General features: G+C 40.6%; 1 long non-coding RNA gene across 1 annotated transcript; it reads right to left on the bottom strand.

Moving 5' to 3' along the window:
* Positions 1-24,171: 24,171 nt before the first annotated feature.
* On the bottom strand, positions 24,172-97,861 carry LOC147650025 (uncharacterized). The gene is made up of 3 exons (XR_015277272.1): positions 97,597-97,861; positions 46,073-46,196; positions 24,172-29,658 (listed from the first exon to the last, which is right to left on the bottom strand). It is a non-coding gene; the product is annotated as an uncharacterized LOC147650025 (long non-coding RNA).
* Between the last annotated feature and the right edge of the window lie 46,318 nt (positions 97,862-144,179).

The following is a 144,179-nucleotide window of genomic DNA, read 5'->3' as shown; positions in this document are numbered from 1 at the left end:
AACACAATAAATGTGATATACTGAGAGAGCTTTCAGACATACCTTTTCTATCCTTGAACTCTAAACAAGGATTTCTGCCTCCCTCTCTCCCATTATAGAAACCCTCTAAGTATTAAAATACAGCAATTTCAGATGGATTTAGATCATTGTGCAACTATGAATTGGTATTCTTTGGAAATAGCTATACTTATTTCAGAGTGAGGAACGTGAGCTATCACTCCAGAGCATCTGCTGAATCTTATGTAAAGGTCAGTCAGTCCAGTTGTAAATGCAAACATTCTACGTGGTACCTAAGCTTCCTTTTCACAACTGAAAATGACACTTTGAGCAGACAAGGAAGTTTCATTAAGTAAAAAAGGGAAGGAACCATCACAAAGAGAACTGATATAGTAAGTTCTCTTTAAGACAGAAAACATCATTTAAAAAAATAATATAAATGCTGAATCCTTATTTCTTGTCTCCTTATGTCTAATGAAGTCTATAAACAGTCAAAATTCTGAGGTCAAAATGGTAGCTTCTTAAAATAGCTCCTCCACATTTGATTTTTAATATAAAGAGACTTAAAATGAATAAGATCTTGTTTTCAGAATAGCCAGTAACTATGAGTAAAAGAATTTAAGGTGCAAATTGTACCAAGTGAGAAAAATTGACCCAAATAAAAAATCATATGACATCCTTAAGGCTTTCTCAGTTGAGGATTTTGGCACAGATTGGCTCTGTTTGATTTTTTTACATCCAAAGCTACAAATTGCAGCCACTTCTGTAAAATTGGATATTTGGAACATCTCTTCTGTCCTTCTGGTGTATTTGTAGCACTTTTAGCCGGAGCACAAAAAGATAAAAGAAGTAAGGGGACATTTATGGACAGGGGCCAGTTCAATTCATTATAAATTCACATAAATTCATAAATTGTCCAAAATTGTGATTATTGAGGACATATCCCAGTTTGATTCTGGGCAATTTCATTCACATCAGACTTCCAGGGTGATCCTGTCTGAGTTCTTACTCAACAACTGTGCTGTTACTATGGGTAAAATACCTGGGAGAAAGAGCAGTCCCAGTGACCCCAAACAGCCAGGATGTGAAGCCAGTGCTGTGCCACATTAGCACTGACACAGCAGGTGCCAACACCACTCTACAGGCTTTATTTTAAACCTCTAAATTATTCCCAAACTTTTCCAGACATCCTTGTTACTCAGATATCAAAAAAATACCTTTTCTGAGAGCTCTGAACATTATTTTAAGTTTCCTCATTTTTTATCTCAAACAAGATCCTCTGTCTTAATCACCATATAGTATTTTGTGCCCCAAAACAGCTGTGTCAAATCTCTTGATCAAATCACACAAATTGTTACTAACTTCTTCACTATCAGGTATTTATGTTTTACCTGAAAAATGTTGCCTACAATTATTTACACAGCACTATCTGACACAAACAAGATGCTATCTGTGGAGCATACATTTTACCACGTGAAAATCCATTATAGCAATTTTTCAGAGAACAGTTTAAATATACTGTTCCCAAGGTAAACTTCTTTGCTGTAACATAAATATGAGTTTGTAAAAGCTCCTAAGCAATGATTTACTACCTTGCAAGGTTGGCTTGGTGCACAGCTGTGCAGTAGTTCTAGCTGAAACACATTTAATTCCAGACCTACATGATGACATTATCAATAAGTTTTGTCCTTAACTCATGACCTCAACTTCTGAAGACAAGCTTGCCAAATTCCTGCTACATATTCAGCTGACTGGAAGGAAAAGTAACTTGGAAAAAAGAAATATCTAGGCATATATACTGACAAGGTACAAACAAGAGCAGCATGGGCTCTTTGGGAACTGAGGGGTCTAGAAGCTGCTCATCAATTGTGAGCAGGAAAATCTCAATCAGCTTCTGGTGGTATTTTGGAAAACCCATGGGGAAGGAAGGGACATAAGGAAGCTCATGTTAAAAAGCAGAGAGGCAAGCAAAGATCATTTTTTTAAAACACTGTGGAGTTTAACTCGTGGTTTCTGAGTTTTGGAATCTCAGCAGTGTGGGCTGCTTGGGCAGGAGATGGAGAAGGAACAGAGCAAACCTCTGCAAGCCCTGTCCTGGCAGGGTCAGCACAGGCAGCCTGCACACACAGCTCCCTCAGGCAGAGAACAGCTCTCTGCCCCCACATTCATCCCCCAGGCTCTTCCCCACAGCTCATCAGGAGCTCCCTCAGTCCCCAGTGGTCACTGAGCCCTGCTTTGGACCAGTAAAGTACATGATTTCCTCTTTTCACCAGGTTTTGTTTAGCTAAAGGAGGAAACAGTGTTCACAGAGATGTCTGTTCCAGATTAGTGCCATAAATAACAATAAAAGCTTGTTCCTTTTCTTTGTGGCCTGCAGGAAGCTGAACTGATAGAATACATTTGGTGAGTTTCTCTGCAGAAATCGCAACATGAGCAAACGCACCAGTTCTTTGAAAACTGCAACCACCTTTGATGGTGGAAGCAGTAAATAACAAAGAATTCCCAGTCTCCTAATTAACATGAGAAATGTTTGCCTTTCTTCAGATATGCTATTGCAACGTGACTCACAAAATCAGGAGAGGAAGACTGAATGGTTGAATATTCTGACAGCTTAGTAGGAATTTATTACAGAAAGTACTGCTGCATCATCCAGAGAATTCATCACAGACTGAAAACATGAAAGTGCCCAAGTTCTAAGTGTATTCTGAGATCAGTTAATTTCTCTATTTCTTTTCTTCCTGCAAATAAAAATAATACTTATAGCAGCTACTTTCAACACAGATTCACCTGTATATTTGTCTATCAATTTTGCAGCACTGTGCTCACACAAACAATGCACTCCTTATGTAGCCAGGGGTTCCTTATCATTATCAGGTAAATCCTGCACAACACTTCCATGTGAACACATATTATTAAAGACTGACCACTGTAAGTGACTAAAAGCTTCACAACAACAACAACAAATCTATGTAATCTATTTAATAATATAACCTCATAAGGATGGAGAAATTTTATCTTGAGGCAGAAACACAGGTTTGGTTGTTTTTTGGTTTTTTTTTAATTATAAGAAACTGTATTCCTAGACCAATTGTGAGATTGAAACATTCAGTCTTTTTGATCACTGGAAATGACAGTCTTAGCAACAATATCAGATGAACAAAAGTAAACTAAATTTTAACAACTTCCTGACTTGCAGGGTTTTTTTAAAAATTCTAACCTATTCTTTGCACTGGGGAGGAAGGACAAAGTGTCCCTTTATATTTTTGCCAATGTAGTAATATCTTAACTGAACAAATTAATTCCCTTGAAATGCGTCTTAAAACCTTATTGCAGAACACAAGTAAGGGTGAGGACAGAGGAATATTACTGACATGGGAGGAGATACCTTCAGATCTCCAGGATGTTGAACCTGGGCTCCAAATCTAAATCAAGCTCCACAGATCAGGCCACAAGTCTTTAAATTTGTCCTCACCAACACACAAGAAAGGCCCAAACAACCAACCCAAACTGTTGTCTTTTATACCTAAGATATGTTTTGATCCTGTCCATAATTCTTTTAATCTGCCTGATATTTCCCTCCTTTTTTATGAAGGATGGCACAGCAAAAACTTCTCCTTTTAGGAATTGCACATCCCAGAGGTAGAATTGAGAGTGAAGCACAGTTTTAGACTATGAAGAATATTGAGGATGTCCAAAGAGGCTCACTCAACTCATCGGTCACTGGGGCCCAAACAGCATTAGGGAAGTGCATTCTGTTAATTTGGTTAAGTAGCTTCTGCTGCAGGACACAGAATTCACAATATCGAGCCACTGGCATTAATGTGATAAAAGAGTTAAAGGCTAGCATGGTAGAAAGAGAGAAAGCAAAGCTTATAAACCTCATTTAATGGATAAAAGAAAACCATCTCTAACATTCCAGTTATCTTTGCTTCATTGTATTGATTAAAAAAAGACAAGATTTTGACTTGAGGTCTCTGATGATATAAATAAATGCCGAGCTCTCAAAACATTTTCAGGAAAAAGCTTCTGTGTGAGGGAGAAATAAGACGTCCTAAGTTTGACAACAGCTTTGTCATTAAGTAAAAGTCAATGAAATTTTTCATTTGGATAGGCTTCCTTGTTGTTTTACCACATGATTTGCAATGTGGGTTAAAAGCCAGGCTAACTTCTAAGAAAATTTCAAATGATTAAAACCCCCCCCAAAAATACCTTTTTTATTTCCCCCCTCTAGGTTATGCGGGCATTCCCACATTTCTTTAAATTTTTTAAAGACCATAGACATAATTTTCAAACAAACTGCAATTTTATCTCCTTCCTCACTGTAGCCACAGAGGATCACTGCTGCCACACCACTGCCGTGGTATTACAATTTTTAAGTACCTTCGTGTATTGTTTATTTTTAAATCTTTTCTTATTTTTCTCTCTTTCACCTACACATAAACTCACATCCCATTAAAATAAATGTGTTAGGAAGTTCAGCCACCAAAGGCAGAACCATCAGGATTCAGCAGGGTCAGAATTTTACCCAATGTGCTTGTTAAGTGAATTTCCAAACAGGAATGGACTTATGCAGGTTAAATGCATATTTAAACATTTTCCTGAAGAGGGACCATTAAACAGGAAAGGAATGAGTCAGGAGTACAACAAGCTTTCAAAATTATAGTCTATCAAGGTCTCCCATCCTAATAATGTACATAAAATTATACAAAATAATGAAAGAGAAAAAAAACAACCTACCCTCAGAAACACCTCAGAATTAATATGTGCCATATGATATGAATTCAACAGATTTTTTTAAGCATGTGAGAAATGGAGTTTGATTTAAAGGTGAAGGGTCCCCTTTGCAGATCAGTCATGCTCCCCAAAGCAGCTGCCAAGTGATGCTGCACTGGGACAGCAAACACCAGCAAAGGGGGAATGGGGCTCAGAGAAAAGCCCATCCAAGCTGCCCCAGCCATGGGTGTGAAGCACCCTGGGGCAGCACTAAGGAAAAGGATTTTGTCTGGGTGTCATGAGCTCCAAATGCATTTTTGAGGAGGATGCATCACATCTCTAGAGAGGAATCTATTTTCCTCGTCACAGAGAACAGGGGACAGCATCCAACTCTTATCTCAGGAAAATCAATCCCATTTATGACGTGGACCACCCCTCAGTATTTCAGCTTGGAAGATTTTTAGTACTATGAACTCAAGAGGCTTCTCACAACACTTAAAACAAGTTTATCACTACTGTATGGTTAAAAGTGCAGTCACAAAGAGATTTTAACTCATCCTTGAATAGATAATGGTATAAGGTGATCAAGGATTAGCTTGCTACATACTGTCCAAGTGTATGAGATGATTGTTGATGACCATTATCACATTTCAAATTATTCACAATTTAAAATTACCTACATGAATCATCCCTTAAAAACTTCAGCATCAAGCTAGCCTAGTTTAGACCTGTTTATTAAATAAGAACTATCTTCCTGTTTTAAAACTAGGCCTAGTAACTGGGACATTATTTTTCCTGGTCAGAAAGGTAAGGTCTTCTGCATTTTTCACTTTCCCAAGCTTGCCTTGCTACATTTCCACACTTTATTGCTAGGTAATGTTCTCTAGGAGGAAGTGCTCAGATTGCTTAAAGGCTTTGAACTTAGTACTCTTTCTTTGCTCTTTAGTGATAAATAAATACATACCAGGGTGGCAGCTGTTAAAGGAGATGCCAGGTACATAAATCAAACAGACGGAGCCTAGAGGGGGAAAAGCCTCAAATGATAAATAATTACCAATTCTACAGATCTTGATTGCTGCAGAAGTAATGGCTGAGTGAAACAGATCAGGATTAAGGCTGAGACCTGAGCCAAGTGCCTGAGTGCCACTGGGACTGGGGACTCACCCTTCTGCCCAGTGGTGACACAAACCAGGTCCCTGAACTGCCCTGGGAGCCCTTTGCCATCACGGATCTACTTTGGGCAGCTTTAGCAAAGGTCTGGGATGTTCAAGCTTCAGGGTGTCAATTGTTTCACAGATTTTTCCACACCTCCTTTATTGCTCTGGCTCCCAAACTCTTGTAGCTTTCAACTTCATTTGGCTTTTCCAACACTGAACCAATAAAGTAAAATTATGGCACTATGATATTTTTGGTCAAGAAGGGCTCTGAATAAATCAGATGTATTTTAGGATAACAAAGAGTTATCTAAAAGGGTGAACAGAGTTTCTGATCTTAAAAAGAAAGACAGATACCACAATTCAAGAACATGATCTAGAAACTTTGGCTACTAAATAGGATTTTCAACAACAATTAATACTGAAAAAGCAAATGGTCAAAAGCTACTCTGTGATCAGCTTTTTCACATCACACTACTTATTGATTCTTTAATCCAATCTTTGGTTATTATGCTCTTGACCAAAACTCCAGGGAAAGATGGTGAGGGGGAGCTAATGAAGCCAGACATATCAGTTCACATAAGGATGCATAATTAACCCAAATTAATGTTATTTGAGATAATCATACAGACAGCAGATCATGAACATCATTCAATGTTTAGAAAAAAACAGGATGTTAATTTTCATGCTCAAGTTGCCATAGCTGTAGGAGCGAGACAGGATCACATATTGAACTTGAAAAAGTCATACAAAACCTCCCAAGCCTGCAGGTAAATTTGAACTACGCTTAATCAAACAAGAGACTGGAGCTCAGCACAATATTTCAGGCAGGGATATGGGGGAAAAAAATACCCCAAAGCAGCAAATTATGGCAGGGCTCATGAGCTGCCACGAGCAAATGAATGGATTGTTACAAGAGCTGTGTCCAAGGGTCTGATACCCAAAACAGACAAACCTTAGTCTGCTGTCATGAAAGACAAGACGGTTCTACAGAAGGAAAAGAAAAATGCTGAAAGCCAAATAAATATTTAATGACCCTGCCTTCCTCTACATTTGAAATTTTCACCCCATTTATTTGCAGAGCTCCGTGGCCTTAAGAAATCTAGCATGGAGGTTATTGGGGAAGGCTGCCTATAGCCTGGCCCAAACACTCTGCTCTCCAGCTGGAATAAATCTATTTGCTGGAACATCTTGGTTGCATCTCTCTGCTACTAAATCCATGCCCAATACCAATACAGGGGCATTTCAGCCATCCCAGCAGCCCTCTTTGCGTTACGTTGTAAATGCAGACTTTTTTACTAGTGTCTTTATAGATATTTGAGTATCCAACATAAAATATTCCATTACAAAGGGGAAGGCTAATAAGAAGCTATAACACAGCACAGCAAGGGCAGTGATCGGGCAAAGGGAGAGAATTATGAAAGATATATAAATAAATTTGCTTTTTTCACTCTGAAAGGCTACAGCACATACATGCAGACGATCTATAATTCTCCCATTTGCAGCACTGACTGCAACATTTACTGATCTGTGTTACTGCTGCACTCGTTTTAGGAAAGATGAGCTAAACTCATCCCTATTACAGAAAAAGCATAGTCTGTGTGCCAAAGATCCAGAGACTTGTCATCTATTTTGATACTGTTATGTTAATGCTGGACTGGCAGAGTTTTACTTCACAGGAATGGGTTCCAGTGAAGCTCCTTCCTGTGATGCCTTGCCTGGAGTCTCAGCAGAATGGAAATCTTTATAACCCCATAAGGATTTTATGACAGATGCCTACAGGAGTATGCACACATATACAGTGTGAGCCTCTTGGTACCTTCGAGTTCTGATCAGGTTTAAATGCTAACATATTCTTGTGTGTTAAAAAAGCAGATAGAAAAAAAATATCTCCCCAGAATTAGCTGATTTATTTCTAAAATTTTTAACCACAAAATTTGATATCTTTGTGGAGATGAGCCATGCTTTGCCAGGAGTCTTCCATGGCAGGAAAAATGAAACCAAAGCCCAGCACTGATAGAGAAACATAGAGTGGCTGGGAAAAGACCTTTAATTCACATCTGCAATTTGAGCCTCAGAGAACAGAAGCCCAGGAGGAGCAATGTGTGCCATGGAGCAGGTTTTGCACTCCCTGCTTCCAGCGTGCACCTTTCTGCTGGAATTTATCATGGGAACATTACTGGCTTGGTAAAGCTATTTCCACTTTAGAGGGGCACCAAAAGAATTGCCTTCAGCTCCTCTCTACATTTTCATCCCAAATGCCACCAGACTGATTTGCACAAAAGGACACATGGGACAAAATTTCTTCTGTACCATAATGAGGCAAACAGTTACAATGGTTCCATAAAACACAAAAGTAAAACAGGAAAGGGAGCCCCAGATTCTCCAGTGGCGCAGAAATCCAGATTCTTCCAGAGTCAGAGTTACACCCAAAGGTAATTTGGTCAAAATCTGTGTTCTGAGGTTCAGTAGTAATTCTCACTATATTTTTAATTAAAATGAAATCCAAGCAAGAACAATCTGTGAGCACTAAGTGAAATGAATCTATTAATTTACAACACAACTAAACTCAGTAGCCACATTATCCTGAAGGCAGGCTGCCGACTCAGGAAGGGTCGGAAGTAAATAAATCATCTCTGACTGTGATAAATGATCAGTGCAGGATGTGTCAGAGTGCAGGCCTGATAAGCCATCGTGCTGAAATGCTCTCAGCTACCACCAGAGGTTTGGGGGCCTGCAAATATGAAATAGGCTCTTGTTAGTGTCAGAACTGGGCAAATGGTTTGCCATGAATTAATACAAAAGCACAGCTTAGCCCTCTTCACATTTCTGAACAGTGAAAAAGCAGGTAGTGTTTTTTGAATAATGTGCTTGCAGCGGTTGTTCCACTTTCTTTCCACAGAATTGTAAATTCCAGTGTTTTTTTCCCATGGTTATCTATTAACAATATGTCATGAATGGTTTAACTCAAGACACATCATTTATCCTCAAAATCCCAATGCTTCATGCCAGTGTTAACAAAAATTCATGCTGAAAATGTTCTCAATCCAAAATAAAACATCATTAAGATGCCTATATGTCACAAAGAGCTATTAACCAGGGGAACAGATCCCATTCCTTTTACATTCCCAAGCTCAGTAATGATTGTGTCACAGTTTGGTTCTTTGTCACTGATTGTATGACCCTGACAGGTGCAGAGACATATGACACTCAATTCCATGCTTGGAGGTATATGCAGAAAAACATTTTGCTTTGTTTTGTTTTTTAATTAAAAAAAAAATTAACAAGAAAAACTGTCAAAAAAAGAAAAAAAACAACAAAACCATATAATCAATATGAACACTGAAATACCCCAAACAGGTGACTTTTCACCAAAATCCCATAAACATCAATAACAGAAGCAGATTGTGGACTGCATTTATGTCAGCAAATGCCAGGACAGCAGCACTGGCACTGGGGAGAGCTCAGCATCCTGAGGGTTTTGGGAATTCACAGCAGCCGCCCAGCACTGTGCTGCTGTGGAACTGCTCTGTCCCACCCTCTCAGGTGTGTGACACCCCCTGCTGCAGCTCACACAGCATTCAGAGACTGTGAGAGGAGCCTGAGTTTCAGAGGGGGTCAGAATTCCTGGGACAGTATCCCCAGGGCTGTGAGAACAGCTGAGTATCCCCAGGGCTGTGCAGGGAGCACAGCAGCAGCTCTCATGGCACAGTCAGCCTCTCCCTGAGGTTCCCTTTTCCCCCTCCCTGAAGCCAACATGAAAGCCAAACCTACTGGCAATGCCAGACAGAAAAGCCTATGCAGGTACTAACTCTGCTGCTCCTGTGGGGTTTGCACTGATCCTTCTCAGAACCCTAATTTTGAGAAGGATTCAGGAAGACAAACCCTGTCCTCCAACACAGAGGGTCAAAAGAGTTATGGTGGCTTTTTCACCTGCAGTTAGGTGATGCACAAGGCTAAGACTGTACAGAGGCTATTTCTAAGATTATTGTCTATTCAAATATATATATATTATATTGCATATATATAGCATTATATTGTATACATTTATTATATTGTATTATATTGTATATATATTATATTGACTATAATATTAACTATAATCTATAATATTAACTATATTATTGACTATTTTATTATTTGACTATATTATTTGACTATATTATTGACTACTTTATTATTTGACTATTTGACTATTGACTATAATATTGTCTACTCCAAACACCAAAGCCCCTTTCTTTCTGCAGGGCTCCTCTGAGCCTTAAGCCCAGCTCCAGGGTCTGAAGTGAAGCCACCCAGCCCTGCAGTGCTCTGAGAGAGGGATCACACAGGCAGCCACTTGTCAGCTCCTCTCTGCCTCTGTGACTCTTTCCCCCTCAAACAGCAAACCTCACTCCAGGATGAGACAACAGCCATGGGACTTCCCAGAGCCTGAAGTTAATTGTTTCACAGAGTGGCCTGGCTGCTCTCTTGCTTCTCTGCAGCAGCATCTCCGGTTCCCTGCTCCCAGTGTGTTCCTGAGGTTTATTGTCCTCGGAAGCCTGGCTCAGGTCTCGTCCCCAAGCACAGCCTGAGCCCCAGGCCAGCAGCAGAAGCTGTTCCATCAGCTCTGAGTGCTCAGCTCCACTGACAGCTGTCACATTGCCCTGCTGCTCCTTTGCATCCTGGGTCTCTGCTTTTCTGCATTTCCACTGTTCCTCTGCTGGTCTCTTCACCTGACGCCTCCTTGGGGCTCTGGGAGAGCCAGCTCTGCTTTGGATTTGAATACATCCATAATGCCTTACTCCAAGATAACACTTGGAGGATGTTGTGGTTTCATTTTTAATGATGTGAAAATACACAGAAAACTTCTGCTAGAATTCCTCCTTCTATCAGCCTTTCTCAGGGTACCAGACAAACCACAAATAGATCAGTCAAGGTCTCTTCCTGACTAATAATGATTTAGGCTAAAGGTTTCTTTACAGTTTGTCAAACTTACTGTTATAATTTGATTGTAAATTTCTCCCTTCTCTTTGATATTATTGGCACAATTAAAAAGTTAGGGCCGCAAAATTAATTAAAATCTCAATTATGTAGAGTCTTCCTCACATTCTGCAATTATAGAATGCAGTAAGATATCATAATTCCATAAAAAAAGAAAAAAAGCAAGACCAAGAGAGAAACACCAAGCAAATGATGGTAAAAGATAAAGGATTTGATTTTTATGTTAGATATGTGGGAACACAGAGCTGTATATCTTGTAGAATCAGCTAATGTAAATGCATTACCAATTTGACAAGACATGGCATAAAAAAAAGGTATGAATCCATTTGTCTTAGATGCCATCGCTGATCCTGGGCTGTTTTTATGTATCCCTGAAGTTCCAAATTATTTAGACCCAGGGTACTGAAATGTATGAAATGTATCAGTGGAAACAACATCCCCAACCTTTCCTTCTAAGTTAATATGAAAGAGGTTTTTTCTAATCCTTTTGGGAACAGAGCAGACAGTCAAAACACATCAGAATATTTTTTCTATTTCTCACCTGGGCAAAAAATTGAAAATGCTACAACAAATAGTTTTGCCATCTCTTGTGACCAAACTGAAAGTCTCATTACTCTTGTTGCTGGCTAAAACTATCATTTTCAGATGCTAGTGATAACATGAGAAGCTCAGTTTTCATTATTTGAAAATAAAAACTTTCCCAGCTGTCATATCAAGTACAGATCCATGATAACACGATCAATGGCTAAGACACGATGAGAAAAATTATTTAAAATAAAATTGTGACTTTGATGAAGAATATTAATATTAAATGGTTATTAAGTATTGCTTAAGAACACTGAACTATATCCTCAGTGCAGTATCCAATATTCAGCAAACAGCAACAGAATAGTTAAAATGGCATAGAAATCATAACATATCAAAGGGTGGAGGTAGGAGCAAAGCTACCCCCAGGGTTTTAGGTTCTTGTAACAGCAGGGGTTTTGTTAGGCAAAATTTCCAGATCATGTCCCATTGCACTCCTTTTCCAGTGAATAATGGAAAGAACCTGCAGCAGGTGCAGCTGCTCTGAGAGAGGGAAAATTCCTGAGCATCTCACGTGCAGGTGTAAGCTTGAGCTCATCAGCTACACCCTGCAAATGGAGAGCACATCACACCACCTCCTTGATCCTAATTTTGCTACAGTGTTTGGCATTTCAGAGTTAGATGGAGGGGGATGAAAATTTCAGCCCAAGAACTCTGAAAGGCAAAAGAGTTTGTTACTCATTTTTTCAAGTGAACGCTGCAAACCTCAAAAACTTAGTGCAATATAGGTGGTGCAGAGGAATGGGATTTTATTTAAACCCCACGGGAGACACCAGCGTGCTGAGTGCACAGAGATTCCTATCCCACCCTCAATTTTCTCCTTCCTAAAGCACACATTCTGTGCCATATAATCCTTTCTCTACACTTGCCAAAATGACTGTGGGATGAAACACCCCAGTCCATTGCCAAGGCAGCCGCAAGGTGAGCTGCTCTTCGTTCGTTCCTCCATCACATCAAATTGGCAATGAAGAGAAAGAGAAAAGTGACACAAGGGAAGTTAAAGGGAACAGCTTACTGACAATTAAGGAAACGTGTTCAGCTGTCATTTTGAACAACATTAATGCAAAGACAGATCTTGGGGACTGCGAGGCAGCGCTAAACCGAGCCCCAGTCACCTGCTAACAACTCACCCTGCTCTGAACCTCAGTGGGTTCACAGGCCACTAACTAATATTCAGCTAAGAGGCTTTAGTAATGTAGATTAATGTTTCATGCTCTAGGGAACAAGCTTATCACAAACTGTGTTGAGAAACTCTCTTTCCCCTCCAGGGAACGGAATTACATAATCGGTTAAGTACATTACAGTTTCACAGCTCTTTCTAAGCCTTGGCCCAGGCAACCAGCAAAAACTTCTGCTGGGGTAGGTGGGCAAAGGGTCCTGTTCCAATGCCCATTACCCACCAGAACGGTACAAAATAAATATATTAGCAGCATTCCAGCTGTGCTACTCTTATTCCACTTAATTTCATCCATTAAAACATAGCCCCTATTTTCTGTATGTGCTCCCTGACAATTGGCAAATGACCATGAAACAGCCCATGTTTGCAATCACACAGCCCAGTGCTCCCCCAAGCAAGCAACAGACCCGAGAGCAAAGGCATATTTGTGGACTCCTACCAGCACCTTCCCTTTCTCATACAGGGATGGAAAACAGAAAGAGAATTAGGTTCCAAAGCAACATTCATTATTAAGGTCATATCTTACAGCAGGCATGGCTACTGCAGCCAATTCTTGTTGCAACTTAAACTGAACGTGCAGCCATGTGATAAGAGATATAATGAGATTTTTAACACAGGGCTGCATCTGAGTGTTTGACAAAAAAGATTCAGCTGGGGTACAATGAACTGTTATTTATTTCCATTTGAGTTTAGCAAAGGTTGTCCTACACAACTGTGAAACAATTTTACACTTTTTAAATGTATTAGCTTTGAACTGAAACAGTAAATAAACTATTTATTTGGATTTTTTTTAGTATCTCAAAATGGATTAAGGAGGGTGTGTAGAGAGTATAACCACCACCAAGAACAATTTTTTGATAGCAGGCTAATGGGATTGCAAAGGGTTATTTTGCTGGAGAGGAGATTTTCAGATGCTTTCTCTCTAATGAAGGTTTTGTTCCTCACTTACAAAGTGTTTTCTGCCTTTCTTTTTCACCCTTTTTCTTCTTCTTCCTTTAAACAAGCCAGGGAAAGGTGAATTGCCTTGGAGAACCATGTTGTCATTGGAGTAAATTAAACCTTAAAAGATCAAAGCTTTCAAAATCATGCTGAGATCAAACTGGGATCTTTGGAAGATTTAGAGGGGAGGAAAACCACTGATCTTTATGGTTTGTCTGAAAACATATTGCTCTTCAGCTTCTCAAAATATGCAGGAGGAACTACTATGTGTAAAAAAACCCTGTTCTTCTGTGATAGTAGTGCAGTTTTTAGCTAAATCAGTCTTTCCTGAGAACATGTGAAATTCACCTCCTTTCCAAGAGTCCACAGGCCCTTTCCTGGCCATGTTCATTTAACTCTCTAATGGCTCAGTGATTTTGCTATATATTTTCTCTCATGTGACCTTCTAAATCTCATCCTCCCACCAAAGACTGCTGAAGATAAAATAATATTTAAATAAATTTTAAAAAGTATATAAATCTTCCATAGCAGCAGAGAAAACCATTTTTAAGTCAAATACCTGCTCTTTTCAGAACACTCTAGGGACTAAGATGGCCTTTAATGTCCATGGGGGCTCATGTAATTGTGTCAAGTTTGAAAATGACCTGCACCTGGTGTATCTGTCAGTAGTGGCTGCCCCAGGCAAACAACAACCAGGGCTTCACTGTGCTCAGGGGAGAGGGGCACACACATGGGCAGGCCCAGGAAAAAAAGAAAAGAAGCCATTGCAAAGGTCCCCCGTTTGGGATTTTGCTCCCAGGGCTGTTTTGGGGCTAGGTTATCTTTTCCCCAGTGCCAGAGAAGGACACAGTGTCAGAGGCTGCTCTTGCCTGCACTAGGAGCTGGTTCCACCTACAGCCATTTCTCACCTGCTTGGCAGAACTGCTGTGTCTGTCCTGTGGCACAGCTGTGATGGTTAAACCAAGCTTCCACAGCTCATTCCCTCCCACCAAGGTCCCAGGGACTCCATCTGCCACGTGCTTGTCTCAAGCTTGCAAGCAGCCAAGCCCACCCCACAGCCCCCAGCCCCAACAACTCCCAACCCATTCCTGCTTTGGATGGCGAGCAGCAGCTCCTGAGGAAGCTGGGACACTGATCACAGCCACTGATCTTCATACAACCTCACCTATCTTCAAACATTTGTGAGAAAACGGCTGGGAAAACTGCTGTGAAATGTGAAGGCACTAGATGTAGGTAAGGGTTTAGCTTCCCGAATGCAAGAGAGCCAAATGAATCCGATTTCAACGTTGTACAGATGCACAAATAGCATTGAGCCAAATTTAAATGTTTGCCTCTATTTATTCATAGAATTAATGTTCCTGTGTGAAAATTCAAACATAATTTTGTCTGGGATTTCCTTTAAAGAACTGATGGTGGCACACACTCCTGGAAAAAGTCAGTTCTGAGGAGAAAGAAGAGGAATAAGAAATGTATTCAAGTCCTCCACTTTCAACTATTATTACTCACAAATCACTTTAACCATTTACAAATTATTATTTAGACTTTAAGATAACAAAGATCTATCTGACAGTTTATACTGGAAAAAATATCTACATCAAATTATTTCAGCAATATCCTCAGTGGATTTAAATTGCCATGAAATTCAATACAGGGTATGGAATGATCACATTTTACAACACTGCAGCATATATTCTAAAAGGAATTCAGAGTTCCAGCAGTATCAATAAAGAATTAAAAGTCTACATGGTGTTTTAAAGAGCAATTCACTTATCTATGTTAAGAATACGACAGCAGTTCCAAATTATTCTATTTCAAAAGGCATAATCTGTAATACTGGCTAGCTTTAATCACCACTTAATTCAAACTAATTGTGTCACATGGTCACATGGTATTTGTTTCATTTCTAGAAAGTTTTCATGTCTCTTATAGAACATTTTAGCTCGGCACCCTGCATAGGTAAAATGGAAATCTACTTTATTTCTGGCAGATTATCAGAGGGAAGAGAAGGAGACAACTGGATCAACTGAGTACCTCTGAGACTTCAGCAGCCAGGTTTTCTGCTCCCAAGAAACATCAAAATTGTATTATGCTCTATTAAAATGAATTTACAAATGAGTCCAACAGAAAGATAAATCCAAGTATCCCTCATGCACAAACACTATTGCAAAAGAGGACAAAAAATTGTTTGACATACAAAATACAACACATGGCACATATAAAAAATGGGTTTACCCTGAGATTTTCTCAGTCCACAGTGCAGGCAAAAAAAGAAAAGGGAAAAATGACCAAGTAAAAGCATTCTAGAAGCTGCTAAGAAATATTCAGTCTGTTCTTTAGCATCCACGGAAATGCACTGTTGTTAATACCCCAGGAAGCACAACTTACACTCCCAAATGCTGATTTATCAAACTAGAAAAATAGAAGAGACAATTTTCCTCACTCTGATTTTCAAGGAAATTTGCTTTGCTTCAAAATGTTCACCTCATTCAGAGTTTCCATCCATCTCCTGAAGTATCCAACAGATCATTGTTTTTCTTCCAGCACTGGTAACAAAATGGCCCAAGTTTTGCAGCAAACAATGCAACAGAGTTCTCTTGTGCAGTATCACCTCCTTTCTAGGACATATTTTCAAATTCAAGTCACAAATGTTGTATTTTACCCAAGGTGTCTGAACTCCCTGAGAAACTTTCGCCTATGTCCAGAAGTGTGACTTGAAACACTCACATAGGACTTCAGGAACCCCTTTTGGGAAAAGTCCAACCTAGCCTTTGAACACACACATGGTGCATTTTATGTGAACGTGAACATCTCCAGCAATGCCATCAACTCTTCAGCAGCCTTAAAATTAAATATGGGCCTGAAGCATTTTCTGCATTAGGCCCTCTCTGCTTTCTTTATTAAAATGGGACAGTGGCTATAAGCCAGCAAGAACTCTAGTGATAAAGTAGAAGACATAAAGTTGGAGAGAGATGTGATAAAATTCACTTCTATACATGAGGAAATGACTTCCATAACTCATTTCAGGCTTTACTTCTTGTAAATAGCCTGGCCCTGTAAAAAAGCCGGCCCTGTATCGTTTCTGGATGCACTGATTGCTGACTAGCTCTAATTCCACAGAGCAGGGACCATTCTGAAGGGCTTTTTGCCTTTTGTTTCATTATCTTTAATGGATTTGTTTCTTCCTCTTCGGAATAAAAAATGAATATAGAACAGCAAAAAAAAAAAAAAAAAAAAAAAAAAAAAGAAAAGAAAAGAAAAATTCAGAAGGCAAACAGATTTACTGAAGAGGCAAAATTCACATTGCAATTTCTCTTCTGTTCCACGGGCTGGATGGATGATCTACCTTTCTTTCAACTTGCCTTTGCTGGAGGCAAGAATAGTGACAGTATGTTATAGGACTAGCCAAGGTGCAGAGCAGCTAGATTCCCCAGCCTTCTATAAAAACCCAACAGGATGAATTTTGGTAAGGTCTAAAACTATCAATTACCTTTACATAGCTCTTGCAACATTGACTGCTGAGATATATAATCTGGAGAAAGTTCTGCTGGCCAAACACACATTCTCCATTTCACTGTATCATGTAGCTGTCAAAGAAGTATCTATCCAAATCTTTGAAATACATAGCTGTGAATGGATTTTTTATAGGGTGCACAAAATCCCAAGGCCACAGTGACTTCTGTTAGTTTGGGGTCATTAATTATCTGTCATCCCCTCATATCAGACACTGCTAAAAGAGAGAAAAAATAACCCCTACCTTAAGGGATCAAGTCTTTAGTGACAAAAAAAGGCACAGAAGATAACTGGAACAAATTTATTTCTGCAATAAAAGAAGTTAGGGACCTTACTCACATTTAAAAGTGGAATGCTCTGAAAATAAAGCTTTAAAAATTTACGAAAACAAAACAACAAAGTACTGTGTTTCCAGAAAAGTCTCCTAAAAGCACATTTTACATTGTTGAACAATAGGAATGCCCAGGCTGCTGTACCCAGTGCAGTACTATAGTTTACTTTCAGTCTTGGTCATTTGTTAGGAGTATAAAATTTATATTCCCTGTGCTGAAATAGATAAGAAAGGTAAGCAAATCAGACAGTACACAACACTCCTGTTTGAACTTGGCTCTTGCAATTATTGCAACTCAGTAGAAGCTCCCTCACCTTATTATAAGTCTATCCCATAAAGATTCAGGACAGAGGAGCTTGGTGTGCATCCAGCTTTAGAGAAAATATGAAGATACGGTGAGATACAAAAAATTCCCAAGCGTCCTTGGGGGATCTCATAATGTCACAAAGCCTGAAGATTGTCCCCAGGAGACACCCCCACATTTGCTGTGGAGGGCAGGTGTGAGAGCTGCTGTGGTGTAAGTGCTGCTGGCTGGATGTGCCTGCCCCATAAAGCACAGGGAACAAACAGCCCTCACTCCAGGCAGCCTGAGCCCTTAAATCAGCAGCCACACAGCAGCTCACAACCAGCAGGATGGAGGAGAACTTAAATTATTTGAATCCTCTGCTAGTCAGCATGCAAATTCTCAGTCTGTGCTTTATAAGATCTGCAGGAAGCAGTGCCTGAACAGCAAGGAGAGACAGAAATTACAGCCCAGGGCTGAGGGACCAGCAGCCACTGCCTTTTAGACATCCACACTTTGCTATTTGGGTGATGCACTGGCCAAATTTACCTGAATTTACAACAGCAGTGGATTGGTAATAGATCAGGTACACATCTTTTTGTCAGTTTAATGTTAATACAGGATTAGAGATGTAAAGCACCTTGATATTTTAATATTTTTTTTTTTTTAGTAATTTTCTTTTAAACACTGTAGTCTGTGTATACAGTCATGTTAATAAAACCTGACAGGATCCAGGAAATGTCTTGGTATTTATACAGACAAAGCCTCTTGAATTTTTTAAATCTACTAATATTTAATCAGAATTATCACACTTCTTTTAACATCAGGATTCACTGTAAATTTTTTTAAGAGAGATATTCCCAGCAAATCCCAGCTCCCTTCCTTCTCCTAGGCACCTTTATTAAACTAAGAAAGGAAAAATTACGGGAGAGAATATGCATCTTCAGAGCTGAATCCTAGACATGAAAAGTTTTCTGTTTTCAGAATATTACCTAGTGGAATACACTGACTTGAATTCAAGTAAAAATTTTCTTGCTGATTGTTATTTTTAAATTCTATTAGGAATTTTTTTTAACTATCTTGTCCTGATTTCAGACATGAGAGTCTGTTGTCATTCTACAGAGTGCTGGTAAATCTGATGAGTTCCATGCATGCTTCTGTTAACCTGCCTGAAAAGACAAATAAATAAACACCCATTCCACAGTGAAGATTCACCCCAGGAGACCAACACCTCTTATCATGAAGGATGCCTCCTGAGACAGTTTTTGGTCTTGGAGTGTCTTATGAGGGCCAGTGAACATACTGCTGCTTAAGCAAAGCCCCAATAATCTCTCTCTGTTAACCAATAAATAATTGTTTTAAATATTGTAGTTTTATTATACATTTGCCTGGCTGAAGGTGACCCCACAGAATGAACCAGCTGAGGACTCACAGCAGCCAGAGATTCACATACTGCTTCTTAAGAAAGAGAAATTTAGATAGATAAATCTACTTTGTAGATAGATGGAAAAGCTGTTCTTTGATAGCCAGAATTTACTGTGAAAATAGATGGGCTGAATCCATCTTCACTACCAAAGAGCAGCCCTTTGCCAAGCAGCTGAAGTCACAGCCTGATGGAGTGGCTGCACCTCTGCCTCTGCAGGAATGCAAAAAAATCTACAGAGAATGTGAAGCTTCCCAGAGGGAAGAGATGAAGAGAGGATTCTGTTGCAATTATTAACAGAAACAGGAAAAAGTTCTGCCCTGGTCTGTAGCCTAGCACAGCACTGCAGACACAAACCTAACCCTGTTTAGTCAGACCAAAACCCCAGCTGGAAACGAGACACGCAGCAGCACTTGCTGTTTCCATCTGTGCCTCACCACTAACAAGGCTGGGAGGAAAAGTTCCTTTGTGGATGAACACAAATCACCAAAAGCACACACAATGGAAATGAAATCCAGACATAACAGCCTATTTTCTGTTAATGAAGATTTCAGGTATAATTACTTGCATAATCAAAATCCCATTGGTTTTAATGGGAGTCTCTGAATAAGCAAATGCCCTCTAATCACCTTCAAGTTATGCAGGTATGTATAAGAAAGCACACATTATCAGAATTTCAATGCTTTACATAAAGAAAATTCTCAACATCAGCTGTGTTTTCTGTGTGTTTGGGTGGCTATCAGATAGTGGTATTATTATTATTATTATTATCATCCAGATGAGTTCCCCCACAACAGTGTCAATAAAAACCATTTATTCCTGTCAGCCATGGAAGTGAGGAGTTGAGTCAATGTACATGGGAAGAATTGATTGCCTGAAACCCTTGCCATGTTTGTGAGAACATGGAAGCTGATGTTCATCAAAGTCTCTTTTAAATGAGCCTATTTGTTTTTAAAAAATATTTTCTCAGTCTCGACCTTGATATTTCATTGCAGTCTGTATCAGTTCTAACAAAAGTATGATTTTCTTTTTCCAATTAATGTTCCTTACATCATCTGACAGTCTTTACTATTCATCTTAAGAACTCCTTTTGGCATTTGGTGGAGCTAGTTGTGACTGCCAGAGCGTTTTTAATTCAATAATAAAACCATGTGCTAAGGCAGTCAATTGACAGCTGTTAATATTCAGTTCTTGTTCTTGATTTCTGCATTCTTAAATGGCTCTGAAATGAATATCAGTGCAGCTCTGATAGGTTCTGTCTACCTCACCTGCAGACATCAGGAACAGCTTCCTATTAAAGCATTAATTGAACAAGGTTTAACCATGGGGTATTTGCTGGGACTGAAATGACAGCTCCTCAAACCATGCCACACCAACCCATTCCCTTGGATCTCCAGCACCAGGTGGAAAAAGCAGCTCAGCTGGGCCCTGGGGGCTGGACAGTGCTCCAGAGGGAGGGTGCTGCTGTGAAGGTGGGGGCTCTGGCAGAGGGACCTCCAGCACAAAAAAACCTCAAGCAGTTTCATCTCCAATTTTGAAACCCAAATGTATCAGTAGAGCATTTAAGTACTCAACAAGTTTTAGTCACTTTTCTCTATAGTAAGACTTAAAATTAAGCCCAAGAGCTTTAGGATTAGAAATGGACCTAAACTTGTCTCAGACTTTTGAATAAATCAAAACCTTGACACAGATATATATATAGAGATAGACAGAGAGACATAGATACATATATATATATAAAGTATTTGGCTCTATATATGAGCTTTCCATCACAGTCTCACAATAGGTTTTAGAATAAACTTGAGAATTCTTCTCCTTTCATATCTTTTGTCACAAGTCTGGTCACACTGCAGAAAGACTGATTTTAAAGGTAATCAACACACTGAAGATACCGTTCCAGCATCAAAAATAACAAGAGTAACATGGGGAAAAAGTTTATTCTTCAGAAGGAAATGAGGCTTGCAGCACAGTGCTGGGGAAAGGTGAGTTTAGGCCCAGAGCTGCCAGAGACTGCCAAAAGCAAAGGGTGACCACTCATGAAGTTCTGCCAGGAAAATTATCCAAGAAGAGGCCCCCTGTATTGGAAAAGCTTCATACAGATCAGGAATGTGAACATGACTGGTATCCAGAACACACAGCTAAATTCCTACATTTTTGGTAAATTATATGATACTGCATTAATAAAAGAGTCTCCAGAACACACAGCCACTGGTACAACACATGGGAAAACACCTGGATCCCAGGCAAATTCTTTGCCCTTTCTTGTCTCAGTGTTCCACCCTGGGATTCCCTTTCCCAGCAGCCCCTGATGACAGGAGCTGTGGTGAGCTGCTGGCTCTCCAGAATGGGCTGGGAACTTTCTGAATTGTTCCTCACGTTACTTGGCTCTCTGTTGGCATAAAGAGCCAGCAGAATAAATAACTTTATTAATGTCTCTTGAAGTTCCAACTTGACCTGCCTTTTTTTTAATCAGTTCAACCTCCTCTGTTACTGAAAAGAATAATTAGATAAAAGACTGCCAAGAAGTGATAATGCATAGTGATTTTTCTATTTAAATTACAGGGCCAGTGAATAACAGAAACATTTGTGGTTCTCTTTAAATCCCAGCAGGCAATGAATGAAGCCCTCAACTTATACCTAGGGGATACAAAGGAGCCAGAAATTGCTTTCATGACAATAAATATCTGCATTGCCTTGTAGTTCTACTGCATTTGGAATTGATTTTTGGTCATCTCTTAGCTGCACTTTAAAAAGTCTGAATATGAATCAATTTACATACTCTCTAATAGAGCACAGATGAGCACAATTTCATTAAAAATAAAAGTGACTGTGGCAGTCCTCAGTCTTTGCTTGAAATTCTCAGCTATTCTTTCCACCACGTGGATATGTATAATCTAAATGTTATTACATTTGTAGGACTTCACTCAGAGGACTCTGGAGACATTTGTTATTTTGGATTTTTTTGGGGGGATGCAGGGGAGATATTTGGGGTTTTTTTCTCTTTCTTTTTCAATAATGGAAATACATTAGGGAATAATTAAGGAAGGTATGAGTTTTGTTTTAAAACAGTAGAGATAGTGCAAAGCTGACAGAACTTCACCTGAGACAAGGAACATGTGTTCTGTAGGGCCCAGAATGTCTCCTCCTAGATCTTCCAAAACAAATTAAATCACATTTGTAAAACACAGAGCAACCAAACCCCCAAGTCTCCAGAAACACCCAAATGAAGTTCTGTATATTGTAATTTACATTTTAATGGTAGAATCACTTAGTTCCACAGTTTTCCTGTGCCTGCCCCTCCTTAGAGGCTCTCGAGTTTTTTCAGATGGGTTTGGCACATCCCTTGGGAGAGCCAGTGAGCAGATCCTCCCCAGGAAAGCTCAGGGTTGAAGAGTCTCTGTGCAGGGACAAACCCCTCAAGGTCTGAAGGCAGCACCAGCAGATGCCTCGTTCAAGAACAGAGAAGAACAAGAACTTGCCTTTGGCAAATGGAACAGGAATGTTTTCTCTTTGCATTTTCTCATCCATCCAATCCTCTGATTTTTACCATTCCTTCTTAGTCACACAGGCACAGTCACAACTGGTCCTTCCCCTGCCATCTGCCACGTGGCTGACAGCACACTGGCATGTTGAGAACCTCAACACAGGCAATGAAAGGGTCTCATACCCCTCTAGTCTCACCCAATTTCTTTTCCCTTTCCAAACTGAAGGATAATTTGGGAGGCTTAGCAAAATACTCTAGCAGAGCTGGTGGGGAAGGTTTTTTTCAAATATTTCTGATTAATAATTAAATGTTTTTACTAACAGGAATAAATCGAAACCAGACTACCTAATTAACAGAATCATACAAGAGCTCTGGAGTATCAGAGTACTGTGATACTGTACTTTTTGGAAACAAGTTAGTTTACTATCTGAAAGCTTAATGCAAATTCCAGCCCAAAGCCAGCAAAAATGTGTTTATTTTAAGAGCCTGGAAACCAGGTAGATGTTTCATGCAGCACACTTCAATAAGAACAACAGTGACTTTTATACTGCTTTTTTGCTGATGTTTCAGAATACTCGGAAACTAATAACCAGCTTTGGGCTGTCAGAAAAATCCAGAGATAATTCAATGAAAAGTACTGTTAATCCAGAAGAAAACTTGGCATTATGTAGATCTGGCATCCATTATTAGTTTATTAATATTTGATTAATCTTGTAACAAGAAGTAATCACTAGTGCAGGAGCATATGTCTAGAGCAGGACAGAAAAATTCCATTTTGGTATTATTTGAGCTGGGGTGCTTTTGTGGGGTTTTTTCCAGAAAGAAAAACCAAAAAATGTTAACTTGGGAAAGAATGTGCGAGACTTTTATGGTCCAAAGCCTTAGCAAAAGGAAAGAGTACTAATTACAATTAGAGCATCTATGAGATAAATTTCAGCATTCACTACCTCTAACAATGTGTGCACCTTTATCACATCAAATATCCACACAGTGCTGGCAGCAATCCTAAAACAAATTCAGTGCCCCCACATTTCTAATTATTATCAACATTAGGATCTAAATGATCTGTAAAACCCTAGATAAAATAAATAAATAAATAGTTTGTGACTTCAAAGCATCAAAACCAAAATACTGTGTTATGAAATTTTCATCTTTCCCTGACTCACAGGTCTTTGCTTTCCTCACAAGCTTTAAGAAGCCTTTTACAATATTTAACTGCCCAGAGGTGGAGCTCCACCTTTCTGATACTTCCACATAATTAATACTAAAATCACAAGAGCTTTAGAACCAGTGCAGAGAAGCTACTGGCTAACTTATACGGGAGGCCCAATGTTTCCTGCAATGTTTTATTACAAAGTCTTGCATTCCCTTCCAAGGCATTTTATAGGAAGCACTGCAGGGGAAGAAAAAGATTAAAAGACAATATTCTATGGACTATTAATTAAATAAATAATTAATATGATGAGTTTGGCAACAAATTCACACTATGCCTGAAACTACCAGGACGAGAAATTATATCAGCATCTGTTAATAGCAGCAGGGTTTAAATGAAAACCAGGAAAAAATGAGAGTATATGGTGGAGAAGAAAAAGCCTCTCTCTTTTCAATTTATTATGAAGGATACAAAGGGCAAACAGAGCCTTTTAGATGAGATTTTCAGAGCTTTCTTGGAAATTACACATTCACAGATTTTCAGGGCTGACAGAGGCCACCACAACCACAACTTCTTGTTCAACAAGCCAAAACTCATGCTCCACATCCACACACCCCACAAATCTTTTGGTGCTCCTGGAAGTTCTTCAGTCTTCCCCTCCTGTTTACTTCCCCATCCACTTCAGTGAAATATTGCAAATGCATAAATGTGTGAGCCAGTACCTGCACCCTCTGAGTGTCTAATATCTGATGTGACAATCTCCTTCAGTGCACCAGTTGCCTGTGCCTTAATTGTTTTCTGGGGGCTCCACATTGATAGGAGTGTGTTTCCCTTTTCCCTCGGGGTTTTCTCTCTCCTGCCACTGCTGCACGTGCTCTCACCAATCCTTGTATCATGGCACATGACTTTCAGAAGTCACCTGTCCCATTCCTCTTATTCCAAGCCAGGGTAATCTGTATCCTTGTTTTAAAAACACCCCAAATTAGAGAAGTGCTGTACCCTTCTGCTGGCATCCTGCTGTGTCAAAGTAAATCTCTGTAGGTGCAGTTTCAAACCCTGTGTTTTGCTTGTTTTATATGGTTGCTGTGCTTTCTTTTCCAGCTCTTTGAGCCTTTTCATTGCTCTGCTCCAACCTCTCCACAGAAAGCCAGCTCCTCCTTAACCTGATCTCCCCAGGAAAGCCTGGTGATGTCCAGAGTCCCTTTCACAGCAGACCCACTGATCTTGCACCTCTTTAACTTTTATAATTGTGATAATTCCACAGCAGAGAAGCCAAGCCCACAGGTGGATCTCCATCAGGGATGTCGGTCTGTATCAATGACATTTACAATTTCTTCAAAGCCCATCACACAGTGTGACACAATCTCATTTTCATAAAGCTGCACTGACCCACTTTTCCACCCTCAATTCCACATTTGTCAGACCTTGTGTAATTCATACCATTATTAACTTTGGAGTCAGTGCTCAAGACTTGTGTGTTGTTGCAGACTGTAATGTGGCCACCATGGCTGCAAGCTCTGCCCCAGGGACCTTCCCAGAGAAAGGAGAAGCAATGACAGACCCTGGGCATGATCTGAAATACCCTGGGCAAGAAGGGGATGGCAGCCAGGGCAGCTGCTTCACACCAGCCGTGCTTTTGGAGAACCCACCCAGGCAAAGCTCACCTGAAACAAGTGCATGACAAACAGTGGCCTCTGAATTAATTTCTTTGGGTGGTACCTTGAACAGCACCTCATAAATCTTTCAATGAGCAGCTTATTTTGCTACGCTGATCATGGGTACTCTTTTATTAAATTTGGTATAGATTTTTATTTGATTTAGTCCATTTAGTCCAAATTTCAGCTTTCTCCTTGCAAGAACAGAATTAAAACTCTGGCTGAACTGCCTCTGGCTTTCACAGCAATTTTGTAATGTGCAGATGCAAACTGTCCAAGAAAGGTGGCATGTTGAACTGTTTTCTATTATTTTGTCAATGAGTGTGACTATATTCCCCATGGAATTCTTCCATAGCCTACCAGAGTTCCATTTCATGCAGCAATAAAAATGAAAAGTTTCTAAAGCTGGACATGCAAGAACCTTTTTCTGTCATGTTGGCAATTTACATTTCAATTCAAAATAAGAATTCCTTGGGAGCTTTTCCCCTCCCCCTGCCCTGGATACTGTACTCTAAGACACAACACTAAATTCCACTGATTCATTATTCCTATTAAAACAAACAATAACCTCCAATCATTTAGCAAACCAAAAAATTGCAAACAGTAAATTTAAACAGTAAAACAGGGAGTGCGTTGGGTAAATATTATTTCCCTGAACAAGGAAAGCTTTTGGCAAAGTGCTTAACTTGAATACAACAAAAGGCAATTTAATTTAGTAATACAGCTGGATGAAAAATGGAAACCTCAGGTTTAATAAGAAGGGGAAAAAAGACAAGCATATATCATCCAAAAGGATAATTATGAGAAACTATTTTGTATGATCCAGCTAAATCAAAGCTTTTAATGCTTTCTTACTCCTGTCAAAGGAGGGAGATTTAGTGCTTTAAAAATGGGGATTTTGCAGACTCCACTGCCCAGAAAAAATGATTTGTCCCTTGATAAATTACTATTGGGTTTTCTACTTGAAAAAAAAAATACACTTACATTGAAATAAATGCCAAGGAATGGCTAGAGAATTTATATTATTCACTCCTATCTGTCACTGGATTGGTTGAAAAGCGACAGTGCTATTAAAAATGTCTTCTTGCCTCTCGACAGGATGGCACAGAGGGGCCATGCCAGCATTTCCTGAATGGGGAGGAAATGTACATGGTAGTAAGAGTAAGCAAATCTTTATTCCCCTCCACCATCCTGACACACCAAAGAGTCACTCTGGGTGTCCCTCTGTGTATTTTATGTTTAGAAGCTGCCAATTGCAATGAAAACCCCCCTCCCACTGGGATGGAAATTGCTCATTCATTTTCCTAAGGATTTTCAAGGGCTCTTAAATAAATCCTAGAAAAATTTTCTCTTTCCTGACAGAAGGGAAGAACACACATGCATATATGATGGTAGCTGAAGAGCTGCAGTGCAGTAAAAGCAATTTTTCCCCAAAGAAACCCCTCTGAGGGTCTGTTCCTTTTTCCCCAGTCTCTGGACAAGACCTGTAGGTGTCATCAGGAAGGAGAAACATGGGCAGCCACAGCCCCAGGGAAGGAGTGTGACACTCTCTGTGGAGCAGAGGTCTCTGGTGGCAGCTCCCCCAGGGGCTGCAGGGACCAAAGGCTCCTGCCATGCATTTTGGAACTGCCTAAAAACAGAGGCCTGACAAAATTAAGGGAATAGGAAGCAGTTCGATTTATTGAAGGTTCTTCAGGTACATTTCAGGCAGGCGAATCCCCCCAGGGGCTACAGCCCAAATGGATCACAGGTCACAGGTTTTCATACTTGTCAAAGTCTGATCATTTTGCATATTGGAGTTTAATTGGAAAATTGGAAAGCTTCACGTAATGAAGTCATTTGCCCCAAGTCTGCACCCTTAAATCACTTTTGTTTCCATTTCTGGGGCCTGAGGCACTGAGGTGTCCTGGATTGCCAGGCCTGGAGAGGAATTGCTGTGCCTGAGCAAAATGGGGAAGCAGCAGCTCACACTGTGTGTGGAGTTTGGAGTTACACACTAAAGAATTACAGGATTACAAAGGTATAAGGAAAAATATAAAAGCTAAAATCCTAAGGCATCACCTGCAGGAATCAGTGCCTGGCAGTGGCTCAAGGTGTCACACAGAAGCTCCCCTGCTCTCTGGGGCATGGCTGGGCTCAGGCACATTCTGGAGCCACCTGAGCCCTTTCCTGCCAGACTTCAAGAGCTGAAGTCACCAAGGCTGCCTGGGTGCCACCAGGGCCAAAGGCAGAACTTACAGAGTGTGTGCAGATGGCCAAAAAATCCTCGAAAAACAACCCAAAACCCAGTGATGGAACATTGATGGGGTACCCTGGGCAGGGCTCATAGAGACACATAGGTTTGCAGGGAGATCAATGCTCATTGATTAGTGCTAATTTTACACAGACTTTTCATTACTGTCTGAGAGGCTCCTAAAAATTACTTCATTTGTTCCTGAGTTTGATGTGATCTCGATACACTTTCTGTTGCTCTGCTCCATCTATAAGATTTCCTCTTTTTTTAATTAATTTTAACATCAAGTTTCTAGCACACGCAAGAAATCTTTTGCATATTTAATCGCTGACTGACATTGACATTTATTTTTCTCCTGAGAGTAGTAACAGCTACAGGTTTTATTGTTTCTTTTGGGCCCTGGACAACTTTTATGCCTACTAATGTAATGAGTATCAGTGGGAGAGCTCCGAATGCACAACAACAATCAAAAAGCAAGAATAAAAGCTTTCCCATCCATGGAAAAAGTTATATTTCTTTGCAACCATTCAGTGCTGAAATGCAGAACAGAGAACAAGCTGGAGAGAAATAAGAGAGGAGTTTGACTTAAATGCCACCATTTTTCATGTAGAGTGCTTAGCCTATAAAATCTTTGCAACAGAAACAAACTTCTTTCTCCTTCACTCCCAGGAACCTGCCATCCCTGGCCCTGACTCGTGAGCCCACCATTTAGAAACTGACAGAATATGAAGACAACAGCAAAAAAGGAAATTATAACTTGAAAAGACTGTTTAGAAAATTTCCATCTGAACAAGAAGATCAGTCTCTAGAAACCATCACTACAAATTAGCCAAAGTTAGAGGGATTTTATGCAGTAATTTCAAAACCATCTGGCTTACAGTCTTAAAGCATTCACTGTTTAAAACCATACGGGGCAGTGCCACCAAACCTGACCTCCAGCTCTTTAAGTGTATTTTACATAGTTGTGCATCATTATCCCAGGTGCTAGGGTATACTAGAATTTTCATTTTTACTTTCTTCTATCAAAGTCCCAGGATGATTTCACTGGAAAGCTGCTATTAGCTCCAGGGTTGTCTCGCTTTTAAATTCAGGAAGAACCATTTTATTTTATTTTTGTTTTCTCTTCTGAAAATGTAGTTCAGTTTTGCAGTTCAGCAAATGCAGCATTTGTTAAAATCTAGTGAGTTACAAAGAATACCTAAGACTCTCTTGGTAAGAAAATAAATTGAAAAAAAATAAAATCATTGAAAGTCACAGAAAGTATAAATCATTGTCATTCTGATGTCTCAATTCTTTTTTTCATATGGATTATGCTAACAAAAAAAATATTCAGTCTATATCTTTCTTCTGACAAGGTCTTCTCACAGAATTCATAATTATATCATCTCTAGCCATTTATCTTAAGTTAATAATTCCACTGCCCTTCTAGAACTGGCATTTTGCAAATACACTATAGAAGCTACTTGAGGCAGTAATTTATTTTCAAATAACATCTTTATGTTATCCTCTGGCATGTAGGCTTAAGTAGATTGCTTATCTATAAAAAATGAATGTATTAGAAAGTGTACCTCACAAAATAAGTTTCGTGAGAAAAACAAATTCCTTCCTAAAAGATTCAGTTCTAATCACTAATTAGCATGCAAATACTGATATTACATGGAGAAACAAAAGAATAAATAGGGATTATAGCAGAATAATCCTTCCAGAGTTTTTTTCCTAGTCTATTGTTTTCATGTTCTTAAATCTTTGAAGAATTAAAGAATAAGGCAAGTCATTGTGTCTCTGTCTTTTGCAGGTGCTCCCTTACAGTGGTTATTCCTTAGAACTGCTTCCAGAGGAACATCCATCACTACTGGAGTGCAGGACCCCTTCCAGCCTGGCAGTTCCAGCCTTGGTGGAGGGCACTCTAACACGACACATCATGTTGAGATTCAGTTGATGAAAGCTGATGAGCAAAACATAAATGATTTTGGATTACCAGGATTATGAACCTCTGGAAATTCTTGAAGGTGAGGTAGGGCCTCCATCCTGTGGGGTCCTGAAGAAGCAAAGATAAAAGAGCAGAGAACAAGGCCTCAGTAGGAATTATGAGCTATGGTTGTTTGGTCCTTGTCACTGCAGACCATGGAATCAAGGAATGTTATTGAAGGGACCTTAGAGACATTTAGTCCCTTAAAAATCTTTAGTCCCAGCTGCCCTGTCAGGGACACCTGCCACTAGAGCAGGCTGTGAAGGGCTGATCAGCTGTGTCCCATTGTGGCTGCAATAGATGCAGGTCCCTGGCACCCCTTGATGCAGCCACAGTGATGAGATCAGGGTCACCAGGAGATCCTGGGGGAGGGAGGGAGATCTGTGCTGCTGGGATCCCTCTGGCTGGAAGCATGTCCTGTGCAGCCACTCCTGCTCATGCACAGCAGCACGAGGAGCCACTCCAGGTACCCCAGGATCCCTGGATGGGATCCCAGACAAGGCTCCATCACTTTGGTAGAGGCTCACAACACTTCCAAAGTTCCCATCAGTGCATCATTAATACAAATCAGCTGATGACTGTGCTCTCCATTTAGTGATCTCTGCTGGAATTTATGGGGCTGCAGGACATTTTCAGTTCAAAGACATTTAATCTTCAAATCTCTTCCCCTTTGATCTTAAACTGCTATGTCTTCTGACAGCCAGGACAAAGGATAAATCCACAAAATCAAAATGGTTTTCTAAAGCTATCTTTGTCAAAGGAGTTAAGAACAGAGGACACCGTCAGAGTTTCTCTCTTACAATCCAAGATCAATTCTGCAGGCCAAATCCTCAACCAGCATAAATCAGTGCAACTTCATTCAGATAAAGTTGACAGGATTTTTTATTACCTGTGGAACTGGTATTGAGAGTTCCACAATTTTGTGAGCCTCTTTAATGTCTGCAAAGGCCCTTAATGAAAAATAGCCAATAAACAAATGCTAATAATCTAGCCTGATACGCATGAAAACAAAGTAATCAGGTAAAGCAGGCTAGAATTACAGTTTTACAAGATACTGTAAGCCCAAGAAGAGACAGAAGATAGAAAATGCATTCACAGGTCTACCACTTGCCTTATTTTTGCTTTAAATTATAGCCCTGTAAATTTTTCTGGACTGTTTATTCAACATGCAAAAAAGGCAGTCTGTGCATGAAGTAGCCATTGTGAATCTCCTCATTTCTATACCCATTAGCTGAAAGTATACAGCCAATTCTCAGCCTTGTATTTTAGGTCATAAATCTGCTCCCTCTGTTCCATGGGCAAATTAAAAGCTATATATCTTTTGTCAAAGTCTTTCTGACACAGAGCTCCTACCTTCACAGCCTAAGGCTAGCTGTGTGTCTGGGAAAATTATATACAATAGGCACTGACAGCCATGGAGTCCAGCATTTAGGCACTAGCCAACATATTTTTATACATGTAAAAATCATTCTGCCTTATAACTTGAGCACAATCTATACATATTTAAAAGGATTACGGGGTATGAAATAAGAGAAATGCTTTCAAAAGGATAGGAAGGTGGTCTGAATTCAATACTCCAGCAATCCTCCAAACTGTTCTGCATTAAGCACATGCATTAGCCCCTGCATTGCACTGACACAGGCTGCACTGTCACAGCCATAACCTATTTCCTCGTGCTCCAACCACTGCCAGCCTTCATTTTCTGATGAATGTGTGGGCACTGCTTCTGAACCCAGCCCAATGTGCAAACACTATATGTATTTTAATTAAATGCATACAAAATTACATTGTTTGGGAATGCCAGCTTTGTCATGTGTCACAGCAATGGCTTGTCTAGTTAAACTGGAGTTTTATGGCCTTGAAATGAGGCATTGCAAAATGGCAACAGTTAGGAAGCCCCAAATGAATTTTGGCATTGTGGAAAATTTTCTAAACGATGGGCTCCTGCACATCTTTTAAAAGCTGCAAGAAGCTCACACAGAAGCAATTTCACCTGTAAGACAGAGAAATGTTTATAAAAAGCTGAAGGTTTCATCTACTTATTTGACCAAGAGTTCTGTCCCTGTGCCCAAGGCAGCAGCTGTTCCACAGTGCCTCATTCTCCTTGCACTGCAAGTAACCCTTGTTTCACACTTTGATCTGAAACTCTGCTTGCCCTCCTCAGACCTCTTTGGTTTATAGCTGCCATTCTCACGATGTTGTATCTCTTACACTGTGATCAGAGATGTTCATCTTTATCCTTTCCTAAGTGATATTGTTGTCACATAATTTACTTCCTCAGTTATTCTTGCTGGAAAACCTGGAAGATGTGTCTTCCTTCCATTTAACACACAGCCACAACGTCATAGAGTTGGTAGATTTGATCTGCAGTTTCCATTTATTGCTCATTCTGAAATAAACACAAAGTAGTGCTACAATCCAAAAATACCTCTTACTCCTATTTTTGAATGCATGGTTTATATTCCTTGGGAGAACAGTTCACTTTCCAACTGTCATCTTTTGTCCTAAAGCAACCAGCTTTAGGATGCTTTTATGGGCCATGCAATTTTTCCTTCTCAATGCTGATGATGGTAGTTAAATTTGAGGATGTGATGCTGCTGTCATCTCATTTCATGCAGCACTACAGGAAGGGAAGTCATATCTCACTTCAGAACAAAAGTCATTTACAGAATAAAAAGTGATAGAGAACAGCATTAGAAGTGTTTGTAGAGTCGTGTAGTCAGGCTCCTCTGGCTTCCCATGCTAGTTAAATCCATGCCCAGGCCTTGCCAGTCTGAAAGTACTTAGAGACTTTTATTGTGTATTTCACACCAATTCAATTTCAAATCCCCAAGTCTGATTTAATTAGAAAGGCAACAAAATCTGGGAAAGCAAGCAGGCATCTAAAACTGCTGCACTCTGTAAGTGCAGTAGAAGATGTTTATTGGGCTCTCAGAACATATAAACTCCTCAGCATCGCTGGCACTCCCAGACTGACGGCGGCTTCCCTAATGGATGAAACAGCACACTTTTAATCATCTAAGTCCCCAATAAATGAGGCTTTCCAGGGCCTGAGCCACAGCTGGCACAGCTGTGTCCAAGTCATTCCCACACCTGCAAGGACGTGGGAGTGCTCACACAGGCAGAACAGCTCTAAAGAAATCAATGTCCGCAGCGAGGATGGACAAGTCCACAGCTCCTCCCCAGGAAAAATTAAAAATCGTTGTACTGCCAAGGCTTCATCCTGAAATCCATCTCTGCCTATGCAGATGGGAGCCTGAATTTCCTTTACAAAACCTGGTTATTTTAGGCTCTTGCATCTCGTGCTACACAGGGGGAATTTTATGCATTTCTTGTGAAAGTGGCATTTTACAAAAAACACGTTTCTGATCGCATTGTTTAGTGACCTGACATTGCTAATAAGCCTTTAGTGTGCTGGCCCTGTGACTTTATTTGTCTGACCCACACTTGGTGTCTTCAGAAAACACATTGATCTGGGCAGGAGCATGTAAGTAATAAACCATTGTGAGGAGGACTATCAGATTGCAATCCCAAGCAAACAGAAATTGTTCTCTTTTTAAGAGACCTGCTAGAAATGAAAAACACCATAACACTGGCATATCTGCTTGCATTGTTATTTTAAATTATATACACTCAGCATCTTAATAGAAGAAATTATATGCTCCCTAGCTGACACATTTCACAGCTAGAAATAGATGTTAAAATATTTTCAAATAACAAATTGACAGTCTTAGTCCTGCTTCCCATGCGTGTGAATTCCTTAAAACCACAACCAGAAGGGGGAGTAAAAAATTGGATTTATAATCCACTGCTTAGAGAATTAGCAATAGTTGTTTGGATTTTTTTAATCACTCAATCGAGAGAAATACTTTTTTAAATTTCCTCTCAAACTTCTGTTAAAGGTCACAAACCCAAAGATAGGAAACTACAGGAAATACACAGAGGATGTTTATGCATTTTAACTATATTTAACTATATTAAAAAAAAAACATATTTGTGCTTCTAAATAGCTTCCTAATTTCAAAATGTTTCTTTTTTTCCTAAAAGATTGCAATTCACATTCTCACCCCACACAGTACAAGTCTGCAGTGTAACTCTACTATTTCAAAATCTCCAAGTGGAAAGGCTGTCAGATATAGTAGTATAGAACACTAGGTCAGGAGCTATCTTTGTGGAATAATTTCAATTTAATACTGGAAAAGCTCAGAAAGCTCAGAAAAAATAAAGCTCAGAAGAAATGCAATATAATGAATATCTTTCAAAGGGAGTGAAGGAACCCCCACAAAGAGTGAGGTGAAGTGGTTGAGGAATTGTGCAGTTACAAGGTGTGGTCCTACTTATTTTTGTTTTCATCTGTTCATACATGGGAAATTCTCTGTCAAGAATGGATAGTTTTCTTCTATATCTTTTTCTTCAGTGTATTCCTATTTTCAGAGAATTGTGTTCTCCTTTCTCTACCACGGCCACACTGCACACTCAGAACCACACTCACAGCAGGGACAGAGTGCAGTGTTAAAGTGTTAGAAAATCACCTCCTTTTGCAACCCCACGGCGATTATCTCTGTCCTGACACCAACCATTTACCTGAAACCCTGGTGTGCTTCAGTGCCATTAATAATTTTGTTGATATTTAGCAGCTATCAATATCCTTCAGCCAAGGAGCAGCTCGTGGCTTGGCTAAAACTGTGCCAGCCACCAAGTGTATCACTCACAACCTATCAGAGAGCTGAATTAAACAGAAGAGCTTTATTAAAACAAGATTAATCTTCCCTTCCTCTTGTCTAAAAGATCAATATAGGTTGAAATCCTGGATAGTTATGATTAATCAGGGAGGAAAAACCAGATTCAGGCTGCATAATGTTAGGAACAGAAATTCAGTACTTCCTCACGTACTCATAGGCATTATCCACTACTCCTGTTAGCCATGTTTTTATTTAATATAACACCACATACTGCACTGAAAAATTATGATTTCCTATACAAATTCTGCATAGAAGTATTCCAGAAAGAAAGCAGCAATGCTCTTGAATCATAATTCTTCTTATAAGAAGGAAGGAAGGAAATGAAAACAGAACTGGGGTACCTTCTCTTATCTCCAGTCTGAGGAGCTCAGACCTGTTCAAAGAACAAATAATAGCAAAATTTCCTCTGTCTTGCAGAAGTCCAGAAAAGAACAGCAGAGAAGGCAATTAGTTTAGGGAGCAATTATCTTCCCTGAATGTCTTTACAGGATGGAACTGTGAGACAAGGCTTGGAAAAAATCAGACTTTGATAAAGGTCAGTGGCATATAACCTATTTTGGCAATTACTTGTCAAATATAAGAATGGTTTAAAATACATTGAAGCAACTCAGGAAATCTGGTGACAGGACTGTTTTAAGCAATGTACTCGCTATCCTTCAAAGGTAACTCTGAATTTAACACTGGCAATACTGAAATAAAACTGGGTGTGGGAGAACAAGGGAGGAAGCAATATGCCCTTGCCCTGAGTCTGAGGGATTTCTGGCCCAGCTGTGGTTTGTGATCGAATGCCTTTTGGGTTGTTGTGCCTTCAGCCCCTCCAGGCTCTGTTCTTCATCCTTCCCCATCTCAGACACGAGTGAGGTGTCAGTGACCTGCTGGCACATGAAGAGGGCTGACCCCACTCGTGCTCCAGGGCAGCTGGAAAGCTTTCAGGAGCACACTCAACCCCCCCACTATCAAGCATCCTTGTTTTTTTCCACACTGAATTGCAATTTTCTCCCCTGGAGATTCACCCCCCGAGGTCCCCATGCAAAGATGGGGGAAGTTTGGGGTCAGATTTGAAATGTTTGACCCACCTGCTGTTCCAAAGCTACACAGGCTGTGTTCCCCCACCAGTGCTGACACCGTGTGATTTCATCTGTGCCAGTGGTGGAGGCTGATTGAACATCAGGAGGGAGAGAGAACATTCCATAAAACTGCAGGCGGAAAAGGTTTGCCAATTATTTTTCTTCTCATGACTTTTAGGATGCACAGATTCCTTTTGGCAGTTCCCCTTGTTTTGTGCCCATAAAATAAGTTTAATAGCTGAATTTTCCTTAAGATAATCAGAGGCTGTATAATTTATGCATCTGAATAGCATTGTAGCCAGATGTAATTTTGCTTGAAGTTTCAGCATTACAGTTAGTAATGACTCTGCTGGCTGTGTTTTGTAGAATTTGCAATTTATTTAACAGTTGACTGAGCACTGACCCCATATAATAATGCCATAATCAAAATGTGGCAAAAATTAAAAATTAAAATCTAAAAAGAAATCTGTGCCTTCTGGGACACAGGCAGCCTACAAGTGGACAGGATATAGAAACAATCTCTAAAATGACAGGTAAATAACATGGTCTTTAAAGTTTATGGCAGAGACAAACTAGCCAATCAAAGATTGAGCTGAATTAAGGTTTGAAACATTCTTCAAGTAATAGTTATGGCTTGAGGCATTTGTTTTGTCAGCCTTTCTGCCACCATTCAAGTCCCTCTCCCTGATTTGCAGGAGATGGTTATTCTGTGATCAGACACGGGAAATATCAGAGGGTGTTCTGTGCTCCCAAAGAGCAGGGGAGCCTTAGCGGGAGGAGAGTTCAATTTCAGTTCCTGTTTCTGCCATGGCTTCCCAAAGAGCAGCAGAGCAGAGCCAGGTGGGAATCTGGCACTTTCTGACTGCACACAGCAAGGGAACCCCCTGCTTTTCCAGAGCAACTCCTCCCCACTCTGCTGGGCTGTCCCAGCCTTCCCCAGGCACTGTCCTGCTCTGCAGAGCCCTTCCTCGCTGTCCCAGGCACTGACCATGTCCTGCTCACCTCTTCCAGAACCTCCCACACCCCATCCACAAGTCTGTTTGGGTCATTACTTTATTTTGGCCCTGTTTATAATAAGGTTTGCAGTTAATCCACCTTTTACCCCACCCACTGGGTGACATTTAATAAATTGTATTCTTCATTAACATTTCCTTCTCAAGCATTATAGATGATTAATGGTGATAGAGAAATACAGTGTCATCAGCATAAAACAATGATTTATGGTGATAAAGAAAACAGCATCATCAGCATAAAAAAATATTAAGTTATTTGGAGTTAAGATGGGAAGACACAGATCCAGAATTTGCTGCAAGTTCAGTCTAGCTCTGCTTCATTCATGAGTGTCCCTGGTTTGTCCTGTGGAAATAAGTGTGGCTGTCACTTTTCAGTGTCCCCAGCAAGGGTGGCAGAGCCTGCTGGAGATGCTGCACTGCAGCCACAGCACAATGCACAGGGATGGAGGTTTTCTCTCAGAGCCCCTGCACCACCTGTGGATCCTCACTGCATTCCTAAGCCAATTTAGATCACAGGCCAATATCACACACAGCTTGCAGCAGGCTGCACTACAATTTGTGTGCTGTGTGGGATACAAAGAGCCATGAAAGATTTCCTTTCCAAGCATTCAAAAGGCTGAAAAGAGATCCCAGCCTGGTTGCCATTTCCACTGATAATCCAATTGGAGTGAGAGTGCTTCTAACAAAGTTAAAAAATGGCAGCACAATCGAAGACAGCTGCCCAAGATAGGTACACCACTTAAAAAATGGAAAAATGAGTGAAAAAAACCAAGTTTGTCTCATGGTTCACAGACATAGGACACTTGATCCAATGTGGAACATGCATTCAAGACTACAAGGCTTTAAACCCCAAACAACTTCCCAAAGTTTCTTGCATCAGTGACTTTTTTCCCAAAGGAAAAAAGAATAATCATCATGACAATAAAAAAAGAAGATGACAACTGTGCTAAAAAGTCATGTTAATTTGATAGTCCATTAGGAATGGGCACCTGACCCTCAGGATTCTCTGAAACAGGGAGGGGCTACACAGCATTGAGAGCTGGTTACATCCAGGCCACAAGGAAAACCTAACACCACAAGTTTCATAAAAAAAAAATCACCATAAGTCTTTGCTTTCTTCTCTAACTGTCACTCATTCATAATAAAATAAATAAAACAAAACAAAAAGCCAACACTTTAATAGTTTGGGGAAGGAGGGTGATGGGGGGAGCTGAATGGAAGATAATCTACTTTCATTCTAGAGTCACATCCACTGCAGCTACAGAATCAGGTATGCCAGTAGTCAGAGCAGTTACCTACTTGATAGCATTCTTCCTAATTATTTGCTGTTCCTTCCCATTAATTCTCAAACTTGATTATCTTGATTTCAACACTACTAAAAGAGTCATTTAGAGAAATAATGGAAAAGAATGGTTCCAGTGCCAATTCATGCTGCCCTCTTGCATAAATCGCTCTCCAACTTTAAACACTTCCATTTATAGCTACAATATTTTTGACCTTTATGATGCTTCCAAGCCTCTTTAACCATCAGCAGCAGACTGACTATGGTGAGATTTTTTCCTCCTGCACAGTCTGAGTCTCCATATAGAGGAGCCAGTGGCAGTGGAAATAAATCTGAAACAATCTCACAAAGTGAAAATCTCATGATTATGTCTTTAGCATTAACATGGCAAATTTAAAGCTAGAGACTAAAGGTGCAGTGTGTTGTACTTACATAAAAACATGCAAGTTTGAGGCCAAAGAAGGAGGGATCCTGCTTTCCCCCTGCTCAGGTACCAGCCCACAGGGAAGAGTCTCTCCTGGGAAGGGGAGGAGTACACTGGGAGCAATGACCACCACACACATCGATTCCCTGCACCTTTCCATAGTGACAGCAAACAGCTTTTAAACAGAAATGTCCCCTGGAGGTTTTCTAGATGTGGTTTTGCGTGTCACAAAGACAGGAATTTCTCTCCTGACAAAAATTACAAAACTCTCTGTTCCAGTCAGGCAGGGCCAGGGTCTTTCTACCGAGATGAGGAAATGCTCCCTGAAGAGACTGGATGAGTGTAAAAGAGTCATCAATAACAAAAGGGGAAGGGTGGTAACAACTGCCAACTATTTTCTCTACATTTGTATTTAAATATTTGAAACAACTTACTTTGACCAAGTTCATGGTGTTTAAACTAGAATATTAATGAGATCAGAGAATTGTGAATGAATTATGGAAAGCGCGTGCACACCAAATGCCGTTCACTCCAAGAGTACATGATTGTACAGAATATACAGACTTGGGGTAAAGAAACATGTCAGGTTGCTTCTGCATACAAAAAAATGCACCAAGTTTCCAGATCAGGAACTGCCTTCTTGAATTGCTTTGAACAAATTAAGCTCCATTCTCTGCCATTCTCTGCCCCACTGCTGTGTGGATTGTCATGCATGATCTGATATTTTTTTAACTATTTTTTTCCCTAAGCTGAGTTAAAAGGTATATTGCTCCCAAACCCACAGCTTTTACAGGTGAAGTGGAAAGGAAGAAAAAAAAAAAAGTGGAGGCTGAAAAAACGTATTTGTTATTCAGCTGGGAAAAGCAGAATTGTTTTACTCTGCCTATCTCACTCGCTGGCTGTTTTCTTTTTCACCTGTGAAAGCAGTTTCTGTAATAGCAATTCAGTTCTTGTTCCTCAGAATAAGTAGAGATTTGTTTGGGCTTGGATAAGTGCCCAAAACATACTCCTAACTATTCCAGTTCTATTGAATCTCTGAAAAAGCGCTACATGTATCTTTTCAGAATTTAGGTCTTTTTATTTCAGTCTCAGATGAAAGCACACAAAGCTAAACAAGGGGAAAGGGAGGAAAGTGATCTGAACTACACAGAGATAAAGAATGGCTCATTTGGAGCCTGGCTGGAGTTCTGGATGAATGACCATCTTAACTTTTGCTTTATTCTAAAAATTCTTCCAACAATATTTTAACCCTAGGTAACTGAAAGTCTAACTTTTGCCAAGTAAAAGTGAATTGTGATGATACTACATTTTAAGGTAGAAGAGATGTATGCAAAACTGTTATTTTTTCACTGAAAGTCAACAGCTACATATTAACAGCAGTGCCATGAGAGATGGGAGCAGTCACATCAAACAGGAAATTTTCACCTTGAACTTGCTGTAAAACTTAAACCATTACCACATAATTTTAAAATAAGAAATCTCTCAACAGCTAGCATTCTAAAGAACCAATAAGATATTTTTTGTTGTTGTTTTTCCTTCATGGGGCACTTCTCACTGGAGATATTTGGTGGGGGATCTGGGCTATCCCCAGTGTGTGAATGCAAGGCAAATGTCAGAGGAGTCAGCAGCGAGCCAGGAGCTAGAGCAGTACATCATGGTCACAAACAATCTCCCTGATATCAATCATCCTTCAAACAGGAGGAAAAAATACCTTGTTCTCATTAATAAACATGAGTTTCTTTTCAGATGAAATCCCCCCCCTTATAGCCTCAAAACAGCTTTCTAGGAGCCCCAGATTGCTGTTTGGGTTAGCAGGTATGTCCTGGCTGCAGAACAGAGAGGACTGCATTGTGATTGCTTGCATTTGAAACAGCTGAACAGCAAAAGGGAAGAGGCTTCCAGGACTGTTCACCTGTTGGCAATGTTCATTCATGCTTTAAAAAGTTCACTTTGTTCTTGTACATCTCTCAGATTCTTTTCACAAAATTTCAGAGTGGTCATTTTTTCTGGATTTTAAATTATCTACTGCTGAGCAGGAGGCTCATAAAACCCTTACTCTCTCTTACATGCCTCTACAATAATGCTCCAGAGGAGGAGAGGCCTATCTCCTGCTCAAGTACTTGTGATGGGAATGGAATAAAATACTCTGCTCCAGCAAAGGCTGGGTTTGAAAAGTGTTCCCTTAACAGCCTCTTCCACTTGAAGCAATTAAAGCCAAGTGTAAGTTCCAATGTGCCATTTTCCAGACGCAGCAACTCAAACAAAATTTGAATAGTCCTGTATGACACTAGAAATCAGCAAGTGGAATAATAACACATTATGCACCTCATGTCCAGAAACCATAGGAGGGAGTCAAGAATTTTGAAGCTCTTGAAGGATATTTCTGAGCAAGTCAGCCACGTGCTGTACAGCTCCACCACACACAACCACCAGGCACAGGAACCTACTCTCAGCTGTGCTGAGACATCAGAAGCAAACATTTGACTTGTGCCATGTTTATGCCATGATGGGGAATGTGTTTGAGCATGGACCTGGAGCAGCCCACCTGACTGAAGTGTTGGTTTTTATGGCTTTGGGCAGCCCAAAGCTGCTTTCTCCAGCCCAAGCCCTTGGCAGCACAGCCACGAGCTACAGGAGCCACCCAGCCCTTTTCTTTCCTGCAGAAGGCACAGCTTTGCTATTGCCAAACCTGGCAAAATGTGAGATGAGATATTCACCTGTCTCCCTCAATTCCCTGCTCTTCTCTCTTTTGAGAGCATCATAAGGCCATGTTCACTGCTGCAGCCCAAACTAACTCAAGTAGCCTCAGGTGTTTTGGCTGGGCTCAGGTAACTCTGCTGCCCCAGAAAGCCCAGACAGCCCCATGACCTCCAGCACAGCAACCTGCTGGGGCTGTTTTAGGTTGACACTAACTTCAAGGTGTCCATAGGCTCTCCAGTCAATTTTCCATATGCCCCTCCCTGCTCAGTCCCCCTCTCACGATCTTTCACAGGAACTTGGATTAACAGTGCTATTTCCTTTATATGGAACAATCCATACCCTCAACTAACACAGACAACCAAGAGTTGTCCCAGCTTCGTTTGTGAGAGAGCTCAGTGTAAAAGAGAGTCAATCAGCTGTACAAATGGAAGGGAAAACCCAGAGCAGCTCTAACAGTTGCCTCTCTAATAGTTGGCAAATTCAAACGTAACACAATCCTCCAGGTGGTGTTCCAGCAGCTAAATTTGAGAAGTTGCAACCAGAAATGTATTTACTGCTAATTGTGAATCCTGCCAAGGTACCAAAGGCTGAGCAGAGACCGCAGGGAAGCAATGTAACCTTTGTTTCAAGTGCTGTGGGTGTATTACAAGTCACTGAATGGGTGCCAAGAAGAGGAATGTTGTCAGGCAAAATGACAGGAAATCCCAACAGTGTTAGGTATTTGGTTGATCTGAAAAATTAGATCATTAAAAACTCGGGTGGTTTGAGTGATTTAAATATTAAAAGAAGAGAGGAAGAAATGAAATGCAACAGGAAACAAGAGCAATGACAGATCCTGGAAAGGAGCAAGGCAAAGCAGATGCAATAGTTCAAAATCACAGAGAAAGAGAAACAGGAACAGATGGATTTCCATAAAGAATAGAAAAATCTCTATGTTTATTTTCATTTGAATTTTCAATGGAAGAAAGAAGTCCTAAAGGCATTGGAATAGTTTAATTTTCAGAGCTGGTCTGGTTGACATTTTCTTTTGAACACCAGATTAAATAACACAACTCAGCTAACAGCATCTTTGCTACAAATGCTATGGGGCTAAAGACCAGATAAGCAGCAGCATTTAAAGCCTTTTTCCCTATGCAAATATTTGCTGGTAAATACTATCAACATACACACATTTTGACTCAGATGAAAATAAAAAAGTCTGTTGACTGCTCAAGTCCTAATCCTGATGCCAGCACCTGACATACATCAGCCTGAGACTTATGAGATGATAATTCCAAAGATGTCTTAAAAGAGACAAATAGAAACCTGTAAACACATTTAACTAACTCCATGTCATTGCTCATTACTTTCAGTAATGTTTGAATTTCTCAGTCAGGATCCCTTAACACGAAACATGAACACACTGACACGACCATCAGGGTACTTGAACTTCTTCACTTGAAGCTTCCACTCTCAAAGGCAACAAATTGACAAGAATATCAGTTCCCATATGAAGATATGACTACAGGCCTCAAAGAAATAAATAAAACTTTCAGAAAATACTCCAAAATTCAAGGTTCTTCAATTCTTCACAGGGAAGCATCAAACACTGAGAACTTAGACGCACATTTCAACCTTTATACGTTTTTGTCATTTTAAATTACTTAAAGCTGCATTATTTATCTTTTGAAGTTTGCAGTAATACAAAAGTATGCACACTGAACCATATTTTCTGATTCAAAAAAGAAGTAAAATGTTAATAAAAAAGAGACCAACAAAATCAATCAACCAACCAAAAACAGTGAAAAAAAAAGAGTGAGGTCTGAAAGAGATTTTGGGGATGTCAAGCAGGATTGTCAGAGCAGCACTGAGATCACCCCTTTGGGTGTACCTATGCTCTACTTTTGCAGCCTGGAACCAGAATACATCCAGCACCACATGGCTCATATAGGCCTGGACACTAATGAAGAAGCTGGTGGATATTCCATTGGGAAAACAGGTCCATAAAGAGCCAGTTCCATGGAAAAGGATCTCAATTTTATTGCCATTTTTGAGTCCAGACAAGTTTTATACTCTAATATGTCTGCAATAACATCTGATGTATCTGACTTAAAGGACAGAATTGTAATAAAGTTCGAAGCATACAAAATTGCAGAAAGGACAATTTAAACTGAAGCTCTCAACATTAACATCCAGGTTTTGAGCATTCAAAAGTGAGCTATGAAACACCAGAAAATTGAGGCCCTTGCTAAATGTCAACCAGGGGAAATGTGACTTAGATTATTAGAGAGTCAAAGAATATAATCCACAGTAGATCACTTCAGCCCTGGCTAATTACTAAAGGCACCAGTTCATTACACTGCTCTAAGTGTATCTAATTCAGTTTGCTCTGCAGTTCATCTATTATGTCTTTTTTATGTGTTCCTGCACTGCTGTTGCCGTGTACAACCTGCTCTGAAGGTGCTTCTCAGCTCCTGCCATTTCCACCCAGTAAATCCAGAAACCCTGACTGAGGTTTGCCCACTTTCAAGCTGATTTCTAATCTGCAAGAATAAGATGGAAGAGAGAAAAGAATTTAAAAACAACCCACAAAAAACCATGGCTGAGGGATAAACTCATGTTTAAAACTCAGGAGCACAGTTGAGACATTTTCTGTAATAAATTAAGCAACTGGAGTTGGTTAATAGAACACCATTGTCAGATGCAAATTTGAAATTCAAAAGAACAAAGCTATTTAACCTATGATCAGACCATTTAAAAGATACATTTCATTATAAAGAACTACTGAAATTTATTCCCATGAGATTCTGTTGGTGTTGAAATTTTACATGGATTCAAGACTTAAATATATTCATATATTCAGAGGGGAAAAAAAAATCTCATTCAGGGTTAACAACTACAAGTATCCAAAAATTTGTAAGTCACAGATGATTGGGGAGGTAACTTAAAAGGTCTCTTTTTACTCATGTATTTTTCTTGTTGTCTGCCCTGGACACCTTTTGTTGACCAGTGCTGGTTAGCTGAACCTGTGGAATGGCTCAATATGATGACTCAGGCTAACTTCTACCCCCTCACTCACTTAGCAAATGTTCTGAACACAACATTCAGTTTTTGCACAATTTGTACCTTTTCACAGAGCAAGCATAAGGTAGTAACAGCTACACACACCTCACAAACCCCTGAAGCATTTAAAAATGTTTTAAGGATTTCAGAGCAGCAGCAAAACTCTTATTAACAGGAACAAATATTTTAAATTGGGAAATTTGAAGTGTCAGTTCATGAACATCTGTACTCCATATCAAAGAATATTTACTATCCATATCTGACTTTCCAGTAGTTAATAATAATAAAAACATTTTTTTAAGTGACCATAACAAATTTCTTTTACACAGTGCATGCCATTCTTGTCACTTTTATGGCCTGGAAATACAGCAACATAATGGATATTAAAACTGACATACTCCCATATTTTAAATAGTTCTCATCTGCTCATATTTTTTGTTTAATAGGGTTCTCAAAAGTCATTCACAGCTAATTGACATCAGTTTTAATTGACTTTTGTGTAGGTATTAGAAGGAAAACTGAAAAACCAGCTTGCAGTAATTTCCTATGCAACAAATCAAAAAAATGCAGTATGTGTGAAGACAGTGTATAAATTAAAAATGACTGAAAGGCACAAGAAACTCTCAGACAAATATGATCTGTGTGTGAAACAGGACCTATTTTCTTCTGTTTGTGCAGGGGGTGGATGGTCCAGCTCCCTCTAGCACAGATGAACATGACAAGCAAGCAGCTTAAACCCTCCCTTGCAAGAAAAAGAAAAGCCCAGGCTGTTCTGGAGTTGTGCTGGTCGTGCTGGGAGGGAGCAGCCTCTGGTGACAGCTTCAGAAACTTGCCTAAAATCTAAGTTACCTGCATCTGCCTGTTCATGCCCACCACTGCTCAGTTAACCTTCAGCAGTAAACCACCAAAAAGAATGTTTCCTAAACCCACAAGGGTTTATAATAAAACAATAACACACCTGTTCCCAGCAGCACTCTTATCACATCACTTGTAAACAGATTCACAATTCCCAATACATTTTTTAAATGCTTGGATTACGGAGAGCAGTCAGAACCCCTAATCTAGACAAGCCCTGGACAGAGTATTCCATCCAAAGGGCAGCTCTGGTTGCTTGTTTTGACTCCACAAGAGCTGCTGAGGCACGTTTGCAGTGGGGTGATTTGTAGCTGCTGGCAGGATCTGCTCTGAGGCTGCAGGATGGCTCCCTGGCTCTGCACTCCCCAGATCTGCACCTTGTCTGGAGATAAGTGAGGACAGCATCTTCAGCAATGTGATGGCAAATGACTGACCAAGACATTTGGACAACTTGTGTAAGGATGTTGAGAGGTTCCCTGAGCTGCTCACAACCCCTACATGTCTGCACAGCTGATGCTCCTGCTCTTGGGCTTTGCCTCCTTTTTAATCTGTATCAGCTGAAGGAGGGTGAGCTGATGTGTGCCTGCTCACTCTTCAGGAGCTCCTTTACCCAACACACTGCAGCAGCAAATACATCAAGCCTTCCTGTGCCTCAGAGCCTCTTAATCCAAAGGAGAGATAAAAAACCTGAAAAACCGACTGCATGATACAGAGCAATACAGCAGAGTATTGGGTGTTATCACTTCCTCTCTCACTAGAGCTGACTTTCATGTCTGTGATCACTTTTCCTTCCTTTAAGCCCCAAACCTTCACACTAAAGAAGATAAGGAGCCAAGGAACACGGAATATAAAAAAAAAAAAAAGAAAGGAAAAAAAAAGGTATTTTATAGCCCTATTCTAGACCTTCTGCACTACCAGCAAGCCAAATGTAACCATTGCTACTTGTGCTGGAAACCAAACCCCAGCAGCAGCAGCACTGACCTCCATCCCCTGCCCCAGCAAAACCACACCTTGCAGAGGCATCCACTTATGTGCCAGCAGCACCACAAGCCTGGCCTCCCACAGTCCTCTTTCCTGGCCCAAAGTCCTCTTTCCTGGCCCAAAGTCCTCTTTCCTGGCCCAAATTCCTCTTTCCTGGCTTCAAAGTCCCCAGCATTCAGATTGCTTCCTGAGGGTGATGCCCCTGGAAACTCCTCTGCAGCTGACATCTGGAAAAAAGCTGCATGGTCCATGCGTCCCCTCACTCTTCACTCCAGTGTATAAAGAACAAATTACATTATCTTCATTAATGCTCCCTCAGTGCATCATACAAGAACAACAAAGACATCACCACACACTGGTGCCTGCTGTCTCCTTACCTTCATAAAGCTGCCCATGTAGTCTGCAGGTAACTCATGCAGTTAGTGATGGCTGTATATTAAATTTGTCCTCCAGGTCCTCCGTTCAACACAGTAGGCAAAGCTCTGTTTTCCGAGGGCAAAACTGTTGAGATGATGAAATAAAGACTTTTTATTAAGGCAAAATACAAAAAACCACACTGACAGCTGAGAGCTGTGCTACAAAAATAAAGAAATACTCAAGCCCTGGTGTTTGCACCACACAGCTCTTTTACCTGTGATCTCAGTCCAGATACCACACATTAGACAAAGTAATTAGTTTATTGGACTAATTTCTGCTAAAATATTAAAAGGCTTATCCATCACGGCATGACATTAAAAAATTTCATTTCACAGCATTCAGAGAAAATAAACTACTTTGTAAACACAAACAAAAAAGAACTGCTCATGGTAGGTCCTGTGTATTGGCAAGGAAGGTAAAAAGCTTAATTAAAAGAGATTAAAATAATTTGCAAGGAGTGTTTCACACTGCAACATCATCAGCAACACTTGGTGACCAAGGAAGCATTAAAGTGGTGATGGAGAAACATTTGGCAGCATGAGGTTTGAAGTATTTTAGATCTTTGAGTAAAATGTTACCCTGCATAGAGTGCACCAGGCTACCTACAGGTCTAATCACAACACATTTAAAGTATACATTCCTATTATTTCAGTCCTTACAGTGAGCAGATATGACTTGCTATCTTTATTTTCAACACTTTTGCTGTCTAGTTACATGTGCCAAAATGTTTATATTGCCTTTTTTCCTCCACATCACATTTGCAATCTCCTCCCAATGATCATCCCTAAAACTGAATGCTTGTGCCCCATTACTATTATTATTACCAAAACCTGATTTTAAGATTAACTTTCTGAAATAAAAATCTTGAAAAACTTTAGGGAGACTATATATCTTTCAATCCACGTATGGGGAGGGGATTTGTTTCACGTCCTTTTGAGTTTAATGTCATCTTTACCTTCATTTTACTTTTGAAACAAATGTAATATCTCCTCTCAAAATTGAAAACCCCAATAACGTGCTTTCCAAAGTGTTCGTCTCCTTCAAAACCACTGCAATCTTGCAAAACAGTTTTAGTGAGAAGAGAATGGTATTTGGGAGCAAATAATTTCCTGTTATTTTTTGCCCAGTAATGAGCAGTTGCTCGGGATTCCTGCCTCATCTAGACTGGCACGTGCCAAGTCACTTAACGAGCAGAGGACACGTGAGCTGGTGCATGTCCTATGGAGCAACACTGCTCTTCCCACTTGAAAACCACCCAAATGTTACAAATCCTTACTTCCCCAGGATGGATATTTACCCACACATTCCTCTAAGGTCCTTCAGCTGCGAGACAGCTGCAGCTTTACCTCTCCATTACTGTGGAATAAGGGAAACTCAGCTGGAAAGCACTGAGGTTCTGAAAATGACTGCAATTACAGGTCAGAATTAGAAACCTGCTGGGTACAGGTTGCCCTGGATCCTGCCATATCTGGATTTGGCAGTTTTTGAGTGATGTCACCTCCCAGCAACAATGTTTACTGCTTCAAGGTAAAAGGTAGAGGAAATCTGCTGTCCTTCCATTTAACATTTTAGCAGGTCCAGGGAAAAAGCCTTTTGACACACGGCCCCTTTACAAAGAAATTGAATAAAGGTGCAATCTGTTAGAGGCGTGTTACAGCACACTGCTACTTGCAAAGGATAATTTTGTTTCTTTTCTTTTCTGATTTATGTGCTTGAATGAATGATCTCTCAGTGCTCAGAATTGTTATCAGAACAGTAAAGCTGGGAAAGCCAGTGGCCTTTGCTTGGCAGCACAGCCCTTGCTCACCAGCCCCAGTGCAGCTACGAGGCTTGTGACAAAAAACAAATGTTTTCAGTGACCTCCCCACTCATTCCTAAAGATGCTGCCTCTGCAGCCAGTGGCAGGTGGGGAACTGCTTAAATAAAGCAGTGAAAAGCAAGAAGGCAGAGAGGAATGCTATGCACTGGACACGTTGGAAGGGAAAGGGTGGAGGAGAGGGGAGAGGACAATGCTCAGATGCTCAGCAGGGCAGGGCAGAGGCTCTGAGCCTTGGGAGTGAGCTGAGGAACAGCCTCACTCAGCATTTCCCTGCTCTCCACATGAGCATTGTGGGCTGATGGAACCACAGGGATCAAATCCAAGGGAAGAAAAATAAAGTGGCTCTGAAATAGCATTTCCCAAAACATAAAAAAATCCCACTTTTTCTCAAAGGGCTATTTTTGCTCCTTTCAAGCATCAGAATGAAAGATAGAAGGCAAAGAATGTGTTGAGAGCAGCCCTGAGGAGATGAGTTTGGATTTTGGGGCTTAGAGCAACCTGATATAGTAGAAGGTGTCCCTGGCCATGGCAGGGGTTGGAATAAAATCAGCTTTAAGGTCCCTTTCAACCCAAACCAATCTGTGATCCCATAAGAGAGAGAAAGAGAGATGGGAGAAGACAGAATTTTGAAATCAAATTTACACCAAAGAAATTGCAAAATCTCATACTCTGCCTCTCTCCCCATTAACTTGTACATAGCAGGCTTGAAACTAGCCAAGCTGGTGAGCAGGGAAAAACTTAAATACAAAATGAAGAAAGCTTGTTCAACATGTGATTCACCTGATGATATCCAATCTCTAAACAGTCTTATTTTTAGCTGCAAAATAATTTGTGTACCAGCCATCTCCTTCCTCTTCAAGAAAGTTTTCTAATTACATGTAGATGCCAAAAGACAATATTTGAATTTAGTTTAATTTATAAATTACCTTGAAGCAGGTTTGTCTCTGGTGAATTTAAAGCATTATCTAAAATTTCATGTTTTATCCACAGCTGTCAAGTGAGCAATTTCCCTACCTTGAAATATATATAAGGAAAAGTGCTAACCCTGAAGAGAAGGAAAAAATTAATCAAAATCTCTGTCCTCAAGAAAAAAGAAACCTGGTGATACTCCCATCCCATAAATGTGATATATTACTGATCCAAAGTGCCACGTGTGTGGGGTGGGTGGCACTGGTGGTTCCATTCTGGAACTGGTGGAACTGGTGGAGAATGCCATGAGTGCACCCTGCGAGGGGCAGAGAGCAGCAGCTTCCCCCTGAGAGAGCTCAGCCTCCTCCTGGAGCACAGCAGCCCTGGGTGAGCACAGGGAAACTCCATTATCTCAGCTCTGCAGAGGCCCCCCGAGCACAGAGCGAGCTCTGCACTGCCAGGGCTCCAGCCAAGAGAGGAACCCTGGCTCTCAATCCCACTTTAACCCTTTGTCCACAGATCCAGCCCCTCTCAGGGACTCCTGCCTGCCTGCCCAGGCTGGCTGAGCAGGGTCTTTGTTCCTCCTCCTCCACAGCCTTCACACAGTTCCTAGTTCCTCCTTTTAGATGAAACCTTTGAGGCTGTTCCAGGACAAGGGACAGGGCAGGCTGGCAATCCCAGCTCGTGGAACAAGTGCCTGGGGGATGCACGGCTGCTCCACGCTCGCTGCTGGCACCTCTGCTCATCCCAACAATCATTCATGCCAGTAGAGTCAAACCCTTGAAAAATCCCAAGAGCAGCCCATTCAAAAACTGCTGCAGAGCTGCTTCAGGACTCAGCTTCAGCCCTGCCTGCAGTGGTGTTACATAAACATAAGGGCTGACATGAATGATTTAGTGGCTGACCATGAGTGAGACAAGCTGTCTCATCAGCACACGAGACACAACAGTTTGGGGTTTCAGGAAACCATGAGAAGTAAATAAACATTTCCTATGGGTGTATCATGATACATTTCCTCCTAATATACATTAACTTTCAAAGGAAGAAAAAGAAGTAAAATTCCTCATGAAGAGGAAAAAAAAAATTAAAAATATGGCTGCAAATGATCATACCACAGGGATCATCTGCAAATTTTACCACAAAATCTTTCAAAATCCACTAGATCTTTAGGAGCACATTTATCAGCCATCTTTTATCACAGTAGAAATGAAGACACTGTGCTGACAAAGTCTGACAGAGTGAATCAATGGCAGAACTAAGCACCGAAATCCCCTGATTCCTACTGCAAATATTACTCCACATTACCAACATTATCAGCTGCCTTATATATGTACCTTTACTACTAAGTCTTAGTCATAAAGTAACTCTATTTCATCTCTATAAACTTAGAATGAATAATCTTTTCTGTTATTTTAACGTTGTGGGATATTCCCTATTTCTTGGAGGCAGATGGCAAATCCTTGTGCCTTCCTCAATTTTTAAGTTAACATTGCTCACTGTCAGACCATTTCACACACTCCAAAGCTCTGGGCACCACCCATTTCCCTGATCTCTCCATTATTCCTGAGTTTTCTTATGTGAAAAATACACCAGCATGTTGCACTCCCTGCCCCAGCACTTCTGAGGTCAGGCACCTATAACAAAAAGTCTCCTTGAGACAAGGGCACCAATTTTCCCCAGTTTCTAAGTCAGAAAGACAACCAAAGTTGATCTAGCAATGGCTTAATTCCAGCTGGATCTTCCTCCCAAACTTGCATTTTGTAGGAGATTTTGTGGTAAGGGAACAATTCTTTATCCCATGCCCAATTTGGTGTAGGTGGCTAATTGCAATATGCATGAAGAAATAATAAACAGGCCTTCTGTTGGTACAAATCTGAATCTGGATACCCACACAATCCATCTGAAATTCACTGCTTTATGTGTTTGAGGTTTTTTGTAAAACACTCAAAAAGGGTGATATTTGATTTGATGGAGTAGAACTGTTTAAAACCGACAATTCCTTACAATTTCTTTTGTAATATGTTCACATACACTGCTTTAAAGTGCTAAAAAACACTCAATGTGCCTCAAGGACTAAAAAACCTCTTTCGTACAAACTCTCTGTATTGGAGGGCTGGCCTGTGCAATGCATCACATTATGAACAGACTCTTACTTTTCAAAAGTTTATCATTTAAGTACTGAAACATTACCATTCCATACAAACTCATTGCAAATGGTACAAAATATACAGTACAAACACAAATAAATATTCTATTCCCTCGATGTCCACTCACAATTCAGATGAGGGAAACTCTCACATATTCCAACTTCAATCTGACTGGCCTAAAAAATGCAATATTGAGATGAGACTGGGGGAGTCTCATGTGAGGGAGCAGCAGCATTCCCTGAAATACAAGTTTTCTCAGCACACAAGAAATTGGCTGCTATTACCTACAGTCAGGTGAGAAAAAATAATAGGGGAGAATATTAACTCAAGCAGTGTAAACTCAATCATCTCAAAAGCTGTTGGATAGGGCTTGGGACAAGCAAGATGATCAAGACTTTGTTCTTGGCAGTGTTAGACAGACAAAACAAATCTTGGCACCCATTTTTACTGATGGTGCTTTTTGTTCTTGATGATTCCCTCTGTGAGCAAGGGGAGCAGTGCTGGCAGTCTGCCCTCATGTCCCTGCCAGGGATTCTGGATCAGAGATGCTTCTCTGGGCTGCGGTGGCCTCTGCTTGGACATCAGCATTGCCCCAAGCTGCTGTTTGCTGCACTGTCTGATGCTCAGCTAGAATGAAAACAGGAGCTCCTCTACCCCACTTGCACATCCCAGCTGCACCAGGCTGCACAGGCCTTGCCACAGCAGTTATCACTGCAGGGAAATGGAAAAGACAATGATGCATCACCGGGAAAATCACACCAACTATTCCTTTCTGACTCAAACAGCTTTGAAAAAGTGGCTTATTTCTCCCCTGATTATCAGTCCTTTAGACAAATTTACAAAACACCCCAAAAAACACTGTAGCAATGAATGCTGCTGCTATCCTCAATACAGCCACCCAAAGCTGGGGGCTTATTTTTCTCTCTAGCCTAAAGGGAAAAGCAATAAATTGATAAAGAAAATAAATGATTGTAATGGCTCCCATAGGCGCCAGTGGCAGAGGAAGATTTAAAACATGAAGTGACCTGTTTGCTCCTTGGTATTCTCTCATTATTTCACTTTCTATATTTTTTTTAATTAGTATTTTCATTAAATAAAAATTCCTAGTGCATAGTGTTAACAGTGCTGAGTTTAGATCTGAGCACTGATATTTCAATGTGTTAGACCCATAAATGCAAATTGAAGCAATCACACAAACATGGGAGCTGTGTGAAAACAGAGCTGAAAGGTTTCTAATCCAAACAAATCCAGTCACTTGACTGAAGTTCTTGAGTAATTTTCCCTTTGTGAAGTTTTGGGGAAATCTACTGATACCCAGGGTATAAATTCTCTTTTCTTTGGGGTACCACCTATTTCCACGCTTACAATACAGTGGAAATATTTCCAAGCTCCCTTCATTTTGGGAGCCATAGAGGAAGATTATCACAGAGCTATGCCCAGCCTATTTTGGCTGCCCCCCAGCAGCCTGCCAAGTGTGCTGCAGGGGAGTGCCACTGCTCTGGCACAGTGTCCTCAGCAGTCAACTTCAGCCCCACGCTCCCAGGGAGAGGCAAACACCTTGTGTGTGTGCATGGGGACACAGACTGCTGTTCTGTCTGTCTGCAGATCCCACAGACCACAGCCAATTCATGCTGAAAGAGCATTCCTGCCAATGCCATCCACTGAGCATTCCTGCTGTCAACTGTCCATGAGGAATTCCTACTGACACCCCTCCATGGAGCATTCCTACTGACACCCCTCCATGGAGCATTTCTACTGACACCCCTCCATGGAGCATTTCTACTGACACCCCTCCATGGAGCATTTCTACTGATGCTCATCCACTGGATGTTTTTGCTGGTGCCACACACCTGATGGACCTGCTCCTGCAATTTCTGTCCTGAGAATCTCAGCTCTGACACCTCTCACACACGTTCCTAGTGATCAGTACACCTTGCCATTCCAAAACACAGCCCCGTGAAGAAAGTGCAATAAATTCTTCCAAGTCATCTTTCAGTGCAAGGTGCCATTAATTCCAAGTGTATCTTGCAGACCTAGGTGTTCACATATTATCATATAAACATGTCACACAACACAATACCATCTTAAATCACTTTGAGTCTGGGTATTAAGCTTGTTTTATTTATTTTTTTTCTCCTTAAAGCAAACACACCAAGAAACACTATGGGTTTATACTAGAGCGGGCTTTGCAAGGCCACAAACTACTGACTTCAGTCAGTAATGATTTAAAATATGGAGAACTCAGATGTACCAGGGGAAACAGATTAAAAGAAATTGCAAACAAAGCCACCAAGAGCACCTGCTATCCCTAGAGGACCAGTCCTTTCTTTAAATCTTTCTTCCTGAATGCTTCCAGTAGCCTTTCGAGTTAGAACAAACATTGTGAGGTCCTTTCCATGACCAGGGGAAACTCAAACCTACAGGTATGTTTTCTGCTCTGTTCAAAAGTCACCCAGTCTGTGCAGTTCTGGGAGCTCTGTCTGCCCATCTCTGTCCCACCCTTCAGGAATCCACCCTGCTGTCAGCTAAAAATGACATATTCTTTTGGGGAAATACCAATTCCACCTCCTGCCCCACCCACCAACAGGGCCAGCATCAGAGAGAACAAATTCTCAACAAGATTAAATTTGGATAAAAGAAATCTGGGAGGTTTGTAAGGCCTTTTGGCACAGCTGTCAAGTTGCAATAAAAAAACAAGAGGCTTTTATGGCTGGCTGTAAAACACAGAGCATACCTTCTGTCAAAAGAAAAGTAGTGGGGACTACTTTGTAAATCAAGTCCCTTCCTGTATTGACAAACCTAGAGAACATTCACCAATTTCTTGCAGGAATAGTTACACAGGTTTTGGAAATAGCAATGCTTATAATTTTGCTTCTCTGGGTTTTTTTGAGGGTTGTTTGTGTTTGTTTCTTGGGGTAGTTTTATTTTTTTTGCTAACATTAATGCTAAAAGATTCTGTGATTTTCAAGAGTTTTATGTAATACCTGTGACACTACCAAAACCAAAAAGAAGTCACACAGCAGCACTTTCATACCACATAGACGCTGTTGCAAATCTATTATTTACTTAGTCTGCTTATTTAAGCAATTTTGACTCATAGGGGCAGCTACGTTGATGCCTTGGCTTTTAACTCTACTATTGTTTAAGAATTTCTCTGTGAAATACAAACAAGACAACCAAAAAAATGGTTGCTTGACTGGATTCAAGATGTAGGTGTTAATAAGAAGAAATCAGAGAAGTGGTCCCTTTTCAGTCTCAGGTCAAAGCAAGAGCTCAGTCTCACATTGTTGTGGATTTTTGCCAACAGTGAGACCACGTTAATGAATTTCTTGCTGGTATGATTTTTTGCTGCTGCAAATCTTTGTGGAGTAGTAAATAGCAGAGCCAGGTTACTTTTACTCTTGTAGAGAGATGTGAATCACTTGCAAGCTAAAAAATGCATTTTAATACAGCTAAATGCAACATCATACAACTGGGAACACAGTGAGTCTACTAAATCTACAAACAAATCTGCAAAGTAAATCTGCAGGCTGAGAAAGCCTGTCTGGGAAAGCAGCAACACAGGAAGATTTAAAGGTCACTCTTTAGAAAGTTTTGCAATTTTTGTGACAGTTTGTTTGCTGAAAAATACACCCAACTGCACTTTAGGGAAGGGAAAATTTGTTGGGTAATTAGGGTGGAATTTGCAATAGCTTTCAAAGGTGAAAATTCAGATTTTTGTTCTGTTGAATATTACTTTTGTAATTAATCTTAAGATGTGTGCATGCCATGTCTGTGGTGATATGGATCCATTTAAGAGCACCTGAGGGCTGGAGTCAGCAGTGAGCATTCCCCAAGCTTGGAGCCGGGCTCTGAAGGACACCACGCTCTCTTCCACAGCAGGACTCACCATCACCAGCTGCTGTCTGAGCTGCTTTGGAAATGGGATTCGGGGTTCTCATAGAACTCCTCTTGCATTTCAGCAATTTCCCAGGCATGCACGCTCTGGGTTTTTTTTCCAGTGGCCCTAAATAATCTGTTTGCTCACATCTGACTTCCCTGTTATCACCCTTTTACAGTCCCAAAGGGCTGAGGGCAAGATTACACTCTCTGCCTCTTAAAAAGAGGCACAGTTTCTGTAGCAGTGTGTCTCTTGTTAATGCTATGTTCTGTTATTGTCCAAGCCCATGGTTTGGTCCAAATGAGACCCTCCCACCCCATGTTGTCAAGGTACCCTGAGTCTCCTGTCAATCTGTCTTAGGCCCACTGCATGCTTGGAATTCCACTTCAGAAATCCCTTAAATTTCCAGGTTTGATTAGTCCATGTGACCCAATATCCCCCCCCACCTCCCTCACTGGATGATGATTTTGTGAATCCTGCCTTTTACCCTCCCCAGGATATCTCTGATTAGCTGATGCTTTGTACCCTCCCTTTGAACCGCCTCCCTATTTCAGCTGATGCACACTCGCATTTTCTGTCTTTTGCCCCCAAGACTCCCCAGAGCAATAAATCCTCTGTTATCCCATGCAAAAGAGACCTCCTTCTCATCCTTGTCTCCTCAGAGCACAGACTGACAGCCAAAAAGCCATAGAGCAAGTGCTGTAGTGGCTCCTGGGGTCATCCTGCTCCTGGGGTGTGTCCCACTCCTGGAGCAGCCCAAAGTGACAGAGCCAGATCAGCTCCGGCCCTTGCATTTCCTACAGCTCAGCAACAGGCAGGAATTATTAGTGTTTGAGGAGCTTTTGTTTCAAGACCTCCATCTCTTGTAGTTTGAAATTGAAATCTCTTTGCCTGCAAGGCCCCCCAGAATCTGATATCTGACTTCTTGAACTTTCCTAAACTGCAACAGCAAAGAAAGTAAATCTATCAGCTCTGCCTCTTACAGTAATAGCATTTGCTAAGGGAGGGAGAAAGAAAAAAAAAGCAAGCAGTGCTGGCAATGTCTACTAAAACTACTGTCCTCACCTTTTTTTTCCCCTCCATTAGTTGAATTAAATCTTATCTATTTACAGACTCTATTGAACAGATCTGTTGAAGTTCTGGTATATCTTGTTTGGATTCAGCAACTCCAGATGTCAGAAAGATTAGAGAAGGAAAAGAACTTTAGCAGCTGCATCAATTGTGGGAGGGCTTTTGGTTTTTTTTCAGAGAAAGAAATCTCTGTTTTTGTTCTGCTTTGTCTTCTTCACACCATCTCTGTGTAGCCCCAGCTGTGTTAATCCACTCCAAGAGAGGGAAAAACCCAGCCAAACAAAGAGGAATAAACCAGTAAGGAAAAGTAAATATTTGTATCATATAGAACCCTGATGCAAGGAGGGGTTGTACTACCAGAGATCATTTCCTTCCAGGTTCAAAATTCATCTACCCCTTTCCATTGGTGGTACAGAATAACAACAGGTATTTAAGGACACCAAGCACTTTAAAAAAGTGTCAAATCTCTCTTCTCCTGACATGTATTAGTCCTCTCTGTGCCACAAGAGGAATTACACAAGAGGAATACAATTCCTAAGAGGAATTGTAGCTGAGGTGAGGATTACAGGGAGCAGTATTCCCAGAGTTCCTAATGACACATGGGAACATTTCTGTGGCCACATCTATCAGCAATACCTTCCTTTTTCCCCTTCATTTGAGTGGCCACATTGCATTCTCATATTAATATTCCCTCAGAAAAGACTCTCTCCTTGTGTACCAGGAATGATCAAGTTTCCCTTCATCCAATAAAATAACATTTTTTCAGCTAGAGAAATCATTAGCTCAAGAGAATCCCCAAGCCATGAGACTGTGTAGTGGTTTTCTTTCCCCTAAAGGGTTCAGCAGTATTTTAACTATTAAAGTCCTGATTTAAAAAAAAGAAAGAAATAAAAAGCCCAGTGAGTATTGAAATATTTTGAAAAAATACCTTAAATTAATACTAATTTGCCTTAAGCTTTGAAATTTTTACCTCAAACTGGAGAGGTATGTGTGTGTTAAGAGTAGTTAAAGAAGGATTCAGGCATCCAAAGGATTTGATGGAAGAAGAGGAAGGTTTCACCATTCACAGAAGCAGTTTTGAGTTTTCAAGACTAGTTAAAGCTCAAGATTCAAACAGAAACACAACTTGGAGACCAGAGAAAAAGTTGGGAAGTCCAGAAAGAAAAATCATCAAGACAAAATAAACAGAAAAAATATAAGATTTTAGGGAAACCTACAGATTTCTATTATTGGCTAATTTCAACTATCCTGTCCCATTCAAAGCATCTCTGAAAAGTTACCTTTAGTAACCAGAAAGGAAAGAAGCAACTCAGAAGGTCCAAAGCTTTCCAGACAGCCTTCTTACAGCACAGAGAGTGTGAGTATCTGACACACCAGCTGTGAGTTGCACTCCTGTATTCTGGGAAAAGGAGAAATGCTTTTAGCAGAAGACAACAGGCCACCACAGTTTCAGGTAACTCGAGTTTGTAAAATGCCAGTAGTTTTCACTTTCAGATCCCAAGTTCATTGCTTTGAATCCATGCAAGCATAGAGAGGATGCTCACAGTGTCCTTAGCACTCACTCCTCTGCAGCAGCCAGGGTGTGAGAGAGACACAACAGCTCCAGCCCAGAGCCAAGGAACCTCTGCACAGCTCAGGGCAATTTCCTGGCTTTGCATGGTTCTGTCCCATCCCAAGCGTTCCCACAGAAGGACCTGCAGTTGTACAAATGTCTAGAATATGAATTCTCCAACCCAAGGGGAGCCTTCCACAGCTGAGAGCCAGGTAGATTTCTGTTCAATTCCAGACCCATTTCTGTATCTGGCACTTACTGCGCTCCTGCTTAGCAAATTCAAGGAGAAGCTGATGCTGTGTAACAGACAGCAACAAATAAGAATATAGGTACTTCTTCTGGACTGGATTTGAGGCCCATCTATTTCAATAAGATGGCTCTTAACAGCCCTCAGCACTAAATACTTCAGGAGAAACAGCAAAATCTGTATTAGGCAGATAGCAGATAATCCTCCCTCAGAGTGGATCTCTTCTAAATTCTCAGCAGAACCAGAGAAAAATCCCTAAACAGTAGAGTTTAAAATCCTCAGAGTTAAATAAAATGGTTTTCAAGAAGCTCGTAGGTTGAAAATAAATAAAAAATACTTACCAAATAAAAACTGTTTTTATTAAAAAATCAGATTGTCTTGGGGGAAGGGAGGGAGAGGGGAAATACATTACCTCTACTGATTCATGAGATCTACTGCTGATTTGTTACTGTACTGAGGATAAGATAGAAAAGACTACTGAAAATTCTCCCCTTTAGTGCTAATGTTTCTGTGTGTGCTGCATTGGTGTGTTGAGCCTAAACATATCAAAGGTGTTCGAATCATTAATATTCCCTTAGCTACTAAGAACTGTTGCATGCCAGGCATAGGAGAACAAGTGGACAACTCATTCATAAGCAGAGAGATTTTTTCTTCTCCCATAGTTGCAATTAAAGTCTAGCAAGACAGCTAATTGTAACTAAATCATGTTAATTCTATGTGCAAAACCAGTTTTAGGTGTGGCTGGAAAATGTGCAGAAGGAATAACAACACAATATTTCTGGCCCCCTATGGGATTTAAAAGCCAGATTCAGTGGTATTAAGTACCACAGCTACATTTGCTAAATGAAATAATTGGGCTAATAAGGACATCTGGAAATAGTTGGTATCAAACACCACTCAATTTGTGTTTCATTCATGAGCTCAGTGCATGGCTCAAACAGGGGCACTGCTGTTTGCAGCACCAGTGCCAAGTGCTGGACACACCAGGGGAGGTTGGGGAGAAGTTGGAGACAAAACTGGCAAATGTACCTAAGCCAACTAATAATGTTGTTATTAATAATAACACTGATTCAAGGTCAGCACATTATTTAATGAGAGGAAATAGTTTTGTCTTTATTAGCATATTAAGAACTGCATTTAACTATCTTCTCAGATTAGACTTGATGGTTGGTGTTGCTCAGGGTCATTAAAGGCTCTTGGTGCTCTCAGGGTCCTGGCAATGTAACCCCTCTGGTTGGATTTGACTGTTTTATTAATTTTGGGGGGGTGTTTTTTTTTATTTGGAGACAGATTCTGTTCCTAGGGTGTTACTATTAAAACAAGTTTTATTCAGTTCAGTTTTGCTGACTTACCATAGCCAAAAAACTCTTAAAACTGAACACATCTCTTTCAATTCAGAAGTGCTTTGGTGGAATCTCAACAATTGCCAGATATTGCAAGATTAACCACAGGACTGTTGAACAAGGGCTCAAAGGACATGGGCTTTAGTGCACAGATCTGTTAATTAAAACCAAAAAAGCTGGATATGTAACAACTATACTTCTCCCTCATCTACTATATAAAAGGCTACTAACTATGCTTTGGAGCCCATTTCTGAGAGCCTTTACAAAGGGAATAAAATATCCATGAAAGTAATATCAGCAGATGTCAGCTGAGCTAATAATAGAGCTGGCTTTTATACAATGGGATCTAAGAAAAAAATGGATAAACTTTAAAAGCAACTAAATTTAAGACAAGTAATTTAGTGTACTTTGTTGTTCCTATATTGATTTTTATAATCTGAAATTTATTCTCTTTCCTCACAAGATAAAAAATCAGCTGTTAATAGCCTGAATTTTCACAAGTTTCACTGCCCTGGAGTACCAGGCTGCTCCTTGACAACTTCTCCATTAGTGTTCATAGGATTCTCTCCTTTTCTGCACAGAAAGGATCAGAACTCTAGGTTCAAGATCAGACTTGTTTTCTAAGAGAGTTAAACTCCCACAGATCACTTAATCCTGTCAGCAGTAACACTCAAGAGTACACAGAGAACTATTCTGCATGTTATTTTTACATGATCTCTCCCAGAGTCAAAACTAAGTTTATGCAAGGGGAGAAAAACTGAAAATCCACAGGCAAAAGGAAAAGTCATGTTCTGCAACACAGTGATAGCTCAAGTGCTACTTGAAGATGATTCAGTCACCTTGAGTTTTGAATTTACATTCTTTGGAGTTGTCAAAGAGACTGCAGTCTACATTGAGACTCATTTCAAAAAAATTCAACAGCTGCTTAAAAAAAAAAAAAAAAGAGATGAAAAATTTAACCAATGTTTCCCTGCTGGTAATAAAACATATCAGTCTTTCATAAGATTACTTTATCCCATGTGCCCATTCTCGTCAGATTCATAATCCTCTCTTTGTTAGGCACAGGATAACATCTGCTTACGTTGCCGAATTCCAAGGCAGCACCACGAGGCTGGGGCTCCTCTCCTGCAGCCCTCAAAGCCTGATCAGGGCACGAGCAGGTGCAGCTCCTACAGCTCTGCCCAACCCTCTCCCCTCTCCTGGGGCTGCCTCCCACACTGTCCCTCTCCCGGGCACTAAACAGCTCCCATAGCGCCTGCGACAGCTGACTTTTCCATCTCTTCTCTTTCCTGGTCTCAGCTTTGCTCAGTCACTCCAGCTGTGCCTGCATGTGCTGCTGTTCTCCTTGCAAGCACTCTCTGTACTTTGAGAGCACTCTGGGCTCTACAGCACTGACACAAGAGTGAGCAAAGGCGAGTGTTCCCCCTCTCAGACCCTCAGGGATCCTCCCCTGGCTGCTGACAGAAACCCATCCCGCATCCTGGCCTCACACCATGGAAAAGCACAGAAGGAAGGGATTCTTTTTGAGGCCTCTGACATGCAGCTTTCTTCAGCAAGATACTGAAGGAGTTTAAGAGATTTAACAATTTTCATGGCACGTGAATTATACCTGCACAGACTCAATTCACCTTTGAAAAGAGAGACACCAGGACTGTGCTGCCTAGAGACACAGGCTGGATCAAACAATGTCAGGGAACATGGTATTGCCTAAGTAAAATTTAATGAAAAATATGAGCCTCAAGCTAAACACAGGAACCTGTTATCATCTCAAAAAAAAATAAAAAAAAATGGAATGCTGCCTCTAGTGAGGTAGAGATCTTCAGTTGTTGTTTGTTTTAAATGTAACAAAACACAGAAGAATGCAGAAGTGGCAACAAGTTGCATGAAAAGAGGAAGAAATTAAGAAGAAATGTTTTCACTTCTTTCCTGTGGAAGAAAAGGCCAGTAAGAGTTTTCAGTGAAGAGCTGCATGGTGAAATCTTGGGGGAGAAGCCTTTCATTTGGGCTTGGTAGTAAAGAACTGCCATCTAGACAGTTGGCTCCATTACCAAGTTTTCCCCAAAAACTGAGCAGCCTGCAAAAACTGGGTTTTTGTCTACATAAATGACTAATGACAAAGAAAATGAGGTGCCAGAATAAAACAACAAAATGGAGCAGTTCAAGCCTGTTAAAGCAAATATTGAGACTACTGACAGAACAAAAGGAACGACCTTGAGATTATTTCAGCTCTTTTGCTGCCTCATAATATGCAAAGCCAGCCCCTTTGCCCACGTAGCCTTGACTGTGCACACAAGATCTGTTAACTTCAACTCTTTACTCTATAAACTCACATTAACTTCAACAGGGCGTTTATCTCCACAGATGTATTCTGGCAATAAAGCTTGCAATTCAGAGTTCCGGAGTTCTGATGACTCCAATAATGTATGTGTTAAGTTTAGGAGTGGTGTAATTCTTTGTAGGATTGGGACCCAATATTAAAATCTCTTCATGAAAGAGACAGTTCCTTCCTGTGTTTTTATACCAGAGCCACGGTCTTTATTGCAGCTTTTATGAGCCACTATAATTCAAATTTCAACTTCCCTAGATTGCAGCATTTTCTTTTTCCTATTTTACTTTTGCATTTCATTTCACATGCCCTGCACAATCTACAGTGAATATGAGCGACCATGTTTGCCACAACAAAGGAAAACAGAAAAGCACCCTTGTCTGCAGCGGAGACCATTTCTGCCTGGATTGCCATTGATCCAGTGATATTTTTCCTCATCCATCCCTTGAGATTTATTCTTGAAAAAGCGATAACCAGTCAGGAGAGTTATCACCTTGTCTCCTTGTGGAAATGCATTGCCACCCGAGCCACAACTCATACAGCAAATATCAAGGCCAGCAGTGGAATATCTCTGAAACTAAAAGGTAGGAACATTTCACCTAATGACAAAACAAAATCCACAACAAAATCCCATTACACCTTTCTTGCTGAGATAGGTTTTTTCCTAATAATTTTCGCTCCCAAGGCAATTGGAGTCCATGTTGCTCACACCTGCATAATGAAAGAAATCAGACAAAAACTATTCTTTCCTATGGCCGTTATTCACCCACAAACTTGCATTATGGATCTCCACGTTTCAGCAATCAGCAATGTGCTCTGTGTTGAACATTTGTTTCAAATGGAAATAGCTAAACCAAAATCAAAGGAAAGTGTTATGTCTTTGATGTAGCTCCATACATTTGTTATGCTGCGAGGGCTAAGGCTGCTAGACCCAGCTGATGTCAACGGATTGGTTAAATCCTCTTTCAGACTTTGTGGAAGGAACAATTAAATCCCTGTAGATACGGCCACAAATGCTTTAGTGATGCCACATTTTTCCAGCTATTCCACTGCCTGGTTTATTCTCATTGTGTTTCTGGGAGAAGGCCTAAAGAAAAGAGCTGAGACCAGGATCCAGGGATGAGACAAAGGGAGCTCTTCCAAGATAGCTGGCTAAGCACTGTGTCAAACTGGGGTACCTGGGCCAGCTGACTTCCTGATTCTCTTTCCTCCTGTGACCAAAAAACCAGCCCCACATGCTGTCTGTGGGAAGAAATGTCACCACATCTGACTACTGGATACCAAACTTTGGTGATGACTTCAGACAAATAACTAACTTTTTGAACTACTAAATCTGTAATTGCATCATAGCTCATCTAAAACTTACAGAGTAAGACCAAAATATTTGCCAGCTCATATCTGTCATAGCAAACATAAATGTTTTCCTAAGCATTAGGAATGTGAAGCTTGGGAACCTGTAAACTCTTCAGGGGAAGACATGGTCCTGTTAGTCACACAGTATTGGGTTAAAAAAAAAAACAAATTTGGTATAAAAAACAGAAAAAAAAATAAAAAACACAAACAAAGCAACAAAAAACCCCAGCAAGCTGTGTAGACTTTTCTAGGGAAAAAAAAAAAAATAATTCACACAAGTGGCATAATTGTGCATAATATGTAACCACAGGAAATAACTACTTTACCATGTTCATCCATTCAGAAAGGAGAAAATGGAAAGAAGGAAAAGCTAATCCTTTTCAGGCTTGCACAGGCTGCCTCCTGCTACAGCAGCTCTGGTTTTGTGCTGCCAGCTGTGAGCACTGCTAAAGCACAGCCCTGAAAGCCGGGTTTGACTCGGGCACGTGGGGCCTGTGCACACTGAAAAATGAAAAATGCCTTTCCCACATGGCACTGCATTCAGAGGGCTGGAAATGTTCTGGCTCCAGTGTGAGAATCACTCGTGTTTCCTCAGAAAGGAGCTCCATAGGGGTATGTGATATAATGAATGGTTCAGTTTGAGTTGATCAGGCTCCCCTGGTCATCCTGGAAAATGACACCAGAATAAAGGGGAGACTCAGGCACATGAGCAAAATAGGAAGAAAAGTTAAAGCACAAGAGAAACAAATATGTATTGTGGAGCTTTAAAACCATTGACAATCCAGACAAATATTTTAAAGAGGTTAATAAATGTAAATATGACTTTCTTTTTGCTTTGGGTTGTCTGGGCTTTCTGTTTTGTCGAGTATTTATTTGCTTGGTTTGGGTTGTTTGTGGTATTTTAATACAACTCCAGGGATATTTTGTTTCATTCCAACACAGAAGCAAGCCAATTTTGAAGTGTAAAAATCTTTCACATATGGAACTTCCTCTACCATGGAGCTCTTGTCTGGAGTATCCCAGTACATCACAGTGCTTCAGAGTCTGGGATCTCACTAGAGCATCCAGTAAATGGATTAAATGGATCCATTAAATGCAGTTGGTTTTGGTGCTTCATAATCCTATCTAGACAATCAATACTCACTTGCTTCTGACACAACTGCTTCACTATAGAGTCTGCAGCTGCTTTTGCACCAGGGCGATGTTACCTACAAAGCCTCACTCACTGAAGCATTTCTGCAGCTCAGCCATAGCTTGTTAGGAGGGTGTTGATCCTGGCCCACAGGCTGCAGAAAATCCTGCCAGTAGCTGAGGCTTTCTCTACGAGTTTCATACATTTAAAGCCAGAAATCACTGAGAAACACTGCCAGGAACTCAGTCCAGATGATCTTGAAGGTCTAGATTGTCAAGGGTTTTATTTATATTTTTTTAGTGCATTTTTAAAAGGAGAATTTATTATATAGTATCATTAATCCAGTTTTCTTTTGTTTGGGTTTTTTAAGCAGATATTTTTTAAAAAATAAAATTACTGCAGAGGAAATAACTTGCAGAAGATATTAAAGAAATAATAATTTGAGTTTATGTGGTACTATGATTTATAATAAAATTTAAGAAATGCACTTGACATGGGAGCAGTTGAGCATGCCATAACAGCCACATGCTTTCTCAATAGTGATCTGCATTGTCTGATAAAAACAATTCCTTTACACACAGAAAGAAGGAACTCAGTAAAACTGATAGGCAAAAAAATAACCTTTAAGTTATGTACCCACAGGAGAATTAAGGAGGAAAAAAAACCCAAAAAAACACCATCTCTCAGATAGTTGAGAAAAAATCTGATTGTATTGCAGATCATTTGCAATACTTTGAAGAGAAGGTCATTTGGGCAATAGCTCTGTCAATGTATTGAAAGAATTAAGATGAACAAAGAATGCTGTTTTGCTATTCTTGTAATGCAGAGTTCTCCATTTGAAACTCCATCTAAAAAACATTCACTTGTAGCTGTTCACAGCTAATGCATCAGCAAAATTCTGCAACAATGAATGTGGAAGAGGAGATCAGCTTCCCTCCCTCGAGAAATGTTTTTGGTGGGTGCAGGGGAGGAGTCCCTTTAAAGGCTGTTTAATACTTCAGTGCATTTATCACTTTCAAGAGGATTTCACTTCTAATTTTCTAACTCTGGAGGTGCAGCTTTTCTCAAGCTGGGGATGTTCTTTCTTAGCTATCTTCTCTGCTACATATTTCATACAGAAATTTTGACTAGACCACAACCTCAAGCTATTTAAATTCTGTGGCACTCAGGTGCCAATTCCTATTGCATGATCTGGAAGCAAATCTGGATCCAGATCTGGATCCAGATTCCAAATCTGGAAGCAGATCCATGAGAATCCAGATTCTTCTGAGCTCTACTGACTAATGCACACTGGGAAGGTGCCTGCTTTCCTGGTTTGTGAGTTCTCAGTGTGTTCAGGCACACCAAGAAACAACATTTAGTGCTGTGCTACCTCTAAAACAGCCACATCCATCCCCCACCTGCCACTTTGTACCTGGAAAAAGGAATATTTACACCTTCCCTTTCCAAACCTTTTTTCTCCCCCATGGCCACATCAAAGAAGCAGCACTTTAAGGGTCAGGTAGCACAAGGAATATCTCTCCAAACACGGATTCATTCCATTATGGACAGAAGCAAGCTCCTAGTGGTTATTGTAACATATTTTACCTAGCAAGTGGATGACTTGGGATCACCAGGTTAGTTATTGTAGATCACAGAAGTGATTAATGCCTATCACCCTTAAATCTGAATCCAGAAAATAACATCTTGAATTAAGAAGATACTAAAGTTAACCAGAGAATCATAATGTAACTCAGACTGGAGGGGACCCTCAAGATGTCGTCATGATCCAATCTCCTGCTCAAAGCAGAGATAACTTCACTGCTGGATAAAATTGTTCAGCTTTGTTTCAGTTAAGTTTTAACTTCTCTGAGGATGACAATTTTTAATTTTACTGCATATCCTAATAAAGTACATAAACTGTATAGACAGCCAAGGGATTTTGACTAGAATTTATAAGTCAGAAGGATTTTTCTATGTAGTAGAAAAGTCTTTTTGACTAAAAGACTCAACACTATCCCATACTTCATTTTAGGTGTCTGTATTGTGCTTTCAGTGATTAAGAAAAAGAGAAAAAGAAAATTGCATCCTTCTTAAGTTTCCAAATCTGTGAACACCTCTAATAATCTCATTTCATCAGATTTTCTTTATTTAGCTTTTAAAATTAGATTTACTACTATCACATAAATCAGAAGTATTTCTTTTCCTTTTGCAACTAATCAACAATTGGGTGAATCTGATGGAAATAAGTTTGTCTTGCCATTTCTCTTTAGAAAATTATTTTGTAGACAAAGAAGCACAAAACTTCTGCCATGCCATGAGTCTCTTTTCTAGAAAATAGAAGAAGGTCCTATTGAAGCTGCATAGAAATGATCCTATTATATGTGAACCGTTTAGAGCACAGTGGTTTCCTAACAATTAGAGCTTTATGTGTTTTGTTCACAGCTTATATAAAAATTCTCAATAGACTATTTGCCCTCGCTTTCTCCCACAGAAAGTTTGAAAAGACATCAGTAAAGATTCTTTATGGCATCTAATTTATTCTCTTGAAATTACCTGCAATTCCTTAGTAAAAGAGACGTTTTCAAATGAATTATCTCTCTGCCAATTACAACCTCTCTCATCATGTTCTGGCTCTGCAAGAGCACCAACTTCTCCAAGCTAGGAAAAAAGGCAATGTGTTTTTTTCTTATGGCAGTTTGATTTTGTTTCTAAATTCACAAGTCAGCCTTTGTGAACTGTTTTCAGAACTCAGGTGGAAGTGCTTTGTTTTACAGTCCTCTGTAATACACCTTTGAAGACCACAGAAGCGTGGAAACAGGGAGATGCTGGTGATCTCTCTCCCATAAAGCAGCTAATTACACGATCATCTTGAACTCTCTGAAGTCAATTACTGTAATTACTGCAACTGTTGTGTTGTCATATTTCATTTGGAATAAAATTGTAGCATGAGAGAAAACTGCCAAATGTGGTGCTCCAGACTTTCCCCACTTTGCAGGAATGTGTTTAAGATGAGAGCTCTGTCCAGCCCCTGAAGTGCCCGTGGGCTGGAGAGGCACAGCTCCATCAGTGCCCCTGCTGATGGGAACCCCTGTGAAATGGAGGAAATTCAACACAGGGACAAGGCCCAGCTCCAGAGCCTCAAAGCCAGCCCAGCAGTGCAGAGAACACAGCGGAGGAGGCAGCCTGAGAGCCCATTTCCCTTTGCTCTAAACTCTACTGCAGCAAGAGCAGCTTTGCAAAGTCATCCACACCCTTCTGCCAGAGCCCAGTGCAAACAGGACAAACAGGCAACCACTGATTCCCAAACAGAAAATCCCCCTGGAGAGAAACTTCTCCATCCTCAAGAGGCTTTTCAGGAGTTTGCTTGGCTTAAAACAAATCTTGAATAAGAAAAACATTATAATACAAGGTTAACCTCAGCTTCATCCTGATAGAACTATTTATCTGTCATACAAAGATAGGTATATTCTCCATGGACTGCTTTTTTTAAGGGCACATACACAAGCTATTTTCTCACTACAGTGAGGATGTCCAAATAAATCTCTTACAGGCAAGTAATAGGAAATATTTCAGCTCCAGATGACTACACTTGACTATTCCCCAACCTTCAGCAAAGCCAGTGAATGTCTAAAAGTATTAGCACTTTGAAAAGAACAAAGAGAGAGAAGTTTACAAAACACAGCAGTAACAACCTCTGCATTAGCCCTGTGTTCTAACTTCAAACACACACTTTTCTAATACTCATTACCACACAAAATGTGCCACACTCTATTGCAATTCTGAGTTTTGCTTCCTTGAAACAGGATACAGATGGTGATATAGGCAGTAATTTTTCTGTGCTTTAAGGTGCCATAAATATTTAAGCCTCTCTCCTGTAACTGCCTACCTCAGGAAAGGCTGAGCAGATTCTCCAAGGAGCAATACTGAAACAGATAAACTGTGAGCCCTGCCGAGGGACCTGCAAGCTGCATTTTGATTTTAACACAGCTGTGGTCACTAGGAGATTGCTGGGATGATGTACACAGGGCCTGGCAAAAACTCTTTGAAAAGCTGTTGCACAGAGCATCTTTTGTGCCACATCAAGCCTTCTAAGCACTAATCCTTATCCAGGAATAACACAACCTCCCAAGATAACTGTGTCAGACCAGCACAGGCTGGTCCAAGGCAGACACTTGGATTTGACACCATCCACCTTCAGCACATCAGACCTACTCCAGCCAACGTGAAGAGAGAGCAGGGCCAAAGCCCTTCTTGTGTCACAGCTCACTTATTCCCTGTCTTCACATCCAACAGGTGTGTCAGACAGGCAGGATGAGGCAAAAGATGCCAGCAGGGCTTGGCTTGAAGATTGCATTGTCCAAGAATAATGAAGAACATTACTTTATAGTAAGTAATGAATTATAGAGAAACCTCAAAACTGATAAGGTCTTCTCATGCTGAATTCATCCAATTCAGGATTTCATGCTTAAAGTCTCAAAGATAACATGAAATATTGAGTAAAAAAAATCAGAACCATTTCAAATTAACAAATTCTCTCTGTAATGTTAAATGAGCTAGGGAGAATTTCCACTTTTCCCAAGAAAACTCAAGAACTTCGTCTGACTTTTTTTTACTACTTCTTGAAGACACTGGCAGTGGAAGGCACTGGCACCACGTTTTTTTGTGGTGTTCTTGTCCTTTTCCATATCACTTTTTTGACATTACCTAAGTGCTAAAGAGAGCATATGAACAGATAAGGACAATGCAGCACTTTTATACTGATATGCATAATAAAATAAATAGTTTTCATTCCACAGAGTTAAATGTATTCCATGTTCTCACAATGCCTACTTAATAGTTTTGGGACTGTGTGTGTTTCCCTTAGAAGAGAAAAGCAGAATGCACTACACCATTTTTTTTTCTCCTCCTGGATCTAATTATTCTCTAATTTAAATGCAAAGGCCAATCCAGGTTGCTCCTGAGACACTGTGGGACTCTATTAGGATCTTTTACATTAAGACTTTTTATGATAACGATTATATGATAAAGAGCATCTGGAGTCTAACACAATATTAACACTATATTCTTAAAGGTGTAACCCTATTTTTTCCCCAATTTAACACTTACCTTGGCTGCAGTTACACAGATAGCTTAAGGAAACAGGATTTTTTTTTCTTCCAAAGAACCTGTGTCAGTTATGACAATGTCAGAAAAGCCTGGTGCAGGGACAACACCAACTTTAATATCCATGAAACACAAAGTTCTGCATCTTCAGGCTCACTTGAGCTAATTCTCCACTGTTCCAGTATCTTCTCCACAGAAATGACCTCCTATTTTGCTTCTTTAATATGTAAATAAATATGATTAAAACCTTGAGACAGCCCCAGAGAGAATTCCCCAGCACATGTGCTGGAACACAGCATTTCATCGCAGACATTCCTAAAACCTCCACGCCAAGCAGGGAGACACTGCTGAGAACTGTGCCAGTTTGTAAAGTGGACACAGCAGAGCATCCTTTGTGGGAACCTTTCAGCTGTCCTGAGGAAAGCTGAGCATACCCACAACCTCAGAAATCAGGGAGACAGGTGGAACGTGGCAAAGATGGGGTCCTGCTTTCATTCCCCAGAGTCTGAGACCTTGAAGACCAGACTTTGTTACTGACTATAACTGGGCTTTCACTCTAATGTTCTGTATTACAATTCAATGGAAACCGATTCTGCTACATTAAGAACAATCTCAATTTTTTATTTATAAGTAGGAAAAAAACCTAGAATTATGGTAGTGTTATGATCTCCTTCTGCACACAAGTAGCTTACAGATAAAGAAACAAAATATTCAAAGAAGGCAAAGAAAGACAAAACCCAAGATTTTCACCTGCAGTGTTTAAAGTCCCAAAGAGATGTATTGATTTATCCACAATTTGCTTCTTCCTATAATTCTCTCATATATTTCATGCCACTGCACAGGTATCTATGTAGCTACCCAATTAACAGAGACCAGCACTTAGAAGATTAGATTTTAAAAGATGAGACTTCAAAAAGAGCTTGAAACACACAGTTTTTACTCTAGCTTGTTGAAAAGGGCTAACTCCATTCCTTACTCTTTTTTCAAGTACAGTACAAACTTTTTGTTTCTCTTTTTGATGAAATATTAAACATATGTGGGAAGGAAAGTATCAGGAATATGAAAACGCTTTAAGAATTTTTTTCTAATCGTTAGATTACACAACTTTAATAATTTTATTACACTACTGCACTACTGCAACTGCACCATATCTGTAAAGAAAGCAGCAGGCTAAAAGAACAAAAGAACCTTGCAATTTCCCATGCTGAGCTATTTGTTAAAATGTTTCATCTGTGCCTTTTTACCACTAAACCAGCAATCTACACATCTATACCCTCCCAGTTATATCAACATAAACTTATCACAAACAGAACAACTCCACTGATTACTAAGCACAGTGTCCATATAGGAGAGCAGTGTTTTTCTCATCACTATAGCTCTGAGATGAGCCACACTACAAGACAAAAGACACCTTCCAGTCGAGACAGAGTTTTAATCTGTAATAAATGTACACATAAACGCCTCCTTATTTCCGGACAGACTTGCAGAAGACATTTTAACTGCACATTTTTAACCAAGTAGGGCCTATTAACCACCAAACTGAAGCACAATAGCAAGAACCTTCTGTCCTCACTGTTCTGGAGCTGAAAATGCTCACTGAGGCCACCCCTAAGAAAGGAACCAAGCTGAGCACTCCCTGCCACGAGTCTCTTGTCTCATGGTGCCTTTTCCAATTGTCTGGATGTAAATCTAATTCACACAGTCCCAGGGTCATGTTCCACATTTGCACTTATGCTCAGTGAGTGAAACCAATAATGCCCATTTTGGTTTTTTTTTGTAATGTTTTGTGACACTGTTCACACACTTCCCAAAAAAATTACACATGACTGGGGAGGAGCAAGACCAGCAATGTCTTAGGAATGTTTTCATAGGTTAAAAGCTGTTACATGAGACTAAAGACTACAAAAGACTACTAAAATAAAACGTAACATTCCTGTACCTTTTCAGTCAAATCAGCAGAAAAAACTTTATTGGTTTATAGGTCTAAATTATTTACTCAGTTTAGAGTATTTCCATAGTCCAAGACAGTGACAGGAAAGAAAAAAACCCAAAACCCTAAGCATCCTGACAATACCTGACCATCATTTAGATGCAGTCATTCTCTAGAGAAATTAATGTAGCCTCAAGAAAAACAAGTGCTCAAATTTATGTTATAGGTATTCTTTGCTTTCCAAAGCCAGAGCAGGCTATTAAATGTGACTCTATAAAACCAATATCCAAAGCTGCATTGCTTCTTAAAGAACAAGAATGGAATTTTGCACTGGAAAAGCAAAAAACCACATTTATACTTTCCAATTTTTCATTCCACTAGATGTCAAAATGAATATAATAATCTTTCAGAAGCCAGTTTTAACATATAACTAAATTGAAACCCTGGGGATAGAAGCAGGACAAGGACCAGCATTATTAGTTTTATTTTTAGTTAAATCACATTTTTGATAGGATTTCCTGACACTGAGAATTTGGATTCTTAGATGTGCTTTATATGTGACTTGTCTGTTCACAATGATATTTACATAAACCACATTTTTTAAAAAATGGTTAGAGACGCTAGAATAAATGATTGATCTATGATTTATACTGTACTATTAGACCAGCCCTTATAAAGATGATAAAGAATATCATGAGAACAATTGTCCATTGTTCTCATTATGTCCATTATAATCCAGGTGATTAAGGGTTTACTATTCCATTGCCATCTATAGTTATAGACAATCTGCATCCCTGCATTGTCCAGGAGCTGGCTGATACTCTTTGACAGCATTCCTACCCTTAGGATTGATGAAACATCTGACACAAGCAAAACAGATCTAGTTAATTCACCCAACTGTTTCCTGATTTCATGTTTATTGTTGTTTTCATACTTGCAGGACTGTGCAATTTCATGAAGCAAAACAAACCTATGTTTGTGTGATTTTGGTTCAGGATTTTTGAGTGGCGGAAAACTAAAGAAGTCAGAATGTCAGCTCCATCATTTTGGGATTCAAAATTGCCAGTGCAAAGCTTCTGAAATTCTTTATATGGAAATTCTTTATATGGTATATTTTATTTTATTACTCTGAAGAAGAAAATCTCAAAATTTTACATATTATTTTAGTTGAAATGGTCATTATTTTTGATATCTTTTTCAGCACTGTGTCCTTTCCTGCATACAATAAACTGCAAGATCATCTAATAGAAGAACCGATTGCCAATGTTCTTGGAAAATTTTAAGGAGCTTTTTTTGTGTCTTCACTTTAATCCTGCCCAAGTAGGGAAGAACCACAAAACCTAGGGAAGCACTTGCCAAAGGAAAGAAAAGCCAAAACAACGAGAAGTGCAGCAAAAGGTAGAGCCTGTGGCTCAGAACCTGGTACATCCTTCAGGCACAATCTGCATTCCAGCACTGCTGGTGTGACTGGGGACAGCCAGGCACAGCAATGACTTCCTCTGCCAACCAAGGTAAGAGGCAGTTCAAAGAGAAATCTTTTTCCAGTTGCACACCATTAGGAGTGGGGCCAGTGATAGGCTTAATCTTTCCAGTGCCCTACACAAGGCATTTTCCAGGTTTTGTCATTTCTGACACATCACAAGTGACACATGGACTGAGTTCCAGGTTGGAAAGAGGCAAGATCAACACTACATAAGGGGGCTAATCCTAAACCCATGTTTAAGGAGTGATTATACTGTATTGAAGGTAGAGACAAATGGCTTTGGTTTTTTAGCAAGTTACCAGTTGATTTCACAGGATCAGACCTCAGAATTTCAAGACAATCTCTCTCTCATATTCCTGTCTCCATGTCCCTTCACAGCCCACAACCTTCTGTGAAAGCCATCACAGAATCACAGATTCATTCAGGTGGGAAAGGCCCTCAGACCACGGGCCCAGCTGCTCCCCCAGCTCTGCCAAGGCCATCACAACCCACATCTCACAGCACCACATCTTTTAAAACCCTGCAGGGATGGGCTGCCTGTTCCAATGACTGATAACCTGTTTGGTGAGGAAACATTTCCTAGCAGCCAATCTAAACCTCCCCAGGCAAATCTTGAGGCCGTTTCCTCTTGGCCTATCACTTGCTCCTTGGTACAAGGCAGACCTACACCTTAGCTACCACCTACTGTCAGGGAGTTTTGGGGAGTGATAAGGTCTCCCCCAGCCTCCTTTTCTCCAGGCTAAAGACCCCCAGCTTGCCCAGACACTCCTCATTAAACTTGTGCTCTAGACCCTTCCCCAGCAGCATTGCTTTATGTAACAAGAAACTGAAACAAGATGCACACTTATTAAGACCAAAAGGGATCATTAGACCATTTTAGCCTGACCTTTCATAAGCTATGTCAAATATTTTCACCAGTTGCTCCTGCACTGGGGATTAATAACTTGGTTTTGATTAAAACAGGTCATCTAGTAGGTGCACACATGGGAAAAACTGACCAGCTCTATGAAGTGATAGCAGTGCTTGAACAGTTAGTGAGCCTTGTTGTTACAGCTATGATTTATTTCTAGTCAGAGTCTTTCCAGTTTTAATGACAACTCCAGTTTCTGTGGCTCTGTGCTACAGTGAGTCTGAGCAGAGGTTTCCAAAACAAAAGTTCATTTAGGACCACCAAGTAAATGCTGCTGCTATAAAATTGGACATCTTTTGACATGTGGTTAAAAGGGCCAGTGGGATGGAGCAGCTTTGGGTAGAGGCAGTACAACTCCTGGCATTTTCATTCCTTTCTACATGGGATTACACCTGTGTATGGCAAATGCCCTAAGATTCCTCTAAGGAAACAAGCTGAACGTGCATGCACAGCCCTCACACACAAAGCATGGCTTCTGCTTGTGGACACCATCAGTCTGATACAGATTTAAGCAATTTATGCTATGGGACATTTCCAAAGCTGCTGGAGACCACTTCATCACACAGACCCATTCCCACTGCCCTGTAATCCTATCAGATTTCCTATTGCTACCCTCTAACCATACTACAGCAAATCTGTTGTTGTTTGGTCTTGCCTTTATTAGACTCTGAAATACAAGACCCTTTTGTGTATTGAGAAAACATTTTTCTTTGCATGTTGTTTATTCAATTTTACAATAAATGAAAACTAGGTTAGAGTAGCGTGGTGCACTCCTTTATTTTCTGGTTGGGCAGCTATTTTCACAGCTAAGACTTTTATTTCACATTAGCACACAGAGAACAGCTCTCACGCAGCCAGTGCTCTGCAAAATTGGGTAACAAATTTTTTTTAAGCATGGTCAGGCAAAGTCCAAAACCCAAGAATGCTGCACATTTTCTGTATGAGGGTTTATCCTTTGTGTGTGTGCCTTTCCATGCCAATAGTAGGAAAAAAGGGTTAGCAAGCAGCAATCGTGTAAAGGAAGCCCTCACACTCAATAATGCTCCACAAAGACCACACACAGAGCTTTAGGTGAAGGGAGGTTTTACAGATAACAGCTAAATACCAACAACCTAAAAACTTTCATTCAGCAGGACTAAAATGAAAAACAAAAAAATAAAAACCCACCAGCAAGTTCATGAACTTCTCTTCAGTGAAACTAACAGATGGTTCATCCAGTGGCATAGCAGCTATTTACCTTTCCTTTGTGGAAACAGTGGCTGACAAGTTCTCCCACAGCTGAACAGCTGCTCCTCAACTGCCTCTAACCCACAAGTGAGACTGGCACGGGGGACTAATGAACAAAGATGTGATCAAAGGCCTGTTGTTACATCCACAGAGCTTTCCTGCAGACATCTGAAGGGTTTACTCTAAAGGCTATAGCTTTTCTTTTGGGAGGTACCAAAAAAAGGACAGTTAGCAGAAGTACTTGCCCTCTCCAAGCTAAACAGTCACTACCAAAGCACTGTGGAGTGGAAATTAAAGAGGACAGCAGAGCACTTCACTGGAAGGCCCAGGGAACAGCAAAATCTGAGGAAGAAATCTAGTCAGAAAGGGAAAATATTTGTTTGACACAGGGAGTAGAAGAAGGATCATCCAAGCTGCTTCAACCAATTTCTCAGTGTTAACAAACTATACTCAGGAAGCAAGGATTTATGGATATCATGGGCATCCAAAGAAAATAGGGTTCGATCGGACATTCCAGGGTCCTGCAAGCACACCACTTCTCCCTGACATTTTCTTTTCCTTTAGGACTTGCAGTGACAGAAATTCCTGACTGGTAACCTATTTCATTGTTTCTATATCTTTAAAATTAGGGGGTTTCCTCAATATCTGACCTAATATTTCCTTGAAAAAATTTACTGTTTTGCCATCCAAGTACAACACAGACGATTCCTTTCCCTTTCCAGCACCTTGTTATCTACTTGAACACTGCTCTTATGTACTCTTCAGACTTAACAGTTTGAAATAAAAGCAGCCCTTGCTTTCTCAAACAAGCTCCCATAAATGCAACTCAGCATTCTGGCGCAGCACCTGTGGCCAAAGAATAAATAAATAATAAAGACACTTGCCCAGCCTGGTCTCCTGGTGATTCTGCAGGGACATGCTGCCCTCATGCACCTTGGAGGGTGATGTTTTATCGTGGCATCAGGCATGTAGGTCAGAATTATTGATGCCAACAAGATGCTAAAGCCACCAGGTGCTAAAGGTAGCTGGAAATGTCTGTGACACCCTGGTGGTGTGCCCTTCACACCTCGGCTCTGCTGGCTCTGTCCTGTCCTTTTGCTTGAATATGGACAAAAACATAAAGGTCTTTTCTGCTCTCCCACAGCTACAGGAAAACCACACTCTCCTTGCCCTGCTCTTCCCCCTGCCTGCTCCCAGGGCAGGAGCACATCCCTCCAGCTCCAGGGGAATGGGAACACACACAGGAGACAGGGAGAGCTGTGATTCCTGCCAGGTGATTCTACTGAGGTGGCACCAAAATCATCAATTATTCAAATGCTTTGTCCATCAGTACCTAGGGTCACCTCATTTTCTTCTCTCTTTAACAGCAAGAATGTCAAACTATCCATTACTTAAAATATTCCCAGAGTTTATGGAATTACTAAAATTGTCTCTGACTGAATGCCACGACAAGATTATTCATTGTCCAGTTTTTTCAAAAAAGAATCCTTATGACCAAAATTGAAACAAGTTTTTTTCTTTTCATACTTTACATCTAAAAATCTCATTGAAAATAGCATTTGTTTTCTGCTTCTCCTGTTTATTTGCTCTTTTGCTTAAGATTATATTTCCGTTTCACCTTCTATCAAGCTGGACGTTAAAATGTGGTCTGAGGTAAAATTTAATATGCACAATAAAATTTACCATGTACCTGAACAAAAAGTCACTGCACCAAAAACGGTCCAGTCCAGCAGTTTTCTAAATGATGAAGGAGAAAAATAATGGGGCAGAGTAGCAGAAGCCTGACCCTATTCCCATAAGACTGTAAGATTTATCACCTACATAAGCAGAATGCTACAGAAAAGAGATCTATTGACCACAGCAATAACTCACAGCCCAGTAAAGCTAGCTGAGATGCTAGGCTGGTATTTGCTGATAGTACCTTTATTATGTGGCACTCAGATTTTTTTTTAAATAGCTCCGCTCAACAAGTTACTGTTTTTAATATTATGCACCACCTACGCTTTTTTAGACCAGCCACTTATTTACAGTACTGTTATTCTGGAGAGGGGGGAGCTGCAGGGAAGGATTTATAGGAGTGGGGATTTACTGTTTGAATTAAAAACCGTGCTGTCGCAATTGTGGATTTCAGGAGAGGGGGAGCTACAGGCACATGCTATCCTGGTATAGCAGAAATATTACTCAGACAGAAATATGTTTGCATAATACTGTGTATTTGAATAGAATATTTACTGGGGAAATGAAAAAAAAAAAAGGCAGAAAACAGCTATCACTTGCAATGTGTGGATTGAATATTTTGTTGTTTTATGTGGATGTAGGGAAATGCTCAGCTGGCTTTGTTTAGCAGAGCATTTCTTCAAGGGCTGAGCAAGGGCCCAAGGTCCTTGAGCCATGCTCCAGCACTAGAAGATGACACAGAGGGCACTGTCACAGGAGGAGCTCGTGTCAGAGCCCCTGGGGGCTGCTCTGCCAGGACAGCCCTGAGTGCTGGGAGAGGAGCTGGGAGAAGCTGGCCCTGGCCACCTTTAACTCAGGCCATCAGCCCTTGACTGCCACCTGAGCTCCACCTGTGCCTCTCCCTGGGGACCCCTCCAGTCCAGACCCTGACAGTAGGATTGGTACCCTAACCCATCCCTAGGATTATCCTAGAGAAATGTGATTTTCTTCCCTCAGCCTTCACCTCCAGTGTAGCTACTTTAGCCCAGCAACAGACTAAACCATAAAGGATGGACTGAAGAAACACCCTGACTCTTTATTCCCTTCTCCATCTTCAGATATTCTTCCTGTATTCTGTCAGGATTGAAAAGAAAACATAATGCTTTTTGGAAGTCCTAACCAAGCACAAGTTGTAAACAAAACATTTGTTTATGTTTCCTTAAAAGTTATTTCAATTGTCTGTGCAAGTACCAAGTGCTAGGGAATCCTAACAGAAAGAGCAGCAGCTTTCTCCAAAAGGATTCTTAGAGTTAGCTGCATGAAAATATGCTGTCACCAAAGCACAACTGAGGACACTGTCTAAGCAAGGACAAAGGCAGTGACAGAAGTGTCAGCAGTTCAGTGCAAGCTGAAACTGATCCATTGCTCGGCTCATGCTCTGCTCTGAAATTATTTTTCTTTTCTACACAAAGCTCTACTTTCACCACTCCTTTGAAACAAAAGCACAGTGACAGGATGAAATAAGGAAAACTCCTTTCTGACTATCAAAGGTGGACTACTTTCTAAATTAGGAACAACAACATGTTCATTTCTAGCATGGTTGCAGATATTTTGAATTCCTCCCAGATGTTCTGTACAGTTATCTTTGCCATACACCAGTAATCCTCATCAAGAAAGAAACCCCGGGCTCTATTCTCTGAAACTCTGAAGATCCACTTGACAACACAAGTCATGAATGTGAAAAGATCGATGCTCACTAAAGGGTGATGTGCAGCTGAGTAATGGCCCAGTTTTACTTTGGCCTATAACAAGGTTTGAGACCAAAATTTCATTCAGTGTAGGGGTTCATATTTCACACCAAACAAAAACCAAACCGAAAGGAAAAAAACCAAACAGAACCCCAAAAACCAGCAACTGATCCTTGCTCATGAAAATGTAATTGCCTCAGGTAAAATCAAGTTATGTAATTAGAACAACAGAGAAAAATTCTAGTACACAGGGTCCATCTGTTGCCATGTGCATAAATTCTCTATGACTTGCCAAAGTAATTTATCCACCCAGAACACACATCCAAGCCGGCCAATATCTAGTACTGAGCAGAAAGGAAATTTAAAGAAAGGCACATCATTTATCATTACAGACAGCTCAGCAATATTGTGAACAGGGAGCACAATTTCAGTGGAGGGGGAAGAGGGAGTGGGAGAATGAAGATTGGAAATGCTTGCTGAGCTCAGAGCCTGCTGTAACAGCCGCCTGACATCGGGATCTCAAGGGCTACTTCCTCTGAGAAAAGAGGAGCACAGAAAGCCGTGTCTTAACCATTCAACCCTGTCCCAACACATATTGTAATTCAATGAATTGCTATTTTGTGATGGGAAAACTTGCTGTTGGAAAAATTTCGACTGCCCTTGCATAGCTTGCAGTAGAATTTACTGTGAAGAACAAACTCACCACTCTATGGCAGTCTTACATTAAGCCTGAAACCTTCCAGAATTTACAGTTACAAAAAGCCCACTTTCACATGCTGAATGTAAAATCCTACCCTTTTCTCTCCTTGCTTAGAGGAGTCCTTGGTGTGGGGGCTCAATGCAGTTTTTGAATAAAAAAGCCTATCTGCCAAATTTTCAACATACTGTTCAGCTTTTGAGGCTCCAAAATGCCAAGGCAAGGGTAAAGTATTAGGGGAAATTTCACTGTTTGATTCACCCTCAGCTTGATCGATGAATCAAGTTTAGATTAAAGAATGTACTGACACAGGGGTACAAACTTCACTCTACAGAATCTCATTTTACATTAAAATGATGGGAGGTTTTAGCTCCTGGTGGCTCAGCAGCAGTTGTGAATCCATGAACAGGCTGTAAACAGTGTTTTTGTGAGGCTTGGGGCTCCCCAGGGTTTATACACAGGACAGCATTCTGCTGTTCTTGATGATGCGTCAGCAGCGATGCCCAGTGAGATACTTGGAGGCAAGGAGGATGAGATAGAAGGATGAGATAGAAGAGGTAATAGGAGCTGTGGGGAGTAAATTTTACTGGAGGCAGATTTTAAACAAGTAGTTTGGGAGATGTCTGTATTTTCAGGAGCTATTTCAACCAAACTGCCTCCAGCAGTCCTGGATGAAAGCACGGTTGCAAAGCTGCTGGATGTGAGCCCTGGTTAGTCTCTTCCTACCACGCTTTACAAGTCTTATTCAACTTCCTAAGTGAGCACAGACCCTTCTGCTTCCCCCTCCTTTTGGAGATGCTCTGGCAGAAACAACCCTCCTGCCTACAGTGAGACACTTTCACCTGTCCTGGGTTGGGAGGGAGAACCAGCAATGGTGTAGCTGTGTGTACAGCCTGGGATACAACAATTCTGTTCTCCTCCTGCACCTGTGCCAAAGGAATGTGCTTGCAGCTCTTCATTTCTGGGAGATCCTTGACTCAGACAGTCATTTCTCTGCCACGGGGCTAAGTGCAAGAAAAATCAGCCAGCTGCACAAGAAAAACTAGATTATTAAAATGCATATCTTCAGTCATGCTGGAAAAGTTAAATAACTCTGCAGTAAATACTTTAACTATCATGAGATCCTGAAAGCCTACAGTACCACACTGAAAAAGAGACAACAAATTAAGGACCAGAAAAAGGAGGGAAGAAAATCATAACCCAAAAATATTCTAACAGTTTTACAACAAGTGACATACTGCTAATCAAATGTTTCAGTGCAAGGTAAAATAAAAGAGCAAAGACTGAGCAGGGTCCTGATTGCTCCCAAACCAAGAGTTCAATAAGATCCATTCTGCCTTATCCCTCACAAGCCAGAAGAACCTCAAGGAACCAAGATGGCATTTCTCTCCTAGTTACCATCAACCTGCATCCAGCAAAATGCAGTGCTACTGCTTATTTCTGATCAAGAAGGGAAATCAAACCACTTTTCTTCCTAAAATTCAAGGAATTCCACTCTTAAGATGAGAAAGATGTGATTGTACTGAAAATGTTCCCTTGCTAAGGGCATTTTATCAGAGAACATTTGACTAGTGAGAGCTGAACAAAACAAAAAAAAACAAACCAAAGAAACCAAAACAGAAAAATTCCACACCAAAAAAAATAAAACCCCAAATGAACAAAAACACCCTAACCAAACAAAAAACACAAACCAAAACAAAAACAACCAAAAAATCCCAATCAAACAAAAAAAAGAACAAAAACAAAACCACAAAAGACACCATAAAAAACTCAAAACACATTAACATTTTAAAACAAACAACAAAAAAGCACTCCCCCACTCTTAAAAAAAATAAAATAAATCCCAACAAAAGGAAAAAATAAAACCAGCTTCAAATCAGGAAAAGAACCCATTTCTTCCCTCACATCTTGATTCCTTTTTCAATGGGATAGTCACAGAGCTGGTCAAATTAGAAAAAATTAAGTTCACAACACTGCTGCTGGCATACAATAAAACTGTTCCTGAGTCAAAGGAACATTTAACATGATGGAGGCAGAAATGGCCTACCAAAAAGACAAAAAAGGAAGAAAATATTTGTTTGTCAGTGGCTGTCACAGAGAGTCAGAGATCAGGCTGGCTTTTCCTGAAATAGGCTGGAGTTTCACACCACTGACACTTTGTTAAAGAACACATGGAAAGGTTCAAGCTGAAATAACGCCTGAAACGAAATAACCTGACACCGTGTCTGGCCGGTGTTTTAAATAGTTTGCACAGTTTTAGTTAGGACTCTTCCAGCCATGTTTGCTGTCTGTAGGGTGATTAAATGACATGTTTTTAAAACATGCAGCATTGGCCATTTTGCGTTCCTGGTGCCATCCTTTTCAATTTCATGAAAATGGAGTGAAAATAAACCCAGACTGGTTTTGAACTTCAGTTACCCAACATATCCATGCAATACTTAAATGGGGTAATTTTCATCAGGGAAGGTGAAAGAGTGTCAGAGAACTATAATTAAGGTGGCAAAGGGGTGAGAATCCCAACTCATACAAGACCTACCCCAAGCAAAAGGTCATTTTGTTCATGGCTTGATGAAACAACCATTCCAAGGGCTCACTCTGCACCCGGGCTCTTGCCCATTGCCAGGGCAGGTCTGAAAGGGCTCAGTCAGAAAAGGCTCCTGTCAGAAACCACATTTACTTTAAAGAATCACACAGTTCCACGGGCTGGAGCCACATTAGTGCTCATTATAGCTAGGTCTCTCCCAGACGCATATGCAAAATGGGGGGTTTTAATCCCTGTTAAAGGTAACTCATTTATTTTGTGTGTGTCAAAGCAGGGCTTGGCCTTTTGGTCCTTGTCAATAGTGCTCTCCAAAAGGCACACAGAGCCAGCATCCTCTCCTTGTTATTAGGGGGAAACTGGTGCCAGTCAAACACGGACAGTGCAGAGGCTGAGCTCCAACTCAGGAATTTCTCAGCCACTGACACTTCTAGAACAGAATTAATTACTGCTCTATACAGCCCAATTGACAGAAACCCTGGGCTGTTTGACAGTGACATGTCAAAATACAATTCAGCATGGATGTACTAACACATCTGAAACTGGCCTCAACTAGAAGTACATCAAACATCAACTTAAACAAAAAAAAAAAAAAAGCAAGCCTTCCTTCCCTTGGGCTGAGTCACATTTTTATTTTCATAAAAGAACAGTCCACTGAATTTCACCTAAAATAAATAAATTGGTGAAGTAAGTAATTATTCTAATGTAAAATGCACAAGTCTAAACTAATGAATATTTGAAATAAAGAGAGTGAATTTAAATTATTCCTACAGAACCTACAGATGTTGTAGGCAGGCTCAAGCATATGTGTTCAGTTTAGTAATTTTACAGAGTGCACAGCCATAGATTGGTTTAGCTGGAAAGTTAATTTTTATTTATTATGTTTAGCCCTAACATATTTTAGCACAGGCTTGTTCTTTGCTCTGGATATAACTGAAATCAGCAACGGAGATGCAGAAAGGCCTTTCTTCTTTATCAGGTTCTTAGGAACAAACACAAGAAGCTGTTCTGCAGGGAAGACTCAGACTCTTAACAGGAGCAGCTTTTGCACAATAATGTCTAAAAGCTCGAAATGAAAGAGGGGCAGTATTCTAACATATTTTCAGAACAGATTCCTTCTATAAATCTGAATTGCTGCAGTTATCTGCTACAAACTTTGGCAGATTTTTAGCAGACCAGATGTCCACAATAAAATGTTATTTAATGTATCAATGAACAGTTTCCAATATGCAAATGACTCAGTTTCTGCAAACATCTTATGGACAACTGCCAATATGATGGGTGTTCTTTCCAGTAGAGCAGAAGTGGCTGTAGAGAGTCTTTGGTTTCTGGTAAAGCACCATTAAAAATTATTCATTTCAGAGTGCATAAGGAGCATGTTTATTTCTAGCAAATAGTCTAAAACCATAATAAGTAATAATAAAATTGGGAATAAAATCAACAACGCCTTCAGCAGCAGGAAGTTGAAGCAAGGAAGAGCAAACTACCCACAGGATGCTTAGCAATTGTTTTCCACATAAAGTGGGTGGGGTGGCAGATTCCTGATTGCTCTGGCACTTTGCACTGCTTGGTTTAATGCAGCTTTCTGTGCCCCCTGTTGCTGACAGACCCAGTGACAGCAGAGCAGCACTGCCCTGGTGACACTCTTGGTTTCAGGAGCAAGTACCCTGGTGTGTCACATCCCCTGGGCAAAGCACTCCTCAGGGCTAGGAGAAGTAGCCAGGCTGGAAATCCTTCCCTCCACAGCCTCCAAAACATCAGCAGCCACCCCATCCTTCCCTAAGGCCAGGCACATCTTGGATCCCGAGGGGAAGCACAAGGATTTACAGCTCCATCCCTCCTGCCAGGCTCTTCCATGTTAGCTACTTTCTTATCATTTCCTTAAATCATTGAAAAAATCCTCTCAGCTCATGGGCCTTTTCAGTTTGTTGTAATCTGATTTTTAAATAAACACCTTGCTGACATATTAAGTTATCGATTGATTAGTTGTTTTTTTTATCTTATAAGAACATTACAAAATCAGTTATGTATGGTATTTACTACTGCAAATCAGGAGTGTGCTCTAATTTATGAGAAAGCCCCTTTCCCTCTGACTCCAAAGGAAACACGATTGACCCTGACACAGTTATGTGCTCCAGAGGGGAGACAGTCTGTCATGTTCAATCATTTCTTGATCAAATCCAAAACAGCAAGTTAATTGTTTAATTAAGGGAACAAGGGCCTTAGAAACTTTCATGTTCTACATAATTTTATAATGGGTCTGTGTAAATAAAATAAATAAGATCTGATGGAATTGAGAGAAATTTCATAAGAAAAACCAGTGCCAAGTATCTACAAAAACCTCAACAGCCAACCTCCAGTGACCAAGCCCCAAAATAACTTCATTTTGTATTTTGGAATCCCATATGAAAAATAATTGGCACACTTGAACACAGGTGTAGCACACTGAAGTTGTATCATTTTTAAGACAGGAATGAACCACAAAGCCAGAAATTCATCTTCACTTTTGAGGCAAAACTCTAAAAAAACCCCAGGATAAACAAAAAGCAAATCAATTTGTGGGAGATTGTGCTACCAATGCTGCAACATTTAGCATCTTTTGCATCCTAGGAGTTCACAGCCAATGAAAGCTCATTTTTTTTAATGCAAAACTCTGCTTTTGGAACTCCACAGCAGCTCTTAACCACGCACTGATTTATTTATCTGTGAATGGGCCCCCACACGTGATAAACCCCATTATTTATAAGGCAATGTGAAAAGCAGTGATTCTTTTTGATACATTATTCATTGAGAACAGTGTACCTGCACTTCTCATTAGTGGGATTTCTTCCAGCATTCTGTGTTCTGAGGAGTTTTCAAGTCTCCTTTTCTCCCAAAATCCTGCCATGATTTTTACTCTTTCTTTAGCCTAAACTATCATGATTTGATTGAAACTCAAAACTAAGTCCATCATGAGCTCCTGAATAACCACAGTTTAAATTCTGACTACAGCATAGCTAAAACATTTCTACAGTTCTGGCACCATGAGGCATTTGAGGTTTTTGATGATGTTTCTAAATACTCAGGCATTTGGTAGCAAATTCAGACAGGTCAAAGCTGGCTTTTTAGGAAGATTTAGGCATTTGCACTTTACACCATCTTTGAAATGTCAGTTAATGGGTGTTCAACAAGAACTGTTTAAGACCTTGAATTGTTAAAAGCTGTCTGAGACAGCCTCTAAGTCCCAGCCATGGAGTGGAGGAGACAGTGCACTACTTTTTGTGTGTGTTTGGTTTAAATTCATTGAAGCCACAGCTATATCCAATACCTTTACAAAACAAAGAGAAATTTTTAAATATATTTTTTTAAGCAAGACAGGAACTACAGGGAGGTATATGGGATGCTCATTGCTTGTTTTAGATTGACAGTTGCTTCAGGAAAGGGAGGAGGAAAAGGAAAATGGAAAATAGAAGAGAAAGGAAGGGAAAGGAAAAACATAGAAGAAAAGAAGTTGAAAAAAATATAAAACAAGGAAAGAAAAAGAAGATAGAAGAATACAGAAAGAAAGGAGAAAGAATTTTAAAAAAGGAAGTCAGGTATAGGAGATATATATATATAATATATATATATATATATATAAAATATATATATATATATATATATTAACTACCAAGCATCAGAGTTGATAGGGAAGGCAGCTGTCTGCTCAGGAATAACAGAGGGTACACAAAACTTTTTTCCCCCCCCCATTTTATTTTTTAGTAGAATCTGAATTGTAAGATTCATTCAAAATTCAAAAGCCTTAGCATAATGGGCCCCCAAAACTTCTCTAATGGAAACTGTGGGCTTTCCTAAACAATAACAATTAAATTCTCACTCTTTTACTTTCTTTTCGTTGTCATATAGATTTCTTGGCTTCTTATCTTAATTATGTGTGAGAAAATGTCTAAACTTTTATCATAACTCAGTTTTTTGAAGAGAAAAATTGAAAAGGACAAACCATAAATAGTTTTAAATCCACAAATAAATAAGTTTAACAAACTGTGCTGCACACAGATACCTAAATTATCTTTTTTATGCCACTCTGCTTAAAAATACATGACTAAAATGCCCCTGTTGTAGAGGGGGCCTGATGAGGTGAGAAAGCAGCAGGAACACAGAGTGTGCTCTGCCAGTCCCAGCTCACACGGTGCAGAGGGAAATGAAGTAATCCTGCCTGGATTCATCAGTGTTTAATCAAAACCTTCCTTTCCCCTCCCATCAATTAAAAGATTTGCAGAAAGCAGCAGAAAGGAAAAGGTAATAAGTCGAAAAGTGATGAGGGAACCCGAGGGTCACATCAATAAAGACACATTTTCGTAACAATTGTCTTTGCTCCAGAATGAACAGAGAAGCACAAAGAATCTGCTTTCTCCAGCCACGCTGAGGAGCTGTGTTAAATCTCTGATGAGACAAAGATTTTCTTTAAACTTTTATAGGAATGAGAAGGTCTTCACTAATGAGAGTTTAAGGGAATTTCTTAAATCTAAAGTGAAGGATACCAGGAGTTGAACATAACCTGAGGGTTTTCCTGTACATGTTCGCTAATAATACAAAGAGCTTTCAGAAAACCCTCTGAAGATCCTGTTTCCTGCAGGAAGAAAAAGAAGCAGGGCAGAAAGGCTTCAGGGAGCTGAAAAGGAAAGAATATGGCAGTAAAGGTACACACACAGTGTGTTGTTAGAGGAGGGAGAGCCATCCAAATGCTGCGGTACAATTCCGGCGTCTGGTAGGTAATTTGAAATGATTAAAAATGTTCTGTCCTCACCCCCTCCTACCACAAAGTGTTCAGGCTCACAGAACCAGTGCATCCTGAACAGAAATACTGCACTTGAACTGGGATAGCAGCTGCTCTCATGGATAGTGCTTGTGAAAACCGAGAAAGGTTCATTTCCCAGCCAGTGACAGAAGCCAGGCCTTTCGGGATTGTGCCCAAGGAAGAGCCAAGGGAGTGCACAGGGGGATTTTTCTCTCTCCCAGAGATGCCAGTCAAAGTCTTCTGTCCTATTGCAATGAAGAGTAAGACAATCCCCATTCACACCTCCATGGCAAGTGAGCCATTTGACAGTGCTGCCTGAAACGTGCCCCCTTGGTGATAGGGAACATAAAGACCAAAACACCCATTAGATCATTTAAAAGGTATCACTTTCTCCCCACTTTTTGATGGGCATATCTCTAAATACAACAGACTTGCACTGTGCTGATCCTCCTGGGTCTCCCCTGCTGCAGGGGTAATTGTAGCATGTCAGAACATGAAAAGTTTAAGTTGCACCTACTCCATGACCTATTGCTGAGAGGGAGAAAAATAAAATAAAAGAAACCCCTAAAGCCCCGACAACTACTCCAGATGTGCCTGCCTTTATGGTATTCAATGGAAGCACTGTTTTCTAAATAGCATATTGCTCTAAAGCACAGACAGAGGGGAAGATTTAACCTTTGTATAAATGGAGAGCAGTCAAGGGCAATAAAAGCTCACGTCAGGTACGAGAGGCTTATCGATGCTGACAGGGGGAGGAATGAGGAGTCGGAACACTTGCTCCTGAGCACGAGGTGTCAGCCTCACCGAGACCTTTACAAAGCTCTGCCCTGCTTCTGTTTCATTACAGAAAGCTCCTTTTATGCTGGAACACCTGCCAGGGAAGGGAGCCACCTTTCCAAATCCTGAGGAAGGCAGTAGCTCACCCTTGCAGAACAAGGAGGCTGAAGTAGGAAGCGCTGCAGTGCCAGCTGCCATCGCCCAGGAACCAACCAGGGCAGCACCCAGAAGTTTGTTTTGGAGGACAAAACCCTCTCTCAGCAGCTCTTGGGGCCTGCAGAGAGCCAGTATGAGGTGTGCTCCGATGGATGGGAGCATCCCTGGGGCAGGACACAAAAAGGATGGGCCACGGACACACAGAGATGCAAGAAATCCTCACAGAGGTAGAAAACAGGTGTGAAGAGAGCCAAATAACAGCCAGGTGAATGTACAGCTGCCAGAAATAAAGCATCTGAAGGGTTGCTGTGACCAGTTGGTCCTGAAAGCTTCATAATCGTCCTTAAAGAAACCCATTTCAGTTTAGTGCAGGAACTTTAAAGCCCAGATGATCAGAAGGTTACAACTGGAATAAAGCAGAAACAACAGCTCTAGAGGAATTGTGAGGCACGTGGGAGAGAGACAGAAAAACTTTCAACCTAGTGAACTTATTAAGAAAGCCACCCAAACACCCAGTAATAAGTTTTTAAACATTGAGGGAAATCCTGGGACATCAAAAAGTGTTTGTCCTTATAAATCAGGGTGGGGAGGTCCCAAAGGGAAGCAGCTGGGACAGGAGCACCCTGTGCAGCAGCTGAAGGCAGCACAGCAGAGGAGCAATGGTGCATGTGCAGGTGTCTCTGCTGGGGGCTGTCTGAGGCCAGGGCTCCTTCCTTCATCACTGCCACTTTCCCTTCATTTGGCCTCAGCTTTCCTAAGCCCTAAGTCTGTGGCTGACACAAGGTAACTTATGAAAATAATCCTGTCTCCAGTGCTTTTATCCCACAGACTCAGTTCTAGACCCCCTTAGCATCTACTGTGCATCTGTGCTACTTATCCTGAGTCATATTTAATGCTCTCTGTTTCTTCTCAACAAAAATTCTGTTTTCTTGTCAGAAAATACAGGAATACAGTTTTGTTTAATATTCAAATAGCAGCACAAGCATAGTAGGTTAAAAAAATAAATACTTGGACTAATATTAGTTGCTAGGAGGACTGTATTTGTGGACTGTTTTTATTACGTTACATGAATTGCAGGAAGCTGTTCCAGTGGATATTTGTACCTGTGCAATCTTATTTGCTCTGTATATAGTGGCTCTTGCAATGTGGACATTTGTGCAGCCTTTGTGTTTTGCATGACTTCCCAAGAGGAGAGGCAGTAGTGAAACCAATAACACAGGCAATAAAGCAGTATTAATAATGTATGCAGAGCTATAGATGTCTATTTATATGATACAATATTAAAGTGTGAATACTTTTTGTATTTTAAGATGAACATGAATGACCAAACCCATATTCTTAGTTTTTTTTTTACCAACAAAGACATCACCACATTGCTGCATGTTGAGGAACTCTTTCTAAACACAAAAGCCCCCAAAGTTTTACTACTTTGTCTCTAATTATAATATTGGTAAAAACAAAAAAATTGAAACCAGGAAATATATAAATTGGTGTGTTTATTGGTTAGGAAGATTAACTGAGTATACTAGTTCAGAAAAAAAAATCTCAAATATAATCAAAAATCAAATATTTTTGTAAAATTCAATTCTAACCACCAAGATTTGTAAGGTTATTGAGGTTTGAGGTTTTATTACTTCACTATTTCTCATCTAAGTGATGCTGTTGACACTTAATAGGAAACAGTAAAATCTGTCATATCTTCATTTGAAACCGCAGCAGAAATGGTCTTGCTTATACCTTAGACAAAGATCATTTTAGGGGCTTTTGTGGTGACAAACATCAGTAAAGCCTGTTTTTGAGGCTGTTGTTCACATCACCTGAGTGCTTTTAGATCTTCACAGTGGCTTGGAGTGACACCATTTATTCACACTTTACTGAGGTGGTTTGTGACTCACCTCTAAACAAGGGGGGTGGCGGGGCCACTGCCAAGGAAGATGTCAGATTTCACTCCAGAACTTCAAAATTTCATCTTGCTGAGAGCATCTTTGGCATCATATTGTGTTAACTGAAAGATCTGAAATATCATTACTAATGGACACAATAAGCACTTTAATTGTAAAGCAGTAGGTATCATTGTTACCATTTATTATTTGAGCCAAGGTATTCCCAAATATTTTAGCAAGCCTCAGATGCCCCAAATTTTTTAACTTGGACAGAAAAAACTAGAACAAACAAAGCTTCCTTTTCTACTCTTGTGACAAGACTGCAAAGTAGTTTTCTCCTCTGCTGGGGTTTTGGTGTGTATGAAGAGAGACCAGAAGTACTTCTGTTTGATCAAGTGCTTAATATCATAATAGGATCTCAGTTTCTCCTTTTACCATTTTTATGCAGGTGACAACTGTGTACCCAGATCAGCAGTGCAGAAATCAAATTAAAGTTAATTCTCTGACTAGAGTTACCTGCATGCTTGCAAGCTGTCCTGGAACTGAAAGCTGCTCTGACTCTGCTGTGTGTCCTGAAGGACAGAGGTCCCAACCCCAGCGTGTCCCTGTCACCACATGGCTGTCCCTAGAGCTGATTTCTCACAAGGAATGTTATACAGTAGTACTTCCCCAGCTGTGTCAAACCAAGTTCTCAATGTGCAGTGGGGACAGCATGACTAAGAGTGTTTTATCATTGTGATTCATGCCCTAGCACACCTCCAGTGTTTTATTCCACACATGCCCAGTGACAAAGGTCTCTGCTGGCCTCTCGCCTGCAAGGAGGACACCTTGGTTCTTTGCTGCACCAGGGGCTGTTCAGAGCTTGGCATAGCTGGGAATTCCACCAGAGCTCAGCACTGAAAACAAGATTTCTGCACAGGAGCTGCTTTGTGTCTTTACAGCCTCCCAAGCAAGGCAAGGCCACCTTGTCCTCCCATCACCCCTATCTCCCATCACCACCTCAGGTCTCATCTTCACTTCTTCCCTCACTCGCTTCAAAGGTTAGAGGGGAGCAGCTTTACCTGCTGCTGTCAGACAGGAGAGCTGGGAAGTGTGCAGGTACAAAGGAAATACAGGAATTCAAAGTGACTGTGATTTAAAAGATATTCTTTAGAAAAAGAGAGATCTGTCTTGGTCTTTGGGAATGACAAAGCACAATTTTCTTATTTTTGCAGAGAGGACTACATCAAGGGAGAGCAATACCCACCTGAGAATTTTTGTATAGACACATCTTTGAAGAAGCAGCTTCTGGCATAAATTCTACACATTACCAGGGGACAGACAGGTAGTGTTTCACAGGAGGAGAAAGAAGAGGCAAAAAAGAGTTATAAACACAAAAAGTCAAGTAGTTGGAGAACAGAAACAAATCAAGACAAGAACACAAAAAAAAAAGAAAAGAAAAAGCTTGACAAAATAGCCTGTCTAATTTCAAGAAAGTTCCTATCTATTTGTAGGATTGCTGAGAATATTTGTATCTCTCTGCAGTGAAAGACAGATCCATGCAGAATTAGATATTCATGTCGGATGAAGAGACAGGTTTTCGAGCTCTCTAGGGCTCAGCACTGTGACAAGCACAGTGAGGTTGAGTAACTGCTCAGTCCTACAACACCAGAGTAGCTTCGATTTTACAGAAACCTATCCAGGAAAGGCACTGAAAACATACTGGGTTTGAGCAGTATCAGGATTAAAACACATGCTGATAGTTAGAACTGAATCAGGATCCAAGGAAAGAACAAAGACATTTATGCTATTTCACCCATCCTAACCGAGATGATATAATTTGAACTTAATGACTTTCATTAATACAGAAGAGTATAAATAAATGTCAAAAGGTGACAGCTACAGGAAGAAATGCATCAGAATTCTGAAGTAAATCTCTCAGTAAATATAAAAGGAGCTTCAACAGAGAAGTAAAATCTAAGCTGTTTGACCTACAGAACAAACAACCAGCAAGAACCTGAGGCTTCTCCCATCTCTGGCTGTTTATCTTGGTACAAATCACACCGTAGCTCTTGGCTCTTACTTCCCTCCTCACCTTTGTCATTTTTGTCAAATTGTCCTGTAAAGATCTCCAGGCCAGGCTTGTTCCTTACTATGCTGGACCAAGCACAGCCTCCACCAGGTCTGTACAGAAATACTGATAAATAAGTTGTTTAATGTATCTTGGCTGCTGAGAAGATAAAAATGTCCCATACAGGGGCAGACCAAAACCCAGCCTGGGGTTCAGTGTCCTCCCTGTTGCCGAGGAAGGGTTCAGAAAAAGGCCTAAGAACAGGGATATGTCCTTAAATATTCTCTTCTCAGCTCAGCTTTGTCACACTCAGACTTTTTTATCCAGCAGTAGTGGTGCCTTTGCTTGGATGCTGCAGTGCCCATCTGCAACATTCCAGTGGGAATTCAGGGCCCTCCCCCAGGTGGGGAGTTAGCTGATAAAAGAAATGTTTCTCCATAATGATGTAAGAAGCAGCAGAGTTTGTTTCCTGAGGAGATTACACAGTGACTGATAAATGCAGACAGTGAATCTGTGGGGAGAAGTTCCTTCCATGGACTGGGAGTGATGTGGAATTACTACCAGAACTCCTTAGAGCCCTGAGGGGGTATTACCTATTGCTTTTCTATTAGGAGCTCTGTGTCAGTGCTGATGACTTCCTCATAACCCAGACTTGTATATAAACTACTTCTTTTGCTACTTTATGTCTTCCCTATAATCCTTTCATTCTGAATAAATAGGATTTTGCTTTATGGAAGCTGGTTAACCTTATGCTGAACTAAAAATCAGACTTGCAGTTAATTACCAGGATCTGCAGTCTAAAACCCTGCAATCTGAGCATTTTATATAGAGAAAATTGAAGCACAAAGAAATGACTTAGGCCAAAACAGAAAATCTAATCAGACTTTGGCAGAGTTCAAAACAACATTAAATCTCTTATTGTAATTGCAAAACATATTCCAGCAAAAACTGATCATCAAATAGCAATAGGAAACTGCAGAGGTATTAAGAACTAGATAAAGAGTATGACATTTGAGATGCTGTATTTCAAAACTTCATCAGCTCATTAACATACCTGGTAATAGACTACCAGGACTACTATTATTATTTTTTCTTCATAGGTCAACTATATACCAATATACAGTTGGAAAAAAGCTCTTATTCAGCTAGGAAAGGGGGACATAAAAATGTCTGAGAAGCATACACAGCATGTCTTGAATGAATAACAAAAGGTGCTATTGGAGTGCACAGTGACACCCTTCAGAAAGGAACTGCTGTTTTCCCAAACATCAGAAAAAAAAAAAAAATCCCTTTCTCCTCTCACTGCCATCATTTTGTTTTTATATTTACCACTTTGCCAAGACTGATAAAATAACATTCAAACATTAAGCCAGTTGCTCTTACATGAGCATGTTCTGTCCAGGCTGTTCATACCCTAGAAGTCTGGATTCATGTCTGGTCAGTCATTTGCTGCTTTTGAGAGCAGTCACTTATTTATTTTATTATAGTCCACATATTATCTCCCCTCCACCATGGTAAACTGTGCCAGCATAGACAGCTGATCCAGAGACAGAATATCCAGACATAACACACTTTTCTTCACTTGGAGATGTTCCAGAATTTCCTAGGAAACACTGGAATCCTTTGAGATATTGTTACAAATGTAGTGTGAAACTTCTCCATTATATGTCAGGTCAGCCTGCACATAAGTGGAAACTGCACAAATGGGGATCTGAAGTCCCACAGAAAACTTCAAAATTTACTGGAAAAAGACCTCAAACCCTTACAACATTCTTACATCAGCTTTACCTACATTTTCTGGCTTTGCTTCTGCAAAGTGTTTTCAGGGTGAAATAAACAGGTAATTCTCCAGTGCTTCAGCCTTGTTTCGTCTCAACAAGCGAGTCCCAGAAAGATGTTCAGACTTATATTGCCAGGCAGAGTGATTCTTCACTTGCACTGCCACTGCTTGAACTCTTCCCTTGTCTGAGGATCCTGCAGCATCTCTGCTCCCACGCACTGGATCAGCACCAGCTACAGCACTTCAGTCTCACACCTCTTGGGGAAAAGAGGTATGAGGTAAACAGCCAAGAATTGCAAGGCTGGAGGAACAGTCTCCAGAGTCCATATCTCTACATGAACCACTCACTGAAACCAATCTGGATTTCTCTTTAATTGATTTAACACCGTGCCCTTTGCAGAGCAGCAAAGGAGGAACGACGCCAGCTGTTGATTAACTGTCAGTTCAACCCCCTCCCCCAGTCACCTGTGCAAACAACAGCCCCCTGCCAACAAAAAGGGAGGGAAAAACAGCCTCTGCTGAGCCTAAGAAAATGAATGAGAGAAAAATCTGCCTCTGACAAATATCTGTGTCAGAAAGTACTCAGCAGAGCACCCAACGAAAAGTTTCCTACCAGACTACTTGGGACGACTGAGAAGAAAATGTTACAGATGTGGGTTGGTTGGAACTCCTAGGACAAATGATGAACAGCTCTCTGTGACTCTGAAAGCAGCTTCTAGCTTGCAGTCCCATGCTGGTCTGTGGGGTTTACTGATAAATAGATTAAAGTCTTTACACTATTGATTTCTAAACAGGGCAATAGAGGAGTGTGTTTGCAGGGCTCCTCCTCCTGGCCCCTGCCTCAGCACACATGGCATTTCAAAAGCGATCAGACAATATTCTTCCCTAAAGTGTGGCAACACAGGATCTGTCATGGTTTGGAAAGACCTGAGTAAAATCTTCCCTGTGATATGCTAAAGCAGTTTAACATATTCTTTCCTTTGTTGAGCTATCATCTTGGGCAACAATCCTGTAAAACAGGGTGGCAGAATCCACAATCCTGAATATGAAGCAAATAGATGGTGTTCTTGGGAACATCTTAATCATTTTTCTCCCTCTAGTTCCATGGGTTTTCTGGTTTTACTCCACTCAGCAACTTTTCAGTGCAGGGGGGCACTGAACATGACCTCACAGAATTAGCTACCTGCACAATTCCAATATGAACTGTTCTCTCTGCGGAGCGATCAAAGACACTTTCTTTTTCATCAAAACTGAGCATGTTAACTAAACCACCATGACAAACTCCGTGCTATTGCAGTCAAATCTAAATGGCTGTTCAGTGATGCACAACAACTTCTTTTAAATCCCAGCCTGCTTTGGCTCCCTAACACAACCAGTTACAATTAGGTTTTTCATTCTTGCCACATCCCTTCCAACCACCTGCAGTCAGAGCATGTATTTCTTATCCCATCAGTTTGTGCTCTCTACCTGCCAGTGTGGAGATGACCTGAAATAAATGCATAACAGAACCCACCTGCTGCCTGATTCCTGTCCTGGGGAAGCCTTAGGAAAGGTTTCAAGGGCTTCAGTAGGTTGGCAATAAAGAGCTGCCTTTGGAAGTACATAGAAATAAAGCATAAGTAAGGATCATTTGTGGCCTGATTTTAACCATTAGTGGCCTAGATTTTCTGACTCTGCATTTCAGTTCCTCTACCTCAGTTAGAACTTGTCAGGACTTCACAATCAGAATCAAATTTGCCAATATTGCAAAAACTAGCCCAAGAGTTATCAGTGCTCCTTAATGGAAATTCAGCATTGGATTAAGCAGATTCACAGGAAGTAGAGCAAAGTGAAAATACGGCAGATGCAGTTCTAGCACAGCATCTGTCCATGCTGTGGCTTCAGTGACTCACTCTGGGTAGAATGGGAACTACCTTTAATTATCTTGAACCCAAAGACATTTTTAGAAATGCCCACCTGTTATAACACAGTATGTTTTTTCCAGGACTATTCAAATTCCTCCAACATTTTCAAATACCCAAGAAAATATTGTTTTTTTAAATAGTTGACTAAATTTGCAATCTCTTCCTTTCCTTATGTCTGTGCATATATTATCGATATCTACATATACTGGGGATTTACAGCTGTAATTTAGCATTGCTCAGTTTACAGAGAAAACTGAATAACAAAGGATTATCTGAAAATACTGGGTGGTGCTGGATAGTATTACTCAGCTTTGTAATTATCTTATCTCTACTTGCACAGCCATAGCTTCAATCAAAAACCCTCAGTCATTTCCACTCCTACTGCAGATAATGTGGGCCAACAGATCATTTAATCTATGCTATTTCTCCACAGAGATGATAACAGAAGTATGAACTTCCCTGGGATAGTCCTGCATCAGACTCATCTCTTTGCTGCATGATGCCATTCCACCTCAAATCAGGTTTCCTCAAGCCACAAGTTACAAGCCAGAGTAAATGTGGCTCCTATCTAGTTATATGATTATATTCACTTCTCCATAGACATTAAATCAGAGATTGGTTTTCTCATTGTGGCTTTACAAGGAATGGAAATCACATTGAAAGCCCTTTCAGTGTTGTTATGCAGCCCTGAGGAGAAGGACGTGGGGGTGCTGGTGGATGAGAAGCTCAAGGGACAGCCCAGAACTGCCCTGTGTCCTGGTCTCACCAGGGAAGGGTGGGCAGCAGCAGCAGGGAGGGGATTCTCCCTCTGCTCAGACCCACCAGGAGCATTCAGGTCCCCAACACCTGGGTGTGGAGCTGCTGGAGCGAGTCCTGAGGAGGCCACGGAGCTGCTCCAGGGCTGGAGCTCCTCTGGAGCCAGGCTGGGAGAGCTGGGGGTGCTCACCTGGAGAGGAGAAGGCTCCAGGGACACCTCAGAGCCCCTTGCAGGGCCTGAAGGGGCTCCAGGAGAGCTGCAGAGGGACTGCTCATGTAGTGAAGGGGGAATGACTTTACACTGAAGGGTAGATTTAGATCACGTGCTGGGAAGAAATCCTTCCCTGTGAGGGTGGGGAGGCCTGGCACACATTCCCAGAGAAGCTGTGGCTGCCCCTGGATCACTGGAAGTGTTCAAGGCCAGGTTGGACAGGGCTTAGAGTACCCTGGGATAAGTGGAAGGTGTCCTTGCCCATGGCAGGGGGATTGAAATGGGGTGAGCTTTAAGGTCCCTTCCAACACAAACCATTCTATGATAAGAGATTCTGTGCTTCTCCAGAGCCCTGTGAGGGGAGAACAAGGACAGAAGGACACACAGGTGAGCCCTGAACACTCAGTGCCCTCTGAGTCTCAGGGAAGAACCACATTCAGCTCTTCAAATCTAATTTAGGTTTCCAATATTTCACTATTGTCATTAAAAGTTCCCTCCCCACCTGCCAGAGGAGCAAAGCTTTCTCTTTCTTTAAGGGAAAAAACCCAAAAAACTGAACAAGCAAAGAAAGCAGCAGCAAACCCTTCTCCAACCCCAAGCAAAAAAAATTCAGCTCCACCACAGAATCTTTTGGACACAGTTCTGTTCAGTAGCAAAATGAAATTACCCAGGACTGGTTTGCCAAAGCTGTGACACATGTCAACTGCAACCATTGCTACAGTACCATTTACTTAATTTATAGCTTTTACAGAACATTTTTAGCTCTAATCATGCTTCTCTCACACTATTTAAATTTATTAAAAAAAAAAAGAAAAAAAAAGAGTCTTGTAACACATATTCCCTAATGCACATTTGCAAGCAAAGCATCTATGGTCTCAAATCCAGCATGACTCACAGTACAGAGCAAAAAGAGTAAGATGATTAAATAGACTGGCTCACCCAGCTTGTTTTTACACATCAATAAATAACCACAACACAGCAGAAATAGAGATGTGGTTTTCTGTTTGGAGGTAATTCAAACACTGGCTCTTCCTCAGACCTTCCACACTATGTAAAATAGAGCTGGGCAAATAATTCATTATGAATTATTCATTCAATTAATTTAATTTCTTCTGCTCACTAATTAACTATCTTGACTTTTTTGAATGTTTTCATTATCTGAAAATTATTTACTCAACAGTTTCTATGAATAACTCTTTGCCTCTAGATTGTTCACAAGCAGATTACTGCAAGAAATCAAAATTGTAAATTCAAGCTGTGCTGAATAGTTTTAATTAGATATGCAAGTCACATGGAGTTTTTCTGGTTCCTTATTGGATATATGGAGAGAAAAAAACCCCACAAGAAACCCTGCAACCAACACCACAGCTTGCTTCTGCAAACAAACCCTGTTCCAAGACTAAAATTTATTTGCCACAAAAATTCTTGAATATATTAATTTTATAGAAGGGAATGATTTTATCTTATTCTTTGAAAAAAAAAACCCAAGCCAGTCAACTAAGCACTTTAATTTAGAAAAGTGAAACACACCTAACACACATCTATTCTTTAACCACTTCAGCTTCCCCTGCAAGCCTGGGTCCTGGTCCAGGCTGAAGCCTTGGCTGCATTTCCCTGTAAGGCAGGATGCAGTGCCACCACTGGCACTGGGGTGAAGGGATGGCCCAAGTCTCCTCTTCATTCCCCACCAAGGAAAAAGTCACTTCATGGCCAGTTTAGCTGGCTCCAGGGAATCTCTTACAGAGATTGTATGGTTCTCATTGAGATAGTTATGGGATAAACAAAGAGACCACACAGTAACTTTGTCTTTTGATTCAAATCCTACCTCAGTCCAGGGGTCTGATCCCTTCCAGCAGAAACCAGGCTGTGCCTCTGACCCCCAGCTACAGACACAGGCATTGAACCATGTCCTGTCTTGGCTGATGTGATTGTGAGAAGCACAAAAGGGAATGATGGAATGGTGAATGACTGCAACCAGAACATGGTCAAGAGCAGCAAGTGTGGCTGAGGAACCACTGGCATACAAAGACACAAGGTGCATAAAAAGCCTTTCAGCTTTCCTGCACCATCTGAAAATAACACCAACAAAAATCCTCCCAAAACCCCAAAGCTCCCTTGGACACATCATCTTCCTACCTCTGGTACTACTTGCAAATGGGAGTTCACGCCCCCTCCCTCCACAGCAAGGGGAGAAGAAGTTCAAATGTCAAATCATCATCTCTCAGAGCATTTAAAAAGGAAACGCAACTTCTGGCAACTCCATCCTGCTCCTCTGAGGAGCTGGCAGCCCCTCGGTGGGATGAAAGGTGGGACAGCCACAGCCAGCAACTGCCCTGCCCGAGGGGACCCAACTGGCCCCTCTCCTGCCAGTTTATAGCCACTGACCATCACTGTCCCTCCCACCCCAGCTGGAGGCATCGCCTTGTGCACCCTCATCAGGTGAGAACCATGAACCTTAAGGGAGCTCCTGAGACACAGGTGCTGTGAGTGAACAGCTCAGAGTTCAAACTGCGGTGACAATTAACAACATTATTTTCATATTTATATATATAATAAATATGTATTATATAAATAAATTATTATATATAACAATATATTTTATATACATTATATATTATTATAATATATAATAATATATATATAAATAAATAAAACATTTTCATAAGAAACATGTCAGATTTGGATGTATTCACCCCCAAGAACAAATCTTTGCCTTATCTGTGTGCAGATGATAAATTATTTTGGTTTAAATCCTGGAGTGTCAGTTTGACCTTTTCCTTCAGCACATTAAAGACCCCATACTCTCAGCTGAAGACCTTATAACACAAGACTATGCCTAGGGTTTGCCAAGTGGAACGCTTAACATGCCTTACAAATAAGATTGTCTTTAAAAAAACATTTTCAGATAGTCCATATTACAAATAGATGAATTATTATTTCTGTTAATATAATTCCTGTCTCTCTTTTTAATCTAATATAGAGTGTTTCCAGCCAACTAAATTTAAACTTAGTGTCCTACAGAATTATTATTCACACAAAACAGTTTTTCTAGAATACCACACAGACCTGTATTGATTAAAATCAGTTGATTTTTTTTTTTTTCACCTCATTTCTTGACTACTGGAATTCCACTTATTAAATCTCCAGCATACGTGTTGCAGCAAACAGATGAAACTGTTGGTGACAACGTGCATAATGAAGAGACCCCATTCCTAACAGAGAAGGCTAATTAATCATTAGGTGAGTGCTAGTAAATTTTCTGAATCACCAAGTTTCTGACAGACACGCTGTTAAGCCAGCAAAATGCCCGCAGATGTTACTTGCCCATCAGAGGGGAACATATTCTCTTGAGGGCTCTGAGCATCTTGTCATAGCTTATTTATTTATTTTTGAACAAAACAAAAAATTAGCAAACCCATGTAATGATTAATGTATATGTGCAAGCAAATGATAATAGCATGAAGCCTATTAATAATTAAAGCCAGTGCTGGATTTTAAGATACTAAAGTTGAAATGTGAATTGCTTTCCAGCAGCTCTGGAATGGTACAGTTAATGAATCTATTGCACTGTCTCCCTAATAGCTTCAGCATAACTTAATTCAGAGAAAACAATCCTGTATTTTCACAGCAGGAGTCTCAGTTTTACTTTACTTTCTCCCTATGCCTTTTAGTACTTTAGTGGAGCAGTCTCCACACGCAGGCTCCATCAGCAGGTTCAGTAACCTGTGGCATTGGCCCCCACTGGGTACAAAAGGCAGAGCCTTGGAACAGCTCTGTGTTTGCCAATGACCCCACTCTGCTCCCACAGGCTGCTGGCCAGGATGAGGCCAAAAGTGCCACAAACCCAAAGGCAAAATCAGACCAACACCAAACAGCCTTTGTGATACACCAAAACGTGGATCAGGCTTCTTCTGCAGGATACTCATTAGGACAGGGCACTCCTCAAGGACACCTTAGATCTGCAATTTCATTTAAATCATCCTTCCCCTTCACAGATGTTATAAGAATGGTCTCAGAAAAACATTAATGAGTATGTTTTAAAATATTTCTCTAATGACAGGGGTATTTTTCACGTGCAGAATTCCAGGCAGGGCCTCAGCAGGACTCAAGTTTGAGACCTCTCTTCCTCACTAAATGTTTTCCTTTCAACAGTCTTGAACTTTTCCCCCCCCTGCCATTACAAAAGAGGCTGGCATATATGAAAACTACCATTCCTTTTATTCCTCCTCCTCCTCCCTCCCCAGGTATTAATTACATTATAGTTCATTAGCTCAGCTCATTAACACCATAGTACAGGTAGGAAATAGGTAATTGGCTAGGTACAATTATTACATTAATTTAATTAGCTGTTTTGTGCTTTTATCAAAAAGGTGACCTCTGTGGAGTCTGGAATAGGTTTTCCTCCCTTGCTGCTTGCTGGGTCGCAGCCTTGGGTCTGTGATTACCTACAGGGATGGAAAGCAACATTCAAATTGGTTTTGGTGGGGTTCAGACTGAGGGGAAGAGGCAGCTGCATCCAGATACTGCTGTACAGGAGTGTTGCACCTCAATATGACTTAGACACCACTGATGCTTTATTGCTTATGCAAAGCACAAGCCTGGATGTGGGGAATGTGGGACTGCAGTGCTTGAGACAGGTCAGATCTCTTCTGAGTCCATGAAAGCCAGACAAAAGGGTTAAACCCCGTGGAAAATACAGAAAATATTCACACATCTGCACATAAGCATGGGCTGGCTTGGTGGCCACAGGGAGCACCTCAAGCCTTTCACCCTGTGGTACTGTGAACACCCACACAGGGCTCAGCAAAGCCACCCCCAGCCACTCCTAAAGGGGGTTTTATTTCAATATTGCCTTAATTAAACAACTAGAATGATTTGTTCCTGAGAACAGCACACAAATGAACACCGTGGATGGAAGCAGCTCTGGGGATGCTTTCAATTAAAACAGCAATTGGTGGGGGTGGCAAGGCATGGTCCAGTTCCTAATTAAGTAAATGTGACATCTCCCATTGGCTAAGGTGGGAGCTGGACAAAGCCCAGAAGAGAAAGGGAGGGGATCAAGCAGGTTCAAGTGAGTTCAAAACAACACTAAGAGGTTTACTTGTCACCTTTAGAGGAAAATATCTGTGTAGTCTACAAAGGAGTCTCCAAAGAATCTTCTATCTAAGTAAAACCTATAGATGCCTTAGGTTTAGGTAAAAAAGCACAAAGTTTTAAGCAAAAAAGCAGTTTGTTTTTTTTTTTTTAAATTTCATCTCTGTGTTCATTTTGAAAAAAATTCTCTTAAAAAATGTGAAGGTGACTTTTCTGAGGTTTAACATTTTTGTTGTACCATAGACACTCACACCTAAATCTCATTGCTAAAATCTAGGTTTGTATACTTACTGCTTCAATATTATGTCACTTCCCCTATGCTGACAAATAGCACAAATAATACCTGTCTGTTTGTGCAATCACACAAGGGATGGAGCTGGGATTATAAATTATCTCCAGAGAAATAAGAGGCACAAAACAAAAGCTTGTCAAGTCAACTGGAGCAAATTGGTATTGTGCTGGAACAAACTGGAGAACTAACAAGCAATACAAATGAAATCATGGACAGCTAGAGCAGATCCATAGTTTATCTTCCAGAGTCAGTTAATGTCAATGTCAGTGGAATTTGCACAAGCAACAAACCCTCAACCTCAGCTCTACACTAGCTGACATTTCCTTCCTTTTAAAATTGGCAGTGGAACCTAAATTTAACCTCTGGAGAATATGCCACATGACATCTGTGTTCTTTACATGTTCAGCTTAAGGCTTTGAAAGCTAATTTATCCATGCAGCACCTCAATAAGTGACTCGCCTAGCAACTGCTGAACTCCTGTCACTTGTTGGCTTCTGGCAGCAGAGCCTTTTTCTCTTGAGAACTCATTCTTTAATAATGACCGTCTTAGACCCCTGAGGAAGACACTAATGAGCATCTGAAAATGCCAAAAAAAAAAAAAAAAAAATCTAACAGCCTTCACTGATTTTTGAAGAAACAACACCTGTTAAAAGTGATCATTGTACCAATAGATTTTTTGCAACAAATTGTGCCAGGCTGTGTTGTTACATTCATATTGAATCTCATGGCCAAAATACAAACACTGAAACAGACGCTTGAAATACTGAAAGCCAAATTAAAGATTTCTTACAAAGTGCTGCTTCTGTTACATGCTTAAGAAAACAGTATGTGAGAAGAATTTTGAAACAAATGTCCCCTCCAAAGAAAAACAGCTTCAAAATAATAAAGTACAGTGATAAAAGTGCCTTCCCAAGATCCCCTGGATCCAGATGTAAGACAGTGAAGAAGGGTATGGAGCAGTGGCTTTTGCAAGTGGCACTGGCCTGTCCTTGCACTGACACAGATGAGGCACTGCACGTTTTGCCAACATTTCTGCAGAGTTTCTGTAGCTCTACAGAGAAAGCACAAATTGTGCAGCCATGTTCTTACTGAATTTCCCTCCCCTGTGGAAGCAGGTTTTCTCATTCCAGCACTGGGCAACGCAAAAATGATTCCAGAACTGCAAAATAAACATTCTTGAGAAGGCAAACACATAATGCAGGCACACATTGGTCAGATGGTCTCTGCCCCAACACCCTGTTCCACGTCTGTCTGTGAGGTTTGGGTGCTGTAGGGGTGTGACAGTGACACAAGGCAAGTCAGCAACACATTTACATGAGTTTGAAATGGAGACTCTGAGCACCAAATAAAAGCAGGTATGCAAATAAAAGCATATATCTATACTTCATAGATACTTAAACATCTTCCCCTAAAGATATAAAGTGGTGTTGTACCCAGCTATATTAGCAACAAATCAAATGTTCTGCAAACACCCTGAGACCAGGAGAAAATGAGTTTGAGATATTATCCTTGTTCTTTACTTACACGCCCCCATTTGCAGAAACACTCAACTCTATCCTCCCTTTATATTAGAGGAAAATTAATTAAATGGGTAATAATTTAGAACAAAAAAGGAGAAATAACCTGTAGCACAAAGACATTATTAATGAAGAACTGTTACTTGAGAATAGATGGATAGGTGCATTAAAAGAAAAACAACAAGGAATAATTTAACAGTTATAAAACTGTGCCTTTCAGATACTCATGGTCATTTCAGTAAGATGATGTGCTTGTTTTGGGGGAATCCAGCTCTCCTGAAAGCTAATGAGAGTTTAAATTACCCCATCTATTTACAGTTGTTGAATAGCAAAGTGCCAAAGGGAGCTGTGTCAGGTAGATATGGGCTGATAGCATCTTGTCACCAACCTGAGATGGGCTCTTGCACTTGAATATTCAAGAAACTTTACACAGGGAAAAAGAACTATTCATATGCATTATTGAACCATTGTAGAAATGCCACCTGAATCAAAATCCTAGATTGGCTTCTCTATAAAATAAGAATAATTTTTAAAGTCTCCTGGTTGCTGTCTGTAGACTTGGGGCATCAGTTAAAGCACTGGGAAAAAAACCCACATATCCACATACCCACACGTGCTCATGTGCACAGGAGTTTGTGCACTTTTCCCATCCTTCAAGGAAGTGAATGAGCTTGGGGTACTGGAAACTAGCAGAAAAGAATTAAGATCAAATAAAAACTGTGGCTACAGAGGACAGCCTTCATTCCAAATTCTTAGTTCCAGAAAAAATGTCATTCAACCCACCAGAACTGAGAAAAGAAGTTTTGCAGTCCCATGAGTTTGGTGTGCAGGCACTGGCAGACCTTAAGGACAGAGCATGACAAATGGCCAGGGGAGTCAGGTCAACCATTCCCTCACTCTCTCTTTGGCTACTGAGGGTTGTTTTTCTGCTTACTAATTTTCTCTTTCATTTAATTCAACAAAAATAAACACAAAGCTGAATCTCAATTGAATGTGGTTAAAATTAATCTCCTCAAATTCTACAGACCCCAAATCCTCTTGGTACAACTTAATTTTTAAGGGATGCCCAGCAATGATTTGCTGTGAGATGAATAATGCATTTATATCACCTATTACTTGTAGCAAAAATAATCTATAAATGTTTAATAAATATCCTGTAATGCTTTTGGTGGGCATGTTATAAATAAGTAACAATAGATTTGCAATGAAATATTTATATGCATTTTGGCTATTGTTATGCTTTAAATGTTCAAGGAGCCATTACTAACAAAGTGAATGGACTTATCAAGGTTATAGATATGTTCTGCAAGCCATTTATAATGAAATGTTCAACACTTAAAGTAAATGCATTTGTAAAGGTTGTTGACAAAGTGTAAGTGTCTAACAAGCCATTCCTACTAAACTCCACGCAGATATAAATGATACGTAGGCGTTTGATATGTCATTTATAGTGGGGCATGAAGCTCTTCTCTGCTGGGAATATATTGCAAGACCCTGTGTGTCCCTGCATCCCATCCCTGCAGCATTCTGCCAAAGGGATGGTTAGAGCTTGACAAATCCCTTACAGCTCATAGTGTTAGGATGCAGCTTAGCTGCTACATCCAGCTAACCTGAAGGGTCTCCAGCATGGACAACATCCAGACAAACACGGGGGTCCAAAGGCAGCCTGAGAGTTCCTCCCATGCTGCAGCCTCCTGAACACCTGTCACAGTAGACATTCTGCCTGTAGTTGTGATTGTCATGTTACCAGGTGTTAAACCACAAACACCCACTGCCCAAGGTGTGGGAGGGACACAGGGAATGTTGAACTATCCACTCGTCCACGGCAGTGTGGGGAACAGCCCTGGCACCAGGATCTGACTCCAGCAGGACAAACTGTTCCCTTCAACCTGACAAACTCAGAGTGCTCCTGGTGCTGTTTAAAAAGACAGGCACGAGCTGTTCCTGGGGACATTAGTGATGGGTTGGTAGCACAGGCTGTGATCACACGCTGACCCTTCAGATTTCACAGCTCCTGTCCCCGTGGGGAGCACCTGAGGCTGCCTTTGGCTCCCACAGCTGCCCTAGGTGTTCCTGCTTTGTACTCTGGCCTTCCTGAGCACCTTCACAGCTCTTATAAAACACCCTGGGCTCGGCAGCAGCCGCTGCTCACAGCTCTTACTGACCCTCAAAGGCTGAGATGCCCAGGACAGCAACATTGTTCTCATGACAGGAAATCATCGTGATTCCTCTCTTAGTGAAAAGAGCACTACAAATAGCTGGAAAGGTTTAAAACCTGTCTGAAATAATGCCATTAAAGGTGGAAGGATTTAACTTGCTCTCACACAGCCACTCAGCCAGGGCTTAACAGTAGGGGATTTGGCTTGGAAAACTGCAGCAATATCAGAACAACAAGTTGAATACAGGGAAAAAGTAATACTCATTTCTGTATTTCAGTTAATCTTCTAAAACATAGGTCTATTATAGTCTGCTGGAGCATGCATATGGCCACATCAAAACCGAAAAATAAATGAAGACTTCCTTTCAGTCTCTCACAAAGGTAACAAAGTGGATGCCATTGAAAGGAAGAGGACATCAATGTGAGATAAATTAGCCAAATCACTTGCTGAAAATATGGGATTATATTAGGTTAAACTTCTGAGGAAATAAATAGAATTTTAAATTCAATAACTTTCGTTGACATTATGAGCTATTGTATATAAACTGTAATGCAAATTTAATTGCTACCCTGTTTTGTGTGTTCCACAGCACTGATTCATTCCAGGGTCAATATGGGGTTTGCTCCCTTTCTGTCTCTACCAGGAGTGTCAGGTACATGTGGGAAGTATTAGATTTTGCTCTTCACTTATCCCCTCTCACATTGCAAAATCAGTCTATGAAAATAACCTTCACTTTGTCTTTAGCTAGCTGCAAAGGTAAAATCTTATCTCAACTTTATCCGTATCCTCAGTTTTATATCAACACTAAAACATTAGTGAGAAATACTTTCTAATAATGATACATTAATGAGCAATAAATTACAGGGGAAATACTACTTAGAACATCCATATTAGCACTAAATGAGTTCTTCATTATTAATATAGCATCATAAATATAAAAAGGAAATTATAAATAATTAGGTTATGATTTTATATTGTTAAAAGCTACAAATTATCTTTTTATTTCAAATAATTTCAATAGATGTTGGATAGCCATCCAGCCTTTGGCACAGAGTCTCATGCCAAGTGAAGCAATCTGAGAAGGAATGGATGCTCCAAGTGCACAAGCCTTGCCATGCCTGCACCCAGAGCTTGTTTCACTAAAAGCAAAAGTTTGTTTTGCTGAGGATTAGAAAATTTGAACTAACACAACCACAGATTCTAGAAAAAGGAATTTTTACTTGTATGGGATAACATCTTTCCTGTTGTGATCATAAGCATTTTACGAGCATAAGAGTCAAGTGAAAGGCACCAGCACAGGGTGTGTCCCAGTGACCTTGTGCCAAACATCCACAACAGTGCCAACAGCAGCTTTTGACTGGAGTTCATCCTCCCACGTTTTCAGATTTTAGACTCTGAGAATGCTAAAGAACAACATGGCCTTTTACCAACTATATATATTACAATGAGACAAACCCAGATTTATTTTCTCATTTTCCTTTGCTTCTCTCATTTCTCAAGCTTCCCCAAAACAAGTCCTCTGATACATGTACTAAAACCTGCTGATGGTAGTGCTGCTTCCCCACAAAAAAATGAGGTGAAAAGAAATAGTGCTTAGGCAGTGCATGGAACAATAAAAAATATAAGTTTCTGTGACTTTTCTAGCATCTGACTAATAGCAGAGTAAAGGAATCAAATACCTTGTGTTTAAGTGAGAAAATGGGGGCTGTACCATGTACAATAATGACATTTCATGTAGGAAAATCTTACTGGGGTACTAGAGGGGTTTGAGCAGTTTAAACTTAACTAGGTGATGGATCTGGGAGAAAGGACCAGCAAAAAAATACTCTTCAGTTTTCTGCATTCTCAATATTTAAGGAAACCCTTCTGTACAAAGAAGAATTCTCACAGCCCATCATTAATACAAACGCTTTGGAAACTTATCACTTCATAACTTTACTTTTTCACAGATGTAAAAGAAAAAATGACATGTACACAGTGAGTGACAAACTGCAATCTCACAAGCACCGTGTCTATGCAAACGCTGTCAATGAGGTTCTGAACTGCTCATTCATTGCCAGGCTCATACCCAAAACTGAAGCTCTTCTTCCCAAGCTCTTGCAGGCAGGAGGTTATTTTTCCTTTAGATAAGACTGATTAAAATATAACTATCTTGTTGAGATATCATTTGGCTTGCCCATCCTTTGAAGAAGCACAATTCAGAATTTTGCTTGCCAGCCCCACAGGGGGACAGATGAGTGTCACAGCTGCCTTCCTGTGTCCCTGGCCCTCTTCCCATCCCCTCTCCATGCCCCATAGGATCCTCTGCAGGCCACCAGCACTGGAGTGTATCTGGAGCAGCCAAATCAGTAAAACACCCACACACATTTTTGCATTGCTGCTGAGGTTGGGAATTTCTGACACTGGGCTGTCCCTGCAGTCACAGAGGGGCAGCACAAGGACAGGAATGGGACCACCCTGCAGTCACCTGTCAGCCCGACTTCAGCTTCTCATGGGAAACTGGGTGAGGAAAACATCTGAGCCTGACTCTCCTTAAAAGCCTTTTTGTGAGGGAATTCTCTGTGACCACTCCAAGGAGACTGAGGAGCCTGGCAAGTGCAGCTGAGGTGTGTGTTCTGCTCCTGCCCCCTCTGCATGGGAAGAGCAATTTCACACGGGGATCAAAATGTGATCAGCTGAAAAAAAACATGACTGCAGAGGTGTCTCAAAATGAAAACCAGCAAGAAATGCCTAGAAAGAGGAACAGGGATGCATAATTATTTAATGAAGGTTTGTGTTTTCATGTGACTATCTTAATGTCATAGTTGTGCTCCAAAATAATAACTATATGAAAAAGATCTATAATTAGGGGACATCAAGAGCTTCACTGTAAACTGGAATAGCCTGTCAGGTTGAGATTTCTATTTCAAAAACTCTTGGAATTGCAATGACAGGAGTTCATTTAATGGATAAAAGATAGCAATACTGCTGCTTTCTTGTGTTACTGATCTTGCTTTTAATGAGAAATGGTGGGGTTTTTTTCACTTTTTCTGTTGGAAATTATGCATTGAGCCTCCAGCCTGCTCAGATGCACTCAGTGCAATTGAAAAGGTTCTCCCAGTTTCTGAGGCTGTATATTCAATTAATGTAATATGTCACAACATTTTCAAAATACAAGTTTCTTAGAAAAAGAGACATTACTGTGAGAAAAGGAATTTAAAATACATGTAAAACACATCTTCTTGGGAAAGTATTTGATTCAAATTGTTAGAAGACAAAAACCCATAAAGGTCTCTCTTATGCCTTCCTTCTTAATCTTCAGCCAGAGTTTCAGGACCATAAACTGGCATCAATAGAAGCTGCATCTCAGGAATGAAAGGAATATATGGCCTTTAGAGAAAGAAATTTTTACACTTAAAAGAGAGAGAGGGAACATTTCTATGCTTTGCAGTCATTCAGCATAAAATTACTTACTTATTATTCATGACTGTCTTTAAATGCTTTATTGAAGCATAATGCAGAAAAGTACCTGCTCATACTTAAACCCCAAGATTTCACCTATCCATTCTACATTCGGCTTCAACATCTGTTAAACAATTTTGGCATTTTTTTGGCATTGCCAGGTCATTGCTTTGGTTGTGACAGGATCAACTGCCCACCAAAAAAAAAAAAAAAAAAAGCCACAGCAAATGTAATTGTACTATTTACAAAGGAGAGCTAAAGATGGGGCTGCTAAGTAGGAGCAAAAGAGAGCCTGGGGTGCAGCAGGACTTGCTTTGGGTATTCAGAGTCCTTGGCCCCTCACACTGGATGTTTTCCTTAAGGCTTGCTAGGAGTGTTTGGTTCCTTGAACCCAAAATCTTCACATACCTCCACTAAGCTGTCTCATTCCACACTGAAGTCCTTTGACTTATTCCTCTCTTGTGAGCTCAGGATACACAAGCTGTGCTTTCCCTGGTAATTTTTGGGAGCAGAGGAATGGAGACTCCTGATTTCCTCCTGCAGCCTGTCCCAGACTCTGTGCTTCTGCAAATCCTGGTGTATCAGCAAGCCTTTAGTCCTACCTGGGGCTGCATCCCAGGGGAGCAGGGGAGAAATCAGCTTGGGTTTTTATGGGAATAATGAACTTCTGAGGCACAGGCAACTATCCTCCTGAACCTGGCAGAAGAATAACATAGCAGAGAAAATATCTGCCAGTGCCTGAATCAAGCCCAGTGTGGATTCAGATCAATTCCATCGAAGCATTAAGCAGACAGATATTAAGCACTTATTTACAATTTGCAAAGGCTATGAAGAACTGTGTTAGTGAAGGAAAAACCAGTGGTTTTGTTTAGCAAACTGTTTCATCTGTCAATGGTTGCAGATTTTCTGGTGTCAGGAACTGCTGTCTGCTTTATTTCCAGCTTCAGGTTCATGCAAGTCCTTCTCAGGTAGAAAATGTGAGTGGGGTGACTTCTCCTCCTGCCCTCCTCCAGCTTTACTCAGCAGAGCTGACATTTCAGGGATAGCCCAGAAGCCCCATCTGCTCACCTGCACTTCACATTCCCTGGTGGCACTGCTCATCCTCAAGAGCCCTGGAGTAGGCACACACTCCTCCCCATCCCTCTGATTTCCTCACAGTGCTGTGCTATTTTAGGCAGAGATAAAGTGATGGCTGAAGCACTCACACCCTCCTTTCCTCTGCAGCTGCTACAGATCTCCCTGCCAGGGTGGGTTGTTTGCCACACCAAGATTTGATCCCCTATACTATAGAGAGATTTAGGCCATTCTTGTCGCCACCACCCTCTCCCTTCAGGTTTATCCCTGGCTGGAGAGCCCAGCTGTCCTTGCTCCAGGAATCACCCTCTGGCAGCAGGAAAAAGCAGTGGAAAGCAGTGACCTCCTTCCCAATCCAGAATGAATTCAGCATATCCAAAAGGCCTTTTCCCTTTGTTTCACCTGAACCCAGGGCTCCCACCCCGGCTGTGGTGCAGGTGAAGGGACTGCTCCTCCCGCTGGCACAGCCTCCCTGCCCACTGCAGGTTTGCTCTCCGGGCAGGGATTCTGGTGGAATGTAATCATTTAAGTGTGATTTATGGCGGGGCCCTGTGCAGCTGGCTTAGTGCAAGGTGAGTGCACAGCAGTGCTTTAATAGTCCTTTTCCATTAGCAGGTATGTTTTTCAGTTGGCTTCCCTGCGATTGGAAGAGTTATAAACGTAACATATAAAACACTGTTGGTAAATGTCTGCAGGCTAAGAGAGAGTTTACTGCTTGCCTCAGAAGGTGAGATAACTATATGCCTCTGGAAAATAACCTTCCAGGTGATAGCTGTGACTGAAAATTCGACGGGGAGAAGGAAAGAGTGTTTACTGTAGTGAGCTTAAAAGGAACATCTATTTAGAAGCAGATCTAGGGGGGAAAAACAACCTTCTCTTTTCTTGCACTGCTCTTCTTGCTTATAGGCTACCTCTCTGAATATCCACACCGATGCTAAATGGCATTAATAATTGCTAAGTTGTATTAAATTGCATATCAATCAAATTAATAATGTCTACTGTACTTGAGGCATGTAGGTTCTTCCAAATCACTAGCATCTGCTCCTATTAAAAATGCCAGATGATTTGCAAATCCAAACTTTTGGTGAAAAACGTTAGCTAACAAGGTGAAATTAAAATTTACATCTTACTCCAGCATAATGAATATAATTAAAAAGAGTGATAAAAATCCTTTGATTAACCCTCATCCCATTTTGCACAGCACTGTTATGCAAATTAAACACTGAAAACTTAATACCAGCAAAAGATTCTAATATAAATATATTCTAATTTAAAAATTAAGAAAATATAAAAGCATGCCACTGGATCTGTGACTGCACCCTTTGTCACTGCTGAGTTAAAAAGCATAACTGGGGGCATATGCCACAGTGAGATAACTCATGTCTTGAGTTACTGAGGGATTAGAGTTTGTTCCTGTTTCTTCTACCAGGCATCATATTATTCCCACAATTATTTTGGTGTATAATTTAATTAGCCTCCCTGCTATAATCAAGCTGTGCTCTGTCATCAGAAACGTTCAAACCCTGCAAAATATGCACCAGAATTGCTGCGTTCTGGCTTGCTGGGTTTTGTTTTGGTGCTTTCAGCACTCGTGTTATTTTCTAGCGGTAAAGTCCTAACAAAAGCATTCGTTTTAAGTTCTGTCTGATCAAATGACACCCAGCATGGCTCTGAGCAATTCAAATCTCTGTTCAAAGGGCTCTCAGCTGGCTCCCCAAGAGTCCCTCCTGTGGTCTCCATGAAGGCCTTGGCTGAAGACAAAAGCACAGCAGCAGCTCTGGGTTTTCAGGTTTCTCTTCCTTCCGTGTGGATGTTTGGTTTGCAGGCCAAGTCCCGGGCTCCTGCCTGCAGCTTTTCAGGTGGATAAGCCTGCTTTTCTAGCACAGGGCTAGGGCAGCTAACAAGTGTTCAAAATAGAAACTTCTTTAAATTCACAATATCCGTGTTGCAGAGAAAACTATCGCTGTGCAGGGGCACAGATGAGGTGGTACAGGGGTTGTAGTCTATCTCTCAAATCCCAGCTGCTGCTTAGAAATACCATATACAATGCTCCTACCAAATCTACAGCAAGCCATTGACCAAACTACTTGTCTGCCTCTCCCCCTCCCATCCAAATTAGAGTAGCTAACTTAATGAAAAATGATTTTTTTTCTTTTTGTCGCTTAGGAGGGTCTGAACATAAAGCTCTTATCACCAAGCCACAGCTGTAGGAGGAATCCTTTAATCACAGCCTTCCTCCTTGAAGAAGAATATAGATTTATGACTGGACTTTGGTTACTGAGCGAGAAAGAAATATTGCCAGCAGCCACCATACTACTTCCCATAGGCTGTAAACAGCTTTAATCTGCTTTAGCTGTCATTTTGAAGTCGAGAGATATTAGAGTACAATGTAATTATGTAGTTGTGGGCAGAAGCACAGTTTATTTTCTTTAAACCAAAGTGGCAGAGGTAAATTCGTAGCCTGTGCCTAAACAAACAAATCCTCCTCCCTTGCTCTGGCTGCCACCATGGGTGCAGCAGTCCCAGCCTTTTGGTGCTGCTTTTCCCCCTCCTTTCCTGGGGACCCTGGTCCCCATTGTGCTGGAATTCATTTGTCTTTCTCTCCCAAACACACAAAAAAAAGAATATTTTCTTGACTAGTACAAAAAGCTACTGGAAATGCTGTTTTTGTTAGAGGCACCCCAGGCACAAGTTCACCTCTGAGCTTCCCAGGGTGAGATTCTGCTCCCAAAAGCACAGACACTCCTTTTCTTACTTGTTTCAATATAACATGTGTCTGTTGCTAAAGAGAGAGTGTTAGAATAGCCTGGTTAGTTACCATTTATCTTTGCTTTTCTATTTAATAGGGCTTCTCAGGAAAAAAAACTCTTACTTAATTATTGCACACCAATAAAAGGGTGTTTAGATTTCCCCCCCCCCCCCCATCTCTAGGAAAAAAAAAAAAAAGCAAGCATCTCCCTTTGAATTTATTTATTTATTTTTTTTCAGGAAGGACTGCCAAGTTCAGGTCTGGAATATGCAGGCTCCAGGTATAGCACTTATTACAAGAGTTTCCTGTGCTCTGGGTGAATGCTGTAAACACTCAGGTACAGAGTTACCTGGTTTTCATGAAAGGTGAAATTTCTTCATTAGAAAATAAAACCAATTCTCTATCACAGTACCTCCATTGTCAGCCAACAAAACAGCCATTCCCCAGATTTTTGCATCCTGTCCTCAAGAAATCTTTACAGTCACTTTCTACCAATATTCTCAAAAGATTCACCAGCAAAGCAGAATCCTACGTGCTTAAGTCTAACTTAATCCAACATATCATCAAAACACCCAGTTTTACTGGAACCTGACATTTATAAAACTCCAATAAGCATATAGATATCTCTCCTCACCTTATTTATTAAGTGAGCATAATGAATTTACATGGGCTGCTGTCATTAAACAACACTTGCCTCTTGGTCTGAGATTCCAGGGAAGAAAATTCTAAACCATACTTTCCTCCTATGTGATCTAATACTGCCGTCTTTTCATGAGTAAAGACAACAAAGCACAGATAAATTGCAGTTTTCCTGGATACATATTGTTTTATGTTTCATATTGCATTTTAAAATTCATAGATTGAGGGATCTGTTTGCCATCAGCTACATCCTATTGCCTTTGCAAGGAGCTGCTGTGACTATTATGCAGGACACTGCAGCCTCTCTGGATTTTTATACCAATAATCTCCCCCTGATGGAGTTTGTCCACCCCCCAAATTCTATCACAAACTGCATAAAATATCTGAGCCTGATCTGAGCTGAATATCATCAGTTCAACTGGTTTTAGGTGGTGCACAGACAAGATGTCATGAATTAATACCAGTGTGACCTAAAGAAAATATATTTGTTCATTCATTAGCAAAAAGAATGGGAAAAGAAATTAAAGGCAATGCATGGTTTATTGGACAAATTAAAAGGAGTGATGTGCTATAGCACCAGGAGCAGTAATTATCAATTCTGTCTGAAAAGGGAATAAACAGTCCTGCAGGGCTCTTTGCAGCATCATTTTGCCTCTGTACTCCAGCCAGGCATCAGTCTCCATGGAATCCAAACAGTTATCCAAGCAAATCATTCCTGCTAAGAGCAGGACTTCTCCTAGCAGCACTACAGGTCTGGGTGCTGTGGGCCTGCCAGGAAGGAACTCTGGGCTGAACTGCTGGTTTCAGAAGCTGAGGAAGGCACATCTGTGGTAAATATGAAGGAGGACACACTTCAAGAGCCCTTACTCCTGCCCTACAGCTCCCTCAGTTCTTTATTCAAATGACAACACAAAAGTGAGGAAATTTTAGGTGGCTTCAGAGCTTTGAAAAATAAAGATGCAGAGCAAGGAGGATAGAAAAAACTCCAGCACAGTCTCAAAATGAAACCACTCAGCTTCAAAGATTGAGAAGTCTTCTCAGTAAGGATTAACATTTTCAATTAATAACTGTAATGATAAATTGTTGTGATAATTAAATGAGAATAGAGACTGGGTGTGTAGCAAATGTTCTGGAGTGTCAGTGACTGCAAATTTCTCCATTCTTTTCTCCATCAGCATTCACCAATCATCCCAGACATAAAAATGAACAGTTAAACATAATCCTGTATTAAACAGCACCGTGGTCATAAAAAAAGGGGGAAAAAGAAAAGAAAAAGAAACACCTATAAGAAACACCTAAGAAACTAAAAAGAAATATTGAAAATATTTCAATATTTTCTATTGAAATAGACAGGGATGTTCATTCAAAATTAGCAACTTCTAGTGGGAAATACCAAGATAAAGATAACCATCAAGAATATCTTTGCTGGATTAATGCCATAGATGGGGTCACACTGACACTTTTTTGTAGTAAACTCTATGATTAATAAAAGTGCTTGGGAAGTGGTTCTTTTAATGACAGACAGATATATATATATTGTATGACCCAAGTTCTTCCTAAATGCCATCTTATTGTCAAAATGCTGAGAGAGAAATTTGATATGATTGATGTTCTCCCTCTCTCCCTCTCCCCCACACTGTTCAAACACAAGAAGGCTAATCCAGTTGCCTACACTGAAGCAATGAGCAATAACAGGGTGGTTTCTGCAAAATTCAGTCCTCTTATCTTAAGAGAAACCTCTAATTTTACTCATTTTGCACTGCAAATAATTAAGGCATATGAGTCAGAGGGCTGGCAGTGATCCCCAGAGATCAGTTAAATCTGTTTCCCTGCTTGCAGGCAGAAAAATCCTTCGTGGTGTTTCCCAGCACGTGTTTCTATCTGAGCCTTTTAAAGACCCACACAGGGTCTCCTGCAGCATCCCCAGCCACCCTGCTCCAACATTCCCTGGCCAAGGAAAAGATTTTCCTGACAGCTGAGCTAAGTTTCCATTTCAATAGTTGGAATTTCTTACCCCATCTGCCACCAGCAGGGAAAATTTGCAGCTTCACCATTATTTTAAACTTACCCAGGGTGACATCCTTGTCAAAAGGTGTGATCCCAGTGACTGGCTGCATATCCCTGCTGTGGCCCTGCTGATGGCTCCAGCAACTCAGCATCTGGCAGCTGAGCAGCTGATCCAGCTGGAAATGAATGGAGATAAACAACAAAGTAGTTTTGAAGCAGATCCATGGCTGTGAGGTACAAGAAAGGAGGTGCACCAAGAAAAACCTCTCTGGAGCACCAGCTCAAGATCCTTTCCCATTGAATTTCTACCTACACCACTGTTTTTCATCCCAGGTTTAGGCACCTGGTGATTCCTATGTAAGGCAAATATTTTTATCTCTGTTTATTAGAGCCATGTATCTGAAATATACAAATAAATATAACAAAACCATATATCAAATCATCCTCAATCTCCTGCCATCCAGCATTCAGATTCCTCTGAGCTGGTAAGATCTGCAAGTTTAATAAACCTCCCCTCTAGCACATCCTCCTGATCACAAAAAAATTAAATAGCATCAGTATTACACACAGATAAAACAGTGAGTTAGTTAAAGCCATAATGTAATTGAGAACACCTGATAAACATTTTAATAAAAAAAAGGAAGAGATAACTGCTGGTGCACCACTCAATTAGAAATTAGGCCTCACTCCTAACTCATCAGCTGAAATATCAGAGCAACTGGAAAACAAGCATGGCAAGCACAGCAGCCGTGTGTGATAAAGAGCCCAGGTTCTCAAGAGAATTGGTTTTATTGGTTCCTTCCTCAGACTGGCCACGGTGGATCTTCAGAGAGATGCAAAAAGTACAGTGTCTACTCTAATTATCCTATTGCAGCTACGAGAGTTACAAGCCAGAGCTTGCAAAGCAAAAAGAAGGACTGCCTTTCAGGAGGGGCAAAGCCAGCAAACACTCGATAGGAAAGTTCTGAAGTTACCTATGGACTGAAGAAAATCAGCTTTCAGCCACTTCTTGAATATCACTGTTTGCAGCCAGCAGTGATCTCTAAGCTGTTACAGCTTCTGTGACTCTTTGACACAATGTGTTATTAAGGCCAAAAGCTAGAGAAAACCTAAGAAAACTTTCTTCATGTTAACACCAGCAAGGCCCTCTGGGGTTTCCATGGGGAAGATGGAAACACCAGAGAAAACTTTGAAAGACACTACACAAATTCATTTCTAGCAAAAACAGAAAAGCTATTTAAAGTGTTAATTGTGGCTACCAGAAGTTTGTTTGTGAAGAAGAAATTTGTTAACAATTTGAAAGTACTTATATGAGGTTTGTTTGTGTTTTCTCTTCATCAAAAGCTTCCTGATGTGGAATCAGGGAGGTAAAAGAGGGAAGGTGAGGGAGACCTATCCAAACCAGCCCCTGTTTCCCAAACAGCAGTGTTAGGAATGTAGGTTTGCTCCTTTCCATCCAAATAACCCAACCACTGGGATCAGCAGTCACACTGTTCCTCCCTTCCCCCATAACCAATATCTACCCTTTCTTCACTTATTTCATAAACCAGAATTATTTTTTTCTTCTCTAAGCCTTGAGAAATGGGACACTAAATTAGATAGACTACTGGCTAATCTGTTAAGGTGTTTCTTGTATTCCTCATGGAGACCAGTTCTTGGAGAGCTGAACTCATGAAGTTAAAATTCATTCCCTGTGGAGAGAACCAATATCTGTGCCATTTCTCAGCCCTACAGCTGTTGTGCTGCACAGATATATCTTTAACCCATTCATATTAGTGAGCAGCAGCTTCAGGATTTTGTTCAGTCATTAAATAGACTCTAGAGCAGGTTACAAGAAGAAAGAAAGAAAAATAACATTTGTTTCACCCACACAGGTTAAAATCCTACAGGATGTTTTCTACTAATAGGAATTTTAAAACTAAGTTCAGGCATGTTATTTGCTGTTCACAGGGGTGCAGTGCTACCTCTATCCACTTCTTCATGTCCCTTCCTCTACCTCAGAGACTGCAAATCAAGCACTTCTTGAATACAACAAAATTGTTAAAGTACAGCAGTTTCATTTTAACACTAGAAAAAAAAATATTTATGATTAGAGATTATGTGTTAATATAACATTCAACAATTAAAATTACTTGCATCCAAATTTTATTGCCAGTTAATGGCATCTAAAATAATATTGATAACAAATGACGCAGAATATCTTCCCAGAAGTCTAATTCTGATTCATAAAATTGTTTCCTGTACTGGCTTGAGTAATGATACAACATATAATGGGAATAATACATCCCAGTTGTTGACAATTTTCTGCAAGTTCTACATTAGAGTTTTCCATAAACTTACACAGAAGGCTTAAGAAAGCAAACTCCATACAAAACGGGTAAGAAGGTCTAAAAGGGAGGCTGAAATCAGTTGGTTTTCCCTGTAGGTCTAACAATACAACAGGGAACACCAAAACAGACCCCAAACTCAGCGAGATTTTCACATTTACAAGGGTTTTCAATGGATTCCAGTCCAAGCACACCCACAGATTGCCCCATCCCAGCGATCACAGCACTGCAAGGCTTCCAACCCTGATGGGAGGAGAGAGGAGCAAGCAACAGAAACTCTGGCTCTCAAAAAGAAAGGAAGAAATCAACAAGAACCCAGGTCGTTGTTAATTAGCCAGGTTTCCCCCTGGCTCTGAGAGCTTCCAGGAATGAGGATCCAGCTCGTTTACATGTGCTAGAAGGTGAGCATTCACTGATGACTCCTGGAAGCAGCAGGTGTTGGTGCTCTTTTTAATGCTCACCAAACTTTGCAATTCCAGGAAGTCTATGGAGTACAGCACACACGCTTCTCCAGTGGGGTGTTTTGTTATTTTAGCTGCTCTTCCTTCTCTCCTCACAGAACTCTCCAGAAGGAGTGCAGGAGAGGCTGTAACTCCTCAGAGCCAAGTCACTGCGAGCCTGCTGTGCATAGCAAATGCTCTGCCCTCTCCTGCTGCAGAGATTCTCCCCAGATGCTGCAGACAGGGCTCTGTGCAGTCCCTTTGGCTACATTTGGCAGAAATTAGGGTCATCAATAAAGCGAGTCATAGCCACCGTGCAGACTCCCTTGATTCACAGCAGGAGGGAATGCTACATCTTAAAGCGAGTGCTGTCATTTCAAATGTCACCCAGTATGTCACCAAATGTCACCTTCCTGGATTTTTTTCTGTAATGACAGTTTAAAGCTATATGTGATGTTTGCTGAACTCCCTGGTAGATCATCTATTATGTTCCACTTCAAAATCAGATGCTAGACCTCCCTGACATCTGGTAAATGATTGCCCTGTGGTTACAGCGGTGCAAAAGGAAAAGAAGCCCCTAACACCTCCCCACACATGCAACACACATGTGCATGCACACCCATACTCACCAAGCTTTACCTTTCAAAAACACCTGATAAATGTCCTCTAAACCATGAATGCACTTAAAGATCACAGCAGCACCTTCACCTTTCACTGCACATCTTCAATTGATTTATCTATTTGTGGTCTTGAGGGGTCACTTCTCTGGGAAGGTGAGTATTTCTCCAAAACCAGAGTTTACAAACTACATTTTTTTTTATTATTTATTTTTTATGAAAATTCCAAGTAGACCTACTCAATATTTGGGGTTAGGACAGGTGAACATCCAAATTCTCTCTTTTTAGACTATACAGGTGTTTGTAAACTGACACATATGGAAACAAGCCTTAAGCATATTTAGTAGAATTAGCACAGGAAAGTTTGCCTCGCTTGGCCACTATTCTTCATCAGTTTGCCATCATGGTAAGCTCTATTACAAGTTTTTGTAGTGTTAGTGCTCTTTCCAGTTTACACTGGAACGTTCTGACCATCAGTCACACAGCATCAGTAACACCTGGAGTATAATGAAGGGAAGAATAAGAGTGGTTCATGCACATTTTCACAGGAACTCCAGCAGAATTAAACACTAGATAAAACTCTCAGATCTATCAAGTGTCACACCCCAATACCATCCAGCTTTTCTGCAGCTGTTTGGCTAACACCAGTGCTCTGATAATCCTAATTTTCAGTAATCTGTGCTTCTAAAAGTGATCTGATCTCTTACCCACCTATGCAAATCTTAAACTGATGCAGGGATATCTTCAATTACATTAGTAATTTTTAGGATAGTTTCAGAAATTCCTGCAGAAGAAGTGGGCAGTTTTATTCATTACACTCTCTGGCTTTATTTCCCAATTAGTTCATTGTTTATTAATGTTTGCTCTTTTATTTCCCCTCAACTTTCCCTCTTCTCTTTACTCATAAAATTCTTGATGCTTCTCCCAAGCTGCCTGTGCCAGGTTTCTGGCCCTGGCCAGTGCAGGGCTCGTGTCCCTCTGCAGTGCCCTCAGTGATCAGTGGATCAGTGTAGCCCATCTGTCTGGCTGTTGACATTGAGCCCCTCAGAGCCTCTGTTTCCCTGTTCTATTTTTGTATCATTCAGCAACATGCGTTTTCCTCTGAGGTCACCCTTAAAGGTCCATGTGTCATGTTTTTCATTTCTGCCTTGTCAGGAAAATCTTGCCACTGCATCTATCAAAGTAATCATCAGGCCTTGATGTAAGAGTGTGGTTCCCCTCACATTTTTCATTACCAGATAATTTATTAATATCCTCCTGAGCAAGACTAGATTCAGCTTGATAAAACCTCTATCAGCGGTGACACAGTAACACAGCTCTGAGTGTTCAGCTTGGCAAACGCTGAGGGAAGAGTTGTCCTTCAACCTCTCCACCCCTTAATTCCTCAGCAAGCTGAAAGATTTTGGCTGCTGCGGCTCTGGAGGCTTTTGGCTCTGTACCACTTCAGCAAGGATGACCTGGGTCAGCCTCCTCACAGCAGCCCTGGCAGCACATCTGGCTCTCCCTCCCCGATGCTCTGTCACTGGCGTGGAATACTCCCATTAAACGAAATAAAAGTAACTTAAGCAAAAAGCTTTAGTGTTGGGAGTGCTGTTGGATATCCAGCAACTGCAGGCAGTCATTTCACACCTCAGCCTGAGCCACTCACACCCCTCTGGATATTTTCTACCCGGACTCTGCTCTGTTCCAGCTGCTGCAGGCTGCCCACGCTCCCTCCCTGCCCCAGCACCGCTCCTGTAGCAGCCATTCCTCCTGTGCCTCCTGTTTGCTGGGAAAATCATCCTCTCCTGCAGCAGCCATTCCTCCTGTACATTCTTTTTGCTGGGAAAAGCAGGGTAAGGCCGCTCAGGCAGCTCCCTGCTCCATTACAGCCCGAAATGGGAGCACAGGAGGCCCTCCACAGAAGCGGCTGGCTAATGGCTCTCCGGATGGACATTAGGGGAGAGATGCATTTGTGACATGAGTGGCAGCTGTGCAGACACCAGTTTATGTGATTCAGCACAGCTATTTCATTAATTGTGTTTCACGGTTCATTTCCTCAGATTACAGTCAGAATAAATAAATAAATAAGAGTACAAAGCTGCAGTGTTCTCTGAACCATCTACCAAACAAAAAGAAAGGAAAAAAAGGGCTCTTATTTTAATTGGCTTCCTACATATTTTTCTGTCTTAGGTGCTTTTTAAACTGTAAAATAAAAAAAAAAATAAAGTAGATTGCAGTTATATTCCGCTGTCTCATTATCTCTTCAGATTTCCACAGAGACTTGGTAACTTAGAGAGAGCCCTGCTATGAGGAAGCTTACTCTAACAAAAGTGAAAATGTAGAGAATTACCTACAAACATGATGTATCTCTATCTGCTGCTTTATATGTTTCTATTTCGTGACTTAAATTTAAAACAGAAAAACTGCGCACCAAGTCTTTGGAAATCAACAGCTTTGCTTAAAAATGGATCCTTTATATATCTTCATAACTATATTCATAATGAAAAAGTAATTACAAGAAACAATGAAAAATGCAAATGCAGAAGTGAGAAAAATTTCTTTGATTCAAATCAGTAATGTGAGGGCTCTAAAAAAGACAGGCAGCTCGTGTTTGAGCAGGGAGTGACAGGTGACTTGTTCAGCACCACAAAAAACAACCAGAGCAGCCAACCTGGTCGTGAATTTATAAGATTAAATGTCATGGGAGACTGTCCTAAAAAATATTGTTCCATAAACTAGCAGTTTTCACATCAGTAATTTTAAAAATAAACATCTGTAAAGAGTTTTTGATTGAAACACTTAAATTAGCATGAAACCCTGACCCAATTCCTGTGGTTGTTTGGTGGAACCTTTGTCACTCACAGTCAAAAATTGAGCTGAATCAGATACAGCAGCCTTCTAAAGATCAGAATTTCTAGAGATTCTTTTTTTCCCAAAAACCTTTCCTTAGAAAGTTTTTCAGGTTTCCAGAGGAAAAGCTGCACCCAGGAACAGCATTCAGCCTTGCTGTAGAGCAATCGTGTGGGAATTCAGGTTGAAATCTTCATTCAAATGTAATCAGAGCACGTTCTAGCTAAAAGCCTTGTAAAGAGAACAACTCTTCATCAGAAAATGAACATCCCCTCAGAAAACAGCTACTTTTGACAGGGAAAATACCTAGTGCTCCTCTCTGCTTGCTTGTACAAAATATGCAAATACAGAAAGCTCGATGTTTGCAAAAAAAGAAATTGAGAGTGAACATATTTAGAAAAATATGGGGCAGGGAGTCCAGGCAAATGCTGAGTTATAATCACCAGCCTACTATAAACACCCGCAGTGCGAGAAAGGCTCTCTCTCCCTCTGTGTTTTAGTGCTGCTGCTAAGCACGAAGCTTTTTTGTGGTTTCATTTTAGTAATCAGGATCTCTCGTACTTCCCGGACAGATGGCCATTCACACTTCAGTGCTCACTTAAACACATACGTCAATGATAACAGAACATTTCAGCTCAGAACAGGCCAATGCAATCTTCCAAATCCAAGGCTATCTGTCATTTTTGTTAGTTATATAAAACCGGAGTCAAAAGAAAGTAGGACTGTTCCTATTTGGAAGGATAGAAAGAAAATGGAAAATTCCACCTGGCTTGCTGTCAACATGAAACTCCAGCAAGGCTATTTAAAATGATTTGAGAAGGTTTGAATGTGTAGCCTCTGCTGATCCATTGGCACTCGCTCGTGGGGCCTGCTAAGAAATGGGAGCAGCAAATATCAGATTAGAGAGTGAATGTTGGGCCTGGCAGGCTGCTCAGAGCCCCCACCAGCGCATTAATTCTGGATATCCTCTTCCAATCCATCCCACATTTATCATGTAGTGCTCCTGGGTTTGTCTCTTGGGGTATTAGATGGGCACCAGCACCTTGCAGCTGCACTCCCCAGCACAAAAAATGCAAACTGGGATGGAGGGGAAAGGATCTCCCCAGCTCGGACACTGATCCCCTGCCTCTGCTCAGGGTGCTGTAGTACTTACAGGGATAAAGAGACAAAATAATTTGCAGCTGCTGCCAAGGCAGCATCTTAGACAAGAAGGAAAGTATTTAAATTTAATAACATTCTCTTTAGCTTCAGGGTGGTCTCTGTGTGAGAAATGGAAATCTGAAACAAGGAAGGGGGGAAAAATCTACTCATGACATTTCTGGGTCCTGCCAGTCACAGGAAGATCCAGTATTCTCCTGAGAACCTCTCCTTAACTGAGCTTGTCAGCAACTGATAATTTTTTTAGGTAAAAATGAACTTTACAGGCAATCTTTCTGGAACTTTGCCAAACCTAAACCAACCTATGAGCCATTTAAAGTTCAATTAATTAGTAATTAGGAGGACAGAATTAACACAGGGGAGCATTTAGGAGAGTGTATATGTAATCAGCCAATAATTACCAACACAGAAACAGAACTGTGACACGGTATGAGTTTTCAGCACATCCACCTAAGTGTGTAAAGATAATGAACATAGCAGTGGTTAAATATTTTAGGTTGTCATCCGGGGGAACGTTTGCTAAGTCTGCTTCTGCAATTTGCACCTAAGCTATTCACCATAAAGCTAAAGAGATCAACTGGCACTAGAAACTTCCATAAATTTCCAATGCTGTTTATTAGCTGAGTCTAAAATCTCTCTTTTTCAGAGAACTGCCAATCATGGAGACATTTATTGTATCATGTGTGTTTGCCAAAGGAGGTTTCTCATCGATAACCAACGCACAGCAGTGCATCAACAGTCCAGACAGAGCCAAAGAAATTAGTCTTATAGGTGAAAAACAAAGGTTATGAAAATCAGCCTGACCCAGAATTGTTCTATCATTCTGAAAGTAAAACCTGTGAAAAGTGCAGAATAGGGAACATTTTACAAGGGGGTTAACTGAATTTATGCTGCAGTGGTTTACGTGGTCAGGAAAAGCACTGCCATCCCTCTGTGCAAACATAACACTGGTGCTACTGCAAGCTGCCAGTGCACTGCAAGAATACAGTCCAAATCCTTACATGTGGATCATAAAAGATCAAAGAGTTATCAAAAGCCTTCAGTATTTTCTGCCATTCCTGGTACAAAAGATAAAATATCTTTGAGATAGCACAAGTGCAACTCCTTCCCAAGGCAGAAAACACAGCCCTGAGTAGCTGGATTTAACCTCAGCCATGTGGTTACTACTGGAAAAGGCCCCTTAAACAAACTTGTCTTGTCAAACACATTGTGAAATAAAAGAAGGTGACCCAGAAGATCCTTCAAGGCACAACAGAGGAGTGACTTTACAGATCAGCAGCTTTGACAAAGTAGAGGAGCTGACCCAGGATAGGATTAGCTGGGGAGGCGAGCAGTGTGCTGTGAGCACCTGATTGAACTGCAACAAGACAGGAGATGAGAATAAAACACCCTTCAGCTCCTCACAGGAACCACTGCTAAACTTTGAGGGGAACAAGATAAATTTGAAGGAAGAGAATAATTAGCTTTTCTCCTGGAATATAATTCGTAATTCACTCTGACTGAAGAAAAAGGAGTGTTTTCTTTGTGGAGGAGGCTGAAGGTATCTGAAAATCTCCGTGCCTCACACCTCTGTGCTTTTTCTGATTTAAGCTTTCTCTTATAGCTGATGGGGGCCTTTAAAGCTGGCTGAATGAAGATAAGAGGGCAGGATGGTCAAGATGTGTGCTCTTTTTACAAATTGTCTGTGTTTTATAATCCTCTGTGGATGAGGCATACGATGAGATCTGCCACAGCTGGTTGACAGTCCTCCACGGGAATGCCAGCAAAGCAGAAATTGCTTCTGGGTGAACAATATTAATTTAAAATACCATTTATTTATAGAAAGCATTAATCTAAAATTAATTTTGTCATAGCTATGTGGAAATAACATCATTCTACTTGAAAGTAACTGATGACTCACTGTGCCTCCTACTGTAAGTTTTATGTATTTTTCTTATACGATCTCTGGCAAATATTGGTTAATAGTCACTAAAGGCTTGGGTACAATGGACACCAAATACTACAGCTCTCTTTTGGATAGATCAAACTGTTTAACTGCTCAAAAATAATTATTATTTAGATAAAGATTTAATGAATGATTAATTTGAATTTCTGAGTTTGGGGTCTGTTTACCTGTTTTTCACTTTCATGTGATTTGGCACTCCCATGTGGCTTAAGATGGTTTATGAAAGCTTTGCAATTCCTTTCTGCAAACTGCTGTTACCCATAAACATGTGACATCCAGATGAACAAAATCAGATTAAAAATATAAACATTATTACAGCACTTAGAAGTGCTGTGTTTCAATATTCCTCCTATAGGCAGATTATTAAATTAGTAAGTGCAGTCCAAAGCCTGTTGACCTCATCTGATTTTTTCAGAAAGTACATTTCCAGCCAAAGAGAGAGCTCTAACTGCTTGGTAACCTAAATCTAAAGATGATGATTCACGATCTTGCCCTCCATACAATTACTCAGTTCGCTGAGTGCCATCTCAGCACATCCCTCATCAGTTGCAGGACTCCTTTTCAGTCTCAGTTTTTTTAATGTCTCCTAATGAGGTGCACATTGAGGTCTGTCAGTACCATGAGAGCAGTTGCTCAGAAGGACAGGTGGCTTTGGCTGGAGTCCCTCGGCTGCTGGGGCAGGGACAGCCCGTTCCCCCGCAGGCAGAGCTGCTGTGTTCCTGGTCCCCACCTGCTGCAGCCCCTGCATCCCCACACTCACACAAACAAAGTGCCTCTGGTCTTCTCAAGACATCCCATGGACCATTTCACATCTTCAGCAGCACTGCTCTGCCTAAAGCAGTCAGTAGCAACAGGAAGAATTTGCTTGGACTATCAAATTATTCTTTGTGGAGCAGCTCTGTTCAGTAATATTAATGACTGTATAAATAACAAAATAACTTCTTATGGTTCTGCAAGATGTAATTCTCTTTTAATACCTGACCTTCCTGTTTTAATAAACTTATTGAAATTCCTTTTTTAATAATTAAACATTGTAACTATAAAAAGGGAGGAAATGCTTCAGATATTGCCTGTGGTTTAAATATCATAAACAAGAATTCTGCCTTTCAAATGTCAGTTGTCAAACATTTTGTTGAACATATGCCTTTCATTTAAAGATGAGGGTACCTAACTACCTGAGCTGCTTTAAAAATATCAAGCTTTAGATATCACCAGTGCAGCCCATTTTTTCACCTTTATATATTTCATAATAGGTTGTGGAAGATATTCAGGTGAAGTCTAAGTTTCTATAGGAAAGAAAGGACACTCCCATTGGAGCTGGACTTATTCTGGGTTGATTATGGATTTTATATTTGTATTGTGTTAGTGTCCAGGAGACTTGCCCCTTACAAACAACACTAGCACCCAGAATTGCCCAAAGTCCAACCACCAAAGGAGTTATGATCTAAAATCTTCACCCCTCAAGCTCCTCAAATATTTCTCATAGCCAAATATAGAAGCTACATGTTTCTAAGAATATTTCTGAGCAAATGGATTGTTCCCCTTGCTTCCTCCAGGCACGTATCACACCCCAGAAACCTGAATAGCAGCTTGGTTCCAGGGGTGTGGGGTTAACAGATGAACACAATGACAGCAGCAGAACTCGCTGGGGGAACACAGACCCATTTCTCTCTGCAGAAAGGAGTTTTCCTGGCACATCCACAGGAGCTCTGGAGCCACAAGGAAGAAAGGCTCCAAGGGCTAATGGATCTTTTCAAGGGAATAAAGAAATAAATAAATAATAAGGTCGTCCATGCACAAGCTAAATTCCCTTTGAAAAATCTGGAAGCTCTATTTCTTCAGGTAAATCAGAACTCCTGAGTAAACTAATAACAAATGCCAGCATAACAGTTTCACATAATAACTTTCATTGTAAATGGAGCAGGAAAACAGGACTGGGTTTAATAAGACAGAGATTGGTTAGAAAAAAAATTACCCAAATTTCCAGACCACTTGTCTAACTTTTATGCAAATAGCTGAAGAAATTTTTCAAGTTTTTTCTTGTTTATGTTTCCTGAAATTATGTTATATTTACTTTTATTAGAGTGCTTGAATAACATCTTTTCCTGCCTCATACCCTAAGACAACAGTTTGGAAAACTGTGAGATGCTATTTCAGATGGAGAGGAGTCTCCAAAAATCCAATCTACATCCATCTTAGCTCCCTAAAACAGATCATTATTTGATTATCAGACACACATGCCAAGTCATAAATTAATATTAAAGTCGGTGATGGGACCTGAACCTTGATCTGGTGGCTTCCCAGGTGAGTGCTCTGCACTTGAGGTAATAGAGTAATTAGACAGCTTTTCCTCTGAAGGATAATTGCTAATACATGTTAGCTGTTGGAGAGAAGCCCTCCTGAGGAGCAGATATGGGTTTCCTTTTTCATTAAAAAAGAAACTTCACTTTTTCAGCGGTTAACCTTCAGCATATTAAAATGTTTAGTGCCTAAGTTAGATAGAAGTGTTCCTCTGAGTAACAAACAATTAAACATAGCGGAGGAGGGGGAAAGTAGGACTGCTTCTGAGACAAACCCACAGTGACAATTAACTCAAAGGTGCCCTGCCAGCCATTCTTTAACCCACAGGACTGCAAGCCAGCACACAGCCTTTGTGGGGGTTGATAAAAATCCTGTGATGCACAAGGAGCTCAAACAGCCTCACCCACAACTGAAGTTTTCCAGAGATGATCTCTGGTGTGTGCCCATGGTGTTTGTACCCCATGTGTACAAACCTCCCTGCTCACAAAGTGCAAGATTTCTGTTTCCTCATTTTCTTGAACTCTGCTCTTGGTTTCAGAGAGTCATAAAGCTGCTAATATAAATGCATATGCATCTATGAAATAGATCAGATTCATTAAATGTCATTTGAGCTAAACCTGCTAGTTAAATCTACTAATTTTAATAAATGAAGATTACATTGACCCATAAGAAGACAGAAACATCACATATGCTGAGTCTTTAGATTGTAGATATTCATAATTTCTGACAGATGAAAGAAAACTGTACATCTTGTGAATATGAATCTAATGTCACTTGAGAAGCTCAGTTTGGTTGAGTGTGCATTGAAGTGTGCCTAAGCTTTCCTATTGACATGAATTAAACCAGGTTTGGAGTCTAAATCATTTAGGTCTGATCTTGTCTTCTCTTATATCTCCTGTGATCATTAGCATTTTAAAGGCTCAGTGTCCAGTGGGTATGAAATGCTGCTAATCTAGAGAGTCTCAGAATACAAATACCAAGATTTCAATTTATTTTTGAGTATTTTTATTTCCAGAAATCATTTTTACTTTGAGAAGCACAGTGTAAGATATATCTCAATATATTACAGGTGAGTGCCTCATATTGCTTGGCAGATTCCATGGGTTTCATCAATCTGGCAGCTCTGAATAAGGGTTACTAAAACCCCTGCAGCTGGATTTCAGTTCTAATGTGAGATTTGAGCAGCAGAGCATCCTTTCCTTAATTCCAGCTTTGTTTTTGTTTTTTTTTTGTTTTGTTTTGTTTAAACTTCTCTCGGGAGTATTCTATAGCTTCTCTTTCTTCTACATTTTTCCAGGCTGAACTGGCATTCCTGGAACTCAGCAATTCCTGTCAATCACTAAGAGTTAAGGCCACTTCCAGAAAATTTGAACTCTCAGCATGGCAGCATTAGTGTTGCAGGGACAAGTGGCATGTCAGCAGTAGTGGATGGAGCCATTTACAAATTGCATTAGTAAAAAAGAGAGGGTATGATTACTGACCCCTGGAAACAGAGTGAAAACCCATTATAGCATTTTTGGTTATCATCCCAGACTGCACAGTAATTTTGACACTATACAATAATAAAGCAGCTCTTTGTTTGCAGGCTCCATTTGCCCAGGGCACTGCTTTGCAGGCAGCACCGACAGTGCAGTGGTCACTGTCTTCTGCAAGGGAAGGGAAGCCAAGGGCCTGTCCACAAAAGTTTATTGAGGGCTGCTCTGGGCTTTTTGCAGATTTTGAAATGTTCAGAAATGTCCACTTGTGTGTTCTATTTAAACTTCTGTTGGAATGACCATAGGTGCCTGACAATCAGCTTAGACTCTCAAACCAGATGAGCGGTTTCCTAGGATTTCTTTGCATACATAAATACCCACACAAACAGAATCCAGATGTGTCATCCAAGACATGATCCACTTTTACTACTTTTGAGCTTCTTCCATGGGTCTGCTAGCGCACATCCCCACAGATAATCCCTGGGTATCTCCCCCTTGGGGAGCAGGTGCCTGGCAGCACAAGCGTGAGGTAAGGCCGCACCACTGCACTGCTGCGGTTGGGAATTGGAGAGACAAAAGCACTAAAGCCCACACATCTAAAATTATTTCTACACCTGTCTTCATAGATCTTAAATGCACAAGCAGATTTCAAACCAGTGCATTCATCATGAGGCAGAGAACAGAACCAGAGTTCCCAGAGCTGGGCTGGGGCTGTGTCCTGCTCCCACTGCCGGTTCTGCGCAGGAGCTGCGAGCCCCTCGCCGGCACAGGCAGACACCACACCTGCAACCAGACCTCACCACGGCCAGGGCAGGCAGACTTTTATGGATTCAAAGCCGCAGAGATGATGGTTTCCATTACAACATAAATCAAACAAAGGAGAGCAGCAGTGAGAACCCTCGCTCTGCTGCCTCATTTCCAATGTTCCTCAGGAAGGACAATTAAAGGAGGCCTTGTGTCTGCATATTCATCAGTGCTTTTGCTGAGGCTGCCAGCATGAATAACCGTGGAAGCCACTTGTGCTGCTGGCTGACAACTGTCCTCTGAGAACCTCATCAAGAGCGCTGTGACCTACAAAACCTCATTTTACAGATGGGAGATGCTGGGTTCGGTCTGGGCCTCTGGAGCTGAAGTGGTTTAAACTGGAGTTCAGCTGTGGGCTGGGCTGGCTGTGGCTGCTGCAGCACGGTGGGAAGGCTCTCAGGGACAGCCGTGCAGGATGGTGCTACTGAATGTGCTGCAGGAATGTTTTGGAGTGGGAAACTATTTAACAAATTCTGCATCTTTGTTGGCAGGTCACAATTCTGTCATTTATTCACCCCTGCTTCATCTGCCAAGCTCTCTTCAATTTTTAGTCTATTAATTGAGCACCAACAATGTACATTATGGGTATCTGCTGTCCTATTGTTTCTGATTCCCCTCCGGGTGAGGAGAGTTCTTGGCAGCCAGTTTCCACTGTGAGCACTCAGGCTTCCAAGTTCCACATTAACTTTCTGATGAACATTCTCTAATAGTCACTAAAAATTTACTGTTTCGGCAGCATTGCTGCCATTAAATTTACTTGCCTGAATATTCACAGGAGTCAGCCCAAACAATATAAATCCAATATGTTACTGAATATGAGGCTAAAATGTGTATTAATCTGATAATTTTTTTGTTATCAGAATATGATGGATAACTCTTCAGTCTGTCCTACTGCTGATGTTGAGGTACTGATAATATTTTAGTTGGTCAGGCACTGTTTTCAAGGATTTGCAGTCACTATCCTTAATGCTGCAATTGGCATGCACAGCATAGCTTTATTACAGTTCATTTATTGACCTGGATCTGAAGAAGCTATCGGTTAACATATTAAAACTGACAATAACTATACTGACATATTTCTTCTTAAACCTGAAATTTGTTTATAATACAGCTAAAATGAAATTTTTTTCCAGCATCTAGGATCCAAAAATTAGTTTACAGAGCATAATTTGGTTGGGTTTGCCATGATTTGCTTCACCCATGTGCATTTTCTCTTGCTATTACTAAGCATTCCATTTGGCTGACATTTTAATCTACCTGGCACAGAAATAGACTCCTCTCTGATTTTATTTCAGAATTGCTGAAAATAGTAGGTTTGGATGAACTCAGTATTTATTAGAGGAGCAAACCGTGTTATGAATCCGGCCTAAGAGTTTACTTTTAAATTTATCTGCCTTTTAAATTGCAGAAGACACGCTGGTGGAGAAGGCCTGATCTGTGTGCCACAGTGACCATTCCCTGGGCAGGGGTGAGTGAGGAGTTTGGGGTGCCAGCAGGACAGCACTGTGCTCATCCCATCCATCTGAAATCACACCCAGGAGTGACCAGACCTCCTCTGGCTTCTGTTGGTGGGGCTGTTGAGTGGGGATTATGGGTGGGATTTTTTCAAACTCTTACCTGAATGATTATACTGTAGAAATGAGCCTTTGGGGTACCCAGTTCCCAGCCTGTTTTTTCAGCTTTGAAAGGGGAAAAAACCCAAACCAGTGTTTTGTACTCACTGTGACTTTCTGAATATTTTTATTCCTCTAGGGTTGTTCTGGTTTTACATGATTTCACATTTCCCTGAATTTTCTTTGCTGCCTTTAAATATTGCTGTAAATCCCTTCACCCATTTGCAGCTTGGCAAATCAGCTTTTTGTTTAACCCTTTGTGACAAACCTATTTTAAAGACGCTCTTCTTCCTTCCTCTAGCTTTCTAAGTTATCACACAAGACCCTGGGGATCACTAAGGATACAAGGGAATATTTCACACGAGGAGCCTAATGCCCTGATCACATTCAGGGTTGAGTAATTGCATTTCATGCATAGTGCATGAACACGTGACAGAATCTCCTCTTTGCACTGTCAGCTAGACACAGCACCATGGATCAAACTGTTATTTTTCAGATTGCTGGGAATGCTTTATGGAGAGAAATATATATCTGCCAGCAAAGCATTTTCCAAATGAAGACAGAGCATAAAACCAGCCCGCAAGAAACACAGCCTGGTAATGGTGACATTTTGCAGTTTAACTGCATTTGCCAGAGCAGTAATATGAGGTGAGGAGCCAGGGTTTCACATGCATGCAGGCAAAGCTGACAGCATCAGCACCACCCTGCTTGTGCTGGAAACATCCAGGGGAGGCCCCAGCAGTGGCAGGAGGAATTCCTGCCAGCAAACAGAGCAGCTCCTCCTTTATATGTCCAGGGTGAGTGGGAGCAGCGAGCACCCAGACCAACAGCAGAACCTGCCCTCAGCCTGTCCTGCTCCTCTCCCCACTTCTCTGAGCATTTCTCATCTTCTCCTCAAGGAAACAACACTCAGTTCTATCAGGAGCAGCACTTGTGAGCCACTATCGAGTTTTGGTAGATAATACAGATAATACCATCACTGATACAACTGAAAAAAACGAGTAAAAAGGTGTGTGTTTTTTTAAAACAAAATCTGCTGCTAAAAGGGAAAGGGAATAAGGGACCTTGCTACAATGAATGTTTTACTTTATACATCAAATGCTTTAAACCACTTACCCTTTTTTCCTGCAACTTTAAAGGAAGGTTAGAAGTATTTCTAGAGGTGATTGCTTGCCATGGAAGTAAGTGGGTCAAAGACTCTATACTTGAAAAATCTGAATCTTTTCTCATTATTTGACTCCTAGCACTGGCAAAACAGAACTTTCTGAACTCACTTATTTTGCAAATATTAATGTAATAATCCTCACAAAACCCAAATTTTTCCCCCACATTTAAAAGAATTAAAGGCACTGAGGTACCTAGGAGGAACACAGCATGGTATTCACATGCCTGTGATATCAAACTTTAAATGTTTGCAATACTTAGTAAGAGAGATAGAAAAGCAATGCCAAATTAAACCAGTGAGAAGTGCCAGAGGATGCTCACATTAGGAAAACAAGAATTTGTGTAAATCTAGCTCTCAGAAGATAAGAGGTCTGTTTTCAGTCTGGGGACTGCCAGTGTTGGCTGTCAGAGGGCTGAGTTCACTTCAGACACTAAAAAGTCTGTAGCTGTTCACACAGAATCAGAAGTCAGTTCTGACTCAGTCACTCATGGCTGAATTGAGACAGGGTTTCTCTGTTTCTTGTCTTGTCATCCCACACTGATGCATTTGAAGCTTTTTCATTTATGGGAACATTTTGAGATGTCTGTCTGATTACAGGAAATGTATAAAATCCCTACATCAGAGCTTTAATGCACCCCAGTGTAGATTTCTTTTTTTCCCCCCCAAACAACTTCTCAGAGCTATAGAGGTGTCCTTGCTTACTTAATCTTTTCTCATGTGGGTATTTTCTGTTGTATGCTCTCTTTTGATTTCCTAGCAATTTATGATGTCCTACTAAGTGCTTTGGCAGCAAATCACACTAACCTGATGTCTTAAGAGAACAATTTACAATGACTTTAAGATGTCTTTTGTGAGCGGGAATACTTAATTTGGAGCCCATAATGGCATAAGTAGAGTTTGAATTACTTTCCTTTCTATAAACAATACCTTGAATTAATTTCCCAATAACTCAATTAAGTGATAATATTAAGTGATCCTCTTGTAACTTTTCCATGTCTGCTATAGATTAAATTGTCCTACATAAATTTACACCAAGCAAACTTTCTATGAGAAACTCACTCTAAATACACAGCACAAAGTTTAACACAGAGCCCTGCAAGACCTCATTAATAACCTCCTCCCAGCATGGAAATTTAGCATTTATGTCCATCTTTTGTTTCTCTCTTTTAATGAGTTTTTATTTCACAGAATGAACAGAGACCATACCACAGAGCCCAGTATACCATCATGGCCAGTATTTAAACTGGGGGGAGCTGCCTGGCAGGTCTGACCAGGGTTTGAGAAGGGGGAGTCATCAGTCACCAGGAGATGAGAAATTGCGTTGTGCATCACCTGGTTTTTGTTTTGGTGTTTTTCTTCCTTTTTATCATCATCGTTATTATTATTTACTATCATTGTTGGATTTTACTTTCTTTTCAACTGTTAAACTGTTCTTATCTGGCCACACAAGTTTAGCCTCAATTCTCATCCCCATTGCATAGGGGGCAGGGAGAAGAGAAGGGGAGCTGAGTGAGCAGCTGTGTGGTGTTCCATTGTTTCATCTCCAGCTGGGCTAAAAACCACCTCAGCCCACATCAGATGAGCCACCCTGTGCTCACAGAGCAGCCTAATCTGGGAAAGGGATAAGACAGATAGGTTTTTGTGGTGTTGCCAGAGGATGCCTGACATCAAGTCAGTGTGTTTGACAGTATCAGCCTGTGACAGTTTTAGCTGGCGATTGGCACAGGAGGGCTGCAGTGCTGGGTGTCTCCTGTGGCTGCTGGAGCCCCAGGGAGCTGGCTGGCACTGTGGCACACACAGGGGCTGCCAAGTGCGATGCTGCTGCAGCAGGCCATGGTTACCCCTGTTCTGTCCGTAGGTTTGAGCTGCTGCTTGGCCCCAGGACGTGAAGCAGTGTTTCCCTGGCAAAGGGTAGAGGCTGGAATTTGATCCAGTGACACCATGTGTCCCTCTCAGATACTCTCTGTACATCTAGCACCTCCTGATCAGCTTTAGCCCTGTCATCTGGGTAGAGAACAGAGACCTTGTTATATCCTGTCAAGGCAGAGACAGGACAGTTCATCTTTGTCAGGAGCAGCTGCCTCCCGATCAATACCCAGGCAGCTTTCCCCAAACACGGGACAGAATTGTGGGGAGAGACAGGGGGATGGCAGGACCTCAGACAGGGCAAACACTGGGAACACAAGCAGCTCCTGGAGGGAAGTAGGGGTTGGACCGGGTGCTGCTGGAAGGAACTGGAAAAAGAGGTTGTAATAACGACAAATACACACGTGCAAAGTGTTTGTAATAGAGACATGCAAGGGATTTAAGATGCAAAAAAAATACTGTAGGAAACCAGACTTCATTTTCTGCTGTTCACAAAAAAAATCGTTTCTAATAAGGTCTCCTTGTTAACAGTCTTCTCAGATACCAGACATTTTCAAAGAACTAATGGTCTCTTCATCTACTGCAGATGATTCTTTTTTATGCAGCTGATTGTTAATTCCTACAACTCTTGTAATTCCAGATTCTGAATTAATCTCCATTCACTTTCAGGACGTAACTATCCTATTACTCCTTGAAGTCACTCATTAAATTCACCCTATCTTATTCAAGAAGCACACTGAAATCCTGATGGACACTTTTGTTACTCCTTAGTTGAAGTACTTTAATGCGCTTGATTTGCTTTAGCTCCGTAATTTCTGTGTGAGCTGTTTTGCAGTGATCTAGAATCCAGCACATTCTACTCCTTCAACTCTCCACTTCTGTAACTGCTCTGATGCTGTGTCTGCTGTCAGACACAGAGAGCTCATGCTAGCCTCAGTGCACACCAGTCCTGTCACCAATAATATTTCCCACCCCACTTTGCTGATGGTCGTCATCCAAGCCACTGGTTAAATCTGGCTGCTTTTAAAGGCTGGAAACCACAGAATGGTCTGGCCAAAGTGAAAGTATTCAATTCAAAAGCATTACTTTTTTCTCATTGATTACCAGTAGTGAGCCTTGCAAAAGCATTTGCATCACACCATAGATGGCTGATTTTCAGCAGAAAATATAACTGTAATAACCATAAAAGAATGTGCTCCATACAGACACTTCTTTATAGCATTCATTATGTATATAATTACAAATAATGGTATATATTAAAAAATAATAAGAGAATATACACTGTTTCTCTAAAAGTAAAAATTCCTCATCTTCCCAGACTTTCTTCAATACTTTATGATACAGAATGGCAGATTCAGGATTTACTAGACCACAAGAGAAAGCTAACTGCAAATTAATGTAATCAATACTGAAAACATTATCTTGAGATATTTTAGGGACAAGCCAAATGCTTAAGTGTTGCAGCTGAGGGATCAGGCAGGTAGCTGCACCCATAAGTTACTGGTGACTTTCAGGAGAATTAGGACTCCAGCCAGACTCAGAAACACACCTACTTTAATTTTAGGAGCAGTCCCTGTTCCTGAGCCATGCACTCAGTTTTCCTACAGAATCAGGGAAAGCTGATTTTCTCCTGGCACCATGTTCCTGCCCCTGCAAGGCAGAGCAGGGGCAGAAGAGGACTCTGCCTCCTCCACAATCCCAGCCGTGATTTCCACCTGAGTCCAGTCCCATGGAGCTCTCCATGGCTCCAGAGCTGAGACAGAAGAGATGAAGAGCTGCTGCTCTCAAGTTTGTCACTCCAGGGTGTGTCATGAGAGCTTCACAAGGGGTGGGAAAAATCAGAGTTATGGATGAAGAATCCATTTCAAACCACACTCCCTGTTTTTGGAACCGAAACGTGACACACTCTCCACAGAAGGCAATTTAATAGCCTTGCATTTGTACAGGTGGCTTATAAAACAAACATGTCTCTCCTCCAGCAAGTGGCTGTTAAAGAGCAGGTAATACACAAACACATGATCAAGCCTACTGCCTGAAAATGTGGGACAATTAAGATATTTTATTGCATGCCCTTCTTAGCTCAATTCCAGTATAGCTACAAAGTTATAATCTGAAGTTCCCTAAAGCATAAAACAAAATTAGCGTGCTGTTCACCTGAATAAAAGTGTGTTCTTCACTGATTCCTTTCAATGGTCTGAAAAATAAACTAAACCCAAAGTTTTCATAAAGTAACCATAGTCATCTTGAATATTTCAATTTTCACTGAATGGCTAATGCAGCAGAGGGCAATCTTCAGATAAGTAAATACAAAAATATTATCACAAGAACACAGTATATAGGAATGGAGAGGAGAAAAAGGCTGTGTGACTGTTTATTCTTCTCTCTCTAGCTATTTCTTGCCTTTCAGCTAAATGAATGTACCTACAGGAAAGGCTGAAGGGGTAAGGGCAAGAATGAGTCAAGGCAGTTTGGTTACAAACATTTATATTTATTTCAGTTGCCATGTGGGAGAGGAGAAAAAATACTCCTGTTCTAGTTTTAAAACCTAAAGCTAAAACAGTTTCATTTACTTAATGACAAAACTAATCACAGCAGAAAGATTAATTTTTTTGTTGAAGTACTTTGCAATAAAAAGAGAATTTTGGCAAGCTTCTGAATAATTGTATGACATTTCTGCTTTTTTCCACTTCACTGTCATGTACAGATATCTGTACAGGAAACAGTTCCTGTATTTTGACAAAGACTTAAAAGTATGGATGGAAAGGTGATAGCAAAATCTATGCCGTGATAGATGACTAAACACACCACTGACTCTCAGAACTGCTGTCTAAGTTGGTTCCATTCTTGCAAACACTCCAGCATTTTGTATTCAGTGATGGGTTTTGAGATCATATTCCCTTAAAGCATCTTGGTCCTTCCAAGGCTACGGGGCCTCCCCACCCTGAAACCCAAGCACAGACTGACCTGGTGTCTGACACTCATCTGACTCATATAGCACAACAGCTTCAAGGCCTGCATAACTTGAATATTTCTGAATTTTCTGAATTAACAATCCACATTATTTTACTCCTGATACCAAGCAAGTCCATGAAAGTTCACCATCCCAGACACTTCATGTGAAAACAAAATGATTCCACAAAAGCACAGCCTGTTGAGCTGGACCATCAGTCTTTGCTGAGGAAAGCTGGAGGAGATCTGGGCTACACTTGCAGGTCAAATTAGTCTGAAACTATAAAATTCTTTAAACAAATGTAATAAAACCCGTAAAAGTAATTTGAAAGAAAGAGGAATTAGACAGTAGAGGTTATCAGGAATGTTCCAACACAGAGCTCCACCAGCAGAGTCAATGCCATACTGCAGACCCCAGAAAAACAGAAACTCCCTAACTAAGCAGAAAAAAATCACAAAAAAATGTCTTTAAACATAACGGCCTTGAGAACATGCTAAAATATTCTGGTTCCTTGGTTGGAAAGGTGATGTGCAGATAACACTAAAAAAATTTGTGAATTTAAATCTCCCTGTGCTTTTAGGGTTGGAATAGCACAGCCCTAGGAAGACAGCTGTTGCTCAGGGCCTTGGCAGAAGATGTCTTCTTTTTAGCTTTATAAATCAATCCAGTTGAGGCTTTCCTGCTTTGACACAATGTTCTAACCTCAGAGAGGGAATTTTGTGTTTGGGTGAGAGATAGAGGGTAACAGATTTGCTGAACATTCTGCATAGCAAAAGAGGAGACCTGGCTGCTTTTGGAGGGTGCTCCCTGAAGCTGAACAGGTTTCTGTTAAAATAAATGGCAAAGCAAGCAAAGGGAGCTGACAGAACAGGCAGACACCTTGAGCTGGGAGAGCAGAGCAGAGCACACAGCTTTGTTCTGCAATTGCTTTAGCAACCCACTGCAGATCATCCTGAGCTTCTATTTCCATTTGCAATGGCTGCAGAGCAGCAGAGAGACCACAAGGCTGCTCTGTAGCAGCTCAAAGCCTTGCAAAGTGCCCTACAATACATTTTTTAAATATATATTTGTGCCCCATGGCTTTCCTAATGCATTATGCTATAGTACATGAAAAATTGCAAACTAGCAGGTGAAGATAGGGACCTGCTAAACATCCACAGTTTGTCCAAGGTAGGTATTCAGCTACAGAAGATTTTATTGTAGCTACAATCACACTTTGTCACAGTCAATATATACACCAAGCACCATGGAAGAGAATACTCCATCATTCCCAACAAATCCAGCTGTTTTTGTGCATGGCACAGCTGTGTAATGTGAGGTATGTGAAGTTATCCTGGAGTAGTGATAGATAAGCTTTTGCCTGGCCAGAACCAAAGTTATAACCCAACTGCCCTTTTTCATGTTTGCTTGCATATTTACACCCCAAATAATCCTGCTTCCATTTAAAGTTCAAGGAGCAAGTATTGGAAGGAAGAAAGCAGCAAACAACAAAGTGACATCAGTCTCAGACCCAGAAAACTGGGCAGCAGGTTCATAACTGGTGTTCAGAGCAAGGATAAATGAATGGCCAGGCTACAGCTCATATTTTCATTGTAAGGAATGGATTTGGGGTTTCAGAGGGTAAAACTGAGGTCAGAAGGGCCTTGGTATTAATGAAAACATCACCCTTGCTTGTGAGCAGCAAAAAGTTTGGTGAAAATGTGTATTTCACCCTCAGAGCAGAATTATACAAGCTCGGGAGAGAGCTTTAAGACCCGAGCTCTGTGGATATTAGCAGAGTCACATATACAAAAAACACTGTGGAGGATTTAAAAGTATGAAAGGCATAAGGATTATATAGACTTGAACTGTGAATGAGGTTGAAGTGCATTCAAGAAAGCAAAAAAGGCTAGTGAACCAGAAATGCCTTGCTCACTTATGATAAAACATCTAGTTAATACCAAAGAAAAGCTTCAAATAGACTTGTCTAGTTCTTTAGAAAATCACTATAAAATAATGCTGGTATTCTTTGTATAAATACTTTCACAAATAAAGACTCTCTTTTAGAAAGAAGATTGAACTTGGTAAGTAAGCAGCTTAAGCAGTAAGGAAAAGCATATTAAAATTATTTCTTAACTTGCAGAAATGTTGAATAATGGTCCATGGCCATGTTCTGTAATGACTACAGCCCATGCACTGCTCCCACAGTATTGTAGCTTCCACATTTTACATAGGAGTCACACATCAAAAGGTTAATTTGATCCACAATGGCAATACAAACCAGGTAATTAGCACAAGTGCACAGCTCCTTACTCTTTAAACCCTTCAGGTTTGCTCTTTTCTTGAAAGGCAGGGAATTCACCAGCTAACCTATTCTCTGCATTACCTTTCACAATTTTAGTATGAAAGATAACTCAGATTTAGTGGGTTAAATTACTTTGACTAACCAAAATAAGTAATGAAAAGGATGAAATTCCTTCATCTTAATTAGCTTTTATTTCATTTGAACAGAGTCAGACTTGCTGTTTTTCAGAGGAGGATATCAGTAGACACTGTAAACTCTAGAACTGCCTTGTTTTGTTTATGGGGGATCTTACCAGAATTACAAGACTCAAGTGAACTATGATAAGAAATAAAAACACATTCTTGCATAAGAAGCGTTATAGACACTAAGGCAAAGCTCAGCACTTCTCCATCTGTTCCCAATTCAAAATGTGATCCTCATCAGTTTTGAATGTGAGACTAATTTTGTTAAATCAGGCATTCTCATACTCCTGGGTGAGGATTTTGTTTTCTCTTTTCAGCTGCAGAACTCAGGAATGTCACCTGCAGGACTCCTGCTCCAGGTAGGGTCCCCAAAGCACAGCTGGTGGAACACAGCTCTCAGAGCCAGGGATGTTCCTGATTCCCCAAAGCTCAGGAGCTGCATGGGGGGAAGTGCAGGGGGTGAGGCAATCACCAAACTCATACAAGTGCCAAACCCTTGCTCACCAAACCTTCAGATCAGCCTCCTGTTTCCACCACCTCATTGCCTGTGCCTCCTCATTTGCAAACCTCATTAACAACTCATTAGGAGCACTACAGATGTGACACACAGACTCGATCTGGGAAATAGGGAATCTAAGAAACCTAAATGACTGTTCAGAGAACGTCCTGATTGTTATGTGAAAAATAATAAATCACTACTTTTGGTAAATAATGGAGTGAGGAAAAAGATACACTCTTTTAGGGTGTAAAAGGTTAAAACAACAGGAATTGCTGTTTGAGTCAATTCCCAATTTATACTTGGAGTTGCAGTAATAACAGAAAGAAGTGATAGCCTTTACTTTAGTGCCTTTAGGTAGGACTGAGTTTATTTAAAGGCAGTCAGTATCTTTTTACAGTAATGAACAGGACCTTTCTTTCTACCCTGCTGTTAGTACCAACAGCTCCTAAATAATTCTGACAGTTTCTTCTCTGTTAAAAAAAAAAGACAAAAAAAAGAAAAAAAAAGCTTCTCTGTTATTTATTATGTTAGAACAAATACCAGTTATGACATCTTATTTCACACCTAGTTCAGTCTAAAATCAGGTATTTGGAAGAGACTCAGTCCTTCTCAGAAAAACTCATAGCAAAATTCTGTCTTGACTCTATGGCAGCAGCTGCAGCACAGCTTCATTCACAGCCCTTACCTGGGAGCAAAATGCCTTTTGAGGACCAAATACCTGGAAATAGACAGTTAAAAAGATGAAAATGTTGTGACCTACACTTATTGATGGAAACTCAAGCCTCTCTGAGGTACTTCTGCCTGGTGTTGTGTGATGGGGATACCTGCGTTAAGATTGTGACAGGGAAAAGATAGAAATTAGGATAAATGTAAATGACTGTCATAGCTCTGGTGTTACTTGGAGTACTGATCCCTGAACATTGGGAAAAAATTGAATTCTTAGTGGAAATATCTCAAAAATTGAGGACTCAGATATGCTGTTATACATGACACCATTTCGCCCCACCAACATCAGTTTTATAGGCTATAAAGCTCACTTCAGTGGCATTTACCAAAGCACATTTGGGGAGAAAGGGACTATTTTAAGGCCAAATTTTACACACACACACAAAAAATACAAGCAGGTTTCCCTCTGGATACATCAAAATAACCAAAGTTATTACAGATGCCATGTTCTCTCTTCTGCTGTTTTCTAATATTTGTTCTTTCCAAAGTCATTTAAGCAGGATTAATTTAATCAAAGTTTTGTCTTTAAAACATTTAGCCTGATAAAGTAGAGAATGCAAAATAAATATCGAAAGGGAAGGAACTTCTGAGAGTTGGAGGAGTTCCTGTTGCCATGGGAACTCTGTAGCTGCTCTTCCCAGGCTGTGCCCGTGTCCCTGTCCCTGGACAGGCAGCAGCTGCTCTGAGCTCGGGGGTCAGGAAAAGGGAAACTTAGCAAAGCTTTCAGAAATATTCATGGACATGAATTCTCAAGGTTTTTGGTTAAAATGCACCAGTGAGAACATCAAACTCTCGCTCGCTCAGAGCAGTGTGAACATGAGAAACTTCTGCTCTCCTTCCATGGCAACCCAGTCCTGCTTCCTTCAGTGCACTGCACTTCTGAATCCTTTACCTTTCAGAGACTGTATCCTAATTAATATGAAGGTTGTTATGCACTAAGGATGATTTGTGTAAGATAAAGTCTTTGTTCTCAGATTTTTATCAAGAGTTCCTAGGGAAGTAAGGGATAAAGCAGGCAAATGAATACAGGTAACAGTCTGAGCACCAAAAAAGGCCACATTGTCCCTTCCTTTATGCCAGTGAGTTCTAGAGTAGTCTGTCACCTTTAGAGATACTTGGGAACATCACTTGTGTTTGTGCCAGCCCAGTGCCTCCTTGAGGGTGGTGCCTTGGCCCTGGACCAGGGACTTCACCTCGGGCTGCCCATCTTCCCCCTCCTTCTGCTCTGATCTTTCTCTCCCAGCTGCGGTTGCCAGGGATTTTTGTGCCCTTTCTTAAATCTCTTATCCCAGAGGATTGCCACCTCCACTGCTGGGCTCAGCCTTGGCCAGTGGTGGGTCCATCCTGGAGCCATTGGCACTGGCTCTGTGGGACAGGGAAAGCTTCTCACCAGAGGCGCCCCTGTAGCTCCCCCACTACCAAAACATTCTCATGAAAGCCAAGTAAATCAAGAAATAAAGAACTCTTCAGTATTTCAAAGGGTGGTAACACCATGCAGACTGCTCATCATGATGTTTATTCTGGGGCTGCTTGCTCTGTTTAAATTTCACACCAAAAATCTGGCATGACTTAGCACATGAAAAGCAGAGTCACAACATTTTGTTTAGACTTCTGTTATCCAGGTGACTTTCTAGGCCAAAGGAGAATTCATCTGCCACTCAAAAGAACAATTTTGGAGACTCAATTTTTTTGCTGTTTTGTCCCTAGGAAATATTCAGAAACCTAATGGCTGGTCTGTATGTTCATCACATGGACTTCATGCATGGCCAGTTTGTAAACTTGAGCATTCCTGGAGCAAACCAGTATCACCAATATTAGAGTAATTGCTAAGCACAAAGAAAAAGAACTACAAGTGTAGCAACTAGACACAACTACAACTGAAAAAAGTCTTTTCAGTTTCCTGTTAGTATCATCTTGTCCAAAGGTTCTATGTCTTAGAACTATGGAATGGTTTGGGCTGGAAGGGACACTAAGATCATCTCATTCCACACCCCTGCCATGGGCAGGGATGGCTTCCACTAGCCCAGGTTATTCAGAGCTCTATCCAGCCTGTCCTGGAACACTTCCATGGATGTAGGTAGGTTCCCAGCACAAGAAAATGCCATGTATATCACCACAGCAGATAATTCTGTAGATAAAAGCCCATTTCTGACACATCCACATTAGTCACACTTCCCGTACGTGTCCTGGCAACTTAAGCCACCGTCTCCACCTGTGCTCTGCATGGAAACATTGGACTGTCCCCTGTGACTGCAGTTTGGGCCATCACCTCCTGCCAAGCTGGGGCCATGCCCATTTCTGAGCAGCAAACACAAGGCAGGACACCAGGACAGCTTCTTCTAGAATTCCTTACACTGAGCAAGGCCAGACAATCAAGTCATCATTCTGTTCTCAGAAGATTAACATCCAGACCCAAAACAAAAACAGGCTGATGGCAGTTGAAACAAGCCTGGTAATTCCCAAGCTCATCCCTGGCTGAACACAGAAGTAGATGTACTAAATCAATGCTCTAAAATTCTAACACTCAGTTGAGTAAAAGGGGGGGGTTAAAAAGAAGTCCTGAACAGTTGGAGAGAACATAATCTTTGCATCTCTGTAACCCACCCTCTCACTGAGTAGGAAAAAACACCATTTTTGTCTAGGCAAGCTATATCCTAATTATCCTATTCAGGGTTCCTTATACTGTCTTCGAAGCACCTCATCTCAACCTCGTCTGAGAAAAGAATTCCAGTCTAACTCAATATGGCAATTTTCATTTATCCACAGTAATACTGAGCAATTTGGTGAAGGCAGATTTAATTTTGTATTGGTTGTGAATTAGACTGTGGACTTCCCAGAATAAAACTTTGTGAAAATTAAAATGCAAAGTTCCTAAGGTCTCCTTGGAAAGAGCTATAGGATTTATAATATATCCTTTTCTTCAGTTTGTTTAAAATCTGTTGTTACCCATAACGAAAATACACATTTTTATTAACATACATACTTTTCTTTCTGTTTATTTCCTCAAATTTAATAAAGCCTTCTAGCTATCAGGGTAATTCAGCCTCAAATCTCCATTTTCCAGCTTGGTTTTCATTATTTCACATTATTCTTTTACCCTTATTATAGAAGCTGGCTTTACTCCCATCTCATAAAGTGACCTGAATTCTCCAGGAGATATTTTTTAGCATTGATTTTTCTTCGTCCATAATGTTAATGGCATGACTGCTCCTATCTTTACTTCCTCTACTTTCTTAACTTTTATTATTTTTATGATCCCACACTATCACGCTATTTTTTTCCTCATTCTATGTGCATTTCATTTTCCTCTCACCAGCCCTTACACATTTTGGAGATATGTTTGTGGGAATTTCAGTACTTATCTTTTTTAAATAATTTTTTTAAAATAGCATCAAGCAAGAACACCGAACAGCAAAAATTTCACAATAAATTCTTACTTTGTAATCTCTGAGTCCCTGTGTGACACCTGTTACTCCTTTGACCAAAAATTCCTCTCTGCACGTACTCCAAAAACTTTTTATCTGGACAGCTTTTCAGTTCAAGCATTATCAGCACTATGTAAACATGTTTTTGGAGATGCCATAGCCACTTTCTGGTTAATGGCATTTATGAGATTTGCAATCTTTTTCATGATAAACTTTAGAAGTAAATATGAAATATTTGGATGAAATATTTTCACCCAGTTTTTCAGGATATAGTTGGCCTCTTTAATACAAGTGTCTGTGCATAAAATAGTTGAAAACCAAATAGTTCCCTTTTCTCTCCATAACCTCACACTTCTGCTTTCAAAGTATCACTGTGGGCATTTCTGAATCTCCAGGTTCTTTTAGTTGTTCAGGTTTCTTTATGTAATCTGACAGTTTTTGTGAGAGAGCTTTTTACTCTCTGCTTTCTTAACAGGACATTAGGCAACCACAAACAGGTCTTTCCAAAACTCATTAAATCAAAACTTCTTGACTCTGAACTTCTAACCCTTTCCCAAAAAGGACAGAATTTTTTAATTCCTCTAAAGCTTATTTCACCTTCCTTTACAAAAGACTCTCTCCTACTTAAGAAGAAAATGACGACAAAATATCATCTCTGTTAAATTACTTTTTCAATAGTAGATGATTTATAGTTGATTAGGTAATTAAATCAAATACAAGTGGCTGAAAGTAAATCTATTTTTATCATCCCTGTAAATTAAAAGTTCCGCATCATAAAAAATCATGACCATCTTGAAAATGACTAGTCAAGTGCTTTTTATAGGCAAGCAGGATTTATTGTCAATTAACGTATTGAACTGGATAGTCAGCATAACCCTGTGCTCAAGACTTTTTAAATTATTGGCTTCCGCTATCAAGCTGCTCCATATCACAGTAATGAAATGTATCTTGCTATTCACATATTGAACAATTCCTTAGGTTGGGTTTATATCTCACTATAACAACATTTCATTTTATTATTATCTCCGATCCCCTGTAATGAATACAAATACATTCCTTTTTTCCATCATGGGTTTATCAATTTTCATTGATTTGCCTGTAATGAATGCAGACAGGATGGTGAGAGAAAAATTTAAAG

This window comes from Cyanistes caeruleus, chromosome 17 (assembly GCF_971803275.1).
Source record: "Cyanistes caeruleus chromosome 17, bCyaCae1.hap1.1, whole genome shotgun sequence".
Classification (NCBI taxonomy): Eukaryota; Metazoa; Chordata; class Aves; order Passeriformes; family Paridae; genus Cyanistes; species Cyanistes caeruleus.
This window is presented reverse-complemented; position numbering and strand designations above follow the sequence as displayed.